This window comes from Saccoglossus kowalevskii, chromosome 12 (assembly GCF_978046115.1).
Source record: "Saccoglossus kowalevskii chromosome 12, keSacKowa6.1, whole genome shotgun sequence".
In the NCBI taxonomy this organism is placed as follows: Eukaryota; Metazoa; Hemichordata; class Enteropneusta; family Harrimaniidae; genus Saccoglossus; species Saccoglossus kowalevskii.
Window position 1 is genome coordinate 729192 of NC_140652.1, and position 144179 is coordinate 873370.

Here is a 144179-nt window from a genome sequence, read left to right on the forward strand (position 1 = left end):
TTCATTTAGTCTAAGTCAATACGTTTGTTGTGAGTTCATTTAGTCTAAGTCAATACGTTTGGCGTGAGTTCATTTAGTCTAAGTCAATACGTTTGTTGTGAGTTCATTTAGTCCAAGTCAATACGTTTGTTGTGAGTTCATTTAGTCTAAGTCAATACGTTTGTTGTGAGTTCATTTAGTCAAAGTCAATACGTTTGTTGTGAGTTAATTTAGTCTAAGTCAATACGTTTGTTGTGAGTTCATTTAGTCTAAGTCAATAAGTTTGTTGTGATTTCATTTAGTCTAAGTCAATACGTTTGATGTCAGTTCATTTAGTCTAAGTCAATACGTTTGTTGTGAGTTCATTTAGTCTAAGTCAATACGTTTGTTGTGAGTTCATTTAGTCTAAGTCAATACGTTTGTTGTGAGTTCATTTAGTCTAAGTCAATACGTTTGTTGTGAGTTCATTTAGTCTAAGTCAATACGTTTGTTGTGAGTTCATTTAGTCTAAGTCAATACGTTTGTTGTGAGTTCATTTAGTCTAAGTCAATACGTTTGTTGTGATTTCATTTAGTCTAAGTCAATACGTTTGTTGTGAGTTCATTTAGTCTAAGTCAATACGTTTGTTGTGATTTCATTTAGTCTAAGTCAATACGTTTGTTGTGATTTCATTTAGTCTAAGTCAATACGTTTGATGTCAGTTCATTTAGTCTAAGTCAATACGTTTGTTGTGAGTTCATTTAGTCTAAGTCAATACGTTTGTTGTGAGTTCATTTAGTCTAAGTCAATACGTTTGTTGTGATTTCATTTAGTCTAAGTCAATACGTTTGTTGTGAGTTCATTTAGTCTAAGTCAATACGTTTGTTGTGAGTTCATTTAGTCTAAGTCAATACGTTTGTTGTGAGTTCATTTAGTCTAAGTCAATACGTTTGGCTTGAGTTCATTTAGTCTAAGTCAATACGTTTGTTGTGAGTTCATTTAGTCTAAGTCAATACGTTTGTTGTGAGTTCATTTAGTCTAAGTCAATACGTTTGGTGTGAGTTCATTTAGTCTAAGTCAATACGTTTGGTGTGAGTTCATTTAGTCTAAGTCAATACGTTTGGTGTGGGTTTATTTAGTCTAAGTCAATACGTTTGGCGTGGGTTCATTTAGTCTAAGTCAATACGTTTGTTGTGAGTTCATTTAGTCTAAGTCAATACGTTTGGCGTGAGTTCATTTAGTCTAAGTCAATACGTTTGTTGTGAGTTCATTTAGTCTAAGTCAATACGTTTGTTGTGATTTCATTTAGTCTAAGTCAATACGTTTGTTGTGAGTTCATTTAGTCTAAGTCAATACGTCTGTTGTGAGTTCATTTAGTCTAAGTCAATACGTTTGTTGTGAGTTCATTTAGTCTAAGTCAATACGTTTGTTGTGAGTTCATTTAGTCTAAGTCAATACGTTTGTTGTGATTTCATTTAGTCTAAGTCAATACGTTTGATGTCAGTTCATTTAGTCTAAGTCAATACGTTTGTTGTGAGGTCATTTAGTCTAAGTCAATACGTTTGTTGTGAGTTCATTTAGTCTAAGTCAATACGTTTGTTGTGAGTTCATTTAGTCTAAGTCAATACGTTTGTTGTGATTTCATTTAGTCTAAGTCAATACGTTTGTTGTGAGTTCATTTAGTCTAAGTCAATACGTTTGTTGTGAGTTCATTTAGTCTAAGTCAATACGTTTGGCGTGAGTTCATTTAGTCTAAGTCAATACGTTTGTTGTGAGTTCATTTAGTCTAAGTCAATACGTTTGTTGCGAGTTCATTTAGTCTAAGTCAATACGTTTGTTGCGAGTTCATTTAGTTTAAGTCAATACGTTTGGTGTGAGTTCATTTAGTCTAAGTCAATACATTTGGTGTGAGTTCATTTAGTCTAAGTCAATACGTTTGGTGTGGGTCCATTTAGTCTAAGTCAATACGTTTGGCGTGGGTTCATTTAGTCTAAGTCAATACGTTTGTTGTGAGTTCATTTAGTCTAAGTCAATACGTTTGGCGTGAGTTCATTTAGTCTAAGTCAATACGTTTGTTGTGAGTTCATTTAGTCTAAGTCAATACGTTTGTTGTGAGTTCATTTAGTCTAAGTCAATACGTTTGTTGTGAGTTCATTTAGTCTAAGTCAATACGTTTGTTGTGAGTTCATTTAGTCTAAGTCAATACGTTTGTTGTGAGTTCATTTAGTCTAAGTCAATACGTTTGTTGTGAGTTCATTTAGTCTAAGTCAATACGTTTGTTGTGATTTCATTTAGTCTAAGTCAATACGTTTGTTGTGAGTTCATTTAGTCTAAGTCAATACGTTTGTTGTGAGTTCATTTAGTCTAAGTCAATACGTTTGTTGTGAGTTCATTTAGTCTAAGTCAATACGTTTGGTGTGGGTTCATTTAGTCTAAGTCAATACGTTTGGCGTGGGTTCATTTAGTCTAAGTCAATACGTTTGTTGTGAGTTCATTTAGTCTAAGTCAATACGTTTGGCGTGATTTCATTTAGTCTAAGTCAATACGTTTGATGTCAGTTCATTTAGTCTAAGTCAATACGTTTGTTGTCAGTTCATTTAGTCTAAGTCAATACGTTTGTTGTGAGTTCATTTAGTCTAAGTCAATACGTTTGTTGTGAGTTCATTTAGTCTAAGTCAATACGTTTGTTGTGAGTTCATTTAGTCAAAGTCAATACGTTTGTTGTGAGTTAATTTAGTCTAAGTCAATACGTTTGTTGTGAGTTAATTTAGTCTAAGTCAATAAGTTTGTTGTGATTTCATTTAGTCTAAGTCAATACGTTTGATGTCAGTTCATTTAGTCTAAGTCAATACGTTTGTTGTGAGTTCATTTAGTCTAGGTCAATACGTTTGTTGTGATTTCATTTAGTCTAAGTCAATACGTTTGTTGTGATTTCATTTAGTCTAAGTCAATACGTTTGATGTCAGTTCATTTAGTCTAAGTCAATACGTTTGTTGTGAGTTCATTTAGTCTAAGTCAATACGTTTGTTGTGAGTTCATTTAGTCTAAGTCAATACGTTTGTTGTGAGTTCATTTAGTCAAAGTCAATACGTTTGTTGTGAGTTAATTTAGTCTAAGTCAATACGTTTGTTGTGAGTTCATTTAGTCTAAGTCAATAAGTTTGTTGTGATTTCATTTAGTTTAAGTCAATACGTTTGATGTCAGTTCATTTAGTCTAAGTCAATACGTTTGTTGTGAGTTCATTTAGTCTAAGTCAATACGTTTGTTGTGAGTTCATTTAGTCTAAGTCAATACGTTTGTTGTGAGTTCATTTAGTCTAAGTCAATACGTTTGTTGTGAGTTCATTTAGTCTAAGTCAATACGTTTGTTGTGAGTTCATTTAGTCTAAGTCAATACGTTTGTTGTGAGTTCATTTAGTCTAAGTCAATACGTTTGTTGTGATTTCATTTAGTCTAAGTCAATACGTTTGTTGTGAGTTCATTTAGTCTAAGTCAATACGTTTGTTGTGATTTCATTTAGTCTAAGTCAATACGTTTGTTGTGATTTCATTTAGTCTAAGTCAATACGTTTGATGTCAGTTCATTTAGTCTAAGTCAATACGTTTGTTGTGAGTTCATTTAGTCTAAGTCAATACGTTTGTTGTGAGTTCATTTAGTCTAAGTCAATACGTTTGTTGTGATTTCATTTAGTCTAAGTCAATACGTTTGTTGTGAGTTCATTTAGTCTAAGTCAATACGTTTGTTGTGAGTTCATTTAGTCTAAGTCAATACGTTTGTTGTGAGTTCATTTAGTCTAAGTCAATACGTTTGGCTTGAGTTCATTTAGTCTAAGTCAATACGTTTGTTGTGAGTTCATTTAGTCTAAGTTAATACGTTTGTTGTGAGTTCATTTAGTCTAAGTCAATACGTTTGGTGTGAGTTCATTTAGTCTAAGTCAATACGTTTGGTGTGAGTTCATTTAGTCTAAGTCAATACGTTTGGTGTGGGTTCATTTAGTCTAAGTCAATACGTTTGGCGTGGGTTCATTTAGTCTAAGTCATAACGTTTGTTGTGAGTTCATTTAGTCTAAGTCAATACGTTTGGCGTGAGTTCATTTAGTCTAAGTCAATACGTTTGTTGTGAGTTCATTTAGTCTAAGTCAATACGTTTGTTGTGAGTTCATTTAGTCTAAGTCAATACGTTTGTTGTGAGTTCATTTAGTCTAAGTCAATACGTCTGTTGTGAGTTCATTTAGTCTAAGTCAATACGTTTGTTGTGAGTTCATTTAGTCTAAGTCAATACGTTTGTTGTGAGTTCATTTAGTCTAAGTCAATACGTTTGTTGTGATTTCATTTAGTCTAAGTCAATACGTTTGTTGTGAGTTCATTTAGTCTAAGTCAATACGTTTGTTGTGAGTTCATTTAGTCTAAGTCAATACGTTTGTTGTGAGTTCATTTAGTCTAAGTCAATACGTTTGGTGTGGGTTCATTTAGTCTAAGTCAATACGTTTGGCGTGGGTTCATTTAGTCTAAGTCAATACGTTTGTTGTGAGTTCATTTAGTCTAAGTCAATACGTTTGGCGTGATTTCATTTAGTCTAAGTCAATACGTTTGATGTCAGTTCATTTAGTCTAAGTCAATACGTTTGTTGTCAGTTCATTTAGTCTAAGTCAATACGTTTGTTGTGAGTTCATTTAGTCTAAGTCAATACGTTTGTTGTGAGTTCATTTAGTCTAAGTCAATACGTTTGTTGTGAGTTAATTTAGTCTAAGTCAATAAGTTTGTTGTGATTTCATTTAGTCTAAGTCAATACGTTTGATGTCAGTTCATTTAGTCTAAGTCAATACGTTTGTTGTGAGTTCATTTAGTCTAAGTCAATACGTTTGTTGTGATTTCATTTAGTCTAAGTCAATACGTTTGTTGTGATTTCATTTAGTCTAAGTCAATACGTTTGATGTCAGTTCATTTAGTCTAAGTCAATACGTTTGTTGTGAGTTCATTTAGTCTAAGTCAATACGTTTGTTGTGAGTTCATTTAGTCTAAGTCAATACGTTTGTTGTGAGTTCATTTAGTCAAAGTCAATACGTTTGTTGTGAGTTAATTAAGTCTAAGTCAATACGTTTGTTGTGAGTTCATTTAGTCTAAGTCAATAAGTTTGATGTGAGTTCATTTAGTCTAAGTCAATACGTTTGTTGTGAGTTCATTTAGTCTAAGTCAATACGTTTGTTGTGAGTTCATTTAGTCTAAGTCAATACGTTTGGTGTGGGTTCATTTAGTCTAAGTCAATACGTTTGGCGTGGGTTCATTTAGTCTAAGTCAATACGTTTGTTGTGAGTTCATTTAGTCTAAGTCAATACGTTTGGCGTGATTTCATTTAGTCTAAGTCAATACATTTGATGTCAGTTCATTTAGTCTAAGTCAATACGTTTGTTGTCAGTTCATTTAGTCTAAGTCAATACGTTTGTTGTGAGTTCATTTAGTCTAAGTCAATACGTTTGTTGTGAGTTCATTTAGTCTAAGTCAATACGTTTGTTGTGAGTTAATTTAGTCTAAGTCAATAAGTTTGTTGTGATTTCATTTAGTCTAAGTCAATACGTTTGATGTCAGTTCATTTAGTCTAAGTCAATACGTTTGTTGTGAGTTCATTTAGTCTAAGTCAATACGTTTGTTGTGAGTTCATTTAGTCTAAGTCAATACGTTTGTTGTGAGTTCATTTAGTCTAAGTCAATACGTTTGTTGTGAGTTCATTTAGTCTAAGTCAATACGTTTGTTGTGAGTTCATTTAGTCTAAGTCAATACGTTTGGCGTGAGTTCATTTAGTCTAAGTCAATACGTTTGTTGTGAGTTCATTTAGTCTAAGTCAATACGTTTGTTGTGAGTTCATTTAGTCTAAGTCAATACGTTTGTTGTGAGTTCATTTAGTCTAAGTCAATACGTCTGTTGTGAGTTCATTTAGTCTAAGTCAATACGTTTGTTGTGAGTTCATTTAGTCTAAGTCAATACGTTTGTTGTGAGTTCATTTAGTCTAAGTCAATACGTTTGTTGTGATTTCATTTAGTCTAAGTCAATACGTTTGTTGTGAGTTCATTTAGTCTAAGTCAATACGTTTGTTGTGAGTTCATTTAGTCTAAGTCAATACGTTTGTTGTGAGTTCATTTAGTCTAAGTCAATACGTTTGGTGTGGGTTCATTTAGTCTAAGTCAATACGTTTGGCGTGGGTTCATTTAGTCTAAGTCAATACGTTTGTTGTGAGTTCATTTAGTCTAAGTCAATACGTTTGGCGTGATTTCATTTAGTCTAAGTCAATACGTTTGATGTCAGTTCATTTAGTCTAAGTCAATACGTTTGTTGTCAGTTCATTTAGTCTAAGTCAATACGTTTGTTGTCAGTTCATTTAGTCTAAGTCAATACGTTTGTTGTGAGTTCATTTAGTCTAAGTCAATACGTTTGTTGTGAGTTAATTTAGTCTAAGTCAATAAGTTTGTTGTGATTTCATTTAGTCTAAGTCAATACGTTTGATGTCAGTTCATTTAGTCTAAGTCAATACGTTTGTTGTGAGTTCATTTAGTCTAAGTCAATACGTTTGTTGTGATTTCATTTAGTCTAAGTCAATACGTTTGTTGTGATTTCATTTAGTCTAAGTCAATACGTTTGATGTCAGTTCATTTAGTCTAAGTCAATACGTTTGTTGTGAGTTCATTTAGTCTAAGTCAATACGTTTGTTGTGAGTTCATTTAGTCTAAGTCAATACGTTTGTTGTGAGTTCATTTAGTCAAAGTCAATACGTTTGTTGTGAGTTAATTTAGTCTAAGTCAATACGTTTGTTGTGAGTTCATTTAGTCTAAGTCAATAAGTTTGATGTGAGTTCATTTAGTCTAAGTCAATACGTTTGTTGTGAGTTCATTTAGTCTAAGTCAATACGTTTGTTGTGAGTTCATTTAGTCTAAGTCAATACGTTTTGTGTGGGTTCATTTAGTCTAAGTCAATGCGTTTGGCGTGGGTTCATTTAGTCTAAGTCAATACGTTTGTTGTGAGTTCATTTAGTCTAAGTCAATACGTTTGGCGTGATTTCATTTAGTCTAAGTCAATACGTTTGATGTCAGTTCATTTAGTCTAAGTCAATACGTTTGTTGTCAGTTCATTTAGTCTAAGTCAATACGTTTGTTGTGAGTTCATTTAGTCTAAGTCAATACGTTTGTTGTGAGTTCATTTAGTCTAAGTCAATACGTTTGTTGTGAGTTAATTTAGTCTAAGTCAATAAGTTTGTTGTGATTTCATTTAGTCTAAGTCAATACGTTTGATGTCAGTTCATTTAGTCTAAGTCAATACGTTTGTTGTGAGTTCATTTAGTCTAAGTCAATACGTTTGTTGTGATTTCATTTAGTCTAAGTCAATACGTTTGTTGTGATTTCATTTAGTCTAAGTCAATACGTTTGATGTCAGTTCATTTAGTCTAAGTCAATACGTTTGTTGTGAGTTCATTTAGTCTAAGTCAATACGTTTGTTGTGAGTTCATTTAGTCTAAGTCAATACGTTTGTTGTGAGTTCATTTAGTCAAAGTCAATACGTTTGTTGTGAGTTAATTTAGTCTAAGTCAATACGTTTGTTGTGAGTTCATTTAGTCTAAGTCAATAAGTTTGTTGTGATTTCATTTAGTCTAAGTCAATACGTTTGATGTCAGTTCATTTAGTCTAAGTCAATACGTTTGTTCTGAGTTCATTTAGTCTAAGTCAATACGTTTGTTGTGAGTTCATTTAGTCTAAGTCAATACGTTTGTTGTGAGTTCATTTAATCTAAGTCAATACGTTTGTTGTGAGTTCATTTAGTCTAAGTCAATACGTTTGTTGTGAGTTCATTTAGTCTAAGTCAATACGTTTGTTGTGAGTTCATTTAGTCTAAGTCAATACGTTTGTTGTGATTTCATTTAGTCTAAGTCAATACGTTTGTTGTGAGTTCATTTAGTCTAAGTCAATACGTTTGTTGTGATTTCATTTAGTCTAAGTCAATACGTTTGTTGTGATTTCATTTAGTCTAAGTCAATACGTTTGATGTCAGTTCATTTAGTCTAAGTCAATACGTTTGTTGTGAGTTCATTTAGTCTAAGTCAATACGTTTGTTGTGAGTTCATTTAGTCTAAGTCAATACGTTTGTTGTGATTTCATTTAGTCTAAGTCAATACGTTTGTTGTGAGTTCATTTAGTCTAAGTCAATACGTTTGTTGTGAGTTCATTTAGTCTAAGTCAATACGTTTGTTGTGAGTTCATTTAGTCTAAGTCAATACGTTTGGCTTGAGTTCATTTAGTCTAAGTCAATACGTTTGTTGTGAGTTCATTTAGTCTAAGTCAATACGTTTGTTGTGAGTTCATTTAGTCTAAGTCAATACGTTTGTTGCAAGTTCATTTAGTCTAAGTCAATACGTTTGTTGTGAGTTCATTTAGTCTAAGTCAATACGTTTGGTGTGAGTTCATTTAGTCTAAGTCAATACGTTTGGCGTGAGTTCATTTAGTCTAAGTCATTACGTTTGTTGTGAGTTCATTTAGTCTAAGTCAATACGTTTGTTGTGAGTTCATTTAGTCTAAGTCAATACGTTTGTTGTGAGTTCATTTAGTCTAAGTCAATACGTTTGTTGTGAGTTCATTTAGTCTAAGTCAATACGTTTGTTGTGAGTTCATTTAGTCTAAGTCAATACGTTTGTTGTGAGTTCATTTAGTCTAAGTCAATACGTTTGTTGTGATTTCATTTAGTCTAAGTCAATACGTTTGTTGTGAGTTCATTTAGTCTAAGTCAATACGTTTGTTGTGAGTTCATTTAGTCTAAGTCAATACGTTTGTTGTGAGATCATTTAGTCTAAGTCAATACGTTTGTTGTGAGTTCATTTAGTCTAAGTCAATACGTTTGTTGTGAGTTCATTTAGTCAAAGTCAATACGTTTGTTGTGAGTTAATTTAGTCTAAGTCAATACGTTTGTTGTGAGTTCATTTAGTCTAAGTCAATAAGTTTGTTGTGATTTCATTTAGTCTAAGTCAATACGTTTGATGTCAGTTCATTTAGTCTAAGTCAATACGTTTGTTGTGAGTTCATTTAGTCTAAGTCAGTACGTTTGTTGTGAGTTAATTTAGTCTAAGTCAATAAGTTTGTTGTGATTTCATTTAGTCTAAGTCAATACGTTTGATGTCAGTTCATTTAGTCTAAGTCAATACGTTTGTTGTGAGTTCATTTAGTCTAAGTCAATACGTTTGTTGTGATTTCATTTAGTCTAAGTCAATACGTTTGTTGTGATTTCATTTAGTCTAAGTCAATACGTTTGATGTCAGTTCATTTAGTCTAAGTCAATACGTTTGTTGTGAGTTCATTTAGTCTAAGTCAATACGTTTGTTGTGAGTTCATTTAGTCTAAGTCAATACGTTTGTTGTGAGTTCATTTAGTCAAAGTCAATACGTTTGTTGTGAGTTAATTTAGTCTAAGTCAATACGTTTGTTGTGAGTTCATTTAGTCTAAGTCAATAAGTTTGATGTGAGTTCATTTAGTCTAAGTCAATACGTTTGTTGTGAGTTCATTTAGTCTAAGTCAATACGTTTGTTGTGAGTTCATTTAGTCTAAGTCAATACGTTTGGTGTGGGTTCATTTAGTCTAAGTCAATACGTTTGGCGTGGGTTCATTTAGTCTAAGTCAATACGTTTGTTGTGAGTTCATTTAGTCTAAGTCAATACGTTTGGCGTGATTTCATTTAGTCTAAGTCAATACGTTTGATGTCAGTTCATTTAGTCTAAGTCAATACGTTTGTTGTCAGTTCATTTAGTCTAAGTCAATACGTTTGTTGTGAGTTCATTTAGTCTAAGTCAATACGTTTGTTGTGAGTTCATTTAGTCTAAGTCAATACGTTTGTTGTGAGTTAATTTAGTCTAAGTCAATAAGTTTGTTGTGATTTCATTTAGTCTAAGTCAATACGTTTGATGTCAGTTCATTTAGTCTAAGTCAATACGTTTGTTGTGAGTTCATTTAGTCTAAGTCAATACGTTTGTTGTGATTTCATTTAGTCTAAGTCAATACGTTTGTTGTGATTTCATTTAGTCTAAGTCAATACGTTTGTTGTGAGTTCATTTAGTCTAAGTCAATACGTTTGTTGTGATTTCATTTAGTCTAAGTCAATACGTTTGTTGTGATTTCATTTAGTCTAAGTCAATACGTTTGATGTCAGTTCATTTAGTCTAAGTCAATACGTTTGTTGTGAGTTCATTTAGTCTAAGTCAATACGTTTGTTGTGAGTTCATTTAGTCTAAGTCAATACGTTTGTTGTGATTTCATTTAGTCTAAGTCAATACGTTTGTTGTGAGTTCATTTAGTCTAAGTCAATACGTTTGTTGTGAGTTCATTTAGTCTAAGTCAATACGTTTGTTGTGAGTTCATTTAGTCTAAGTCAATACGTTTGGCTTGAGTTCATTTAGTCTAAGTCAATACGTTTGTTGTGAGTTCATTTAGTCTAAGTCAATACGTTTGTTGTGAGTTCATTTAGTCTAAGTCAATACGTTTGTTGCAAGTTCATTTAGTCTAAGTCAATACGTTTGTTGTGAGTTCATTTAGTCTAAGTCAATACGTTTGGTGTGAGTTCATTTAGTCTAAGTCAATACGTTTGGCGTGAGTTCATTTAGTCTAAGTCATTACGTTTGTTGTGAGTTCATTTAGTCTAAGTCAATACGTTTGTTGTGAGTTCATTTAGTCTAAGTCAATACGTTTGTTGTGAGTTCATTTAGTCTAAGTCAATACGTTTGTTGTGAGTTCATTTAGTCTAAGTCAATTCGTTTGTTGTGAGTTCATTTAGTCTAAGTCAATACGTTTGTTGTGAGTTCATTTAGTCTAAGTCAATACGTTTGTTGTGATTTCATTTAGTCTAAGTCAATACGTTTGTTGTGAGTTCATTTAGTCTAAGTCAATACGTTTGTTGTGAGTTCATTTAGTCTAAGTCAATACGTTTGTTGTGAGATCATTTAGTCTAAGTCAATACGTTTGTTGTGAGTTCATTTAGTCTAAGTCAATACGTTTGTTGTGAGTTCATTTAGTCAAAGTCAATACGTTTGTTGTGAGTTAATTTAGTCTAAGTCAATACGTTTGTTGTGAGTTCATTTAGTCTAAGTCAATAAGTTTGTTGTGATTTCATTTAGTCTAAGTCAATACGTTTGATGTCAGTTCATTTAGTCTAAGTCAATACGTTTGTTGTGAGTTCATTTAGTCTAAGTCAATACGTTTGTTGTGAGTTAATTTAGTCTAAGTCAATAAGTTTGTTGTGATTTCATTTAGTCTAAGTCAATACGTTTGATGTCAGTTCATTTAGTCTAAGTCAATACGTTTGTTGTGAGTTCATTTAGTCTAAGTCAATACGTTTGTTGTGATTTCATTTAGTCTAAGTCAATACGTTTGTTGTGATTTCATTTAGTCTAAGTCAATACGTTTGATGTCAGTTCATTTAGTCTAAGTCAATACGTTTGTTGTGAGTTCATTTAGTCTAAGTCAATACGTTTGTTGTGAGTTCATTTAGTCTAAGTCAATACGTTTGTTGTGAGTTCATTTAGTCAAAGTCAATACGTTTGTTGTGAGTTAATTTAGTCTAAGTCAATACGTTTGTTGTGAGTTCATTTAGTCTAAGTCAATAAGTTTGATGTGAGTTCATTTAGTCTAAGTCAATACGTTTGTTGTGAGTTCATTTAGTCTAAGTCAATACGTTTGTTGTGAGTTCATTTAGTCTAAGTCAATACGTTTGGTGTGGGTTCATTTAGTCTAAGTCAATACGTTTGGCGTGGGTTCATTTAGTCTAAGTCAATACGTTTGTTGTGAGTTCATTTAGTCTAAGTCAATACGTTTGGCGTGATTTCATTTAGTCTAAGTCAATACGTTTGATGTCAGTTCATTTAGTCTAAGTCAATACGTTTGTTGTCAGTTCATTTAGTCTAAGTCAATACGTTTGTTGTGAGTTCATTTAGTCTAAGTCAATACGTTTGTTGTGAGTTCATTTAGTCTAAGTCAATACGTTTGTTGTGAGTTAATTTAGTCTAAGTCAATAAGTTTGTTGTGATTTCATTTAGTCTAAGTCAATACGTTTGATGTCAGTTCATTTAGTCTAAGTCAATACGTTTGTTGTGAGTTCATTTAGTCTAAGTCAATACGTTTGTTGTGATTTCATTTAGTCTAAGTCAATACGTTTGTTGTGATTTCATTTAGTCTAAGTCAATACGTTTGATGTCAGTTCATTTAGTCTAAGTCAATACGTTTGTTGTGAGTTCATTTAGTCTAAGTCAATACGTTTGTTGTGAGTTCATTTAGTCTAAGTCAATACGTTTGTTGTGAGTTCATTTAGTCAAAGTCAATACGTTTGTTGTGAGTTAATTTAGTCTAAGTCAATACGTTTGTTGTGAGTTCATTTAGTCTAAGTCAATAAGTTTGTTGTGATTTCATTTAGTCTAAGTCAATACGTTTGATGTCAGTTCATTTAGTCTAAGTCAATACGTTTGTTGTGAGTTCATTTAGTCTAAGTCAATACGTTTGTTGTGAGTTCATTTAGTCTAAGTCAATACGTTTGTTGTGAGTTCATTTAGTCTAAGTCAATACGTTTGTTGTGAGTTCATTTAGTCTAAGTCAATACGTTTGTTGTGAGTTCATTTAGTCTAAGTCAATACGTTTGTTGTGAGTTCATTTAGTCTAAGTCAATACGTTTGTTGTGATTTCATTTAGTCTAAGTCAATACGTTTGTTGTGAGTTCATTTAGTCTAAGTCAATACGTTTGTTGTGATTTCATTTAGTCTAAGTCAATACGTTTGTTGTGATTTCATTTAGTCTAAGTCAATACGTTTGATGTCAGTTCATTTAGTCTAAGTCAATACGTTTGTTGTGAGTTCATTTAGTCTAAGTCAATACGTTTGTTGTGAGTTCATTTAGTCTAAGTCAATACGTTTGTTGTGAGTTCATTTAGTCTAAGTCAATACGTTTGTTGTGAGTTCATTTAGTCTAAGTCAATACGTTTGTTGTGAGTTCATTTAGTCTAAGTCAATACGTTTGGCTTGAGTTCATTTAGTCTAAGTCAATACGTTTGTTGTGAGTTCATTTAGTCTAAGTCAATACGTTTGTTGTGAGTTCATTTAGTCTAAGTCAATACGTTTGTTGCAAGTTCATTTAGTCTAAGTCAATACGTTTGTTGTGAGTTCATTTAGTCTAAGTCAATACGTTTGGTGTGAGTTCATTTAGTCTAAGTCAATACGTTTGGCGTGAGTTCATTTAGTCTAAGTCATTACGTTTGTTGTGAGTTCATTTAGTCTAAGTCAATACGTTTGTTGTGAGTTCATTTAGTCTAAGTCAATACGTTTGTTGTGAGTTCATTTAGTCTAAGTCAATACGTTTGTTGTGAGTTCATTTAGTCTAAGTCAATACGTTTGTTGTGAGTTCATTTAGTCTAAGTCAATACGTTTGTTGTGAGTTCATTTAGTCTAAGTCAATACGTTTGTTGTGATTTCATTTAGTCTAAGTCAATACGTTTGTTGTGAGTTCATTTAGTCTAAGTCAATACGTTTGTTGTGAGTTCATTTAGTCTAAGTCAATACGTTTGTTGTGAGTTCATTTAGTCTAAGTCAATACGTTTGTTGTGAGTTCATTTAGTCTAAGTCAATACGTTTGTTGTGAGTTCATTTAGTCTAAGTCAATACGTTTGTTGTGATTTCATTTAGTCTAAGTCAATACGTTTGTTGTGAGTTCATTTAGTCTAAGTCAATACGTTTGTTGTGAGATCATTTAGTCTAAGTCAATACGTTTGTTGTGAGTTCATTTAGTCTAAGTCAATACGTTTGTTGTGAGTTCATTTAGTCTAAGTCAATACGTTTGGTGTGAGTTCATTTAGTCTAAGTCAATACGTTTGTTGTGAGTTCATTTAGTCTAAGTCAATACGTTTGGTGTGAGTTCATTTAGTCTAAGTCAATACGTTTGGTGTGGGTTCATTTAGTCTAAGTCAATACGTTTGTTGTGAGTTCATTTAGTCTAAGTCAATACGTTTGTTGTGAGTTCATTTAGTCTAAGTCAATACGTTTGTTGTGAGTTCATTTAGTCTAAGTCAATACGTTTGTTGTGAGTTCATTTAGTCAAAGTCAATACGTTTGTTGTGAGTTAATTTAGTCTAAGTCAATACGTTTGTTGTGAGTTCATTTAGTCTAAGTCAATAAGTTTGTTGTGATTTCATTTAGTCTAAGTCAATACGTTTGATGTCAGTTCATTTAGTCTAAGTCAATACGTTTGTTGTGAGTTCATTTAGTCTAAGTCAATACGTTTGGTGTGAGTTCATTTAGTCTAAGTCAATACGTTTGGTGTGGGTTCATTTAGTCTAAGTCAATACGTTTGTTGTGAGTTCATTTAGTCTAAGTCAATACGTTTGTTGTGAGTTCATTTAGTCTAAGTCAATACGTTTGGTGTGGGTTCATTTAGTCTAAGTCAATACGTTTGGCGTGGGTTCATTTAGTCTAAGTCAATACGTTTGTTGTGAGTTCATTTAGTCTAAGTCAATACGTTTGGCGTGAGTTCATTTAGTCTAAGTCAATACGTTTGGTGTGAGTTCATTTAGTCTAAGTCAATACGTTTGTTGTGAGTTCATTTAGTCTAAGTCAATACGTTTGTTGTGAGTTCATTTAGTCTAAGTCAATACGTTTGTTGTGATTTCATTTAGTCTAAGTCAATACGTTTGTTGTGAGTTCATTTAGTCTAAGTCAATACGTTTGTTGTGAGTTCATTTAGTCTAAGTCAATACGTTTGTTGTGAGTTCATTTAGTCTAAGTCAATACGTTTGGCGTGAGTTCATTTAGTCTAAGTCAATACGTTTGTTGTGAGTTCATTTAGTCTAAGTCAATACGTTTGTTGCGAGTTCATTTAGTCTAAGTCAATACGTTTGTTGCGAGTTCATTTAGTTTAAGTCAATACGTTTGGTGTGAGTTCATTTAGTCTAAGTCAATACATTTGGTGTGAGTTCATTTAGTCTAAGTCAATACGTTTGGTGTGGGTCCATTTAGTCTAAGTCAATACGTTTGGCGTGGGTTCATTTAGTCTAAGTCAATACGTTTGTTGTGAGTTCATTTAGTCTAAGTCAATACGTTTGGCGTGAGTTCATTTAGTCTAAGTCAATACGTTTGTTGTGAGTTCATTTAGTCTAAGTCAATACGTTTGTTGTGAGTTCATTTAGTCTAAGTCAATACGTTTGTTGTGAGTTCATTTAGTCTAAGTCAATACGTTTGTTGTGAGTTCATTTAGTCTAAGTCAATACGTTTGTTGTGAGTTCATTTAGTCTAAGTCAATACGTTTGTTGTGAGTTCATTTAGTCTAAGTCAATACGTTTGTCGTGATTTCATTTAGTCTAAGTCAATACGTTTGTTGTGAGTTCATTTAGTCTAAGTCAATACGTTTGTTGTGAGTTCATTTAGTCTAAGTCAATACGTTTGTTGTGAGTTCATTTAGTCTAAGTCAATACGTTTGGTGTGGGTTCATTTAGTCTAAGTCAATACGTTTGGCGTGGGTTCATTTAGTCTAAGTCAATACGTTTGTTGTGAGTTCATTTAGTCTAAGTCAATACGTTTGGCGTGATTTCATTTAGTCTAAGTCAATACGTTTGATGTCAGTTCATTTAGTCTAAGTCAATACGTTTGTTGTCAGTTCATTTAGTCCATGTCAATACGTTTGTTGTGAGTTCATTTAGTCTAAGTCAATACGTTTGTTGTGAGTTCATTTAGTCTAAGTCAATACGTTTGTTGTGAGTTCATTTAGTCAAAGTCAATACGTTTGTTGTGAGTTAATTTAGTCTAAGTCAATACGTTTGTTGTGAGTTAATTTAGTCTAAGTCAATAAGTTTGTTGTGATTTCATTTAGTCTAAGTCAATACGTTTGTTGTGAGTTCATTTAGTCTAAGTCAATACGTTTGTTGTGAGTTCATTTAGTCTAGGTCAATACGTTTGTTGTGATTTCATTTAGTCTAAGTCAATACGTTTGTTGTGATTTCATTTAGTCTAAGTCAATACGTTTGATGTCAGTTCATTTAGTCTAAGTCAATACGTTTGTTGTGAGTTCATTTAGTCTAAGTCAATAAGTTTGCTGTGATTTCATTTAGTCTAAGTCAATACGTTTGATGTCAGTTCATTTAGTCTAAGTCAATACGTTTGTTGTGAGTTCATTTAGTCTAAGTCAATACGTTTGTTGTGAGTTCATTTAGTCTAAGTCAATACGTTTGTTGTGAGTTCATTTAGTCTAAGTCAATACGTTTGTTGTGAGTTCATTTAGTCTAAGTCAATACGTTTGTTGTGAGTTCATTTAGTCTAAGTCAATACGTTTGTTGTGAGTTCATTTAGTCTAAGTCAATACGTTTGTTGTGATTTCATTTAGTCTAAGTCAATACGTTTGTTGTGAGTTCATTTAGTCTAAGTCAATACGTTTGTTGTGATTTCATTTAGTCTAAGTCAATACGTTTGTTGTGATTTCATTTAGTCTAAGTCAATACGTTTGATGTCAGTTCATTTAGTCTAAGTCAATACGTTTGTTGTGAGTTCATTTAGTCTAAGTCAATACGTTTGTTGTGAGTTCATTTAGTCTAAGTCAATAAGTTTGTTGTGATTTCATTTAGTCTAAGTCAATACGTTTGATGTCAGTTCATTTAGTCTAAGTCAATACGTTTGTTGTGAGTTCATTTAGTCTAAGTCAATACGTTTGTTGTGAGTTCATTTAGTCTAAGTCAATACGTTTGTTGTGAGTTCATTTAGTCTAAGTCAATACGTTTGTTGTGAGTTCATTTAGTCTAAGTCAATACGTTTGTTGTGAGTTCATTTAGTCTAAGTCAATACGTTTGTTGTGAGTTCATTTAGTCTAAGTCAATACGTTTGTTGTGATTTCATTTAGTCTAAGTCAATACGTTTGTTGTGAGTTCATTTAGTCTAAGTCAATACGTTTGTTGTGATTTCATTTAGTCTAAGTCAATACGTTTGTTGTGATTTCATTTAGTCTAAGTCAATACGTTTGATGTCAGTTCATTTAGTCTAAGTCAATACGTTTGTTGTGAGTTCATTTAGTCTAAGTCAATACGTTTGTTGTGAGTTCATTTAGTCTAAGTCAATACGTTTGTTGTGATTTCATTTAGTCTAAGTCAATACGTTTGTTGTGAGTTCATTTAGTCTAAGTCAATACGTTTGTTGTGAGTTCATTTAGTCTAAGTCAATACGTTTGTTGTGAGTTCATTTAGTCTAAGTCAATACGTTTGGCTTGAGTTCATTTAGTCTAAGTCAATACGTTTGTTGTGAGTTCATTTAGTCTAAGTCAATACGTTTGTTGTGAGTTCATTTAGTCTAAGTCAATACGTTTGTTGCAAGTTCATTTAGTCTAAGTCAATACGTTTGTTGTGAGTTCATTTAGTCTAAGTCAATACGTTTGGTGTGAGTTCATTTAGTCTAAGTCAATACGTTTGGCGTGAGTTCATTTAGTCTAAGTCATTACGTTTGTTGTGAGTTCATTTAGTCTAAGTCAATACGTTTGGCGTGAGTTCATTTAGTCTAAGTCAATACGTTTGTTGTGAGTTCATTTAGTCTAAGTCAATACGTTTGTTGCGAGTTCATTTAGTCTAAGTCAATACGTTTGTTGCGAGTTCATTTAGTTTAAGTCAATACGTTTGGTGTGAGTTCATTTAGTCTAAGTCAATACATTTGGTGTGAGTTCATTTAGTCTAAGTCAATACGTTTGGTGTGGGTCCATTTAGTCTAAGTCAATACGTTTGGCGTGGGTTCATTTAGTCTAAGTCAATACGTTTGTTGTGAGTTCATTTAGTCTAAGTCAATACGTTTGGCGTGAGTTCATTTAGTCTAAGTCAATACGTTTGTTGTGAGTTCATTTAGTCTAAGTCAATACGTTTGTTGTGAGTTCATTTAGTCTAAGTCAATACGTTTGTTGTGAGTTCATTTAGTCTAAGTCAATACGTTTGTTGTGAGTTCATTTAGTCTAAGTCAATACGTTTGTTGTGAGTTCATTTAGTCTAAGTCAATACGTTTGTTGTGATTTCATTTAGTCTAAGTCAATACGTTTGTTGTGAGTTCATTTAGTCTAAGTCAATACGTTTGTTGTGATTTCATTTAGTCTAAGTCAATACGTTTGTTGTGATTTCATTTAGTCTAAGTCAATACGTTTGATGTCAGTTCATTTAGTCTAAGTCAATACGTTTGTTGTGAGTTCATTTAGTCTAAGTCAATACGTTTGTTGTGAGTTCATTTAGTCTAAGTCAATACGTTTGTTGTGAGTTCATTTAGTCTAAGTCAATACGTTTGTTGTGAGTTCATTTAGTCTAAGTCAATACGTTTGTTGTGAGTTCATTTAGTCTAAGTCAATACGTTTGGCTTGAGTTCATTTAGTCTAAGTCAATACGTTTGTTGTGAGTTCATTTAGTCTAAGTCAATACGTTTGTTGTGAGTTCATTTAGTCTAAGTCAATACGTTTGTTGCAAGTTCATTTAGTCTAAGTCAATACGTTTGTTGTGAGTTCATTTAGTCTAAGTCAATACGTTTGGTGTGAGTTCATTTAGTCTAAGTCAATACGTTTGGCGTGAGTTCATTTAGTCTAAGTCATTACGTTTGTTGTGAGTTCATTTAGTCTAAGTCAATACGTTTGTTGTGAGTTCATTTAGTCTAAGTCAATACGTTTGTTGTGAGTTCATTTAGTCTAAGTCAATACGTTTGTTGTGAGTTCATTTAGTCTAAGTCAATACGTTTGTTGTGAGTTCATTTAGTCTAAGTCAATACGTTTGTTGTGAGTTCATTTAGTCTAAGTCAATACGTTTGTTGTGATTTCATTTAGTCTAAGTCAATACGTTTGTTGTGAGTTCATTTAGTCTAAGTCAATACGTTTGTTGTGAGTTCATTTAGTCTAAGTCAATACGTTTGTTGTGAGTTCATTTAGTCTAAGTCAATACGTTTGTTGTGAGTTCATTTAGTCTAAGTCAATACGTTTGTTGTGAGTTCATTTAGTCTAAGTCAATACGTTTGTTGTGATTTCATTTAGTCTAAGTCAATACGTTTGTTGTGAGTTCATTTAGTCTAAGTCAATACGTTTGTTGTGAGATCATTTAGTCTAAGTCAATACGTTTGTTGTGAGTTCATTTAGTCTAAGTCAATACGTTTGTTGTGAGTTCATTTAGTCTAAGTCAATACGTTTGGTGTGAGTTCATTTAGTCTAAGTCAATACGTTTGTTGTGAGTTCATTTAGTCTAAGTCAATACGTTTGGTGTGAGTTCATTTAGTCTAAGTCAATACGTTTGGTGTGGGTTCATTTAGTCTAAGTCAATACGTTTGTTGTGAGTTCATTTAGTCTAAGTCAATACGTTTGTTGTGAGTTCATTTAGTCTAAGTCAATACGTTTGTTGTGAGTTCATTTAGTCTAAGTCAATACGTTTGTTGTGAGTTCATTTAGTCAAAGTCAATACGTTTGTTGTGAGTTAATTTAGTCTAAGTCAATACGTTTGTTGTGAGTTCATTTAGTCTAAGTCAATAAGTTTGTTGTGATTTCATTTAGTCTAAGTCAATACGTTTGATGTCAGTTCATTTAGTCTAAGTCAATACGTTTGTTGTGAGTTCATTTAGTCTAAGTCAATACGTTTGGTGTGAGTTCATTTAGTCTAAGTCAATACGTTTGGTGTGGGTTCATTTAGTCTAAGTCAATACGTTTGTTGTGAGTTCATTTAGTCTAAGTCAATACGTTTGTTGTGAGTTCATTTAGTCTAAGTCAATACGTTTGGTGTGGGTTCATTTAGTCTAAGTCAATACGTTTGGCGTGGGTTCATTTAGTCTAAGTCAATACGTTTGTTGTGAGTTCATTTAGTCTAAGTCAATACGTTTGGCGTGAGTTCATTTAGTCTAAGTCAATACGTTTGGTGTGAGTTCATTTAGTCTAAGTCAATACGTTTGTTGTGAGTTCATTTAGTCTAAGTCAATACGTTTGTTGTGAGTTCATTTAGTCTAAGTCAATACGTTTGTTGTGATTTCATTTAGTCTAAGTCAATACGTTTGTTGTGAGTTCATTTAGTCTAAGTCAATACGTTTGTTGTGAGTTCATTTAGTCTAAGTCAATACGTTTGTTGTGAGTTCATTTAGTCTAAGTCAATACGTTTGGCGTGAGTTCATTTAGTCTAAGTCAATACGTTTGTTGTGAGTTCATTTAGTCTAAGTCAATACGTTTGTTGCGAGTTCATTTAGTCTAAGTCAATACGTTTGTTGCGAGTTCATTTAGTTTAAGTCAATACGTTTGGTGTGAGTTCATTTAGTCTAAGTCAATACATTTGGTGTGAGTTCATTTAGTCTAAGTCAATACGTTTGGTGTGGGTCCATTTAGTCTAAGTCAATACGTTTGGCGTGGGTTCATTTAGTCTAAGTCAATACGTTTGTTGTGAGTTCATTTAGTCTAAGTCAATACGTTTGGCGTGAGTTCATTTAGTCTAAGTCAATACGTTTGTTGTGAGTTCATTTAGTCTAAGTCAATACGTTTGTTGTGAGTTCATTTAGTCTAAGTCAATACGTTTGTTGTGAGTTCATTTAGTCTAAGTCAATACGTTTGTTGTGAGTTCATTTAGTCTAAGTCAATACGTTTGTTGTGAGTTCATTTAGTCTAAGTCAATACGTTTGTTGTGAGTTCATTTAGTCTAAGTCAATACGTTTGTCGTGATTTCATTTAGTCTAAGTCAATACGTTTGTTGTGAGTTCATTTAGTCTAAGTCAATACGTTTGTTGTGAGTTCATTTAGTCTAAGTCAATACGTTTGTTGTGAGTTCATTTAGTCTAAGTCAATACGTTTGGTGTGGGTTCATTTAGTCTAAGTCAATACGTTTGGCGTGGGTTCATTTAGTCTAAGTCAATACGTTTGTTGTGAGTTCATTTAGTCTAAGTCAATACGTTTGGCGTGATTTCATTTAGTCTAAGTCAATACGTTTGATGTCAGTTCATTTAGTCTAAGTCAATACGTTTGTTGTCAGTTCATTTAGTCCATGTCAATACGTTTGTTGTGAGTTCATTTAGTCTAAGTCAATACGTTTGTTGTGAGTTCATTTAGTCTAAGTCAATACGTTTGTTGTGAGTTCATTTAGTCAAAGTCAATACGTTTGTTGTGAGTTAATTTAGTCTAAGTCAATACGTTTGTTGTGAGTTAATTTAGTCTAAGTCAATAAGTTTGTTGTGATTTCATTTAGTCTAAGTCAATACGTTTGTTGTGAGTTCATTTAGTCTAAGTCAATACGTTTGTTGTGAGTTCATTTAGTCTAGGTCAATACGTTTGTTGTGATTTCATTTAGTCTAAGTCAATACGTTTGTTGTGATTTCATTTAGTCTAAGTCAATACGTTTGATGTCAGTTCATTTAGTCTAAGTCAATACGTTTGTTGTGAGTTCATTTAGTCTAAGTCAATAAGTTTGCTGTGATTTCATTTAGTCTAAGTCAATACGTTTGATGTCAGTTCATTTAGTCTAAGTCAATACGTTTGTTGTGAGTTCATTTAGTCTAAGTCAATACGTTTGTTGTGAGTTCATTTAGTCTAAGTCAATACGTTTGTTGTGAGTTCATTTAGTCTAAGTCAATACGTTTGTTGTGAGTTCATTTAGTCTAAGTCAATACGTTTGTTGTGAGTTCATTTAGTCTAAGTCAATACGTTTGTTGTGAGTTCATTTAGTCTAAGTCAATACGTTTGTTGTGATTTCATTTAGTCTAAGTCAATACGTTTGTTGTGAGTTCATTTAGTCTAAGTCAATACGTTTGTTGTGATTTCATTTAGTCTAAGTCAATACGTTTGTTGTGATTTCATTTAGTCTAAGTCAATACGTTTGATGTCAGTTCATTTAGTCTAAGTCAATACGTTTGTTGTGAGTTCATTTAGTCTAAGTCAATACGTTTGTTGTGAGTTCATTTAGTCTAAGTCAATAAGTTTGTTGTGATTTCATTTAGTCTAAGTCAATACGTTTGATGTCAGTTCATTTAGTCTAAGTCAATACGTTTGTTGTGAGTTCATTTAGTCTAAGTCAATACGTTTGTTGTGAGTTCATTTAGTCTAAGTCAATACGTTTGTTGTGAGTTCATTTAGTCTAAGTCAATACGTTTGTTGTGAGTTCATTTAGTCTAAGTCAATACGTTTGTTGTGAGTTCATTTAGTCTAAGTCAATACGTTTGTTGTGAGTTCATTTAGTCTAAGTCAATACGTTTGTTGTGATTTCATTTAGTCTAAGTCAATACGTTTGTTGTGAGTTCATTTAGTCTAAGTCAATACGTTTGTTGTGATTTCATTTAGTCTAAGTCAATACGTTTGTTGTGATTTCATTTAGTCTAAGTCAATACGTTTGATGTCAGTTCATTTAGTCTAAGTCAATACGTTTGTTGTGAGTTCATTTAGTCTAAGTCAATACGTTTGTTGTGAGTTCATTTAGTCTAAGTCAATACGTTTGTTGTGATTTCATTTAGTCTAAGTCAATACGTTTGTTGTGAGTTCATTTAGTCTAAGTCAATACGTTTGTTGTGAGTTCATTTAGTCTAAGTCAATACGTTTGTTGTGAGTTCATTTAGTCTAAGTCAATACGTTTGGCTTGAGTTCATTTAGTCTAAGTCAATACGTTTGTTGTGAGTTCATTTAGTCTAAGTCAATACGTTTGTTGTGAGTTCATTTAGTCTAAGTCAATACGTTTGTTGCAAGTTCATTTAGTCTAAGTCAATACGTTTGTTGTGAGTTCATTTAGTCTAAGTCAATACGTTTGGTGTGAGTTCATTTAGTCTAAGTCAATACGTTTGGCGTGAGTTCATTTAGTCTAAGTCATTACGTTTGTTGTGAGTTCATTTAGTCTAAGTCAATACGTTTGGCGTGAGTTCATTTAGTCTAAGTCAATACGTTTGTTGTGAGTTCATTTAGTCTAAGTCAATACGTTTGTTGCGAGTTCATTTAGTCTAAGTCAATACGTTTGTTGCGAGTTCATTTAGTTTAAGTCAATACGTTTGGTGTGAGTTCATTTAGTCTAAGTCAATACATTTGGTGTGAGTTCATTTAGTCTAAGTCAATACGTTTGGTGTGGGTCCATTTAGTCTAAGTCAATACGTTTGGCGTGGGTTCATTTAGTCTAAGTCAATACGTTTGTTGTGAGTTCATTTAGTCTAAGTCAATACGTTTGGCGTGAGTTCATTTAGTCTAAGTCAATACGTTTGTTGTGAGTTCATTTAGTCTAAGTCAATACGTTTGTTGTGAGTTCATTTAGTCTAAGTCAATACGTTTGTTGTGAGTTCATTTAGTCTAAGTCAATACGTTTGTTGTGAGTTCATTTAGTCTAAGTCAATACGTTTGTTGTGAGTTCATTTAGTCTAAGTCAATACGTTTGTTGTGAGTTCATTTAGTCTAAGTCAATACGTTTGTCGTGATTTCATTTAGTCTAAGTCAATACGTTTGTTGTGAGTTCATTTAGTCTAAGTCAATACGTTTGTTGTGAGTTCATTTAGTCTAAGTCAATACGTTTGTTGTGAGTTCATTTAGTCTAAGTCAATACGTTTGTTGTGAGTTCATTTAGTCTAAGTCAATACGTTTGTTGTGAGTTCATTTAGTCAAAGTCAATACGTTTGTTGTGAGTTAATTTAGTCTAAGTCAATACGTTTGTTGTGAGTTAATTTAGTCTAAGTCAATAAGTTTGTTGTGATTTCATTTAGTCTAAGTCAATACGTTTGTTGTGAGTTCATTTAGTCTAAGTCAATACGTTTGTTGTGAGTTCATTTAGTCTAGGTCAATACGTTTGTTGTGATTTCATTTAGTCTAAGTCAATACGTTTGTTGTGATTTCATTTAGTCTAAGTCAATACGTTTGATGTCAGTTCATTTAGTCTAAGTCAATACGTTTGTTGTGAGTTCATTTAGTCTAAGTCAATAAGTTTGCTGTGATTTCATTTAGTCTAAGTCAATACGTTTGATGTCAGTTCATTTAGTCTAAGTCAATACGTTTGTTGTGAGTTCATTTAGTCTAAGTCAATACGTTTGTTGTGAGTTCATTTAGTCTAAGTCAATACGTTTGTTGTGATTTCATTTAGTCTAAGTCAATACGTTTGTTGTGATTTCATTTAGTCTAAGTCAATACGTTTGATGTCAGTTCATTTAGTCTAAGTCAATACGTTTGTTGTGAGTTCATTTAGTCTAAGTCAATACGTTTGTTGTGAGTTCATTTAGTCTAAGTCAATAAGTTTGTTGTGATTTCATTTAGTCTAAGTCAATACGTTTGATGTCAGTTCATTTAGTCTAAGTCAATACGTTTGTTGTGAGTTCATTTAGTCTAAGTCAATACGTTTGTTGTGAGTTCATTTAGTCTAAGTCAATACGTTTGTTGTGAGTTCATTTAGTCTAAGTCAATACGTTTGGTGTGGGTTCATTTAGTCTAAGTCAATACGTTTGGCGTGGGTTCATTTAGTCTAAGTCAATACGTTTGTTGTGAGTTCATTTAGTCTAAGTCAATACGTTTGGCGCGATTTCATTTAGTCTAAGTCAATACGTTTGATGTCAGTTCATTTAGTCTAAGTCAATACGTTTGTTGTCAGTTCATTTAGTCCATGTCAATACGTTTGTTGTGAGTTCATTTAGTCTAAGTCAATACGTTTGTTGTGAGTTCATTTAGTCTAAGTCAATACGTTTGTTGTGAGTTCATTTAGTCAAAGTCAATACGTTTGTTGTGAGTTAATTTAGTCTAAGTCAATACGTTTGTTGTGAGTTAATTTAGTCTAAGTCAATAAGTTTGTTGTGATTTCATTTAGTCTAAGTCAATACGTTTGTTGTGAGTTCATTTAGTCTAAGTCAATACGTTTGTTGTGAGTTCATTTAGTCTAGGTCAATACGTTTGTTGTGATTTCATTTAGTCTAAGTCAATACGTTTGTTGTGATTTCATTTAGTCTAAGTCAATACGTTTGATGTCAGTTCATTTAGTCTAAGTCAATACGTTTGTTGTGAGTTCATTTAGTCTAAGTCAATAAGTTTGCTGTGATTTCATTTAGTCTAAGTCAATACGTTTGATGTCAGTTCATTTAGTCTAAGTCAATACGTTTGTTGTGAGTTCATTTAGTCTAAGTCAATACGTTTGTTGTGAGTTCATTTAGTCTAAGTCAATACGTTTGTTGTGAGTTCATTTAGTCTAAGTCAATACGTTTGTTGTGAGTTCATTTAGTCTAAGTCAATACGTTTGTTGTGAGTTCATTTAGTCTAAGTCAATACGTTTGTTGTGAGTTCATTTAGTCTAAGTCAATACGTTTGTTGTGATTTCATTTAGTCTAAGTCAATACGTTTGTTGTGAGTTCATTTAGTCTAAGTCAATACGTTTGTTGTGATTTCATTTAGTCTAAGTCAATACGTTTGTTGTGATTTCATTTAGTCTAAGTCAATACGTTTGATGTCAGTTCATTTAGTCTAAGTCAATACGTTTGTTGTGAGTTCATTTAGTCTAAGTCAATACGTTTGTTGTGAGTTCATTTAGTCTAAGTCAATAAGTTTGTTGTGATTTCATTTAGTCTAAGTCAATACGTTTGATGTCAGTTCATTTAGTCTAAGTCAATACGTTTGTTGTGAGTTCATTTAGTCTAAGTCAATACGTTTGTTGTGAGTTCATTTAGTCTAAGTCAATACGTTTGTTGTGAGTTCATTTAGTCTAAGTCAATACGTTTGTTGTGAGTTCATTTAGTCTAAGTCAATACGTTTGTTGTGAGTTCATTTAGTCTAAGTCAATACGTTTGTTGTGAGTTCATTTAGTCTAAGTCAATACGTTTGTTGTGATTTCATTTAGTCTAAGTCAATACGTTTGTTGTGAGTTCATTTAGTCTAAGTCAATACGTTTGTTGTGATTTCATTTAGTCTAAGTCAATACGTTTGTTGTGATTTCATTTAGTCTAAGTCAATACGTTTGATGTCAGTTCATTTAGTCTAAGTCAATACGTTTGTTGTGAGTTCATTTAGTCTAAGTCAATACGTTTGTTGTGAGTTCATTTAGTCTAAGTCAATACGTTTGTTGTGATTTCATTTAGTCTAAGTCAATACGTTTGTTGTGAGTTCATTTAGTCTAAGTCAATACGTTTGTTGTGAGTTCATTTAGTCTAAGTCAATACGTTTGTTGTGAGTTCATTTAGTCTAAGTCAATACGTTTGGCTTGAGTTCATTTAGTCTAAGTCAATACGTTTGTTGTGAGTTCATTTAGTCTAAGTCAATACGTTTGTTGTGAGTTCATTTAGTCTAAGTCAATACGTTTGTTGCAAGTTCATTTAGTCTAAGTCAATACGTTTGTTGTGAGTTCATTTAGTCTAAGTCAATACGTTTGGTGTGAGTTCATTTAGTCTAAGTCAATACGTTTGGCGTGAGTTCATTTAGTCTAAGTCATTACGTTTGTTGTGAGTTCATTTAGTCTAAGTCAATACGTTTGTTGTGAGTTCATTTAGTCTAAGTCAATACGTTTGTTGTGAGTTCATTTAGTCTAAGTCAATACGTTTGTTGTGAGTTCATTTAGTCTAAGTCAATACGTTTGTTGTGAGTTCATTTAGTCTAAGTCAATACGTTTGTTGTGAGTTCATTTAGTCTAAGTCAATACGTTTGTTGTGATTTCATTTAGTCTAAGTCAATACGTTTGTTGTGAGTTCATTTAGTCTAAGTCAATACGTTTGTTGTGAGTTCATTTAGTCTAAGTCAATACGTTTGTTGTGAGATCATTTAGTCTAAGTCAATACGTTTGTTGTGAGTTCATTTAGTCTAAGTCAATACGTTTGTTGTGAGTTCATTTAGTCTAAGTCAATACGTTTGGTGTGAGTTCATTTAGTCTAAGTCAATACGTTTGTTGTGAGTTCATTTAGTCTAAGTCAATACGTTTGGTGTGAGTTCATTTAGTCTAAGTCAATACGTTTGGTGTGGGTTCATTTAGTCTAAGTCAATACGTTTGTTGTGAGTTCATTTAGTCTAAGTCAATACGTTTGTTGTGAGTTCATTTAGTCTAAGTCAATACGTTTGGTGTGGGTTCATTTAGTCTAAGTCAATACGTTTGGCGTGGGTTCATTTAGTCTAAGTCAATACGTTTGTTGTGAGTTCATTTAGTCTAAGTCAATACGTTTGGCGTGAGTTCATTTAGTCTAAGTCAATACGTTTGGTGTGAGTTCATTTAGTCTAAGTCAATACGTTTGTTGTGAGTTCATTTAGTCTAAGTCAATACGTTTGTTGTGAGTTCATTTAGTCTAAGTCAATACGTTTGTTGTGATTTCATTTAGTCTAAGTCAATACGTTTGTTGTGAGTTCATTTAGTCTAAGTCAATACGTTTGTTGTGAGTTCATTTAGTCTAAGTCAATACGTTTGTTGTGAGTTCATTTAGTCTAAGTCAATACGTTTGGCGTGAGTTCATTTAGTCTAAGTCAATACGTTTGTTGTGAGTTCATTTAGTCTAAGTCAATACGTTTGTTGCGAGTTCATTTAGTCTAAGTCAATACGTTTGTAGCGAGTTCATTTAGTTTAAGTCAATACGTTTGGTGTGAGTTCATTTAGTCTAAGTCAATACATTTGGTGTGAGTTCATTTAGTCTAAGTCAATACGTTTGGTGTGGGTCCATTTAGTCTAAGTCAATACGTTTGGCGTGGGTTCATTTAGTCTAAGTCAATACGTTTGTTGTGAGTTCATTTAGTCTAAGTCAATACGTTTGGCGTGAGTTCATTTAGTCTAAGTCAATACGTTTGTTGTGAGTTCATTTAGTCTAAGTCAATACGTTTGTTGTGAGTTCATTTAGTCAAAGTCAATACGTTTGTTGTGAGTTCATTTAGTCTAAGTCAATACGTTTGTTGTGAGTTCATTTAGTCTAAGTCAATACGTTTGTTGTGAGTTCATTTAGTCTAAGTCAATACGTTTGTTGTGAGTTCATTTAGTCTAAGTCAATACGTTTGTCGTGATTTCATTTAGTCTAAGTCAATACGTTTGTTGTGAGTTCATTTAGTCTAAGTCAATACGTTTGTTGTGAGTTCATTTAGTCTAAGTCAATACGTTTGTTGTGAGTTCATTTAGTCTAAGTCAATACGTTTGGTGTGGGTTCATTTAGTCTAAGTCAATACGTTTGGCGTGGGTTCATTTAGTCTAAGTCAATACGTTTGTTGTGAGTTCATTTAGTCTAAGTCAATACGTTTGGCGTGATTTCATTTAGTCTAAGTCAATACGTTTGATGTCAGTTCATTTAGTCTAAGTCAATACGTTTGTTGTCAGTTCATTTAGTCTAAGTCAATACGTTTGTTGTGAGTTCATTTAGTCTAAGTCAATACGTTTGTTGTGAGTTCATTTAGTCTAAGTCAATACGTTTGTTGTGAGTTCATTTAGTCAAAGTCAATACGTTTGTTGTGAGTTAATTTAGTCTAAGTCAATAAGTTTGTTGTGATTTCATTTAGTCTAAGTCAATACGTTTGATGTCAGTTCATTTAGTCTAAGTCAATACGTTTGTTGTGAGTTCATTTAGTCTAGGTCAATACGTTTGTTGTGATTTCATTTAGTCTAAGTCAATACGTTTGTTGTGATTTCATTTAGTCTAAGTCAATACGTTTGATGTCAGTTCATTTAGTCTAAGTCAATACGTTTGTTGTGAGTTCATTTAGTCTAAGTCAATAAGTTTGTTGTGATTTCATTTAGTCTAAGTCAATACGTTTGATGTCAGTTCATTTAGTCTAAGTCAATACGTTTGTTGTGAGTTCATTTAGTCTAAGTCAATACGTTTGTTGTGAGTTCATTTAGTCTAAGTCAATACGTTTGTTGTGAGTTCATTTAGTCTAAGTCAATACGTTTGTTGTGAGTTCATTTAGTCTAAGTCAATACGTTTGTTGTGAGTTCATTTAGTCTAAGTCAATACGTTTGTTGTGAGTTCATTTAGTCTAAGTCAATACGTTTGTTGTGATTTCATTTAGTCTAAGTCAATACGTTTGTTGTGAGTTCATTTAGTCTAAGTCAATACGTTTGTTGTGATTTCATTTAGTCTAAGTCAATACGTTTGTTGTGATTTCATTTAGTCTAAGTCAATACGTTTGATGTCAGTTCATTTAGTCTAAGTCAATACGTTTGTTGTGAGTTCATTTAGTCTAAGTCAATACGTTTGTTGTGAGTTCATTTAGTCTAAGTCAATACGTTTGTTGTGATTTCATTTAGTCTAAGTCAATACGTTTGTTGTGAGTTCATTTAGTCTAAGTCAATACGTTTGTTGTGAGTTCATTTAGTCTAAGTCAATACGTTTGTTGTGAGTTCATTTAGTCTAAGTCAATACGTTTGGCTTGAGTTCATTTAGTCTAAGTCAATACGTTTGTTGTGAGTTCATTTAGTCTAAGTCAATACGTTTGTTGTGAGTTCATTTAGTCTAAGTCAATACGTTTGGTGTGGGTTCATTTAGTCTAAGTCAATACGTTTGGCGTGGGTTCATTTAGTCTAAGTCAATACGTTTGTTGTGAGTTCATTTAGTCTAAGTCAATACGTTTGGCGTGAGTTCATTTAGTCTAAGTCAATACGTTTGTTGTGAGTTCATTTAGTCTAAGTCAATACGTTTGTTGTGAGTTCATTTAGTCTAAGTCAATACGTTTGTTGTGAGTTCATTTAGTCTAAGTCAATACGTCTGTTGTGAGTTCATTTAGTCTAAGTCAATACGTTTGTTGTGAGTTCATTTAGTCTAAGTCAATACGTTTGTTGTGAGTTCATTTAGTCTAAGTCAATACGTTTGTTGTGATTTCATTTAGTCTAAGTCAATACGTTTGTTGTGAGTTCATTTAGTCTAAGTCAATACGTTTGTTGTGAGTTCATTTAGTCTAAGTCAATACGTTTGTTGTGAGTTCATTTAGTCTAAGTCAATACGTTTGGTGTGGGTTCATTTAGTCTAAGTCAATACGTTTGTTGTGAGTTCATTTAGTCTAAGTCAATACGTTTGTTGTGAGTTCATTTAGTCTAAGTCAATACGTTTGGCGTGATTTCATTTAGTCTAAGTCAATACGTTTGATGTCAGTTCATTTAGTCTAAGTCAATACGTTTGTTGTCAGTTCATTTAGTCTAAGTCAATACGTTTGTTGTGAGTTCATTTAGTCTAAGTCAATACGTTTGTTGTGAGTTCATTTAGTCTAAGTCAATACGTTTGTTGTGAGTTAATTTAGTCTAAGTCAATAAGTTTGTTGTGATTTCATTTAGTCTAAGTCAATACGTTTGATGTCAGTTCATTTAGTCTAAGTCAATACGTTTGTTGTGAGTTCATTTAGTCTAAGTCAATACGTTTGTTGTGATTTCATTTAGTCTAAGTCAATACGTTTGTTGTGATTTCATTTAGTCTAAGTCAATACGTTTGGCGTGAGTTCATTTAGTCTAAGTCATTACGTTTGTTGTGAGTTCATTTAGTCTAAGTCAATACGTTTGTTGTGAGTTCATTTAGTCTAAGTCAATACGTTTGGTGTGAGTTCATTTAGTCTAAGTCAATACGTTTGTTGTGAGTTCATTTAGTCTAAGTCAATACGTTTGTTGTGAGTTCATTTAGTCTAAGTCAATACGTTTGTTGTGAGTTCATTTAGTCTAAGTCAATACGTTTGTTGTGAGTTCATTTAGTCTAAGTCAATACGTTTGGTGTGGGTTCATTTAGTCTAAGTCAATACGTTTGGCGTGGGTTCATTTAGTCTAAGTCAATACGTTTGTTGTGAGTTCATTTAGTCTAAGTCAATACGTTTGGCGTGATTTCATTTAGTCTAAGTCAATACGTTTGATGTCAGTTCATTTAGTCTAAGTCAATACGTTTGTTGTCAGTTCATTTAGTCTAAGTCAATACGTTTGTTGTGAGTTCATTTAGTCTAAGTCAATACGTTTGTTGTGAGTTCATTTAGTCTAAGTCAATACGTTTGTTGTGAGTTAATTTAGTCTAAGTCAATAAGTTTGTTGTGATTTCATTTAGTCTAAGTCAATACGTTTGATGTCAGTTCATTTAGTCTAAGTCAATACGTTTGTTGTGAGTTCATTTAGTCTAAGTCAATACGTTTGTTGTGATTTCATTTAGTCTAAGTCAATACGTTTGTTGTGATTTCATTTAGTCTAAGTCAATACGTTTGATGTCAGTTCATTTAGTCTAAGTCAATACGTTTGTTGTGAGTTCATTTAGTCTAAGTCAATACGTTTGTTGTGAGTTCATTTAGTCTAAGTCAATACGTTTGTTGTGAGTTCATTTAGTCAAAGTCAATACGTTTGTTGTGAGTTAATTTAGTCTAAGTCAATACGTTTGTTGTGAGTTCATTTAGTCTAAGTCAATAAGTTTGTTGTGATTTCATTTAGTCTAAGTCAATACGTTTGATGTCAGTTCATTTAGTCTAAGTCAATACGTTTGTTGTGAGTTCATTTAGTCTAAGTCAATACGTTTGTTGTGAGTTCATTTAGTCTAAGTCAATACGTTTGTTGTGAGTTCATTTAGTCTAAGTCAATACGTTTGTTGTGAGTTCATTTAGTCAAAGTCAATACGTTTGTTGTGAGTTCATTTAGTCTAAGTCAATACGTTTGTTGTGAGTTCATTTAGTCTAAGTCAATACGTTTGTTGTGATTTCATTTAGTCTAAGTCAATACGTTTGTTGTGAGTTCATTTAGTCTAAGTCAATACGTTTGTTGTGAGTTCATTTAGTCTAAGTCAATACGTTTGTTGTGAGTTCATTTAGTCTAAGTCAATACGTTTGATGTCAGTTCATTTAGTCTAAGTCAATACGTTTGTTGTGAGTTCATTTAGTCTAAGTCAATACGTTTGTTGTGAGTTCATTTAGTCTAAGTCAATACGTTTGTTGTGAGTTCATTTAGTCTAAGTCAATACGTTTGGCTTGAGTTCATTTAGTCTAAGTCAATACGTTTGTTGTGATTTCATTTAGTCTAAGTCAATACGTTTGTTGTGAGTTCATTTAGTCTAAGTCAATACGTTTGTTGTGAGTTCATTTAGTCTAAGTCAATACGTTTGTTGTGAGTTCATTTAGTCTAAGTCAATACGTTTGTTGTGAGTTCATTTAGTCTAAGTCAATACGTTTGTTGTGAGTTCATTTAGTCTAAGTCAATACGTTTGGTGTGAGTTCATTTAGTCTAAGTCAATACGTTTGTTGTGAGTTCATTTAGTCTAAGTCAATACGTTTGGTGTGAGTTCATTTAGTCTAAGTCAATACGTTTGGTGTGGGTTCATTTAGTCTAAGTCAATACGTTTGTTGTGAGTTCATTTAGTCTAAGTCAATACGTTTGTTGTGAGTTCATTTAGTCTAAGTCAATACGTTTGGTGTGGGTTCATTTAGTCTAAGTCAATACGTTTGGCGTGGGTTCATTTAGTCTAAGTCAATACGTTTGTTGTGAGTTCATTTAGTCTAAGTCAATACGTTTGGCGTGAGTTCATTTAGTCTAAGTCAATACGTTTGGTGTGGGTTCATTTAGTCTAAGTCAATACGTTTGGCGTGGGTTCATTTAGTCTAAGTCAATACGTTTGTTGTGAGTTCATTTAGTCTAAGTCAATACGTTTGTTGTGAGTTCATTTAGTCTAAGTCAATACGTTTGTTGTGAGTTCATTTAGTCTAAGTCAATACGTTTGTTGTGAGTTCATTTAGTCTAAGTCAATACGTTTGTTGTGAGTTCATTTAGTCTAAGTCAATACGTTTGTTGTGAGTTCATTTAGTCTAAGTCAATACGTTTGTTGTGATTTCATTTAGTCTAAGTCAATACGTTTGTTGTGAGTTCATTTAGTCTAAGTCAATACGTTTGTTGTGAGTTCATTTAGTCTAAGTCAATACGTTTGTTGTGAGTTCATTTAGTCTAAGTCAATACGTTTGGCGTGAGTTCATTTAGTCTAAGTCAATACGTTTGTTGTGAGTTCATTTAGTCTAAGTCAATACGTTTGGTGTGAGTTCATTTAGTCTAAGTCAATACGTTTGTTGTGAGTTCATTTAGTCTAAGTCAATACGTTTGGTGTGGGTTCATTTAGTCTAAGTCAATACGTTTGGTGTGGGTTCATTTAGTCTAAGTCAATACGTTTGTTGTGAGTTCATTTAGTCTAAGTCAATACGTTTGTTGTGAGTTCATTTAGTCTATGTCAATACGTTTGTTGTGAGTTCATTTAGTCTAAGTCAATACGTTTGTTGTGAGTTCATTTAGTCTAAGTCAATACGTTTGGTGTGAGTTCATTTAGTCTAAGTCAATACGTTTGGTGTGAGTTCATTTAGTCTAAGTCAATACGTTTGGTGTGGGTTCATTTAGTCTAAGTCAATACGTTTGGCGTGGGTTCATTTAGTCTAAGTCAATACGTTTGTTGTGAGTTCATTTAGTCTAAGTCAATACGTTTGGCGTGAGTTCATTTAGTCTAAGTCAATACGTTTGTTGTGAGTTCATTTAGTCTAAGTCAATACGTTTGTTGTGAGTTCATTTAGTCTAAGTCAATACGTTTGTTGTGAGTTCATTAGTCTAAGTCAATACGTTTGTTGTGAGTTCATTTAGTCTAAGTCAATACGTTTGTTGTGAGTTCATTTAGTCTAAGTCAATACGTTTGTTGTGAGTTCATTTAGTCTAAGTCAATACGTTTGTTGTGATTTCATTTAGTCTAAGTCAATACGTTTGTTGTGAGTTCATTTAGTCTAAGTCAATACGTTTGTTGTGAGTTCATTTAGTCTAAGTCAATACGTTTGTTGTGAGTTCATTTAGTCTAAGTCAATACGTTTGGCGTGAGTTCATTTAGTCTAAGTCAATACGTTTGTTGTGAGTTCATTTAGTCTAAGTCAATACGTTTGGTGTGAGTTCATTTAGTCTAAGTCAATACGTTTGTTGTGAGTTCATTTAGTCTAAGTCAATACGTTTGGTGTGGGTTCATTTAGTCTAAGTCAATACGTTTGGTGTGGGTTCATTTAGTCTAAGTCAATACGTTTGTTGTGAGTTCATTTAGTCTAAGTCAATACGTTTGTTGTGAGTTCATTTAGTCTAAGTCAATACGTTTGTTGTGAGTTCATTTAGTCTAAGTCAATACGTTTGTTGTGAGTTCTTTTAATCTAAGTCAATACGTTTGTTGTGAGTTCATTTAGTCTAAGTCAATACGTTTGTTGTGATTTCATTTAGTCTAAGTCAATACGTTTGATGTCAGTTCATTTAGTCTAAGTCAATACGTTTGTTGTGAGTTCATTTAGTCTAAGTCAATACGTTTGTTGTGATTTCATTTAGTCTAAGTCAATACGTTTGTTGTGATTTCATTTAGTCTAAGTCAATACGTTTGATGTCAGTTCATTTAGTCTAAGACAATACGTTTGTTGTGAGTTCATTTAGTCTAAGTCAATACGTTTGTTGTGAGTTCATTTAGTCTAAGTCAATACGTTTGTTGTGATTTCATTTAGTCTAAGTCAATACGTTTGTTGTGAGTTCATTTAGTCTAAGTCAATACGTTTGTTGTGAGTTCATTTAGTCTAAGTCAATACGTTTGTTGTGATTTCATTTAGTCTAAGTCAATACGTTTGTTGTGAGTTCATTTAGTCTAAGTCAATACGTTTGTTGTGATTTCATTTAGTCTAAGTCAATACGTTTGTTGTGAGTTCATTTAGTCTAAGTCAATTCGTTTGTTGTGAGTTCATTTAGTCTATGTCAATACGTTTGTTGTGAGTTCATTTAGTCTAAGTCAATACGTTTGTTGTGATTTCATTTAGTCTAAGTCAATACGTTCGTTGTGAGTTCATTTAGTCTAAGTCAATACGTTTGATGTGAGTTCATTTAGTCTAAGTCAATACGTTTGTTGCGAGTTCATTTAGTCTAAGTCAATACGTTTGTTGTGAGTTCATTTAGTCTAAGTCAATACGTTTGATGTCAGTTCATTTAGTCTAAGTCAATACGTTTGTTGTGAGTTCATTTAGTCTAAGTCAATACGTTTGTTGTGAGTTCATTTAGTCTAAGTCAATACGTTTGTTGTGAGTTCATTTAGTCTAAGTCAATACGTTTGTTGTGATTTCATTTAGTCTAAGTCAATACGTTTGTTGTGAGTTCATTTAGTCTAAGTCAATACGTTTGTTGTGATTTCATTTAGTCTAAGTCAATACGTTTGTTGTGATTTCATTTAGTCTAAGTCAATACGTTTGATGTGAGTTCATTTAGTCTAAGTCAATACGTTTGTTGTGAGTTCATTTAGTCTAAGTCAATACGTTTGTTGTGAGTTCATTTAGTCTAAGTCAATACGTTTGTTGTGAGTTCATTTAGTCTAAGTCAATACGTTTGTTGTGATTTCATTTAGTCTAAGTCAATACGTTTGTTGTGAGTTCATTTATTCTAAGTCAATACGTTTGTTGTGAGTTCATTTAGTCTAAGTCAATACGTTTGTTGTGAGTTCATTTAGTCTAAGTCAATACGTTTGGCGTGAGTTCATTTAGTCTAAGTCAATACGTTTGTTGTGAGTTCATTTAGTCTAAGTCAATACGTTTGTTGTGAGTTCATTTAGTCTAAGTCAATACGTTTGTTGTGAGTTCATTTAGTCTAAGTCAATACGTTTGTTGTGAGTTCATTTAGTCTACGTCAATACGTTTGGTGTGAGTTCATTTAGTCTAAGTTAATACGTTTATTGTGAGTTCATTTAGTCTAAGTCAGTACGTTTGTTGTGAGTTCATTTAGTCTAAGTCAATACGTTTGTTGTGAGTTCATTTAGTCTAAGTCAATACGTTTGTTGTGATTTCATTTAGTCTAAGTCAATACGTTTGTTGTGAGTTCATTTAGTCTAAGTCAATACGTTTGTTGTGATTTCATTTAGTCTAAGTCAATACGTTTGTTGTGAGTTCATTTAGTCTAAGTCAATACGTTTGTTGTGAGTTCATTTAGTCTATGTCAATACGTTTGTTGTGAGTTCATTTAGTCTAAGTCAATACGTTTGTTGTGATTTCATTTAGTCTAAGTCAATACGTTCGTTGTGAGTTCATTTAGTCTAAGTCAATACGTTTGATGTGAGTTCATTTAGTCTAAGTCAATACGTTTGTTGCGAGTTCATTTAGTCTAAGTCAATACGTTTGTTGTGAGTTCATTTAGTCTAAGTCAATACGTTTGTTGTGAGTTCATTTAGTCTAAGTCAATACGTTTGTTGTGAGTTCATTTAGTCTAAGTCAATACGTTTGTTGTGAGTTCATTTAGTCTAAGTCAATACGTTTGTTGTGAGTTCATTTAGTCTAAGTCAATACGTTTGTTGTGATTTCATTTAGTCTAAGTCAATACGTTTGTTGTGAGTTCATTTAGTCTAAGTCAATACGTTTGTTGTGATTTCATTTAGTCTAAGTCAATACGTTTGTTGTGATTTCATTTAGTCTAAGTCAATACGTTTGATGTGAGTTCATTTAGTCTAAGTCAATACGTTTGTTGTGAGTTCATTTAGTCTAAGTCAATACGTTTGTTGTGAGTTCATTTAGTCTAAGTCAATACGTTTGTTGTGAGTTCATTTATTCTAAGTCAATACGTTTGTTGTGATTTCATTTAGTCTAAGTCAATACGTTTGTTGTGAGTTCATTTATTCTAAGTCAATACGTTTGTTGTGAGTTCATTTAGTCTAAGTCAATACGTTTGTTGTGAGTTCATTTAGTCTAAGTCAATACGTTTGGCGTGAGTTCATTTAGTCTAAGTCAATACGTTTGTTGTGAGTTCATTTAGTCTAAGTCAATACGTTTGTTGTGAGTTCATTTAGTCTAAGTCAATACGTTTGTTGTGAGTTCATTTAGTCTAAGTCAATACGTTTGTTGTGAGTTCATTTAGTCTAAGTCAATACGTTTGGTGTGAGTTCATTTAGTCTAAGTCAATACGTTTATTGTGAGTTCATTTAGTCTAAGTCAGTACGTTTGTTGTGAGTTCATTTAGTCTAAGTCAATACGTTTGTTGTGAGTTCATTTAGTCTAAGTCAATACGTTTGTTGTGAGTTCATTTAGTCTAAGTCAATACGTTTGTTGTGAGTTCATTTAGTCTAAGTCAATACGTTTGTTGTGAGTTCATTTAGTCTAAGTCAATACGTTTGTTGTGAGTTCATTTAGTCTAAGTCAATACGTTTGTTGTGAGTTCATTTAGTCTAAGTCAATACGTTTGGCGTGAGTTCATTATTAGCATAATAGCATAATAGCCTGTCTCATTGTTTTAGCTCTACTAAAAAGCTAAAATTTCACCCGTTTTTAGAAGCTTTTACAGTGAGAATTTTACCATACAGCTACATGAATATACAATGATAACAGTGAGTACAATTTCTTGTCTGAATTTTGTTGCTGAAGCCAACTACAGTGATTTTAGATTACTCTAACTCTGACTACATGCTGTCATGTACACTCCAAGGACAACAGTAAGGAGAACAAGCAGAGTAAACAATGGCTACACTAATAAATTAACTGGAGGACAATAGAAGACAACCAGTAAAGTTAACTGCTCAGAAGAAAACCATTTAGAGGACTCCCAAGTCTAATTGAGCCAAATCATCTGTAAAACTGTTACATGTTTGTGCATTGTATGACCTATAATTCTCAAAAAACAAAATGGACACTTGAACAAAGAACAACAATGAGAACAAAGGAGAGACAAATTACTCAAAACAAAACACAGTGAAAGCCTACTACGAAACTGGTCAAATCAGGTCAAATTTGAAATGGGCAGTAATACTGTAGATGTCATAGCAACAATACCAGTTGAAACATTTAAGGAAGAGAGCTTGAAAGATTTCTTCAGTTCCTTTGACCAGTTACAAGGAAACAATGTGGAGGTCAAGATAAACAAACAATCAGTTACATTGATATCAAATAGGAACTATACTGACATCTGGTTAAGCTGTTTGAAGAAAGCGTACCCAGAGAACCAACACCAATATGAAATTAAACTGAAGGAAAATACTGAACAACTGCATTTAACAAATCAAGATGGCCATACTGTAACTATTAAGGTTTATAGAAATGGAACACTGCTGATACAAGGAAACTCCTACCACAAATGGATAATGAATGAAGGATTAATACTGATGAGACACATACAGAAACAACTACAACTGAAAGTAAAAATCAGCAATAAAGAAACAGATACAACAAGACAACGGCTAAGAAGAACGACCACAAAACCTATAAGATACAGAGATAGTAGTTCAAGTGACTCAGAATCTGAAGAGGTAACCACTGATCCTGACAACAAACATCAACTGAATGATGACATCACAACTAATCAGACTAGGATCGCTAACTCAATTACGACAAATATTGGAACAAGAACACCAAGCACCAGGCCCAGATATCAACACACACCAACATCGATGATAAGAGAAGAAACACCAAGTAAAATTCCTGTAAGCATAAACAAATCGATAACAAGTCATGATTACAACAAAGATGACACTAATATGCTACAAACAATTATAGAAATGATGGAAGAAAAACATGACAAATATATGATGATGATAACTGAACTGGATGCAAAAGTCTCAACAAGTCATAACGACATTCTCAAGAAAATATCTAATGACACCAACAAAGGACAAATCGGAAGTGAAATATCAAAGAAAGATAAAGAAATACAGTCCCTAAAAGAACAGCAGCAAAATAAAGAAAAGATATTAGAAACTACAAAACAGTCATTAAATAAGGAATCAGAAGACAATGCCTGGAAATCTATCAAGATCACACGACTTAAAGATGATGTACAAAGGAAAACTGCAGAAATTGAAAGACTAAAAGAGGAACATACAAAACAACTACAACAATTCCAAAGTGACAAAATAAATGCACAAGAACAAACTAAGAAGGAAGTACAAGACATTAAATCATCCATAACAACTACAATTATGACAGAATTCCAACAACTTCATGAGAAGATAGATACATCTACTTGTACACCAGTAAATGAACAACTATGGACAGTGGTATCAAAGAGAAACAAATACCAGAAGGATGATTATACTCAAGAAAAAATGTTAACACCACATAAAAGTCCAGTGCGAAATCAAAACAAAAAATATAGTGACGTAGTACGACAACACTCTCACACACCAAAAGAAAACCAAGTCAGCAGGGAAAATTTAACACCAAATACAAAAGACATGAGTAATGTACGACCATCCAAAATAAGACGAATCCCAGAACAAGTAGAACACTTACTCATCAGTGATTCACAGTCAAAATACATACAAAACAGATATCTCGCCAAGAACCAAATGGTACTCACCTACAGCAGTGCTGTAATATCCAACATTAGAGAAGTCATAGCTGATAATAACTTTCCAACAAGTCTTAGAAGTATTACAATCAACGTTGGTGGAAATGATATCGACAATGACTCAGATGTTCAATCAATAAAGAATGAAATGAAAGAATTACTAGAAGAAACACACAGGAAGTATCCAAGAACAAAGGTGTTCTTATGTGAAATCTTCCCTCGCCAACACTGGAGCAAATCAACATCCAACACTATGAACGCAGTAAACAGATACATCAGAAACACAGAATCACATGATACAGCATTCATTGTAATGGATAACATAACACCCAACATGTTAGGAAGAGACGGAATACATCTTAACATTGATACAGGAACTCATTGCTTCATTTCTAACATAAATACAAAAATCAACAAGTCTTACCCACTGGAAAGAAGACCGAGAAGAAATCAACCAAGAGAACCAAGAGAATTTCCTGCATCCAGAGAATATAGTCACTCCGACCATACTCACCAACAAAAAAGTGATCCTCTAGACACCACAAATGAGTACAGTGATACAAGAAGACAAAGAAGATATGTACTGCCCTTAGAAAGAAATACTCCCAGAGGATATGGTCGATACAACAAAGGGCATAGCATTGAAACACAATTTGAAATAACCTGTTAATGACAGTACAACAAAAAAGAAATAAAAAGTACAATGATACTATGACACCAAATTACATTACAATTGGTCATTGGAACACTGCTGGTCTAAGATATAACTACAAACCAAGAGAAGGAACTATAGACATTAAAACAGAAGGTTCACTAGATATAGAACCACACATTAAAGATTATCACATATATGGAATGACAGAAACATGGCTGAATACTGAAAGTAAAGAACTAATACCACAACCTAAGGGATATTATACTTATCACAACATTAGGACAAAAAATAAAAAAGCATGGAGGTCATCAGGAGGAATCAGTATTTTCATCAGAAATAGTATCAAAAGTGGAGTCAAGATCATGTCAAAGTCTAGCAACTTCTCTATTTGGTGTCAAATGTCGAAAGACTTCTTCAACCTTGAAATGGACATCTACATAGGTACTATATATATTCCACCAAAAAATTCCACTTTCTACAATGACAATGACTGCAATCCATATGACGAAATCAACAAAGAAATCCAACAGTATAGCCTCAATGGACATGTCATTATACAAGGAGACTTTAATGCTAGAACAAAAGACCTTGAAGATACAATTCAAGATGAACAGGACAACCTTCACATAAACATGCCATTACCAGATACATATACATATGATAAAATAATCAAAAAAAGGAGAAACACGGATACATGGAAGAATGAATTTGGAGAGGAACTAACACAACTATGTAAAGAAAATCGTCTACGGATATTAAATGGGCGGACTTCAGGAGATTGGTCAGGTCAACTGACATGCTACGGTTATCATGGTGCCAGCACAGTGGACTATGCAATCACAAGTGAAACACTACTACAGAATATCCTTCATTTTAAAGTTGAACAACTACAACAGGCAAGTGACCACTGTCCTATCAAAACTATCTTGAAAATACCAAAATACAAGCAATTCACTGATATGAATGAAGTCCTTAAACCAGTACATCAATGCTATCAATGGAATGCAATGAATAAAGGCATGTACAAGCTATATATGAAGACAAAGGAGAGTGAAGATATTGTGTCCACATTCATAGTAAACAATAATAACAACACAAGTCATGATATGGCAATACAATTCCAAGAGATGATACACAAAATAGCAAACAAATGCTCCATAAAATTAAAAACAAAGAAGAAGACCATGCGTAGGAAAGTTAAGTACACAGACAGGCAATGTAACATGAAGAAAAAAGAACTACAAACTCTTGCAAATATATTACAAAAAAACCCTTCAGATGGGACTCTCAGAATGCTTTACTACACTAAGAAAAAAGACTTCAGGAAGTATGTAAAAAGCATGCAAAAAGACAAGAAACAACAAATATTATCTCGCATTGAATCAGCAAATGAAAATGAACATGCACAAGAATTCTGGAAGAAAATAAACTCAATCACGAAAACCAAAGTAAATTACAAACTGAAAGAAATCCCACACTCAGTGTGGACTGAACACTTTCAACGAATTGGAAACAATAACTCTGCCACATTAGATAGAATAAAACAAATGAAAACACAACTAGAACAGTTAGAGAATAAAACAGAAGACAACCATAAGCTGAATAAACCAATATAATTAACAGAAGTTGTGCAGGCAACAGGAGCATTAAAAATAACAAAGCAAGTGGACCAGACGGTATTCCAGGAGAGATGTTAAAATACAGCAACATACAAATTAAACAATCATTGAAACATATGTACAATCGTGTGCTAGAAACAGGAATTTACCCAGAAATATGGAGCACTAGTGTTATTACTCCAATACACAAGAAAGGAGACAAGATGGACACAAACAACTATCGCGGCATATCAGTTGGTAATGTCATAGCTAAAGTATTTAGTATAATTATAAACAACAGAATCACAAATCATACAGAAAATAATAAGATTATTCATCCGAACCAAGCAGGATTCCGACGAAAAAAACGAACAGTTGATCACATTCTGACTCTCCACACAATTATAAAGAAACAACAAGAAAAAAAGAAAAAAATGTACTGTTGTTTTGTGGACCTCAAAAAGTGTTTTGACACAATTTGGAGGAAAGCATTGTACTATAAACTACTACGTAACAACATCAACGGAAAAGTATACAACATAATTAAGAACATGTACACTAATATGGATTTAGTAGTCAAATTAGGTGATGTAATAACAGAACAATTTAAAACTAAAAATGGAGTTAAGCAAGGTTGCCCTCTGAGTCCAACCCTGTTCAACATCTTTATAAATGACTTTATCACAGGACTCACAGAAATTGAAACAAATGCACCAGAACTGGATAATAAAACTATCAATAGCCTATTGTATGCTGATGACATTGCACTACTATCAAAATCATATGAAGGATTACAAACTGCAATAGACTTTCTCCATAAATACACTTCAGACTGGGGGCTACAAGTAAACACAAACAAAACGCAAGTGATTATATTCAGGAATTCGGGATGCAAACCAGATACAAGGCGATTTACATGTGGCAATGAAGAAATAAAAACTACAGGATTATACACATATCTTGGAGTAACATTTAAGGCCAATGGATCAATAACCTCTACTGCAGACAGACTGGCAGACAAGACCTACAAAGCTGCAAGGATCCAGTCACACATATATCCAACAAACATGAACAGTATAAGGATAAAGGAAAAACTCCTAAATGTAACACAACTACCCATATTAACATATGCAGGTGAGATATGGGGCATTTTCCAAAATCAGACTAATTGGGACAAAACAGCAACAGAAAAATATCATCTACGCTTTTGTCGTCAAATTCTTAACATTATGGCAACAGAGCGAGCAAAATTGGGTGCAGAATGGAACTGGGAAGAGAGCCACTGATAAGCAGAATATACTGCTCAGCAATTAACTATTATAAACACCTCAAAGCGATAGACAGTGACAATTTAGCTTGTTATGCTATAAAAGACATGGAAAACAATACTTACACAGGAGCATGGTTGACTACCTTAGAACGAAACTTTACAACAAAAACAATGTCACAGATTTCACAAAACAAAAACTAAATAATTCAATTAGACAATATTACATTAACAAATGGAATATAGACAACAAAAGGGAAAGTGCCAAATTACGCACATACAGGACATTCAAAGACTCCTTGGAACAAGAAGAATACATAAAAGTGATGAACAACCCACAACATGTCAAAACAATAGCTCAATTTAGATTAAGTTGCCATAAACTTGCCATCGAAAAAGGTCGTTATACAAAACCAAAAACACCAGTGGAAGACAGGTTATGCTCCCATTGCAACGAAGTTGAAAATGAGGAACATCATTTAATACATTGTAAATTGTACACAAAACAAAGAGACGCAATGTTTCACACTATCAACAGTGTAAATGCAAATTTCCTGAATTTGGATAAAGAAAAACAATTTAAACATATCTTACAATCAAAAGATAAAAATACTATTATAGCCCTCTATGTGTACTTGAGTAACAGTAAATGAACAAACAAAAGAATACACTCAGTCACACTTATTTAACTTTTTATTTACTCAACTTTCGCCTACTTACTTTTTTAGTTATTCATTATTAACTTTATTACATTTTAAACACCAAATTAGAAATGTAAATTTTTCTACACGGTTGTAATAAAGCTGTTATCTTATCTTATCTTATCTTTAGTCTAAGTCAAAACGTTTGTTGTGAGTTCATTTAGTCTAAGTCAATACGTTTGATGTCAGTTCATTTAATCTAAGTCAATACGTTTGGTGTGAGTTCATTTAGTCTAAGTCAATACGTTTGATGTGAGTTCATTTAATCTAAGTCAATACGTTTGGTGTGAGTTCATTTAGTCTAAGTCAATACGTTTGATGTGAGTTCATTTAGTCTAAGTCAATACGTTTGGTGTGGGTTCGTTTAGTCTAAGTCAATACGTTTGATGTGAGTTCATTTAGTCTAAGTCAATACGTTTGGTGTGAGTTCATTTAGTCTAAGTCAATACGTTTGATGTCAGTTCATTTAATCTAAGTCAATACGTTTGGTGTGAGTTCATTTAGTCTAAGTCAATACGTTTGATGTGAGTTCATTTAGTCTAAGTCAATACATTTGGTGTGGGTTCATTTAGTCTAAGTCAATACGTTTGGCGTGGGTTCATTTAGTCTAAGTCAATACGTTTGGTGTGAGTTCGGTTAGTCTAAGACAATACGTTTGATGTGAGTTCATTTAGTCTAAGTCAATACGTTTGGTGTGGGTTCATTTAGTCTAAGTCAATACGTTTGATGTGAGTTCATTTAGTCTAAGTCAATACGTTTGGTGTGGGTTCATTTAGTCTAAGTCAATACGTTTCTTGTGATTTCATTTAGTCTAAGTCAATACGTTTGATGTCAGTTCATTTAATCTAAGTCAATACGTTTGATGTGAGTTCATTTAGTCTAAGTCAATACGTTTGGTGAGAGTTCATTTAGTCTAAGTCAATACGTTTGGTGTGGCTTCATTTAGTCTAAGTCAATACGTTTGGTGAAAGTTCATTTAGTCTAAGTCAATACGTTTGGTGTGAGTTTATTTAGTCTAAGTCAATACGTTTGGCGTGAGTTCATTTAGTCTAAGTCAATACGTTTGGTGTGAGTTTATTTAGTCTAAGTCAATACGTTTGGTGTGAGATCATTTAGTCTAAGTCAATACGTTTGGTGTGGGTTCATTTAGTCTAAGTCAATACGTTTGATGTGGGTTCATTTAGTCTAAGTCAATACGTTTGGTGTGAGTTCGGTTAGTCTAAGTCAATACGTTTGATGTGAGTTCATTTAGTCTAAGTCAATACGTTTGGTGTGGGTTCATTTAGTCTAAGTCAATACGTTTGATGTGAGTTCATTTAGTCTAAGTCAATACGTTTGGTGTGGGTTCATTTAGTCTAAGTCAATACGTTTCTTGTGATTTCATTTAGTCTAAGTCAATACGTTTGATGTCAGTTCATTTAATCTAAGTCAATACGTTTGATGTGAGTTCATTTAGTCTAAGTCAATACGTTTGATGTGAGTTCATTTAGTCTAAGTCAATACGTTTGATGTGAGTTCATTTAATCTAAGTCAATACCTTTGGTGTGAGTTCATTTATCTTATTCAATATGCTTGGTGTGAGTTCATTTATTCTAAGTCAATACGTTTGGCGTGAGTTCATTTAGTTTAAGTCAATACGTTTGGCGTGATTTCATTTATTCTAAGTCAATATGTTTGGTGTGAGTTTATTTAAGGTAAGTCAATACTTTTGGTGTGAGTTCATTTAGTCTAAGTCAATATGTTTGTTGTGAGTTCATTTAGTCTAAGTCAATACGTTTTGTGTGAGTTCATTTAGTCTAAGTCAATACGTTTGGTGTGAGTTAATTTAGTTTAATTCAATACGTTTGGTCTGAGTTCATTTAGTCTAGTCAATACGTTTGATGTCAGTTCATTTAGTCTAAGTCAATACGTTTAGTGTGAGTTCATTTTGTCTGAGTCAATACGTTTGGTGTGAGATCATTTAGTCTAAGTCAATACGTTTGGTGTGAGTTTATTTAGTCTAAGTCAATACGTTTGGTGTGAGTTCATTTAGTCTAAGTCAATACGTTTAGTGTGAGTTTATTTAGTCTAAGTCAATACGTTTGGTGTGAGTTCATTTAATCTAATTCAGTATGCTTGGTGTGAGTTTATTTAGTCTAAGTCAATACGTTTGGCGTGAGTTCATTTAGTCTAAGTCAATACATTTGGCGTGATTTCATTTATTCTAAGTCAATACGTTTGGTGTGAGTTTATTTAGTCTAAGTCAATACGTTTGGTGTGAGATCATTTAGTCTAAGTCAATACGTTTGGTGTGGGTTCATTTAGTCTAAGTCAATACGTTTGATGTGGGTTCATTTAGTCTAAGTCAATACGTTTGATGTGAGTTCATTTAATCTAAGTCAATACGTTTGGTGTGGGTTCATTTAGTCTAAGTCAATACGTTTGATGTGGGTTCATTTAATCTAAATTAATACGTTTGATGTGAGTTCATTTAGTCTATGTCAATACGTTTGATGTGAGTTCATTCAGTTTAAGTCAATACGTTTGATGTCAGTTCATTTAGTCTAAGTTAATACGTTTGATGTGAGTTCATTTAGTCTAAGTCAATACGTTTGGTGTGAGTTCATTTAGTCTAAGTCAATACGTTTGATGTGGGTTCATTTAGTCTAAGTCAATACGTTTGATGTGAGTTCATTTAGTCTAAGTCAATACGTTTGGTGTGGGTTATTTTAGTCTAAGTCAATACGTTTGGTGTGAGTTCATTTAGTCTAAGTCAATACGTTTGATGTGAGTTCATTTAGTCTAAGTCAATACGTTTGATGTGAGTTCATTTAGTCTAAGTCAATACGTTTGGTGTGGGTTCATTTAGTCTAAGTCAATACGTTTGATGTGAGTTCTTTTAGTCTAAGTCAATACATTTGATGTGAGTTCATTTAGTTTAAGCCAATACGTTTGGCGTGGGTTCATTTAGTCTAAGTCAATACGTTTGATGTGAGTTCATTTAGTCTAAGTCAATACGTTTGGTGTGAGTTCATTTAGTCTAAGTCAATACGTTTGATGTGAGTTCTTTTAGTCTAAGTCAATACGTTTGATGTGAGTTCTTTTAGTCTAAGTCAATACGTTTGGTGTGAGTTCATTTAGTCTAAGTCAATACGTTTGGTGTGAGTTCATTTAGTCTAAGTCAATACGTTTGATGTGAGTTCTTTTAGTCTAAGTCAATACGTTTGATGTGAGTTCTTTTAGTCTAAGTCAATACGTTTGATGTGAGTTCATTTAGTCTAAGTCAATACTTTTGATGTGGGTTCATTTAGTCTAAGCCAATACGTTTGGTGTGAGTTCATTTAGTCTAAGTCAATACGTTTGATGTGAGTTTATTTAGTCTAAGTCAATACGTTTGATGTCAGTTCTTTTAGTCTAAGTCAATACGTTTGGTGTGAGTTCATTTAGTCTAAGTCAATACGTTTGGTGTGGGTTTATTTAGTGCCTATATGTGGTTACTTCAAGTGTGTATTGCTTTGGAACGAGCCTGGTATATCTACAGTGTTATCAGAGTTATCTGCCAAGCGAGTTCCTGTACTCTGTACGCTCTGTAACTCTAACACTATTCCACGTCTTTGGTACCATGGGTAGTAGTTTTGTGCATACTTGATGTAAGTATGTTTTTTGAAGACAGTCACTCCACTGTATTTAATTATATATGAGTCGGAAAATAGAACATGTGCCGCCCCAAAAACTTTCTCTATATCGCCGAACATCTGACAGATCGTTTGCGTCTGCAAACACGCGTCGTAATTAAGTGGAAATGTTCTTGTGCCGGATAAAACATAGCTGAATAGTCATTTTTTTTCAACGAGATTTTTGAATTCCGTGGCATCTAATTGGCCCTGGGTGATAGTGACCTGCTACTAGTGTATATGGTTAGTATTTCACGGCATACCTCCATTCCAAATATATTGGAATCGTGTGGTATCTATTATATTAATGACAGAACAATACCTATAGTAAATATAGTTGCTTTCAAGTAGTATACAGAGATGGGTTGTAGCTCAGAAAATTAAATTAAATTAAATTAAATTGAATCTTCTAATTCTAGTTTTGCACCAGAATCTACACGCGAAATCGTAATACATCAGTTGTAAACAGTTAAAGGCGCTACTTGCTATGAGAGTCTATGTTTTCAACAAATGGGGATGGACGCTGACTTAGTTAAGGTACAAAGTCTGATTTAGCGGTTTACAAAATATGTTACAATTATATCATTAAAACGTTTACAAAATATGTCACATCCACTTGTTCTTCTCTATATTAATTCAGAATTAGAGAAATACCAAATGAACTGGCAAAGTCTGGTAGATAAGGTGACCAACCCGGAGTGTATATAAAATGTTTTGATGGATTATAGTTTCTGAAACGATACACTTGGTGAATCTGCATGATAACATGATGTCATTTTGTGGCACTTTTTAAATTTGAATATAAATCTAAAATGGCCGCCATACAATAGAATATCTTCACATGTAATTTGTTCCTGCTTTAAAATACAACGTTCTAGTTTAAATGTGCTGGAATATCTCTGGAACCAATCCTGTAATTATTTGAACATTTTATTTGCATAAATATCAAGATGGCTGCCATAGTAATATTCTATTGACTATATAGGCATCATATAATTTGTAACTTATTAACATGTTGAAAGCAAATAATTCTCTCGGAACGTCTCAGTCCTATTGCAGTATCTGCTCTTTTCTGACCAAAACAAAAATACCACTGCAGGCCAGTTTTGTATTCGTACCCAAGTGGGAGCTTTGTATTCTCAGTGTTCCATCGCTGTATTAGTTTGGTACACATATAAAGAAGGTTTTATATTTTGAGTATGTGTATACTACAATCACATTTATGCCGTCCCGAATTGTTACTCAAAATTTGTTAAGGCCACACTGTGACTGGTCAATCAAGATTTCATACGATCATATTGTGCCTGTGATTGGGTAACCAAGATTCTATGTGGTCGTATTTAAAGTTCAGGCGGGAATGTTTCAGATTACATAGCTATGATAGGTAGGTAAGTACTATGGATGATTGGATAAAAGAAACGATAGCGGCTGATTGGGCAAAATTAACTATAGCGGATTGGTTGACTGGTATGCAGTCAGAATTCAAAATCTGCACCAAGCTCAATGCTAAAATCGTCTCCGAAAATGCTCTTCATTATTTTATCCACCAATTTTGAGTACTTTGGCCAAATTTTGTTTATTTATTATTATTTTTTTTCTTTTTCTTTACATTTTATGTAGTTATTTTTCTTTTACTAATATCTGATTTGTAACCCTTTTCACCCCCTCCGGGGGATGTTGTGTGTTAATAAATAAATAAATGGAGTAACTCCATATTTTTGGTCTTACAACCACTAATTTCAGACCACAAAAATGCGAACAGGTTGCATATCTAAACTACCAGTAAAACAAAATACATCGATGTTCATAGCCGTAGTTTCGCGGAGTTTTGGGTCCGAAAAGGTATTTTTCTTCATTTGTCAATTATATACACTTTAGGGTCCAGCTGTATACCGACGATGTGTATATAATTGACAGACGAAGCAATATACCTCCCGACTCAAAACGCCGCGAAACCACGACCACGGATGTTCATTGTCCTCTTGCAATTTGCTCGACGCTAACCAAAACTTTCTGTCTACCCACACTTTCGCGTGCTGTCTCTAATAAATATAGATCACTTACATAAATTGCGAGTAATTTTATGCTGCATGAGGGTCACTCACAAATCGTGCCCATGTCAGAGTAAACGCAAATAAAAGGGTGAAATAGTTGTAATCAGCAATTTCTGATTATCTGTAATTAGCGAAACCATTTACTAATTAAAATCCAGTTATTTTCGGCAAATCTTTTATGTAGTTACATACACTGGTCACGTGTCAAGTTTCGACCGACAATTGTGAATACTGTACGTGTATGACTCTTGTTTCGCTGACCAGATTCCCGATTATCTGTAATTAGCAAAACGAGCCATTTACTGATTAAAATATTGTTATTTTCGGCAAATATTTTGTAAATATTGTGCGTATAAAACCCATTTTTTCTGATTACTGTTTAATTTTCATTATATGTGTCTTTTTCTTTTGTTTCGTTTCTTCGATTCCAATAAGCCCTGTGTCTTTCCCACCAGGCCGGAGAAAAGAGAAGGCATGCGATTTTAGGACTCAATTGCTGCATTTTGAATATTGTAGTTTTGTTTTACAATACATGGTATTGTTGTGTAATCAAGTCATTATTATTATTATTATTATTATTGCCGAATTTTACAAGAAGTGTCACTACAGTTGGGTACCCAATACTTAAATTATATATTTTCAGGAAGCAGGACAATTGTCACGATGGTCACACTGACTATTAAGGCATTGAAATTGGTTCAAGTTGAACATTTGAAATTTATACCAGTAAAAAGTTTATATAAATGTTTTATACCAAAACTGATCATGTATTAGAGAATTATTATCTACTTCCTTTGTTTATGATCCATGACTTTGGATAAATCTACATGCTTTGAATAGCTGGATTCCATGCCAGATCTCTCTGGATAAATTAGCATATTCGGCGAAGATAATTTACTGATAAACCGGATCGGATATGAAATGCACCAAAAAATAGAGGCTCCTGAGTTAGATAAAGTAGATATTATTACTGCCAGTTAGAATTAAAAATAAACTATTAACTACCAGGTGCACGACACATCTGGTGATTATGGCTACCGGTAATACCTGTAAAATCGTCAGTTTTGCTTTTTCTACACTGAATCACAGCAACTTTCCAAGGGTGCAGCGCCTGTGCCCATGGAGGCAGACAGTAAGTACAAGTGATTGGAGTGACTAATAAACAAGAGGCCTAGCTGGAGCAGCCCCTTTAGTTTTCAGTGTCACACCAATTACTACCACTTTAGATATTTATTAGACAAAGTGGGTTTGAGTCCAAATTTAAGAAGCAAAACTGCAGACATTGTCCCAAGCCCAATAAAGATAGTGTCAATCCAATGCCAGCATTTAATACACACTAAAAAGTACAAAACTGGGTAGACATGAGGTATGTTATTCTACAGAAAAATGTCTACATACTGAGTTAGCTCAAACCTTGAAATAACAATGCCTCATTGCGAATGAAAGAAGTAAACAGAACTTGTTGAAAAACCTCATCAGCAATGTTGTCCCAGCTGATGGATGTGTTCAGCAGTGAGACAAAGATATTGATGGACTGTTCCAGCCAAAAATTAAACAGTTCTGTGGCCATCTGACGAGAGACCAGCCACTCTGCCTAATGCGGCGTGAATCCTTGATGTGCTTGCACTCTAAGGTGATGTTGTGCATTGAACACCAGTCTGGACTTTCCACTGTCAAACTGTACACCTCACTAATAGCCATTAACTCAATCCAGTTGATGAATCTTGATAACTGAGCAGTTTTCCAGAGACTCCAGCCAGCCAGGCAGGCATACCACAAATGGATGCTGTAGGTTTGGGTTGTATGAAGGGCATTTCGATGACTTGCAGGTGGCCTGGTACGTACATACTGAGCTCTCTGAAATGTAGTGTTCTGGTGCATTGTTCCAATGTTATCATGTTGACCACTTTCATTTGTTTCCAAAGCATGTTATTTTAAATTAAGTTTCTTTTTGCTAAAATTGTATGCACCTTTTTTAATGTGTTTACAGTATTACTAGCCTTACTCCCCTTGTGCTTGCTTTGAAAACTGAATTTCATAGGCTGATCAGCGAACAACACACCATGAGCAAGAAAAAGGCAGACAAGTTGAATATCCTTGTTGGGTTCACTGGTGCAAAACTTGATTGCAATACCAAACTACAACTTGCTAGATATAAAGCAAGACATCTGGCAATGTCATCCTTCCATATGCATGTATATTCTATGGTAATGGGCGAGAAGATTCACAACATGGCCAATGTATAGATGATGGCATAATGCTGGCTGGATGACAATGATGTAACAATCTTCCCTGGTAGCCAAGTGAAATAAGTATGGCTTTTCTAAGTTCTAAGCTTTTCTTTTCTAACTCACTCCAATCTCACAATATCTCAGAGCATAAATGAAGGGCCAAATGTGAAGTGAAGTGATGTGTTGATCCAACATCAGTGAATCAAGTCTTCTGTGCCTGAAAAACTACTACTGGTAATGTGTCCTGTGGCACATACCTGGAGGCAGGCATTTCCATCAAGCAAAATCTAACTTAGGTACTTGGTCATCTTTGGACAGGACTGGTGGTGACAGACTCAAGTAATCAATCAGAATCATAACCAGACGATAAACAACACCGTGATGGTGATGAATCAGGAGATGCAAGTTCTTACCAACACCTAGCAACACGAGCATGATGGCAGATGAGCTCTGCTACGATGTTCGTCATCCAGCTTTTACATGTAGGAATCCCAATTGACAGAGATTCACAACAGGAGAAACACTAATGACCACAGGAATGACATAGGATGTAGGTCATTGACAGTCTGAACAATGATGAGTGTCTTCAGTGATTTCGCTGGAACTTCCAAACACTACAGTTTTCTCTTGCCATAACAGTTGTTTTAGCTATTTTGAAAGAAACTATTCTTTTGAGCTTTGGTATGTATAGTTTTGATGTATAATCATATTATGTTACAGGTGAATGCATTACAAATTGTTCTGGTCTGATCAAACTATGTCCAATTATCTGGGATTTTGTATCAAATACAATCTGTACCAATCAAAAAGTCTAATCCAATGTATCAGATTCCATTAAGCAGGAACATAAACAGAATAGCTTATCTTATTTATACTTCCATGTACCATTTCCACCTCAATAAGTCAACACACTAAGAGTCATTCATATTAGAGGGTAAGATGACAATTTATTTACATGTTGACATTATATTACATACAGGAAATAAATGTTATATTATGTTATGTTATTCAGTGAAATAAACCGACTGAGCACACATGACAAGTATTGCGACTACAGTGACAAATACAGCTATTTGAATGCATTTCATTGGAACTCACTCATAAACAAGAAAAGTCAAATAACCTGCATGTGTTCACCAATATGTCTCGTCTTTCACCAAATTCAAACAAAATTGATCAACGAATGTCAGGACACTTGAAACAAACAAAAAATTACGTGCATCTGAAACCCACCATCCATGTTTAAAGTTGCATTCCACTTTGTATGATCTGAAAACATCTCACTGTCCCCTGCAAGCATGATAAGGCTTTGAATTTTGTACAGTTCATGAGAAATCTGAAAGTTTTTTGAAAAACATGTCAATTGCCTTGAGTAAATACAACAATGACAATTATGTTTAAACTGGTGATAAAACATGTCCTTCAGCGCAGGCTTGCTTCAGTGCTACAATATTTCGGATTTTGTGACCATACCAACTGACTTCTCATGGTGATCACAATATCATAAAAGGTGTTCTACATATAATACAAAGTGGGAATGCAGTTCTAATAAAAGTTTGAATGAAATTTATCCATGCTTGTCTATGTTTTGTGTTTTTATTTTGGGGGAAAGACAATAAAGGTTACCAGTCATTCAAAAGCCATAAAATAAAAAAACATGATATATTTATTAACTTTGAACAAAAAAGTCCAAGCATGGCGGGTATTCGACTGAAGGATGAACATATTACCAGTTATAGAACTTACATCCAAACAAGGAAGAGAAAGGCAGCTACATGTATAATAAATAAATACAAATGGAAATTGACGTAAATATGAATGACATCATGTAGTGGCTTTGTATCAACATGGACTGGACACGTGAAAGAAAGAAAACAGTCTTCGACTTGGTACATGATTTTATTCAATAGCCGTTTCAAAATGATATGAAAACTGAAATTTGACTCATGAGGGGTCCCAGCAAGTATGTACACTTTTGTGTGAATAGGCACATCCATGTGGCAGATATATTGTACCCATAAAATTTGAACAAAATTCATCCATGGAAAGTCTAAAACATATCCAAGATGGCAGCAGACTGTATGTCCTCAGTCGAGTCATGGTATGCAAGACACTCAGTAGCAATCTTTATTACAAAGTTATGTAAATATTAAAATGGTCTGAATTGATGTGTCATCAAGGAGAATATAACTACTCTAGCTATCCCAACATGCAACTGGCAGCAATGCAGGACAAAGGCAAGATGAATAGACAATAAATTACATAGTGTCAATATTCAGTTTGATTTAAAATAGCTTACATTCACAAATACTACAATATCTGAGTAAATAATCAGGAAGATCCACAACATCCCCCACCACTTGGTTGTTCAGGTTCATCATCAACTATTGTCACTGTTTTAGTGCGATTTGATCGTGATGTTGTCGTGCTTTTATGTGTATCTTCTGACTGTCTTTCAATCATTCCTAAAGAAACACATTATAACAAATTACATATTGAAGATGTAGCAAAAATCAGTTAATACCCAGTACACTGTGATGTGTAGTCAAATTCAATCAGTCTTGTTTTTGATTTGTACCAAAGCCTTGGAATAAGCAAGGAACTGATTCAATTACCTTAACAAAAGACAAGTGGTATCAACTTACTTTTACTAAGATCAAGAAACATTTCTTCAATTCCTTTATTTAGTTTAGCTGTAGTATGAAAATGTTTAGCCCCTACTGATGCTGCATATCTAGAATTAAAAACATAGCAACTATTACAACCTTGCCCATTGAGAATCACGATTAAACAAATTTTGTTTAGTAAATAAAACTAAAATAGGTCCACTATTTTGAATCTGAACAATAAACAAATGCATTTTAGTAAGTGTAACATGATGTACAATTTAGATTTAGATTAGAATGACTCTAAAACAGCATTTATCATTTGGCCATCTTCAATCCGGTCCGGTCAAGAAAAACTGTTCATGTATGACCAAGATACAGGTTCAGAATGGCAAAAATGTATGATTTCGATGCATTGTTAATATTAAAATGCCCGTTAAGTAAAACAAAATTGCGGTACTTATGTAAGTAATGTACCAACTAATACTAAAAAAATAATGGCTGCCAGTTAGCCATTTAGAATCCAATGAGACATTTTATAATGAATCCAGATAAAAATTGTTTGAGTAATTATCACCAACAACAGCAACAACAAAGACAGGCATTTCTCCTCATATATCATCTACAATGATACAGACAATGTAATTATAGATAGATAAATAAGTTTCATTTCAATGTACAATGCTTATATAATGAGTCAATCTACACAATACAATGAGCAGTTGATGAGAGCACATTGAGGGAAAGACTGTAGAACGTATCATAGTAAAGTGAAAACAATCCAATCAAATATACATGTAGATACAAATACATACATTATTTACAAGATGTGAAAATATTATAGATGAAATTACTTTCTACTCACGATTCTGCATCAGCAACTGGAACATGCCTTTCTTTTTCTAAATCTATTTTATTGCCTGCAAAACAAACAAACATTTAATAGAAACAACAGCTAGTCCAAAGACAATAGGTGCAGCTAGTCCATAGACAATAGGTGCAGGTAGTCCATAGACAGTAGGTATAGGTAGTCCATAGACAGTAGGTATAGGTAGTCCATAGACAGTAGGTATAGGTAGTCCATAGACAGTAGGTATAGGTAGTCCATAGACAGTAGGTATAGGTAGTCCATAGACAGTAGGTATAGGTAGTCCATAGACAGTAGGTATAGGTAGTCCATAGACAGTAGGTATAGGTAGTCCATAGACAGTAGGTATAGGTAGTCCATAGACAGTAGGTATAGGTAGTCCATAGACAGTAGGTATAGGTAAGTCCATAGACAGTAGGTATAGGTAGTCCATAGACAGTAGGTATAGGTAGTCCATAGACAGTAGGTATAGGTAGTCCATAGACAGTAGGTATAGGTAGTCCATAGACAGTAGGTATAGGTAGTCCATAGACAGTAGGTATAGGTAGTCCATAAACAGTAGGTATAGGTAGTCCATAGACAGTAGGTATAGGTAGTCCATAGACAGTAGGTATAGGTAGTCCATAGACAGTAGGTATAGGTAGTCCATAGACAGTAGGTATAGGTAGTCCATAAACAGTAGGTATAGGTAGTCCATAGACAGTAGGTATAGGTAGTCCATAGACAGTAGGTATAGGTAGTCCATAGACAGTAGGTATAGGTAGTCCATAGACGGTAGGTATAGGTAGTCCATAGACGGTAGGTATAGGTAGTCCATAGACAGAAGGTATAGGGTGGGATATAGATAGTTCATTGTCAAAACACAGGTGAAATGAAAACGTACCTGCTATACACAATGCAATATCATTTCCTAACATTTTTCTCAATTCTTTGACCCAATTTTTAACCTGGAAAAAAAAAATTATGCAAGATCTATAGAATTTTTTTCAATTCTGATAACATTATTAGAATTACTGCAGACATAACAAGGGTAACTATGAATATAGGGCAAGGTAAGACAAGCAGTATGTCAGCTTCACTAAAATGTCACCAAATGAACAAATCAGAGCGGTCAACCCAAGGTACATATATAAGTATCAAAGTAAGTGGACTTGCTGTTTTCAAGAAGAAATCAAAAATGTAAAGCTGAAACAGATGGACGTCAGATGATAATATAAAAAGCTCTGCTTTGTCAACTAGGTCAACAGCAGAGCTTAAAAACTTCAAAGTTAAATTTTTAACAAACTGAGTGATGAAAACTAGTTTATACAGTGACAAAACAGAATTACCTTTTGAAATGAATCTTCGTCTGTGATATCATAAACTAAAATTGCTCCATTGCTGTCTCTATAATAGATAGGTCCCAATGCATGAAATCTTTCCTGACCAGCAGTGTCCTAGTAAATAATTTCATGTACAGGTCATCAATGCCTGAGTCTCTGTTAAATGCATTCATATTGCAGAAGCAGGGTCATTTACAATGGCTTTTGCTGAGGTGTCCTGTAATAATTAACCAATCCATGGCCCAAATTTGGACGTGCCCTTTCACACCACCTTCTGACACATTGTGAAGGTTATACCATACTTCCTCCTCCCTGGGTATAAGCCCACCCCTCTATTTTTAGACATTTAATGAGTTGATAGAATCTCCAGAGTTTTTTACGTGGATGTTGGGTAAATATTTATTAACATTATTTATCTAAAAAGTATGTTTCATTGGATGAAAATTCTGATTGGTACAGTCGTTCTCTCTTTGATATGACAAGGGCAGTTTGGTTCATGCTTTTACACGAAAACTCAAAGAAATTTACCTTTTAAAAATTGCATATGACCAGTTTTTAGAAAAAAAAATCAGATTGTATTTTAACAAATTCAGCATGACACAGCATTTTGTTTGGTTAATGACAAACTGAACCTATCAAGGTCAGAAGACGTTGTTTCAGGTCAAATCTTGCATAAATTGCTTTGCATTAAGAGTTATGTACATTCACATGATTTAATAATCACATGATTTGATAATCACATGATTTGATAATCACATGATTTGATAATCACATGATTTGATAATCACATGATTTGATAATCACATGATTTGATAATCACACTGTATTACGGGATTCTGCTGTAAAATGGCCCTGGGCTGGTAAACGGCAGTTTGGGTTTTTAAATTTAAGTTTTATCATTTTATGACGTTTATTGTGGACTAGCGTGAATAGGTAAGCTTTGTTTGACATTGAGCTGTAGTCACCGTAAAAAAGTGTTAAATTATTCTTTAAATGTTCAGTTTATCTTTTGAAAACAACTAATTTTTTTGAATTAAAAAAAAATCATGCCGTTTTCCCATCAAAATCCAGGCCAAAAGATCATACTACAACATCACCAAATCTCTTCTGCATTTCGTTCAATAACATTAACATATTTAAATGAGCTATGGTAATTTGATTTACCGTATTCACTTATATTTGAAATTAAGTTGATTTTTATTTGCATTTCATAACAATTCAACGAATTTATTTTTTGTACATTATTATACCGTTAAAATCTTAATATAAACCGCATTTGTAACACCCCCAATTCTTAACAAAAATTGAAAACATGAAAAGTATCTATTACTAACCGCACCCCTATTTCAACAAGACCATGACTGACTGGTCCAACCAGCTGGTCCAAAACGGCATTGTTTCTACTCCTATTCATTCATTTCGACAACATGTCTTAAATATTCACACTTATTTATTGTTCAGAGGTGATTAGATGTGAGACATGCAGTCCAACTGCTTTTGTTCTGGTGGCAAACTTTGTCAATACTCCTTATGAATACATCAATGTTTCGGAAGTTTTTGACAATGAGCTGTTAATATCACTGTAAAAGTGTTAAATCATTCTTCAATCACTAATGAGTAATAATCAACAATTTCAACACTTCAAAAACAAGTAAGTCATTCACTTTTGAACCTCAGCATGGCTGGATTGCGCTACCACACCGTGATCATTTGCTACTATGCAATGCATTCGTGATTGCTTTTATTTGAAACTTTTCTTAGAATATACTTTCTGTTAAATAAATGCATATTACATTGAATATACTGATTATTTTTTTTATCATGTGAACATTTTTTTGAATAACTGTAATTTTTCAACATTTCATGACTCCTATTTTAGTAAGGGGTTCACTCTTTCCCGACGGCTAAATTATAGTGACACCTATATTCAAGAGATTGTATGGTGTATTGTTTGTTTTGTGCATGTGTGAGAATTTACAGCAGAATCCGGTATATAAATTTGATTACCAGTATTCAGGAAAAACAATGATCAAAAGAACATGGCACAGAAAACAAAATGTGGGCAATTACCTGAGCATAGGCGCCAAGTTGGACAAGTACAAGTACATTCAAACTTTATATATACATCATACATGTAGTATGATGTATATCTAAAGTTTTAATGTGATTGGCCAAAGCATGTCAGAGATATGGCTCTGGAACAGTATTTGTTATCAAAGAAAGCTTAGAAAGAACTCCCATGTGCTGAGAGTATTGGAGACACATTAAATATAATTCGAAATTACTTAGCTGAAAACTAATTATGCAAATCAGAAAATTAATATGACCAGATTTGAGTGTAAAACTAATGAGGTCTGCGCAATGTAACAGAAAATCTATGTCTCCAAGTTTAATTGAAATGTGATTAGAACCAAAAAATTATGAATTATTATGCTTATTAGGGAATTAATATGAACAGATTTTTACCCCAAACTAATTAGGTTTGTACATTGTCCTAGAGCATCTTTGTACTAAGTTTCATTGAAATGGAATAATTAGTACCGTGAAAACTCCAAAATTTCGACCCCTCTAAAAATTCGAACGCCTATTTATTTGCCGGGTTTCGGTGTTTTATTTACCTCCAAATTTTCGACTCCACTCAAAATTGCCGACTCATTCTTATTCGAAAATTGCGACCAGTTTTAGTTTTCCCCCAAACGAAAAAAAAACCGATGTGAGCATTCAAACGGGACCTTCCTCAAAGGCATGAATCCGGGTTTCTGATTGACTGAGAGATTTTTATTTTATTGGTAACGAAAATATCAGGGAAAATATATTCTAAATAAACGAAGTTTCAAATAAAAACGAACACAAAAATCTCGGCATGCTGCGTTTCTGAATTGTTGATTATTACTGTACTCAGTAGTGATTATAATAATGTACACAAAATAAATTTGTTGAATGGTTATGAAATACAAATAAAAGTCAACTTAGTTTCATCATGGAGCTAATTTTTTTAGCTCCATGGTTTCATCGTAAGCGAATGATTCCGGTCTCGTATAAACGTTTGATGTTGTAGGATGTTTTGCTTGTCATAATACTCACTGATTGATGACTTTGTTTAGATTTTGAGTTACAACTCGGCCACGACCTTTGCTTTTACCGTGAAACATGAGGAAGGTTTACGTCAATTGACGGACATTGCATTTTTTAAAAACTAATGAAGCACACTGTCTATCATCCCCATTTTTTTTTGCTGATTTCTACTCTGAAAAATTCGACCGTCCGAAAATGCACCTTAATTTTGACTCTAAAAACACGTCACATTTCTAACACCAATTATTTAAAACCGGTCGAAATTTTGGAGTTTTTACGGTACTTTAGATATCAGTGTGAAAGCTTAAAATTGGTTAATTATGCAAATTAGGTAATTAATATGTACAGATTTTAACCCACAATTATTCAGGTCTGTCTATTGTCCTACAGCATCCATGTACATTCATTGATATGTGATGTATAGTACCTGAGATATCAGTGTGAAAGTTGGTTAATTATGCAAATTAGGTGATTAATATGCACAAATATTTACCGGAAACAAATTGGGTCTGCATAATTCTAGATTCATTGAAATGTGATGATTAGTACTTTAGATATCAGTAGAAAAGCTGAAAATTAATTATGCAAATTAGGTAATTAATATGCACAATTATTTACCCTAAAACTAATCAGGTCTCTGCATAGTCCTAAAGGATCTATGTACCAAGTTTCATTGAAATGCGATGATTAGTACTTGAGATACCCATGGAAAAGCTGAAAATTAACTAATTATGCAAATTAGGTGATTAATATGCACAAATATTTATCGAAAACAATCAATCTCTGCATAGTCCTTGAGTATGTAAGTACCAAGTTTCATTGAAATGTAATGCTAACTACTTATATCAAATGCTGAAAATTAATTAATTATGCAAATTAGGTAATTAATATGTACTGATATTACCATAAAAACTATCAGGTCTGTGCAGTGCCGTATGACATCTATGTACCAAGTTTCATTGAAATGTGATGATTAGTACTTGAGATATCAGTGGAAAAACCGAAAATTGACTAATCATTATGCAAATTAGGTAATTAGTATCCACGGATTATTACCAAAAACTAATCAAAACCTAGCATTAGTTCAGAGCATCTATGTACCAAGTTTCATCAAAATCAAATGAGTGGTTGTTTAGATATCAGTGGAACAGTCATGGAACCACTAAAAAATAGCTAATTATCATGCAAATTAGGTAATTAATATGCACGGATTTTTACCAAAAATTAATCAAATCTGCGCATATGTTCAGAGCATCTATGTACCAAGTTTCATCAAAATCCAATGAGTGGTTCTTTAGATATCAGTGGAACAGTCATAGAACAGCTAAAAATTATCTAATTATCATGCAAATTAGGTAATTAACGAGCATGGATTTTTACCAAAACCTAATCAAATCTGCGCATTGGCCCAGAGCATCTATGCACCAAGTTTCATCAAAAACCGATGTATGGTTCTTGAGATAGCAGTGGAACAGTCGGACACACATACACACACACATACACACATACACACAGACACACTAACTGCAAAGACTCCCATTTTGTGCTTCGCACATGGGAGTCAAAAACAAAATTGACCACCAGTCGGCCATTTTGAATCAAATTTGAAAATTCAGAAAGCAGGTTTCATTGAAATCTAGTGAACAGTGTTTCAGATATTCATAGCTAATTATTTTTTAAAAATATTTTTGTGCCAGGTTGTATGTCATTGTTATCTCCTCTGATTTTTTTAGGCACAAATTGTAAGTTTGATTGCTGCCATGTAGTGCACTTTGCCACAGAAACCATATTCCATGTTATGAGCCACATGATATAGCTGTATGACCATCTTCCTATCATGATGACATTATGGTACAGTAGAACGTCGATTATCCGGACTGTTAGGGGGACATGCTTTTTGTTCGGTTATGCAAACAGTTCGGATATGCGATCTTGTGTGGGCGTGCTCAAGTTTACAGGCTCACGTACACACAAATTCTAACGCACATGACTGTAATGAAATAAAACAATTATAGTACATGTAGAGTACGTCATTAAAAACATTTTCATTTAATCAGTAATACATTGTAATAAAAATGTTGCATGCTGGAATGTTAAAAAATGTTTCAAAATGTACGTAAAATGTAGCGATAATAAAGTTCCTTTGCTTCTTTCTTGGGAGAACCAAGTCCCGGAACCAAGTGAAGACAGATTTCTCTGAACGATCGTCATAGGCTGTTTTCGTTATCTTTCGTTTCAGTCCTGCACTTGAATCCATTTTACTGAAAAAATCCAGCAGCTTTTGTTTTGCCTTGATATCGGATATCGTCGATTTACCAACACCATACTCGGTAGATAGATTGCTTGCGGTTTCGCCGCGTTCTAGTCAATTTATAATTGACACCTTCGCGTCCAAATCAAGCACACCGCGTTTGCATTTCACTGGGGTAGCCATGCCAACGCTAGATAAAAGATGCTGATAAAGTAAACAGGTGAAAGGTTGCTTCGTATTCGCTGTGTATAGATCGGCTCGATGTTACCAGATTGCTCTTGGATTTTCGAATGGTAAACTACTACAAGATGTCCCGATTTTATTGGATTCAGCAAAGTTTTTAACACCTAGAACGATTGACATAATAAATTGTTGTAAAAATCCAGGTTGGCTACTGTGATCATTGGGCGTAAACACTTCAACGCTGTGAACCATCAAACGGCCCGCCGACTGTGGTCATTGGTTGCCGTTGTCTGCTGATAAACCATCAAAGAGGCACACCAAGGGGTTGTCGTTTCGTCTCTCTTTTTCACTGCACTATTAAACTGGCGTCGCTTCTGTGGCAAGACATCCCAGAAGTTATTTTCTTTCTTTTTTAATTCCGAAAAGGATGTGACTTCTGATACTGGACATTAAAATTAAAAATCGGAAAAAACATGGGATCGGCTCATGGCCGCGTTGACGGCAGTGGAACCCCGTACAATTTCCCCGGGAAACAACTTGGTAAAGTTAAGGATTTGACTGTAAACAGTGGGGAGGACATTTGATGAAGTTTGTGTTTTAAGACATTTTTTATTTACAGTGGAACACTGGTGTGGCGTAATAGGCTTGTCTGAATTTAGGAAATTATTGGATACTGTAATTCGTTTCATTGTTTGCGCAGACACTGTAAACAATGAACGTACACGTGAAAGACGTCGGATTACATGTTGATAACAGCTTTATTGAAAGTGTTGCACCAGGAAATCACACAAGACGACTGTAGTATTTATTGTTCACAGTTGACTTTTGTATTATACGGAACACAGCCAGACCTGCATACAAACTTTGGGGGACACACAGTACGTTCAGATAACCGAACATTTCGGATAATCGACATCCGGAAAATTGACGTTCTACTGTAATTTAATGGGTTACCCAGGCGTCATCCTTGAACAAACCTTCTTATTGAGTCTGTGATATTCGAAATGTGTTTCTTCAGATATCCATGCACATCCATACACAGAACAAAGACTTTGCATACTGGAATTATTTTTCAACTCACCCATATTGCTAAATTAACTCTTTTCCCACCAATGTTTAACTTCTTTGTGAGAAATGATGCCTGAAACGTAATCAAATAAATCAATTATTCAAATTTATCAATGAGTAAAAGACCAGGAAAAAAAAAGCAAATGTTTCTGGTCAATTTGTTTTTCTAAAATCCATGCATGCAGGTGGCTTTTTATTTTTATTCAAATTTGTGATATTTCATTTAAAAACTGAATTTTATTTAATTAAAATGACTTCCAGTTGTGTAAATATTATCAAAGAAACAGGTAGAAAAATAATTGGTCTTCAGTCTGCCATTTCGAATGAAAATGCAAAACAATACGACATGCATACATGTAATAATAATATTTATTAGACGCATAAAATCCTTAGGAAAGGATAAAAAGTGTCTTATAAAAAGAAATTTAAAAACTATAATCTAAAAAAAAAACTATTCTAAAAATATAAAACAAATCAAAAACAAATACGAATAAACAATGAAAACAATTTGCAACCAATGTTGCTGTTTTGTTCCATAGCTGTTTTTAAGAAGACAGCTAAGGCCGGTGCTAGAGTATGGTTTCCCATAATCAATATGAATTGATTATGAATTGAACATGTGAGATGTAAATACCAAGTTTCAATGAAATCAGCCAAGGCATGCCAGAAAAATGAGACAGGTTAAAATGTTGATTATGGTGTTTTTTGGGACAAAATGGTCACCAGTAGGTCACAGGTCAACAAAATGAAAAAACAAATTGACCTGCATTGTCATTGTCAACATCAACCAAATCAGTCCAGTCATATTGTAGAAATGATGGACTGGCACATAGAACCCAAAACAAGCAGTGGAGTCTGAGTGTAAGTTAACTCCAAAGCTGAGTTTGCCTTTCCATAAAACTTAAACATTTTCAACTTTTTTTGTAGTATATACCTACAATGTATGTTGCTAATATAAACATTTACAGTGTAGGCAGATTACATCATTTAAATATAAGATGATTGTATAGCTAAATGTTATACATTTCGACTGTGTTGTGGGTCCCATTTTCAGGGTTCTGCCCAGCCTGATTTGAGTGCTGGTTGCTAATTAATATTCATGAGGTCATTAATATTCATGAGCTAATTAATATTTATTTTCCATTCTACTAGCTACGATTTAAATATTTTAGTTATTTTAACTTTTATTTTAAATATTTCAATGTAAAATTAATCTGATATATACATTTTATTTTCGCAATCACGTCTAAAATACATATTTTGAGACATTGACCTCTGACATGGCAGCCATTTTTTTTTCAAAGCATGTCGTTTGTTTGTTATGGCCAAAGTGGAAACAAGAATTTAATTGTTTTCTTTTCCAGTGGAATGCTGGTAAATCACATTAATAGTGAAAAATAAGTATTATTGTATCTCTAACTGAATATAGCTTATAATTAATTTTACGATTGAGTCATGAAGCAAAAAACATCAATGAAGGTTACTACGCTCGAGTGCAAGTGCAGATTAAACGAACGACAACTTGATACATCGCTGCCGGTGAAGTGAGCAAGATATTGTTCAACTCGACAAATCCTAAACACAACTAAACTTGCAATGGTAAACCTTCCTTCTGTTTGTCATTGTCTTCTCTTCCATTATCTTGATGTACGACTTATTCCGATCTGGTTCGCTTGTTACAGCAATTCCAGGCACTGATTTGACGCTGAAGTAGTGCTAGATATAGATAACGTTCTACAATAGGTTACACACTTTGTTTTCACATTTACAAAAGTTGTAACTAGAAATATAAACATCGGCTGCAAATCAGAGGAATGATTGACAGATATTGCCCAGAATGTTTTCTATTCCCCAGACTTTGAGGCGTGTCCGTCTTTCAGTCACTTTTGGTCATTCATCGTGTTGATTACGTGTCTACAAATTGTCATTTGTCCAAATTGTTTAAAGACCACGATAGAGAAGCAAGGAGTCGAAACAGCAGTTGAAGTGAGAACAAGAATTTGTGGACTGTCATTTGCTGAGATTGGAGATCGAAATGGTGTTTCAAAGCAGACAGCCTATAATATAATATAATACCACCGAGAGTATCCTGCCAGGAAAGCGTAAGAGCGTCCAATCCACGACTAAAAAACTAACTGACAACGTTACAGACTTTGTCAAATATTATAAATCATTGAAACCACGCATTTACGGACAGGAAATTTGACAAATACTACTCGAAGACTGTTGCTAGTGATAATCTTTTTAAAGCGATTATTTAGTGGCACATCAACCTTTTGGTTCTCATCGTCGAGAACTAATATTCGAATAACACCCATTCTACTCATGTATTCAATTTCATTATTGATATACTGGACGAAGTCTTCACAGGACATTTGTTGCAGGCAACTTTCAGTTATATACATCGGCGTGATACGGATATTTCCATAGTAGGAATAATGCACTTTGATCAACAATTCTGCCAAGATCAGTCGGTCAGCTGGTTCTGTAAAATAGCTCTACCGGTAACTAACGTTCTTTACAGTGCCACCACTTTATGCGCCCCTTTTACTGAAATAACATGTGACGCAAATTGAAGTAGGAATCTAAGTTCAAAGCCTCGATAGTTTATTGGAGGAGAAATTCAAAACTAATGCACTGCCACTTTTATGGGCAGAGCTTTCTTCCGGTACGCTCCAAATTGCTATACATGCTGTCTACATTATTTGTTAAAACTTCTGTAAATGTGAAAACAAAGTGTGTAACCTAATGTAGTAAGTTATCAACATCTAGCACTACTTCGGCGTCAAATCAGTGCCTGGAATTGCTGTAAAACCAGGGAGCTGTAATGAGAGCCCCCTGTTAAAAGAATGTCAATCGGAGAAGGTTAAAACAAACAAGACATGACATGTCATAGCCCCCGCTCAGAAAAAAATTTAAAAACTTGTATTGAACTGGGTTTGTGTCAGAATGAATTAATTCATTATGAGCTGTATTAAAATTCCATTATTAATTGTTCAGAATTGATGTGTTACAATTTTAGGGGTGGGGTAAAAATTTATTCATTTGGCTTTTCTGACACAATTTATAACTTGTTAAACATATAATGCGATGTGCACTTGTAAACAATTATTACCTGTCTCTGTACCAACTTTGAACAAAACTGGATGACATATCTGAGAAAAAGCTTGTTTTTTTTAGATTTTTGAGGGAAAAAATGGCCGCCAAGTCGTACAAATTTATCCAATCAAACAGGTCATGAATGACACTGCCTTCACTTGTTGTCATTTGAAAGTTGCAACATATAATTTGTCCATTTTTTGGCATGGATGTAAATTGGCAAACATGATTTCTACATGGCATTTTCAAGTTTATAGCCCTCTCCATCCTGGTCTCAGCAAGAACACCAGAGAGCAACAAACAAATACAACAGGTAAAATGACATGCAAGTATGCAAATCAGATCTGCAAATATGTTGAAGAATCAGTGTTGTGTCTGCTTGGATAAACTTCCTTGTACAACTGTATTCCTAATACAAGAACACTGTCAATCACAGAACTGTTCCAGCGAAAAACTTCTGATATTTCAAACAGTAAAAGGGGGAAAGATACCGCTTGTCATACAAGTACTAGCACCAGATGAGGAACTGAGAAACTGCAATGATCCTTGGTGTACATTACCTGTGTCACCAACTTTACTTCCCATGTACTTCATGTATAGATCTACATGTAGTTTGTGGCCCTGAATTAGTTTCAATGTCTCTAAATAAGGACAAGAGTACTTCTCATATGACAATGATACAAATAAAGTGCAAGAATCCAGAAAAATATTATCAAGTTTTTATTATCATACATTAATATTAACAAATCGTGTGAAATTGAACTTTTATGCTTTGGTTGACAGCACTTCTCAAAGAAAAAAAAAAGACGACCTGCAAAACTTTATACAATTGTCAGACATGCAGCGAATAGTATGCCTTTGTAATATATGCAGTTTCAGTGGCTTTGCTTTCCGAGAAAAAAATTCTGGCTCTGCACCTGAAAAAAAACATTTAGTCAAAAGTAAGCAGAGGTTGTAGCATATTGATGGACAACAATTGATGCATGTCAAGCAATATACTGTTTGAAAGGCTGCAGGATGTAATGAATAGCAAACCAATCACTACTCGAGTCGAACTGGCTGAGAAACAGCACAATACATACAACAAGCAGCCTGTCGGCTGAGATGGCTCCGCTGTTAGCAATGCACATTGCAATTAAAGGACAGAATACATCATTAGAAAATGAACAATATGTATAGTATCAAAGCAACAGGACTTACTGTTTTCAACAAGAATTCAAAAATATCACTTTTCACCAAAAAATTAGATAGTTGAAGATATCACCACGAAATTAACAAATCTGAGAGAGGACCACATGTAGTACCTATATATGTAATATCAAAGCAATTGGACTTGCGGTTTTCAACTAGTCAAAAATATCACTTTTTACCAAAAATTAAAAAATTTTCACTAAAATTAGAGAATAAAAGATATCATCACAAAATGAACAAATCTGAGAGAGGACCACATGTAGTACCTATATATATAATATCAAAGCAATTGGACTTGCGGTTTTAACAAGAAGTTGAAAATATCACTTTTTACCAAAAATGACAAAAATATTCACAAAAATTAGAGAATTGAAGATATCATTACAAAATGAACAAATCTGAGAGAGGTCCACATGTAGTACCTATATATGTAATATCAAAGCAATTGGACTAGCGGTTTTTAACAAGAAGTCAAAAATATCACTTTTTACCAAAAATGACAAAAATATTCACAAAATTAGAGAATTGAAGATATCATCACAAAATGAACAAATCTGAGAGAGGTCCACAAGCAGTACCTATATATGTAATATCAAAGCAATTGGACTTGCAGGTTTTAACAAGAAGTCAAAAATATCACATTTTACCAAAAATGACAAAAATATTTACCAAAATTAGAGAACTGAAGATATCATTACAAAATGAACAAATCTGAGAGAGGTCAACATGTAGTACCTATATATGTAATATCAAAGCAAATGGACTTGTGGTTTTCAACAAGAAGTAAAAAATATAACTTTTTACCAAAAATGACAAAAATATTCACCAAAATTAGAGAATTGAAGATATCATCATAAAAATGAACAAATCTGAGAGAGGTCCACATGTAGTACCGGTACCTATATATGTAATATCAAAGCAATTGGACTTGCGGTTTTCAACAAGAAGTAAAAAATATAACTTTTTACCAAAAATGACAAAAATATTCACCAAAATTAGAGAATTGAAGATATCATCACAAAATGAACAAATCTGAGAGAGGTCAACATGTAGTACCTACACGTGTATATATGTAATATCAAAGCAATTGGACTTGCGGTTTTCAACAAGAAGTCAAAAATATCACTTTTTACCAAAAATTACAAAAATATTCACCAAATTTAGAGAATTAAAGATATCATTACAAAATGAACAAATCTGAGAGAGGTCCACATGTAGTACCTATATATGTAATATCAAAGCAATTGGACTTGCGGTTTTTAACAAGAAGTTGAAAATATCACCTTTTACCAAAAATATTCACCAAATTTAGAGAATTAAAGATATCATTACAAAATGAACAAATCTGAGAGAGGTCCACATGTAGTACCTATATATGTAATATCAAAGCAATTGGACTTGCGGTTTTCAACAAGAAGTCGAAAATATCACTTTTTACCAAAAATGACAAAAATATTCACCAAAATTAGAGAATTAAAGATATCATTACAAAATGAACAAATCTGAGAGAGGTCTACCCAAGGTACATATACACCAAGTATCAAAGCATTCAGGCTTGTAGTTTTCAAGAAGAAGTCGAAAAAGAAAAACATTGACACGGACGACGGACAATCACTCATATGATAAGCTCCGCTCGACAAAGTCGACAGCGGAGCTAAAAATGTATGCAAATGATATATGAGCAGCTCCACCAAATATAATCAAAGAAAGCTTAGAAAGAACTCCCATGTGCTGAGAGTATTGGAGACACATTAAATATAATTCGAAATTACTTAGCTGAAAACTAATTATGCAAATCAGAAAATTAATATGACCAGATTTGAGTGTAAACCTAATGAGGTCTGCACAATGTAACAGAAAATCTATGTCTCCAAGTTTAATTGAAATGTGATTAGAACCAAAAAATTATGAATTATTATGCTTATTAGGGAATTAATATGAACAGATTTTTACCCCAAACTAATTAGGTTTGTACATTGTCCTAGAGCATCTTTGTACTAAGTTTCATTGAAATGGAATAATTAGTACCGTGAAAACTCCAAAATTTCGACCCCTCTAAAAATTCGAACGCCTATTTATTTGCCGGGTTTCGGTGTTTTATTTACCTCCAAATTTTCGACTCCACTCAAAATTGCCGACTCATTCTTATTCGAAAATTGCGACCAGTTTTAGTTTTCCCCCAAACGAAAAAAAAAACGATGTGAGCGTTCAAACGGGACCTTCCTCGAAGGCATGAATCCGGGTTTCTGATTGACTGAGAGATTTTTATTTTATTGGTAACGAAAATATATTCTAAATAAAAGTTTCAAATAAAAACGAACACAAAAATCTCGGCATGCTGCGTTTCTGAATTGTTAATTATTACTGTACTCAGTAGTGATTATAATAATGTACACAAAATAAATTTGTTGAATGGTTATGAAATACAAATAAAAGTCAACTTAGTTTCATCGTAAGCGAATGATTCCGGTCTCGTATAAACGTTTGATGCTGTAGGATATCCGCCATGTTCTCTTAGGTCAAATAGGTCAAATCGCTAATTAACCAATCAAAAAGCTGGATGATGCCAACGTGTTCAAATTACCATAGCTTATTTAAATATGTTAATGATATTGAACGCAATGCGGAAGAGATTGATGTTGTAGTACGATATTTTGGCTTGGATTTTGATGCGAAAACGGCATGATTTTTTTTAAATAAAAAAATTAGTTGTTTTTAAAAAATAAACTGGTCATCTGAAGAATAATTTAACATTGTTCACAGTGATAACAGCTCATTCTCGAAAGGAAGCTTACCCGCTCACGCTAGTCACGATAAAAATCATACACGTGTACTCTTGAATAGACAGACGTCAATGACTACGGTAAAACTTACTCTATTTTAGCCGGCAGGATTGATTGAAATGTCCGAAAAATGACGCCAAAATACACCTTAAAAGTCCCATTTTATTTTATTAAATCCCATTTTATTTTTTAATCCAAGGGCGAATTTACGGCAGAATTTGGTCCCTCAAATAAGGGACACGTGAGCTTTGATTCTAACCGGATACATTGCACTGGGTCGGGGAGATAGTTTGCTAAACTTCCATGTATCTTTTGTCCAATGGGTACCTGTACTTCGAACATTCGCAAGTTTTCCTAGGTAGTGCGAGACAGCTTTGTCTTTTGACCTATTAGTTTTGTGCTGACCTCTTCTGCGCGTCTTGATGTTTTGTTTTGCTTGTCATAATACTCACTGATTGATGACTTTGTTTAGATTTTGAGTTACAACTCGGCCACGACCTTTGCTTTTACCGTGAAACATGAGGAAGTTTACGTCAATTGACGGACATTGCATTTTTTTAAAACTAATGAAGCACACTGTCTATCATCCCCATTTTTTCATTTGCTGATTTCTATTCTGAAAAATTCGACCGTCCGAAAATGCACCTTAATTTTGACTCTAAAAACACGTCACATTTCTAACACAAATTATTTAAAACCGGTCGAAATTTTGGAGTTTTTACGGTACTTTAGATATCAGTGTGAAAGCTTAAAATTGGTTAATTATGCAAATTAGGTAATTAATATGTACAGATTGTAACCCACAATTATTCAGGTCTGTCTATTGTCCTACAGCATCCATGTACATTCATTGATATGTGATGTATAGTACCTGAGATATCAGTGTGAAAGTTGGTTAATTATGCAAATTAGGTGATTAATATGCACAAATATTTACCGGAAACTAATTGGGTCTGCATAATTCTAGATTCATTGAAATGTGATGATTAGTACTTTAGATATCAGTAGAAAAGCTGAAAATTAATTATGCAAATTAGGTAATTAATATGCACAATTATTTACCCTAAAACTAATCAGGTCTCTGCATAGTCCTAAAGGATCTATGTACCAAGTTTCATTGAAATGCGATGATTAGTACTTGAGATACCTATGGAAAAGCTGAAAATTAACTAATTATGCAAATTAGGTGATTAATATGCACAAATATCTATCAAAAACAATCAATCTCTGCATAGTCCTTGAGTATGTAAGTACCAAGTTTCATTGAAATGTAATGCTAACTACTTATATCAAATGCTGAAAATTAATTAATTATGCAAATTAGGTAATTAATATGTACTGATATTACCATAAAAACTATCAGGTCTGTGCAGTGTCGTATGACATCTATGTACTAAGTTTCATTGAAATGTGATGATTAGTACTTGAGATATCAGTGGAAAAACCGAAAATTGACTAATCATTATGCAAATTAGGTAATTAGTATCCACGGATTATTACCAAAAACTAATCAAAACCTAGCATTAGTTCAGAGCATCTATGTACCAAGTTTCATCAAAATCCAATGAGTGGTTCTTGAGATAGCAGTGGAACAGTCGGACACACATACACACATACACACATACACACACACACATACAGACACACTAACTGCAAAGACTCCCATTTTGTGCTTCGCACATGGGAGTCAAAAATTATTCACATGACAACAAAAAATATTCACAGTATTTATTACGCATTATTTTTTTGTTGGTAGCAAATCATCACGGTTCGGTAGCTTACTTGTTTTCGAAATTTTGTAATTGTTGATTAGTACTCAGTAGTGATTATATTAACGTACAAAAAATAAATTCGTTGAATTGTTATGAAATGCAAGTAAAATTCAACTTAGTTTTATCGTAAGCAAATGTTTTCGGTTACATGTTAACACTCAATGCAAGACGATATCCGCCATGTTATTCATGCGCACGAGGCGTGTTTATTGACCAGATAGGTCAAGTCGCTAATCAACCAATCAAAATGCTGGATGGTGTCCATGTGCTCAAATTACCATAAAGCATTTAAATATGACAGTTCAGCGACCTCATGGTGAAAGCAACACGGAAGACCAGATTTACCGATGTTTTAGTGCAATCTTTTGGCTTCATTTCTCATGGGGAAAAAGTCATGATTTTTTTTTTAATCGGCCCGATTTAGAAAAATAAATAAACGTACCGTCCCAAATAAGAATGTACCGGGTGGAATTTTTCTGGGGAAAAAATAAACGTACCGGTACGTTTATATTTGGGACATTTAGAATTGTGGGCAAGCTCTCCTGTGCAGCAACATATTTTTAACTTCGCTATTGCGTGATCAGTGGATTACGTAAATAAACCAACACTTTCGATGAGTACATGCCAACCCAACTAAACTTGTTTATGGCTGTTTATGAACAGTGAGGACGCATCTCATAGAACAATAGCTGTGGAAATCATAAACAAATGTAAATGTTGCGGAAATCAAGCATGGCGATAATGATTTTGAGCGAGGCAGAGTCTGGCAAGCGTCTCAGAGCAGCATTGCGCCGACACCACCACGACGTTTGAATCCCGGTGAGAGCACTGCAAACCTCTTAAATCACGAGGTAAACTTTCAATTTACACAATACATAATCAGTTCCCTACAACAATAATAGAAAGGCAATTTTTCTGGCGAAGCTTTTGCCAGGTTAGCAAGAGTTTCTCACGATCACCAAACCCGAGACACAAACGATAATACAAAGTTTATAAATACCATAACAAGCACAGTTTCTTACCTTTGAAATTGACGAGACACAATTTTGTCCATATAAGCGTTGCGCAAATAAAGATACAATTCCAGGATACAATATCCTCACACAAAAATTACTGTGATTTCCACCGAGACGAGAACTGCGTATGCGTCATCAAAACTCGGATTAAACTCGGGTAATTTCGGGAAAAGTCGAATTTTCCAACAATTTTGAAGGAAAAATGTTAAAAATCAAGGAAAAACACAGTGAAACTGAAAGAATCGAAAAAATAACTTGATGTGCATCATAGCACCATCAATTCCTGTCTCTGTACCAACTCTGAACTGAATTGAATCACACATGTGTGAGAAAAAGCTGGTAACGTGAAAATGTGCACACACAAATTAATCTCCCCCGCCCGGATCACAGATCCGGCGGGGGCTAAAAGACATTAGGCCAGCGGTGTCTTCTTTCAAGTTTTGTTGTGTGTTAATTTTTTGCATTGTGTTGTGTGTTAAAACCAATAAGGACAATAGAATGATGGTCCAGTGGCCGCGACATCCTGTGTGTTCATGTATCATAAACAAATAGAATAGTGTCGTTCACCAACTTTTTGTCCTGGTCGGAAATTCTGAGTGTCGGCCGCTAGCGACAGGCGCCCACCAGCATGGGCAGATCCCTGCAATTTGGATTTTGAACTGAAAATGGTCATGATTGATTGATCATGGGGTTTGGCCACCATCTTAGATTGAAAATCTAGTAATTAACAGGTAACAAAGAAGTAAGTGCCAGACAGTGGCACAGATGTTTGACAGGGCCACTTTTACAATAAATCTGGACATCTGGAAAAAACAAGACATGAATGTCACAGTCCCCGTCATTTAATTATAAAATACTCATGTTAAAATAATACATGGAACATCTGCAACAGTTGAATTAATATGTACTCTATGTGGGTACAACTCATCATAAAGTGGTTTCCCTTAATCTAGTATTGTACTGATAACAGAAAACTTCCATTGACCCATGTCCAAAATCTCAGAGTACACAAGTGCAACCAATCAATGTCTCATACATGTAGTTCAAGAAACTGCATTCATAAATCTGAGTAAACCTTGATGTACCTTTAATAACAACTTGACTTCTTTGTTAATTCAGATCTTTGTATATTACCAGGACCTGGGTTTGTTTCAGTACCACCACTATAATTCCCATCAAAATGTAGCCCTGACACCCTCTACAGTTTCCACTGAGATTCTTAATGGTACGACCCATTTATCCACTAGCCCCGACAACTGAAGCTACATTTAAGACCACGTGAGTCAATGTGAATGTCACAGTCCCCATGGCCAAGATTTATAAACAGTAACTGCAAAGTGTTTTCACAGATCTTCAACTTTTTGACCCGGTATTTCAGTGATGGCTCTTTATAATGGAATGCCATTGTTACATTGTTAAAGATATAATGTACAACAACATTTCAGTGTTAATTTTTCATAAAACCAAACAAAAACCAGGATGTGGTCTATTTCTGACATCCATTCAGATCAAAGTCATGACATCATTGAAAACCCTAGCATTACAATCTAAGATAATTATTTATTCTGCGCATGCTAAGTTGTTCTCACAGTGTTGTTGGGAGAGGTAATTTTGGATGAAAAAGACTCACTTAGGATTTTCAGATCTGAAAAAAAAAAATTATGTGCATATTCAATAGAGACTTGTTCATCAACCTGCCTAGTTTCATTGATATCTGCTGCAGAATTTCTGAGAAAATGTTAGAGATATAAAGGAAACGTCACAGACGGAAACCTGAAATAAGAAACTATACTCCCCTTCTCAGCCTGAAACAGGGACTAATTAACTCAATGAATGCTGATTAACATTTTTTTTTCAGTCAAATTTTTGGCACTACAGGTGCGGTTTATGATAGAGACATTTTCAATTGTTGTCATAAACACATAAAATATAAACATAAACTCTTAAAAATAGGCCAATGGCCTGTTGCTCAACGGCTATTGTACAAAAGATTAGTGCTGTATATGCCACAACTTTTCGTTTAAATTTGTACTTTTAAATGAGATATCGCCAAACAACCACACAAAGTTGTCAATGGAATAATAAACACATGTATGCCTAACAACAAAGCATTAAAAATAGTGGTTAGTTGAAATTCCATTTTTAACCAAAAATGACAAATTAAAATATTTGCCAAAATTAGAGAACTAAAAACATGGCCATGGGATGAACAAATCTAGTAGATGTCAACACAAGGTACATACACACCATGTATCAAAGCATTCAGGCTACCAGTTTTGAAGAAGTCGTCGAAAAAAATGACCATTTTAAAATAGTCTGAACTGAAATCAGGTCGGGTCGTAACAGCCGTTTTTTTCATCATTTTCGCCTTAAGTTTCTACCTTTCTACTGTCGATGGGTCCCGAAAATATTCCATCAATTATTTTGAGGGCGATGGTTCGAAATTGGTCGATTTCACGACGTCGAAAATATCACTTTTTACCAAAAATGACAAAAATATTCACCAAAATTAGAGAATTGAAGATATCATCATGAAATGAACAAATCTGAGAGAGTTCCACATGTAGTACCAATATATATAATATCAAAGCAATTGGGCATGCGGTTTTTAACAAGAAGTCGAAAATATCACTTTTTACCAAAAATGACAAAAATATTCACCAAAATTAGAGAATTGAAGATATCATCTTTTTGAGAAGTCGTGCACAGACAGACAGACAGACAGACAGACAGACAGATAGATAGACAGATAGATAGATAGACGGACAGACGCAGGACAGAAACCCATCCCATAGGCTCAGCGGACCTATGGTCCGTTGAGCCAACTAGATGTCAGTTTGTAACCAGAAGTTGTTAGTAATTACTTAGATTTTAAATAGTAATTACTTAGATTTTAAATAGTAATCAGAAATATAGAAAGCATGGCCAACATAATATCAGGCTGTAACTGATTTGCAATGCAGCATAAGGACCGATTTATTTGCAGTCAATAAATAGGTCCAATTGTTTTCTTTGAAAATAATTTTATAATTGATAATATTCAAAATTTGATAATTTTCAAGTAATTTAATATAAAATATTTTTTTTTTTTTTATTTCTTTACTTTTTTTAAGCTATATGTATCACTTTATTTTGATGCATATGGGTACATGTATATACAACTTTATAAGAAATGATTTAATTTATTCATGAAATAATTCAAAAGGATTAAAATGCATTTTAGGTTGGTATCAGTCCATAGTCTTGCAAATTCATTAGGAATACATGTATGTTTTACACTAAAAAAAAAAAACGCTTTGATTTTAACGCTTTGATTTTAATTTTACACGATGTTTTGAGTGTGTCATCACCAGATTTTCATTTTTTTTCTCACAAATCTTTTGCTTCGTGGTTTTGCAAAGCAAGCTAAAACGTTTAGGGATGGAGCTTTTTATGAAGGTGGTTCAATACCATTAAAAATTGGTCATTTTGGAGTGTTTTTGATTTGTAAACACATTTAACACCAGATAGATTTGCCCACGTTGGTTGGCGACTCAGAATTTTCGACCAGAACAAAACGTTTCCGACTGGCACTATTCTATTTGTTTATGATACACACAGGATGTCATCAGTATACCATCATTCTATTGTTCCTGTTGGTTTTAACCATGGTTACTAGAAGAACAGTTAGGAAATTCTATTGTTGGATATGCTAATTATCTATTGACTTTACTTTGATGCGTGTCCAACCACTATTACGTCATTGCTTATATTGCTATCTCCGTTCGTTTTCCATGTGTGTCCATAAATTGAAGAAAGAGAGCTCATTAAGCCGAAAGATCGATGTAGAAGCATCACCTACTTCTGTGCAAATGTTGTGTGATACTCAAGGTTTTGTTCTCGAAAAAATACCGATAAGTTTGTTTTCTTGACAGATTTGCAGTCTCTGAATTGAAATTGACCATGCCATTTTGTACCCCAAAACCCTGTCTGTGAATGTTCTAAAATGTTAGTATTCATTACTACATTATACAAGTAACCTGTAGAATGCTGTGTGGGTAATATTTTTATATTGATTTTTGTTGCATTTGCAGCAAATAGCTACCAAACAATGAGAAATCTATAGGATTGGATATACCTCTCAGGTAGCTTCACATGCATAGTTCAAGCCTGCCTAACCGGTGCTCATACAATGATGTAGTTACAGTACCTAGACGGTCTGTGGTTACAGCTTCATGTTCCCAGTAATCGCAAGAAATTGACATTACAATCTCATGAAAGACTGGCACTCCCATGCAATTAATAGCAAGTGAAATTCCTTGGATTGAAACATATATTTTGAAGTCACTGATGTAGGCAATGAATAACTTCAAGTTGGCATAAAGATGAGGTAGTTTATTTAATCAGTGCTGAACTAGAGGCTGAAATTATAATTAAGTTTGTTGTCATAATTTGTTTATTTCAATTTCTCCCACATTGTCCTTAACAGTGAAGGTTAATGCAGACATATTGTAAATTACACAGAGGCGACAATACATTTTCTTTTACATTTCAGCGTATTACATAACAGTCTTTGTGCTGAGGCAGTTATGGTTCACAACCATCACCAGTTCTCTTGTATAATTTGTTTATTTCAATTTCTCCTGAAGTCAAATAGAATACACTGGTGAAACACTGTAGTAACCGTGGGTGAAAGGATGTTTTGGGGGTGTAGTTTACATTGTGTATGGAGTGGTATGCTCGGGTGTAATTTGTTTATTTCCAACTCTTATGAAGTCACATAGAATTTCGCTGAAACGTTTACAAGCATTACATGTGAATCCACTTTTCACTGTGCTGTGTCTCAAAAGGGAAATGCCATTTACACTGGAATTTATTTTAGGGAAAATATGTTTTCAGAGAAAATGAAGTATTCCACATTATTACATATGTACTGCAGTTTATTTTGATTTGTCTCTGAAATCAAAATCGGTATTTCCACACCCCATATGCAAATGAGGTCTGAGAGCAAACAAAGTAGTCCTTTCAGGACTGGCATTTTCGAAACATAGCAGAAATAAACAATATTTAGAAATGTGATATTTTATCCTTGGGGTACATGACTATACTTGCAGAGTGAAATGAAATTTCAACAACAGTAATGGTACTTCTAGGCAGTCACTTATTTTGACTAAAACTAATTTGCATATCACCCATGCTATAATGTTTTCGGTATTTTCACGGTCAATATGCAAATGAACATGGTATTGGCGATCCGCTCCACTAGGATTGCCCTTAAAATCATTTGTGTGTGTGATTTGCAGTGTTTTCACGTATTAATTCTTCTTAATTTTGTTGGTTGGCCGATTTCGCTCATACATGGCAGGTAGGTCACACCTTCACCCTAGTTATAAAGAAAAATCTGTGAAAAAATATTGGCCACCATTGCCATAGCAACAGTCAAAACATAGCTTCGCGCTAAACGTATCTTCTACAAATTTAGGATACAACACCTCAGACATACAGTACAATGTGCACACAAGGACCCATGTGTTCTCGCCATTGGCGAGGGAATGGCGAGGCCATGTCCTGCCAATGTTGAGTCAATGGCGTGCCAGTGGCGAGGTCATTAAAGGGCTCGCCCTCAAAAAAGCGAGCCCAAGATCGAGCTCGTCAAGGTCAGTTAAATACGGCGTGCCTTATTTAACTCGGCGCAATCACCGGCGCGACCGGTATTTCTTGGAACACCAAAACATAAAATATCACTTCAGCGTGGTTACACGAGTGTTGTTTGAAAAGTTAACAAATGTTTGTTTTGTTGATTTCATCATTAAGATTTGTTAGATTGAATTATTTCCCCGAGTGGACCTTAATCATTACAGACCCGATCGTTTTGTGAGATTTGCGTGGGTATGTGTACGTGTATCTGATTGTCGATTTCATATCATTGGTAGTTGTAAAAATAAAACAAAACAAAAACATTCTGTGCCGAAACCTCAGTGACAACACGATTTCCAAATACATGTTATGTTGTTTTGATGATATGCGAGTAATTTTGCCATGCATGTACAGTGTTTCATCTAGGGCGCGCGATTGCGCGATTCGCGCAAATACTTGAACTCAGCGCCGCCACTCAAAGGAGGACAGGGCGATCATCGCGCAAAATCGATCTTATTACCACTCCCAGCCACTCCCTCAAATGAGACGGAACACGCATCTGACACACACTTTTTGGACTGAACCACTTACATAGCACGTATTGGGCACGAGTAATATTGCAAATGCAACATTGTATATCCTACGCATGGGAAGTTAATTGCTTCCAGGGCAGTAGTGTGCGTGAATGCCACGTGCCTGGAATTGTTTTTGTTACATTTTATGATGTATATTCCATCAACGCTCTTCCAAAAAATGTTGCCTTCCTGGTTGATACTAGTACGTGATGAATAAACTCTTACGTGTGATTGTGTGTGTGTTTTTTGATGTTACATTTTATCAAGTAGATTCCATCAACGCTCCTTAAAAAACGGTGCTTCCCCTGTTAAATTTGTGATGAATAAACTATTTTGAAGTACGATTCCTTAATTATCCGAGGGAGTGCAATCACTGTTTTAATTTTTAATTAAACTTGTGACGTGATTCTGGTTTTCATTGAGCGCCAGTTTCAAATTTACGTTCTGTGTCCTGGTTTTCTGTGCGGCATCCTAGTTATTTACTACGTAAATATCATGAAAAGGGGTCGACTAATAACAACGTTTTTCAAGAAAAACGTCGATGAAAATGAAGACTAAGTCGACGAAAGCAATGATGCAAATAATGCAACGCAAAACGAAGAAACTGACAACGCTGTAGGACCTCTCGATCTGGAGTCATGTGTAGACCCGTCGTCGCCACCTGCTAAAAGGGGGAAGCAAAGTAATTTTCAGTCGTCATGGCTCAGTAAACCGGGATGGTCTGAATGGCTGGAACAACCGAAAGATGGCACGGGCATGAAGTGCAGAATACATGTATGTCTCAAATCTGGAAAGCGAAACCCATTCACTGACGCCGACGGTTGTAAAAACTACCGCACATCGACTGTTGCACGACACGCCAGCAGCGCTTTGCATTTGGAAGCTGTAAAAGCTACGATAATGCGAGCGGACATGGAAGCAGCCGTCTCTACCGTCCTTACCAAAAAGCAAGACGCCGTTATCACAGCAATGAAATCCGTATATTGGTTAGCTAAAGAGGCTATTGCTACCGATAAATATTCTTCATTATTAGAGTTATTGCGCGAGTCTGGTTGCGAACATGTTGGCAACTTGCAGGTTGGCGGTAATGCTACCTATCAGTCATCAGCGACAGCCGAAGACTTACAGCAAACAATTAGCGACGTTATAACAACTAAAGTCTCGAAACGTATTCAGAGCTGTGATATGTTCAGCATCCTTACAGACGAAAGCACTGATATATCGGTGACTGGGAGGCTGGTTATGTATATACGTATGGTAAATGAAGAATTCGATGTAGAATCTCATTTCCTCGGTAATTATCACCTCCTTGAAAAAGATGCGGCATCAATTACCGACAAACTGGTCGTCGCAGTGCAGCAAAGAGAACTCGATGCTAGAAAAATGATGATGGGCCTGGGAAGTGACGGAGTAATGGTAGGAAAAAATAATGGAGTTAGTGCCAAGCTAAAAGGAACAAACCCATTTTTAATAAATATTCATTGCGTCGCTCACCGACTTGCGCTATGTACCAGCCAAGCAGCCGGCGGTGTTGAATATTTAAAGCAGTACAGAGAAATTCTCACCAGTTTGTTTTATTATTTTAAGCAGTCTTCGCTCCGTTCATCACGATTTAAGGGGATAGAGAAAATTCTTGATAGCCCTGAGCTGAAGATAAAGGAGATTCATGCAATGCGCTGGTTTGCATTTTACGATTCTTTGCAAACAGTCTACCGATCATGGAACGCACTTGTTACGTACTTCGATCAGAGTGTTCTACATAAAGATCCAAAAGGGGTTGGTTTACATAAGCAACTGACGCAATACAAGTTCGTCGCCATAACATGGTTTTTGATGGATGTCATTCCAATTGTAACTAAACTGAACTTAATATTTCAAAAGGACAGTTTAGACGTCGCGGCAATTAAACCTACCGTAGACACGACAGTCCAGCAACTGAAAGATGTACGTAGTGGATCTCTGCATGGGTATTATGAAGCCCAATTAAAAGAGCAAATCAATGAAGACGGCGAGCTTATGGGACACAAACTACAAAATCGTCAACACGTCGATTATGTTGAGAAGACCAAACGCGAATTCCTCGATAACCTTATCAAGAACATCGAAAGTCGTTTTCCAAATGATAGTACCAGTGTAGTATCGGCGTTTGATGTTCTCGCAATGCGTGACTTGTCATTCGTACCAGCTGACGAACTCTCCCACCACGGCAATGATAGAATCGAAGTACTGATTTGTCATTATGGCGAGACGAAGTACGACAGTCAAGGCAAGCCCTGCGACCCGATCATTGTCCCTGATGAGACCCGACACGAATGGTCCGTTGGGAAAAAGCTCGTCCTACAACAAGCTTATCCACGTGATAACCTATCATTGTTGTGGAAACTCAAACAACAACCACCGTCAAACAGTGCCAAATTTGATCATCTTAGCGAAGATTGCCGTTACGCTGCCAGTTAACACGGCTATTTGCGAGAGGGGCTTCTCAGCCCAGAATAAAATCAAAACGTGTCTACGCAATAGAATTGAGGAGCGCGCATTGAATCGCCTGATGACCATTCTGATTGAAGGTCCCCCACTCAAGGATTTTGATTATGAAGAATCGCTTCGCCAGTGGAGAATTCAAAAATCGCGGCGCATATTCCTGAAAGAATAAATTTGTTTTGACCGGTTGCGTTGCCAATTCAACGTGCCCAAATTTCTAGTCGGCACGATCAAAAGATAAAATGTTGCAAACTTTTGCGTGTTTACGTTCACCTGTCAATCATTCCAACTATGTTACAGCTCTGTTTTTGTTTGAACCGTTCAGCTTGTTTCGTTCAGTTTGGCTGACTGTTTTTCTCCGCTTCAGAGCATTGATCAAATAAATCAGCACAGCAGTGGTACACAATTGATTGAGTTTCAGTATTTTCACCATGATGAAAAAATTTGCAAATAGAATGATAATCATTTTTGATACAAGATAAATTAGCATATTTCTACCTAGATATTGCAGGCAAATAAAAAATCAGTGGTTCAAAAATCTCATAATATTGTGTCATCACAATTTATATTGTGTTTGCCATACTAATTTAATGAAATTATTTTTATTTGATACAATGAATATAAAATTTTTGACTAATGGTTTATTATTATCCAATTTTTTGTCAGTTAAATAATTTTATAACTTAAGTTGGTCCATGAAAATTGTTCTTAATATGATGACAGCATTATAATTATTATTTGAATAGAAACATTAATATACTTACCCACGATATTCATAATTCCAACATATCCTTTTATGTTTATTGTATATTGTGTAGCAAATATATTTACATTAAGTCACTCTGACTGATAAGGGTGAAAATATTTTATTGACCATGCACAAATTCAATTACTGTTTAGCCATGATGCAGCAAAGGAACTGTAGTTATTAGTAACTAATAACTAATAATAATCTTCAGTGCATTTCAGATAGGTTTACTGTATTTGCATATTATAACGTCATTTGGTACAATATAGTATTGTCTTGAATCAACTCTCAGTTTTAGATAGACATGTACAATTATGCTAATAATACTTTGACCGTTATACTCCCAACTTTAATAAAAAATACAATACCCGTAACCTGTGTTAATAGCAAAATCTGTTTTGTCATCAATTTCCATTCCCCCCTTGACAAAGTGAAGTCCCCCTCAATTTTTACACCAAAGGGGGACAATCCCCCCTCATGGCTTCATCCTAGATGAAACACTGCATGTAAACCAGTCGGTCCCTGGTCCACCATTATATTACCGATGTCTTGATTCATCCCTGCACCGATCTGGAAAACGGGTCTCATTATGTGACAAAATGTTTGTGTTCACTTAAATTCTAATGTATAAACCATCATCACGACGTTCATAGAATTAAAATGCTAGACAAAGTAAAATTGTTGTACGTGGAGTCATTGCATGATGTATGTTTCCTTTTCACAGTTCAGTCAGAGGTCAATGACAATGTCGTAACTAAAACCTCCATGCTAAAACTATGTGGTCAGCAACAGAAATTATACAAGTATGTTTTCGAATTAGATAATATAATAACCGCGCTTTAACTAAGACATAACCATCAAGTTCTCTCTGTCCTGTGTTCACGCGAACTTCGGTAAGATTTTTTTAATTAAAATGCCAATGCGGTAAGTGTCGCCGAGACCTAGACGGAACAAAAGAAAAATGAAAAGCTGTCTAGCTGGTTGCCATGACGTCGACTTTTGAGGGCACCGCTAGCCAATAGTACGTATGGATTTACGTAACTCTGTTGTTACTTTGTACTAAACATCTGTTTTGTTGCATAGTGCAATGCATTTTACTGAAGCGATTCCTGTTAATTATTGTGACGCCGACCGGTCACGGTGCTTCCCTTCGATTAACAACGGATATTTTGCCGTGTAACTCTATTATTGGAGACTGATCGCGACGTTTTCCCGTGATTTTTTATGTTATTATTATTGGCTAGACAGGCTTTTAATTTTCCTTCTTAAATTTGTAAATGTGAGTGGAACGGATGTATAGGGGAGATGAGAAGGGAATAATCTGAGTTACACACGAATTATTATTTGACATGTCATATTTAGTATTACATACTACCACGTTGCTGAATATGTTTTTGGTAAAATAAAGGCAGTGTACACTCGAAAATTGACTCACTATGTCGGAAAATGTATACTATCATTACCATTTTACCAATAAATGAAATGGAGGGAAGTAGGACTGACTTCCGTGATAGGAAGAACAGATATCTTGTAATGTGTAGTTTACTCTAGTGTAGCGACAGTTACGTAACATCATGCAAGCCTTCAATTTCTACTTATAGTACAGTATAGTACAAATATTGACTAACAGTATTGGTTACTAAGTTTTCATTGTAGTGTTCAGACTAGGTGCATATCGTCCCAGTTTTCTATCTACATTTGTACTCCACGACCTGTACAATTTCCAAAAATACATATACTAATTAAGCCAAGCAAAAATATAGGCAAGATGTTTACGAAAGATACCTGAAATCAAGAATGCACCGCATCTGCATACAATACTACATTGCATATATTTTACATTAATTGTATACGTAATATACTGCTTACCATTTAATATAAATTTTATAAAATTTCATTGCTTCAGTCAAAATGTACTAACAAGTAAAACGTGTACATTGTGATAGTATTATATTTTGCGTTGATGTGGATTGCATTCTTTATAATGTCATGTAGGTGTTATTTAGTATGTTTGGACAGAACCACAAATCTCAACGCTGCAATGTTCGTGAGTTATTCTGATCGTAACCTGGCCTATATTTATGAAGGCTTGTTTTGCAATATAATAAGTAGCTAATTTTAAATGACGCAATATAATGTGTACATAGATGATATTGGTGACGGTACCTGATATGTATCGTAAAATCCTGTGACACTGCGGTGGCCGATCAATACATAACTATGACTATTTTGTGTGTATACTTGAGTGTCTGGAAAATTGGTATGATGACAACCGTTTTCATGGGATTAAGCCTCCGCAAATGAAAACAAAGACAAAAATGGAAAGAAGGTGATGATGTATACGATAGGACTATCAGAAAATAAGCCGAGTTGTCATTGGTCTTTTCTCACGGCGAAAATCATCGATAAAATGAGCTAGTCTAGTTTAACAATAACAATGTGTTCTGTATTTTATTTTGTAATTAATTTATAGCCAGTTTCATACACTGACATGAGTGAAACAAACATCTGACAAGTGAGGCAATCTTATGCACGTTGTATGTCAATGTTATAAAATGTCATGCCTTTTTACGTACACGGGCTCGATGATGTTACTGGGCGCGTCTATCGGCGCGCCACCAGGGCGCACCTCACATTTACACATCACCCTTTGAACCTTAGTGACTCTGATGTCCACTGAATATGTACTTTTGCACATACATTTGTATGTTGGTTATCAGTGTTGTGTATTACACAGGGACATGTTTAATGTATGTCAGCGTGTATCTTGTTTTTATTCTTTTCAAACCCATTTGCGTGTTTTCATATGCTGTGTACTAACCATTGGTGTAACATGCAATTCACTTGTAGATTCGGCACATCGCGAAATGCGGGCTTCTGCTTGGACGAGGGACTGATCAGTGTCACTTAGAATTTAAACGCCAGTTGTGTCAGAGTTTCCGACGTGAATAATATGTGTGCCTGTGTGAGACCATGGTGTAACTTTATTTCAAAAAAAAAAAATGATTGAATGAAGTACAGAAATATCATCATGACCAGCGTGGAGCATAACAAATGTTTCATGTGTACTGAATTATTGCAAAAAACTGTTTTACTATAGTTGTTATTCTGGATGATGTGTTGGTTCTGATAGGGACCATTTGGTTAGTATACAAGTTATTTTATTAAAATACCGTATTGGTATCCAATATTATCGAGAGGACGTTCCAGTGTTTTAACAGCAGTGGCGAAAAGCTTTCAGAAAAATACTCTTGTTTTCTTGGCTACCGAGAATAAATCAGTGTAGCCATTAATTCAGCAGCAGAGGACCTTTTTTTCTTCACTCTGGTTGTGGTCAACGTCTCATCCAGTTCGTATGGCTGGTCGCCCACTATCTACATGCCGTCGACGTAGTGGCGAGACCAAACAGCAAGAACCCGTATATGCTTTAACTGTAACTGCAGCAGAGGGAACAACTACAAATGTTTAAATTTACTTTCTTTTATGACCATGTCGACCTTGGTACTGAGACCTCTCAGGCAGTGAATAAGTTATTACAAGAGACCATTTGTACCGGTCTTTTTGGCAGTCTCACTGCGACGTTTACGTTTATAGCAGGCGGCTGTATGTTAAGAAATGTCGCGCTGTGTAAACTTGCCCCAATTTTTATTATTGACAGGAAAACAGTTCTTCCCAGTTTTTTTTTTTAAAATAAAACATCTGCTGTTCATAGTATTATCAAGACTGTTCAAAAAAAAAAAACGTTTTCCCGAAATTTTCAAACTGTCTGGAAATCACCCCAGACCAGGAATGGTTAACCAGGCACACATACAAACATATTTTTCACCCGTTTAAAACAACTGTCATCAAAAATAATAATATTTTCTATTTGAATCCGAAACTGTCTGGAAATCATTCCTAGGTCAATTTGATGAACATAAGTGTGTCGTTGGGGCCAAACAGGTGACCTATGTTAATCATCTCACCGTTGCGTGAATTATTTATTTTTGATTGGCCAAGAGACTTTAGACAACAACAAAAAACGAATCTGACGACGTTCGTGCTTGACAAAATTATTGTAAAGTAAGAACAATTCACCCGTGCATACTAATGGGGGTTACCATTTTTTGACGGCCTGCTATGACAAACATGGTTTTACACACGACGTTTTAAATAAATTAGAGGTGAGGATACATTGTTTGAAATCGTTGGTCCTTTTTTTGTTTATCTTATCCGCTCCTGTTTGTTTCACAAATTAGTCGTTTGCATATCAATATGTCCGATGCAAGGTCACGCTATCACTTTGGAAACAGGTCATTTTGGGGTTTTCATCTGCCGATTTTACTAAACTAGAGCTCGTCTTTTTTTCAAATTTGTTTGCAATTTCTTCTTATTTTTCGATTACCCTAAAAGTGTTACAAGTGTTTTTCAAACTATTAGCGTCTTTTAACAAAAATAGTGTATGTTTAGTGTCATCGGATAAACCACAGTCCCTTCCTTGTTGACGGACTGTGACTAACCACAGCTCTAACATAAATACCTCCATGGCAAACTATTATTATTTTCCAACATGTGACCTTTAGTTTGGATTCAGTACGTCACTTTTTAAAACGCGGCACATGGATACAACTGCCGAGACGCATCCACTGAACTAATAGGAAGCGTGAATCTTTTTTAGTTACCGTGCGTGAATAAACAGCGTCCTAGCACAGTAATAACTGTGTAATTTATTTATTTTTTCAGACGACTCTAAAATATATATACATGTACTAGTACGTTACTGGGGCATTCTGTGTCCATTTAGATTGGAAGCTGAAAATAAGTATGCCAATTGTAGTAATACTACCATATAAATGCAAGAGCAACACGCGCGCCATTATTTTTCATCTCCCGTGCGAACAACATAAACAATTGCGACCTTCTGATGTTCAAAGCACAACTTACAATTAGTGCTAAGCAGGCGTCAAATAAAAAATCCCTTTTCGAGACACCATTTAATAATTCGACAGGGATTTTTAATTTGAAAACGTCTTGCATAATTTCTGTGACGTTAGGTGCCGACCAAGTGGTTTCATTGACCTCTGACTGAACTTTGAAGAAAACGTACATCGTGCCTACGTGATGCCACCACGTAATTTAAATGAACAATTTTACTTTACCTCTTTAAACGTCTCAAATGCCTTGAGTATAATTATAGTGAGTTACAGTTGGAATTTAGGTGAGTAAAAAGGTTTGTGACGATCATTATGTTGTGTAATAAGACCCGTTTTACAAGATCGGGGTTGGGTGATTCGGAGTGACGTTTGTTATCTTACGGTGAACCATGGTCAGTTCACGCATCAAATTCAGACTCAGACTCGGGATGCTATTGAGTTTTAATTTAGCAACTACAACACTACTTATACGCAAGACAAGACAAGCAGAACATGACAGGGTACACAACAATTCAATCCCCGGTTAACTTTTTCAGTAACCGTTTCCAACTCACAAATCAACAAACACGCACAAATTTCAATGTTTAATTTACCACTGGCCACGCTATTTGCAACACATTACGCAATTTATCCGTTATTTAATCTACATTCACAAACAACAATGTAAGAGAACTGAAACTATGTTTTCTGTTGTGGTGAAAAAAAAACATCGGTCGCGCCTGTGATCGCGCCGAGTATAGTAAGGTGCGCCGTATCTGACTAATCGCGCCGAGCTCGACCTTGGGCTCGCTTCTTTGAGAGCGAGCCTTTCAACAGCCTCGCCACTGGTACGCCACTGGCACACCATTGGCGAGACATGGCCTCACCATGGCGAGAAAATTGGGATCTTGTGTGCTCATTGTACTCTGCTTGAGTGTGGGCACAAAGTTACTATTTGAATTTTTGATATCTTTTTTCATTAATGAGAAAGTTGACCTCAAAGTTAGAGTACCTGTTCAACAGGAATGGCTTTTTAAATCTTCTGTGACTTTTTTTTTGGCTTGGCTGATTTTGTTCGTACTTGACAGGGAGGTCTGACCATCACTAATTGGAAAAACAATCCTGACCCACCGCTATCATGGCAACAGCCAGAATCTGTTTTTTGAATAGTTTCGCCCCAAATTTATTACCTCCTACCAGTCTTGTAATAGCAGTGTTCAACGTAATCCCAACGCAACTTTGAATAAAATGTGAATGCTGCCTCTAATCTAGAAAATACTATCGCAAAAACGGTTGGAAATAATACATTTAACGGCAGAATACGTCCTAGCAATAAAATAAAGTGACTACCGGTAAATAAAGACTGAATGTTATTTTGCGAACTTCGTATAAGCTGCCCGGTTTTAGTTATATACGGACGTTAGCTTCACGTTCATGTCCTACCATAGTAACAGCCGAAAACATATTGCTTGTTTTTACCGGCTTGTTTTCATTGGCAACCGAAGTACTTTTATTTTGTAAACAAATTTTTGTCTGCTATTTTTATCCAGTTCAAATCGTTCAGCAACATTTTTGGCATATTAGGTGTACATCACATGGAATACTACGATTGAGAGAACTTGCAATTGATGTATGTTGACTGAGTTTTATCATAGACCATCAACATCAATGTACCAGGAGGTTTCTGATGGCGACGTTGCGGCTTTACCCAGTTCCAAATAAAGATTACCAACGCCAAATTAGCGACATTTTAACCGGTAATCAAGATTCATTCAATCCACGGCTAACAAGCAACATCACAAGCGAAGTTGTAGCGTGCAGCTCAGCTGTCGGCGCAAGTCATCCCATCAGTGGAGTACCGCAGTAGCATGGCATGTTTGCCTTCACCATTGTATTCAAATGAATCACGTGGTGTGCTGTTACATTCTCCTTCGAACCCGGGATTCAATCAATACAGTGGTTTCAGTAAAAAAACACATCGCAAATCATGCAAATTCAACATATTCAAACCAGTATACTAAAACAGAAATGCTCAGCGATGCAAAAGGACACCGTTGAAGTTTACCGAACACTGGATATTCTGCACACTTCGCGCTTCATCGGAAAATGCGTATTCCTTCGTAAATCGGATCCGGACGATAAGAACTGATAACCTAAACAAACGTGGCATACATTACTTCAAAAGAAAACGCCGCGTTGCGAGTCTGTTGTATTACTAATCTGAATTTACAGTAATTAATTTATTCTGAGCATGCGCAGACGTTCTGTCAATGTTGCCAGGAGAGTCAATTTTTGATGAAAATCGTGAAAAAGACAGACAGATTTTCAGATCTAGAAAAAAAATTGTGTGCCTACTAAACATATTATTGTTAATCAATCTGCCAAGTTTCACTGATATCTGCTGCAGAATTTCTGAGAAAATGTTGGAGACGGAAAATGGACAAAACCTGAATTATAAAGTCTGCGCCTGGACTAAAAATGACGTGCATCAGGAACCTGTAATGTCTAATGTATGTTATACATTTGAACAAAATCCATCCATAAATGCAAGAAATGCTTGATATTTGAGGATTTTTTTAGCACAAAAATAGCCACCATTTGGCCACTTTGAAAAGGATCGTCAAACCAATATATCATATATCTATGACATGATGTATAATGAATATTAAAAATTTGAACATAATCAGTTAAAACAAGTCAGACATATGGGTCTGGAAACCCATTCATTAAAACAAAATGGCCACCAGACAGCCATTTTGAATCTGATCTGAAAAATAAAATGACGTGTGTGACCTTCTCACTTCCCAGTACTGGCTAAAAGGAACTATAAATTGGAGGAGAACAAATAATAATCCTGGGGCTGACAGGTCTACCGTCGCAGATGACTTCGGTACCATGCAAGGCATACAACCCAGTGAAGACAAGTGGCATGTATCAATCAGGTGACCGTCACATACAAAGCATTTGTTGGGATATGTCCCCAATGAAGGTATTTACTAAAGTCTAGGGTTGTACCAAAACAACCCCGCCAGAGGTAGTAAGCCAATCAATGCAAATCAACCTTTAAATATGCGTTCTGTCACCATGGCAACACAGTCGGACACAAATCAAATCAAAGTAACCTTCAACCCCACTCTAACAAATATACTGGAGGTATACTCCCCTTTGATATTTCCCTTAACTAGTAAGTATAAGTATATCTATGACATGACATAATCAGTCAAAGAAAGTCAGAGATATGGCACTAGAACTACATTCATTAAAACAAAATTGCCGCCAGTCGGCCATTTTGAATCTTATCAGAAAAACAAAATGATGTGCATCAAGGTCCTATAATGTGTATTGTACATGTATATACCAATTTAGAACAAAATCCATCTGTAAACAGCCCAAAAATGCTTGATTTTGATGATTTTTAGCACAGAAATGGCCGCCATTCGGCCATCTTGAATCAGATGCACGCACACACGCACAGAGTGTTCTCCCCAGGCTAATTATTATGCAAATTAGCCGCGACTCTATGGAAAATTTCTGGGGAGAACACTGATAAGTTTCCAGTTTCGGACTGCATCCGAACAATGACTAATAAAAGGAAAGAGTTCCTTTTGTACCCTCCATCCCAAACCCTACCCTCCAGCACTCCCTATTTAATTGTACATGCCCTTCCTAAGGACATCTATAGTTATCTAGAAGGGGCATATACAAATGAATTAGGTAACTGGGAGTGAGTGTTAGAGTTAGGGTTAGGGATGGGGGGGGGTACAAAAGGAACTCTTGCCCACACCTCTGTGCAGCAAATAATTTCATTACAAAATTTCCAAAACACCACCATTCATATATCACAACAATGTCAATGGTTCACTCGGTATATTGCGTCGATTGCACCATTATTGCACATTAACACTTCGAAACACTGCATATGCATATGCCGAACAAGCATCACATCATTTGAACTAAACAATACTTTGGCAGATTATTTGTATGTCTAATCGACCTTTCCTAAACTAAAAAGCTGTGCCATTACCTGTAACGTTGATATATGTTTTTCGTTGAATTTATTCTCGACGTAGCGCAGAACTACGGAAGTCTTGCCAACTGCGCCTTCGCCGAGCAAAACCACTTTAAAGTTAAAGCTCTTGGCGCTTCCAGTTCCTCCGGCAGCCATGTGAATAATCCTCAGATATAAATGTTATGAAAAGTAAATTTTGACAAAAATACATCCAATTCAATTTCGATATTTTGAGTTCATACACCTACAAAATGGCGAAGTTATTCTTTACAATGACGTCACATCATGTGACGATGGAGTCTCGCAGAATCCCGAAGAGTTCAGGTCATGGATTTTCCTGACTAACTATAAAAAGGCGGTAGTTATAGTTAACATACTAAGTCGTTTAGATATATTGTACCAAATATATCGACAGTAACTTAAAATGTGCATTTTTTGTCAGAAGAAGTGGCAAAACCACCGATGCGCAAACGTCATTTCGAGATTTGGATCGTAACCTTTGACCTCAAATAGAGGAAAGGATATCCGTGAGCCTTGGAGTATTGGTAATAAGTTTAAGTACATTGTAATTATACCAACACACAGTTTACCCTCAACACTAGAGAATATTGTTTGCAATAACGTTGTCGTTAATCGTCAAGGAACGTGCTATATACACAAGTTCTCATCGATTCTTCTCGAACATGGACGTCACCACCGTCACTGCGCTGTGAGTCATTTGTCGTAATCGTAACTAACTGTATAAGCTTTGCAAGTCTAAGCTTCCCAAAGAAACTATCATATTTACTTAAAGCTTAAAGCTTTAGCAACCGAAGATTTCATCTATATTTGGAAACCAGTGATTAGCAATGGCTTCTCATGAGGCGTATTTGCGTCAGAATTTGACACAGGTAATTTCAATACAGAATGCTATAGACACAACAAACCCTTCATTTTGATAAATATTTATAAATTTCACAATTCAAACTAAAATGAGGGATTTCTATTGACGAATGGAATATTTTCAAATGATGTCATTGTGCACTGTGCTTATTGATTGGGTGCTTTGATTCAACTGCCATTGAAATTTATAAATATTTCTTAAAATGAAGAAAACTATCTCAGGCATCACTACCCACCTTTATAATCCTGAGTACAGTCCTAGAGGTTGGTCTCTCGCTTATTATTCTGCCCGCAGTCCTGATAAGTCGCATAGAACAGGAATTCAACACTATGTGGAATGTTGTATCGGCAATTTAAGAGGCATTCAGCTTTGCAGCTAAAAAATAATCTGGTCAATACATCTAACTATCCCAAATACCTTAACTGGAAGCGAAATTACAGAAGAATTCCCACTAGGGTCTTTAAAATCAACATTTTCCAATGTCAACAGAAAATATACACCACCATCTTGTTCTTGACGTATTTGTGAACAAAATTTCATTTCGTTGCATAAAACTTTTGCTTTTCCCAACATTCCAGTTCTGTAGGTTAATTTTTCGGCCACAAGAAATGTGTCTATGATTGATTGCTAGATTGGTCGATAGACGCTTTGGTTAATTACAATCATGAAAATTGCAGAAAGGTCTCTACAACTTCTCAGGATTGTGGGGGTTAAAAGGTCAGTAGTAGGAGGCCAACCTACAGGACTGTTCTCAGGGCTACCCACCATATTGACATGATTTCACACACTGATATAGAAAAATGCAAATGCAGACACATTACATCGAAATGTGCACTGAATACAGCTATCCCTTACAGCTATCAAATAATGAAGACTGTGAGTGGTGGAATTGGTGTTCCCACTGTATCTATTCTTGCTATACTTGAAACCCTCATGTGAATGTTGTAGAGTTTGTTCATTCTGACATACAGTGAAAATTGCTACAATCAAAGATGAGGAAGTATGCTCTGGGTGGCGTACCATTGTCAAAGGACTCTTTATATGGGAGCGGTTCAAATAAACAATTATTAAAACATTGACATGTAAACATGACATTTCCCGCATTCACATTAGATGCAATGGTTTCATTATTATTTTATTAACTCATAACAACCTACTGGAGGAGGTTAAAGGCTACAAACGATAAAAATGAATCAAATTACAATGGCTAAAGAGTTTAAAGAACAACCAAAAGCAGACTAAATGGAATACGGAAAAAAATAAAATAAAATGAAATACCCACAACATACTATAAGCAGAATATAAAAAAACCAACCAACAAATTCAAAACGAATGAAACCACCTGTGTCCTTGAGAATTGAATTTTATCACCTTTGCATTTCTGAATGCAAAAAACATCAATGCCAAAAAAATTTGTTTTTGTCCAAACTACTATGAATTTTTGATAAGATCATAAATTAACACATGAAACAAACATTTAGAATGGAAATCACTCTAATAATGAAATATCTATGATAATAGCCAAAAATATATAGAGTACCGGTAGAAATTATAATTTGATGCAGGTTTGACCAATTTATCTACTTGTGTTGTCCATTTTCCAGTCAGAAACATGACTTTATTAATAATTCTTTGGAACTACATTGTAAGTTTGAAGCTTCCTAACCAACTAAAGAAACATGGATAAAGCTATTTTAACCACACTGTTACAGTCATTGACAGTATTGTATGTTCATGATGTGAAAACCAAATATGGGATGCTGTTGTTATATACCTACGTCAGATTTATACTTCAGAAAATATTTTAGCATGTTTACATGCCACTTTCCAAAGTCCTCAAATTATATGATTCAAAAGTATTCTTTCTGTTAAGCATGTCCTTGATTGTAACAATTGCATCACTGTACATACGTAAATATGAAGCATACAGTCTCGGCTTAGAACTAGACAACTCTGGCACCTACAACTGGGTTTCCAGGATATAACTTATACTTAAAGATCTAGATATGGACCTTTTGTGGCAGGAAGAAAAAAAGCAAAATGCGAACAATGTAAATATAGATAAAATAATATCAGAAAAACTAAAAACAAAGTTTGAAAAAAATTGTAAACAGATTTTAGACAATGATAACAAAGGGAACAATCACAAAAATAAATTGCGCACTTACACAGAACTGAAAACAGACTTTGGCTTTGAAAACTACTTATATATTAGATGTCGCATCCCTGATAGAAGTCGCAGCCATTCTTTTTGAATAATTGAGACCAAAAATTCATCATTTCTCATATGTGTAGATGCTCTAATAGAAGCCGCATTCCCCCTGTTGCATTGTACCATTTTAATAGAAGCTGAGGCTTCTAATACAGATTTTATAGTACTCATCACAGGTCATCAATGACAAAATTGAGGATTAGTGCTCACAGACTACAAATAGATACTGGGAGATATAACAATACAGATATATCTGACAAAAAATGTCTATGTTGTGAAAATAACGCCATAGAGGACGAAGAACATTTTCTTTTATTAATTAACATGTGATCGCTACGTGGGAGAAAGAAAAAAACTATCAGCTGTTATCACCCCAACATTTAGCAAATAATAAAGAAAAGTTAAAATATATTTTAAATAATAAAGAGGAGAAAACAATAATACAAATAGCAATATACATCGAGAACGGTTTCAAAACAAGAGAGGAAAAATTGAAAACATTATAGTCAGCTATCTCAAGATAAGGTCGTGTACATGCAATAGTAATCTAAACATTCACCAACACAAAATATATGTGGAAAACAATGTACTTTACCATTATTTTTTTCATTAATTTTTTTTTTTTTTTTTTTCTACTTTTATTTGCTAGTTGTTTTTTAGTCCCCGTTCGGACGCAGTCCGAAAACTGGGACTTATGTTTTGCCCTGTGTGCGTCCGTCCGTCCGTGTGTCCGTGCGTCCGTGATCACCTGTATCTCGAACATGCATGGACCAATTAAGTTCAAACTTCACTCATACATCACACATTATATGGGACATATGCACATGCATTTTTTTCATGATCCGATTAACGATAGTCGAAAAGCGGCCATTTTAAGGCCGAAAATGCATCAAAATCGCACATTTTCACCATTCCGGACCCGGATCTCAGTTATGCATGGACGGATTTTGTTCAAATTTGGTACATACATTAAACATAATAGGACCTTGCTGCACGTCATTTTTTTGGGGGGATCGGGTTCGAAATGGCCGACTGGCGGCCATTTTGTTTAAAAAAATTCAGTTCTGGATCCGTATCTGAGACATGCTTGGATTGATCAAGTTCAAACTTCACACACACAAGGTACATCATGTCACAAATATGTATGTGCATTTGTTTCATGATCTCATTAACGATAGCCAAATGGCGGCCGCTTTAAGGCCGAAAATGCATTGAAATCGCACATTTTCACCATTCCGGACCCGGATCTCAGTTATGCATGGACGGATTTCATTCAAATTTGGTACATACTTTAAACATAATAGGACCTTGATGCACGTCATTTTTTTTTTCGGATCAAGTTCGAAATGGCCGACTGGCGGCCATTTTGTTTTAAAGAATTCAGTTCTGGATCCGTATCCGAGACATGTCTGGATTGATCAAGTTCAAACTTCACACACACAAGGTACATCATGTCACAAATATGTATGTGCATTTGTTTCATGATCTCATTAACGATAGCCAAATGGGGGCTGCTTTAAGGCCGAAAATGCATTGAAATCGCACATTTTCACCATTCCGGACCCGTATCTCAGTTATGCATGGATGGATTTTGTTCAAATTTGGTACATACATTAAACATAATAGGACCTTGATGCACGTCTTTTTTTTTTCGGATCAAGTTCGAAATGGCCGACTGGCGGACATTTTGTTAAAGAATTCAGTTCTGGATCCGTATCCAAGACATGTCTGGATTGATCAAGTTCAAACTTCACACACACATGGTACATCATGTCACAAATAGATATGTGCATTTGTTTCATGATCTGCTTAACAATAGCGGAATGATGGCCATTTTAAGGCCGAAAATGCATCAAAATCACGTATTTTCACAATTCCAGAACCGGATCTCAGTCATGCATGAATGGATTTTGTTCAGATTTAGCACAATGTACATATGCAGGTGCATTTCGGTCATGATCTGCTTTGAATGTATATGTCACTCAAATATGAACGGAACGGGGACGTGTCATTGACAATGACTTGTTATTTTTATTTTTTATTTTTTTTCATTTTCCTGTGTGTATTTTTATTCTCACTTTAATTGTTTGTTTGGATGAAGCACTGTGTTAAGAGGATTAAAAAAGCAGTTTACTTTTGGTGTTGTAACCTTTACATGTATGTTGGTCCAATAAACATTCAGATAAAACATGATAAAACAAGATCAAAGTAATTGGATGAGTGTTGCCATCATTATAAGGGGTGTGTACATAGCGTGAAAAATTTTATATTTCATACCATTTACCAATTTCAATGCATATTCAAAAACAGCGACCGAAAAGCATGTGCAGTTCCCCCCTTGTGACAGGTGACCTTTCAAACACCGGAAAAAGATCAGATAATATTAAATCACCTGGCTACGCAATTACGATCTTAATTAGAAGTAACATCAGTGTTTATTAATTACTTCAAAACAATCAGCGACAAAACAGATATATCAAAGGAAATTAGTTAGTGGTTCATCCTGTGTTAGTACATCCATGCTCTCACAAACTCATTTCAGCTTTAGACACGAATAAGTGGGGCTTTACCTTAGTGTAAATCACTCAATTAATCTGGGTCCAAGTCTGTTTGAACACTATTGTTTTTGTTCAATTTTTCTTCTCCTACTGCCATTTCTTTTTCAAATAATGACCTTGAACAGTCTTTTTTGTATCCATCCTGAATTCTTATTTGTTTTTTAATAGTTGATTCTGAAAAGGTTATACAGTACCGGTAATAGTTTTTTTTTTTTATTCCATGTTTCAGTATAAATATAAAGATATGACCCATAGAGATTGTAGTAACTTACTTGGTAACTATCGAGATTTGAGACCAAAGACTGATACATATGGTGAGATGATAAGAATATTATATATTCTCTAATATTAAAATGTATATACTGCTGAGTGCTGTGATATCACTGTGTGTTCCCTTACAGTCAATATGATGTGTCACACACAGTAATTTTATGAGACACAACTAGTTATGCTGATTCTCTGTTGGACCAGTGGCACACAGAAAACTGTACATTGATGTAGTTATCTTGAAAAATATTTTACTCTTAGACTAGCTATGGAATTTCTAATTTTGGTGAAAATGGAATTCATTGCTCTGATATGTTATTGATATGATATCACTGTATGTTAGTTATTGCTATGATATCACTGTATGTTGGTTATTGCTATGATTTCACTGTATGTTGGTTATTGCTATGATATCACTGTATGTTGGTTATTGCTATTATATCACTGTATGTTGGTTATTGCTATGATATCACTGTATGTTGGTTATTGCTATGATTTCACTGTATGTTGGTTATTACTATGATATCACTGTATGTTGGTTATTGCTATGATATCACTGTATGTTGGTTATTGCTATGATATCACTGTATGTTAGTTATTGCTATGATATCACTGTATGTTAGTTATTGCTATGATATCACTGTATGTTAGTTATTGCTATGATATCACTGTATGTTAGTTATTGCTATGATTTCACTGTATGTTGGTTATTGCTATGATATCACTGTATGTTAGTTATTGCTATGATTTCACTGTATGTTGGTTATTGCTATGATATCACTGTATGTTGGTTATTGCTATGATTTCACTGTATGTTGGTTATTGCTATGATTTCACTGTATGATGGTTATTGCTATGATATCACTGTATGTTGGTTATTGCTATGATATCACTGTATGTTGGTTATTGCTATGATTTCACTGTATGTTGGTTATTGCTATGATTTCACTGTATGTTGGTTATTGCTATGATATCACTGTATGTTGGTTATTGCTATGATATCACTGTATGTTGGTTATTGCTATGATATCACTGTATGTTGGTTATTGCTATGATTTCACTGTATGTTGGTTATTACTATGATATCACTGTATGTTGGTTATTGCTATGATATCACTGTATGTTAGTTATTGCTATGATTTCACTATGTTGGTTATTGCTATGATATCACTGTATGTTGGTCATTGCTATGATATCACTGTATGTTGGTTATTGCTATGATATCACTGTATGTTGGTTATTGCTATGATATCACTGTATGTTGGTTATTGCTATGATATCACTGTATGTTGGTTATTGCTATGATTTCACTGTATGTTAGTTATTGCTATGATATCACTGTATGTTAGTTATTGATATGATATCACTGTATGTTGGTTATTGCTATGATATCACTGTATGTTGGTTATTGCTATGATTTCACTGTATGTTGGTTATTGCTATGATTTCACTGTATGTTAGTTATTGCTATGATTTCACTGTATGTTGGTTATTGCTATGATATCACTGTATGTTGGTTATTGCTATGATATCACTGTATGTTGGTTATTGCTATGATTTCACTGTATGTTGGTTATTGCTATGATTTCACTGTATGTTGGTTATTGCTATGATATCACTGTATGTTGGTTATTGCTATGATTTCACTGTATGTTGGTTATTACTATGATATCACTGTATGTTGGTTATTGCTATGATATCACTGTATGTTGGTTATTGCTATGATATCACTGTATGTTAGTTATTGCTATGATATCACTGTATGTTAGTTATTGCTATGATATCACTGTATGTTGGTTATTGCTATGATTTCACTGTATGTTGGTTATTGCTATGATATCACTATATGTTGGTTATTGCTATGATTTCACTGTATGTTGGTTATTGCTATGATATCACTGTATGTTGGTTATTGCTATGATATCACTGTATGTTGGTTATTGCTATGATATCCCTGTATGTTGGTTATTGCTATGATATCACTGTATGTTGGTTATTGCTATGATTTCACTGTATGTTGGTTATTGCTATGATTTCACTGTATGTTGGTTATTGCTATGATTTCACTGTATGTTAGTTATTGCTATGATATCACTGTATGTTAGTTATTGCTATGATATCACTGTATGTTAGTTATTGCTATGATATCACTATGTTAGTTATTGCTATGATATCACTGTATGTTAGTTATTGCTATGATATCACTGTATGTTAGTTATTGCTATGATATCACTGTATGTTAGTTATTGCTATGATATCACTGTATGTTGGTTATTGCTATGATATCACTGTATGTTGGTTATTGCTATGATATCACTGTATGTTGGTCATTGCTATGATATCACTGTATGTTAGTTATTGCTGTGATATCACTGTATGTTGGTCATTGCTATGATATCACTATATGTTGGTTATTGCTATGATATCACTGTATGTTAGTTATTGCTATGATATTACTGTGGATGATAAAGAGTGTAAGAGACCACTTATTTGGGAAAATAGTGTCCTTGTTAGTGGGAACATTAAGCTGTTAAGTAATTTGTGCTGTTTCATTTCTTTGGTAGTTTTCAATGATGGAGCCAAGAAGCCACTGTTGAGTCTTGAAGGTACAATACCAGTACAATATAAAGGTAACACAACATGTCTTCTCAAGTGCAACAATGTGAAACACTCATTTTGTTTTACATGGTATCATTTGTTGTCAATGTGTAATTTATTTAGACAAACTGTCTACCCACATTTGCTTCAGCATATCTTTGGAATTTAACAATTGGAGTGTTCATGGAGATTTAACCTATTAAAATAAGAACAAAAAAATTATGTTTTTTTTAATTGTTATGTAATTATTGATCTCAACATGAGTCATCAACTTTGGGATTTTTATTATGGACATTTGTTCTAGTAAAAAACTCACAAAATTGGTGTTTTTGAAATCCATGCTAAAACGCAAAAAAATACTCTAGAGTTGTGTATTAGAACTTCATGCTCAAACTTGTAATGTTTATTTACAATCAGAAAACCATGCAAACCATGAATAAAAGTCAGTGCCTAATGAAGTCATTCTAACTCAACAGTATTCTTAGTTATTTTATAATTCAAGGTGACAGTTTTTTTATCAGATTTATCACATATTTAGATTCTTGTATTCCACATTGTTTCTGCTCGGTACATACCCCATAAACCATGCATGCAATGCCTAAACATTTCCCTGTTTGTACCAATATTCATTGGATTTCTTATTTCTTAAACCTGATCTACAAAAATATTAATAATGCATACATTGATTGAGTAGTGATCTGACAAAGTTATTGATTTATTTATTTATTTATCAGGTGCAACATACAATATTCCAATATGTATTTGGCTAATGGACACTCATCCATATAATGCTCCAATGTGTTTTGTGAAACCAACACATGATATGCTGGTGAAACCTTCTCGAAATGTGGATGCCAATGGCCGGATCTATTTACCCTACCTCCATGAATGGAGACATGTAAGTTGTAACATCACATACAACTCCTTGAACACATCAAAACACATAGAACACATCAAAATTTATTTAACTCATCAAACTTTGAAATATAAAAACTCACCAGTATTGTGTTGCCATAGGATGCATTGTCTTAGCACAGATCTGTTTAATACAAATAATAATAAATAATAATAATAAACAGTTTTTCACAACTCATAAAATACAATGCAATTGTTGATACATAACAAAGTCATCATGAAAGTCATCGTCAGTTAACAATGAAAATGGGAGAAAAATCAGTTTGTGAATATCCAATATTGCAGGTTATCGTTATTGATGACAGTTATTATTCAGAAATGAGATTGGATTTATATTTGGATTTAAACATGTTAATATTATTAATACTTTTCAAGTCACAGCTCAGTTGATTCCATAGTTTTATTCCTTCTTGCTTTGTCAATTTCTGAATTAATGAAGTTCTTGCACTATCAACATGGAAATTGTTTTTGTATCGTGTATCATAATTATGGATTTCTTTATTTTTAATGAAAATTTGACTTTCAACTCTGAACATAAACACCTGTTTTACACCTGGTGTTTATTCACACAACTTGATACTTCTTTTTACAACTTTTTAATCACATATTTCAGTGAAATACTGTTGAGTGATTAATATTAATGTTACACACAATTAAATCTGTGCTACCACGCATGGAATTTGTAGTGTTAACTGAATGCGAATAATGCAGTTTTCGAATCAGTTTATTAATTTAGGTCTGTGCATCTGGATCTATTTCTCAGACATGCTTTGACCGATACCCCAAATGTGAAAGTGTGTAATAAAACAATAGGTCAATGATATGATATAATCTCTTCATTTTATTTGATTTCATTAAATTGTTTATTTCATTGCAGCCAGCATCTGATTTGATTAGCTTAGTACAAGTTTTGTGTGTTGTTTTTGGTGAGAACTCTCCTGTTTATTCAAAGTCTGCGGCTCCAGCCAGACCTGCTTATCCTCCAGGACAGTCTCCAAGTAGTGGTGGTGCTTTGCCATACCCACCAACTAGTAAGTGTTACGCTATGATCATTACATGATATAGGAGTGGAAATGGTGCTTGCTGTGTATAACTGTCTTCATTAGGGACGACGTCAAAAGATCGATGTCGGATAAAATACTTATTTCCTTTAGTTTTGGGGTGGGGGGTTTTGACCTCAAAAAGTTTCCATCCTACAAAACGATTTTATTTTTTAATGAAGTCAAACAAATCTTGGAGTATTTGTAGTTTGTTTTTTTCTATCTAATCATGGACAGAAATAACCGAAAAGGGAAAAAAAAAAGAAAAATGGTTTGGTTCGAGTGTGAATCTGTGCGTCAAATGAGGTGCATTTGTAAAATCTTTTTACACCCACCCGACAACCAACTGCTATGCAATACTACTGTCCGATTATCAATTTGTATTTAATGGTGAATGTAGTCTGACGCCATGACCAATATTTATCAATTAAGTTTCAGTAGGGGGGGTTTGGAAAAAAACTAAAGGAATTAAGTTTTTTATCCGACATCGATCTTTTGACGTCGTCCCTTATAAAGTTAACAAATAGTGATTATTTATAAAAACTACTTCACAGCAATAAGTGACCAAGCAAATATAGTTTGCATCGTCATGTATTAAAATTTTATATACAGAATATAGTTTTCTATGCACAAAGAAATATAGATGAGGTAAAATCAAATACAGTCACAGTGTGGTTAATAATAAGGTCAAGTACAGACAGTGTGGTTAATAATAAGGTCAAGTACAGACAATGTGGTTAATAATGAGGTCAGGTACAGACAATGTGGTTAATAATGAGGTCAAGTACACTGAAAGTGTGGTTAATAATGAGGTCAGGTACAGACAATGTGGTTAATAATAAGGTCAAGTACAGACAATGTGGTTAATAATAAGGTCAAGTACAGACAGTGTGGTTAATAATAAGGTCAAGTACAGACAATGTGGTTAATAATGAGGTCAGGTACAGACAATGTGGTTAATAATGAGGTCAAGTACACTGAAAGTGTGGTTAATAATGAGGTCAAGTACAGACAATGTGGTTAATAATAAGGTCAAGTACAGACAATGTGGTTAATAATGAGGTCAAGTACAGACAATGTGGTTAATAATACGGTCAAGTACAGACAGTGTGGTTAATAATGAGGTCAAGTACAGACACTGGTTAATAATACAGTCAAGTACAGACAATGTGGTTAATAATAAGGTCAGGTACAGACAATGTGGTTAATAATAAGGTCAAGTACAGACAATGTGGTTAATAATACGGTCAGGTACAGACAATGTGGTTAATAATAAGGTCAAGTACAGACAATGTGGTTAATAATGAGGTCAGGTACAGACAATGTGGTTAATAATGAGGTCAGGTACAGACAATGTGGTTAATAATAAGGTCAAGTACAGACAATGTGGTTAATAATGAGGTCAGGTACAGACAATGTGGTTAATAATAAGGTCAAGTACAGACAATGTGGTTAATAATAAGGTCAACTACAGACAATGTGGTTAATAATAAGGTCAGGTACAGACAATGTGGTTAATAATAAGGTCAAGTACAGACAATGTGGTTAATAATGAGGTCAAGTACAGACAATGTGGTTAATAATGAGGTCAAGTACAGACAATGTAGTTAATAATGAGGTCAGGTACAGACAATGTGGTTAATAATACAGTCAAGTACAGACACTGTGGTTAATAATACAGTCAAGTACAGACAATGTGGTTAATAATAAGGTCAGGTACAGACAATGTGGTTAATAATAAGGTCAAGTACAGACAATGTGGTTAATAATGAGGTCAGGTACAGACAATGTGGTTAATAATGAGGTCAGGTACAGACAATGTGGTTAATAATAAGGTCAGGTACAGACAATGTGGTTAATAATAAGGTCAAGTACAGACAATGTGGTTAATAATGAGGTCAGGTACAGACAATGTGGTTAATAATAAGGTCAAGTACAGACAATGTGGTTAATAATGAGGTCAAGTACAGACAATGTGGTTAATAATGAGGTCAAATACATACAATGTGGTTAATAATAAGGTCAAGTACAGACAATGTAGTTAATAATGAGGTCAGGTACAGACAATGTGGTTAATAATAAGGTCAGGTACAGACAATGTGGTTAATAATAAGGTCAAGTACAGACAATGTGGTTAATAATAAGGTCAAGTACAGACAATGTGGTTAATAATGAGGTCAGGTACAGACAATGTGGTTAATAATAAGGTCAAGTACAGACAATGTGGTTAATAATGAGGTCAAGTACAGACAATGTGGTTAATAATAAGGTCAAGTACAGACAATGTAGTTAATAATGAGGTCAAGTACAGACAATGTGGTTGATAATAAGGTCAGGTACAGACAATGTGGTTAATAATAAGGTCAGGTACAGACAATGTGGTTAATAATAAGGTCAAGTACAGACAATGTGGTTAATAATGAGGTCAGGTACAGACAATGTGGTTAATAATGAGGTCAAGTACACTGAAAGTGTGGTTAATAATGAGGTCAGGTACAGACAATGTGATTAATAATAAGGTCAAGTACAGACAATGTGGTTAATAATGAGGTCAAGTACAGACAATGTGGTTAATAATACGGTCAAGTACAGACAGTGTGGTTAATAATGAGGTCAAGTACAGACACTGTGGTTAATAATACAGTCAAGTACAGACAATGTGGTTAATAATAAGGTCAGGTACAGACAATGTGGTTAATAATAAGGTCAAGTACAGACAATGTGGGTAATAATGAGGTCAGGTACAGACAATGTGGTTAATAATGAGGTCAAGTACACTGAAAGTGTGGTTAATAATGAGGTCAGGTACAGACAATGTGGTTAATAATAAGGTCAAGTACAGACAATGTGGTTAATAATGAGGTCAGGTACAGACATTGTTGTTAATAATAAGGTCAAGTACAGACAGTGTTGTTAATAATAAGGTCAAGTACAGACAATGTGGTTAATAATGAGGTCAGGTACAGACAATGTGGTTAATAATGAGGTCAAGTACACAGAAAGTGTGGTTAATAATGAGGTCAGGTACAGACAACGTGGTTAATAATAAGGTCAAGTACAGACAATGTGGTTAATAATGAGGTCAAGTACAGACAATGTGGTTAATAATACGGTCAAGTACAGACAGTGTGGTTAATAATGAGGTCAAGTACAGACAGTGTTGTTAATAATAAGGTCAAGTACAGACAATGTGGATAATCATGAGGTCAAGTACAGACAATGTGGTTAATAATGAGGTCAAGTACAGACAATGTGGTTAATAATGAGGTCAAGTACAGACAATGTGGTTAATAATGAGGTCAGGTACAGACAATGTGGTTAATAATAAGGTCAAGTACAGAAATTGTTGTTAATAATGAGGTCAGGTACAGACAATGTGGTTAATAATAAGGTCAAGTACAGACAATGTAGTTAATAATGAGGTCAAGTACAGACAATGTGGTTGATAATAAGGTCAGGTAAAGACAATGTGGTTAATAATAAGGTCAGGTACAGACAATGTGGTTAATAATAAGGTCAAGTACAGACAATGTGGTTAATAATGAGGTCAGGTACAGACAATGTGGTTAATAATGAGGTCAAGTACACTGAAAGTGTGGTTAATAATGAGGTCAGGTACAGACAATGTGGTTAATAATAAGGTCAAGTACAGACAATGTGGTTAATAATGAGGTCAAGTACAGACAATGTGGTTAATAATACGGTCAAGTACAGACAGTGTGGTTAATAATGAGGTCAAGTACAGACACTGTGGTTAATAATACAGTCAAGTACAGACAATGTGGTTAATAATAAGGTCAGGTACAGACAATGTGGTTAATAATAAGGTCAAGTACAGACAATGTGGTTAATAATGAGGTCAGGTACAGACAATGTGGTTAATAATGAGGTCAAGTACACTGAAAGTGTGGTTAATAATGAGGTCAGGTACAGACAACGTGGTTAATAATAAGGTCAAGTACAGACAATGTGGTTAATAATGAGGTCAGGTACAGACAATGTTGTTAATAATAAGGTCAAGTACAGACAGTGTTGTTAATAATAAGGTCAAGTACAGACAATGTGGTTAATAATGAGGTCAGGTACAGACAATGTGGTTAATAATGAGGTCAAGTACACTGAAAGTGTGGTTAATAATGAGGTCAGGTACAGACAACGTGGTTAATAATAAGGTCAAGTACAGACAATGTGGTTAATAATGAGGTCAAGTACAGACAATGTGGTTAATAATACGGTCAAGTACAGACAGTGTGGTTAATAATGAGGTCAAGTACAGACAGTGTTGTTAATAATAAGGTCAAGTACAGACAATGTGGTTAATCATGAGGTCAAGTACAGACAATGTGGTTAATAATGAGGTCAAGTACAGACAATGTGGTTAATAATGAGGTCAAGTACAGACAATGTGGTTAATAATGAGGTCAGGTACAGACAATGTGGTTAATAATAAGGTCAAGTACAGAAATTGTTGTTAATAATGAAGTCAGGTACAGACAATGTGGTTAATAATAAGGTCAAGTACAGACAATGTGGTTGATAATGAGGTCAGGTACAGACAATGTGGTTAATAATAAGGTCAGGTACAGACACTGGTTAATAATACAGTCAAGTACAGACAATGTGGTTAATAATAAGGTCAGGTACAGACAATGTGGTTAATAATAAGGTCAAGTACAGACAATGTGGTTAATAATGAGGTCAGGTACAGACAATGTGGTTAATAATGAGGTCAGGTACAGACAATGTGGTTAATAATAAGGTCAGGTACAGAAATTGTTGTTAATAATAAGGTCAAGTACAGACAATGTGGTTAATAATAAGGTCAAGTACAGACAGTGTTGTTAATAATAAGGTCAAGTACAGACAATGTGGTTAATAATACGGTCAAGTAGACAATGTGGTTAATAATAAGGTCAAGTACAGACAGTGTTGTTAATAATAAGGTCAAGTACAGACAATGTGGTTGATAATAAGGTCAAGTACAGACAATGTGGTTAATAATAAGGTCAGGTACAGACAATGTGGTTAATAATGAGGTCAAGTACAGACAATGTAGTTAATAATGAGGTCAGGTAGACAATGTGGTTAATAATGAGGTCAGGTACAGACAATGTGGTTAATAATGAGGTCAAGTACAGACAATGTGGTTAATAATGAGGTCAAGTACAGACAATGTGTTTGATAATAAGGTCAAGTACACTGAAAGTGCGGTTAATAATGAGGTCAAGTACAATGTGTTTGATAATGAGGTCAAGTACACTGAAAGTGCGGTTAATAATGAGGTCAAGTACAGACAATGCAGATAATAATGAGGTCAAGTGCAGACAATGCGGATAATAATGAGGTCAAGTACAGACAATGTGTTTGATAATAAGGTCAAGTACACTGAAAGTGTGGTTAATAATGAGGTCAAGTACAGACAGTGTGTTTGATAATAAGGTCAAGTACACTGAAAGTGCGGTTAATAATGAGGTCAAGTACAGACAATGCGGATAATAATGAGGTCAAGTACAGACAATGTGTTTGATAATAAGGTCAAGTACACTGAAAGTGTGGTTAATAATGAGGTCAAGTACAGACAATGTATTTGATAATAAGGTCAAGTACACTGAAAGTGTGGTTAATAATGAATTCAAGTACAGTGTATTTGATAATAAGGTCAAGTACACTGAAAGTGTGGTTAATAATGAGGTCAAGTACAGACAGTGTGTTTGATAATAAGGTCAAGTATACTGAAAGTGTGGTTAATAATGAGGTCAAGTACAGACAGTGTGTTTGATAATAAGGTCAAGTACTGATAATAAGATCAAGTACACTGAAAGTGTGGTTAATAATGAGGTCAAGTACAGACAGTGTGTTTGATAATAAGGTCAAGTACTGATAATAAGATCAAGTACACTGAAAGTGTGGTTAATAATGAGGTCAAGTACAGTGTATTTGATAATAAGGTCAAGTACACTGAAAGTGTGGTTAATAATGAGGTCAAGTACAGACAGTGTGTTTGATAATAAGGTCAAGTATACTGAAAGTGTGGTTAATAATGAGGTCAAGTACAGACAGTAAGTTTGAAAATAAGGTCAAGTACTGATAATAAGGTCAAGTACACTGAAAGTGTGGTTAATAATGAGGTCAAGTACAGTGTGTTTGATAATACGGTCAAGTACTGATAATAAGATCAAGTACACTGAAAGTGTGGTTAATAATGAGGTCAAGTACAGACAGTGTGTTTGATAATAAGGTCAAGTACACTGAAAGTGTGGTTCATAATGAGGTCAAGTACAGAGCGTGTGTTTGATAATAAGGTCAAGTACACTGAAAGTGCGGTTAATAATGAGGTCAAGTACAGACAGTGTGTTTGATAATAAGGTCAAGTACACTGAAAGTGTGGTTAATAATGAGGTCAAGTACAGACTGTGTTTGATAATAAGGTCAAGTACACTGAAAGTGTGGTTAATAATGAGGTCAAGTACAGACAGTGTGTTTGATAATAAGGTCAAGTACACTGAAAGTGTGGTTAATAATGAGGTTAAGTACAGACAGTGTGTTTGATAATAAGGTCAAGTACACTGAAAGTGTGGTTAATAATGAGGTCAAGTACAGACAGTGTGTTTGATAATAAGGTCAAGTATACTGAAAGTGTGGTTAATAATGAGGTCAAGTACAGACAGTGTGTTTGATAATAAGGTCAAGTACACTGAAAGTGTGGTTAATAATGAGGTCAAGTACAGACAGTGTGTTTGATAATAAGGTCAAGTACACTGAAAGTGTGGTTAATAATGAGGTCAAGTACAGAGCGTGTGTTTGATAATAAGGTCAAGTACACTGAAAGTGCGGTTAATAATGAGGTCAAGTACAGACAGTGTGTTTGATAATAAGGTCAAGTACACTGAAAGTGTGGTTAATAATGAGGTCAAGTACATACAGTGTGTTTGATAATAAGGTCAAGTACACTGAAAGTGTGGTTAATAATGAGGTCAAGTACAGACAGTGTGTTTGATAATAAGGTCAAGTACACTGAAAGTGTGGTTAATATTGAGGTCAAGTATACTAAAAGTGTGATTAATAATTCATTTACTATAATTCTCTTTGCAGGTAATGTGACACCAGGCTACCCAGCATCCACTGCTGCTTATCCAACTCCTGGTTATCCTGCTCCTGGTAACACTGGATATACACCATACCCTACAACTGGGTATCCTACTTCTCAATATCCAGCCTACAACCAGACAAGCAATCCTCCATATCCGTCATCAGGTTATCCCACAGGTGAGTGTTATATGTATCTCTGCTTGTGCCACAGATTATCATGTGTGAATGTTTCCATCGTGCCATACATTGCAGTCTGAGTACTATATGGGGAGCATTTCACATGATATGAATAACTGTCTGACTAAACTAGTTTGACAGAAAGTGCATGTGCAAGTTGTAGATGTTTGGTGACACAGTTCAGACATTGCAACAAAATTGTGATTACATCAGCTTCACCTTCCATGGATGATATTTGTTGTGGATTGGCACAGGCCACCATGACCCATCCTGATGTGATCCAACCCACCATGATCTAATTTGACGTAGTCCTACCCAATATGACTAAAATCATCAGGACCCAACCCACCATGATCCAATTTGATGTAGTCCTACCCAATATGACTAAAATCATCAGGACCCAACCCACCATGACCCAACCTGATGTGATCTAACCCACCGTGATCTAATTTGACATAGTCCTACCCACTATGACTAAAATCATCAGAACCCAACCCACCATGACCCAACCTGATGTGATCTAACCCACCATGATCCAATTTGACGTAGTCCTACCCACTATGACCAAAATCATCAGGACCCAACCCACCATGATCCAATTTGATGTAGTCCTACCCACTATGACCAAAATCATCAGGACCCAACCCACAATGACCCAACCTGATGTGATCTAACCCACCTTGATCCAATTTGACGTAGTCCTACCCACTATAACCAAAATCATCAGGACCCAACCCACCATGATCCAATTTGACGTAGTTCTACCCACTATGACCAAAATCATCAGGACCCAACCTGATGTGATCTAACCCACCATGATCCAATTTGATGTAGTCCTACCTTCTATGACCCAAATCATCAGGACCCAACCCACAATGACCCAACCTGATGTGATCCAACCCATCATAACCCAACCTGATGTGATTCACCCCACGATGATCCAATCCACCATGATCTAATTTGATGTAGTCCTACCTACTATGATCAAAATCATCAGTACCCAACCCACAATGACCCCGCCTGATGTGTTCCAACCCATCATAACCCAACCTGATGTGATTCACCCCACGATGATCCAATCCACCATGATCTAATTTGATGTAGTCCTACCTACTATGATCAAAATCATCAGTACCCAACCCACAATGACCCCGCCTGATGTGTTCCAACCCATCATGACCCAACTTGATGTGACCCAAGCCACCAGAAACATGACCGATTCGACCATGCAGCCCGCCATGATCCAAGCTCATATGCGTGTTTCTTTGTATAGGTTCCACACCTCATGCTGCTGTGACACACCAATCTAGTATCTCGGAAGATCAAATCAAAGCATCATTGATATCTGCTGTAGAAGATAAACTCAAACGTAGAATGAAAGAAACATTTGAACAAGCACAGGTACTACATGACAGATATATTTCTCTCCAAAAATATAAAAAGTCAAATGAATGTATTTGTAAATATTATTATTATTATTATTACATTGATCTGTTTTTTTGTTTTCAGGCTGAAATGGATGTATTGAATTCAACACAAGAAAAACTCAAAAGGGGACAAAGAACATTAGAAGAAATGATACAGAACCTAGAAAAAGAACAGGTATTCAATGAATGAACTTGTTAGGACTTTTGCGGCCTGACATATGTGGCCTGATGTTTGTGGGTATCAGTTATATTCACTTGTGCTATAGTGTATCTATATGATGTATCCATAGTATACATCGCATCAGAAAGCAAAATAATTGCCATACTCTACAAACATCAGAGGCTGTGATGTTTTGTCATAGTACATTATTGCATATATACACACATACAATAATAATGTCATCTGATCAGATATGGCCGACTGCTGACAATTAAATCAGGTATTGTGGCATGTCTGGAACCTGGGCATGTGTTGTTCAATTTTCTGCAAACCTGGTGGAAAGAGAAAGTACTGAAGGTTGATGCCTGTCACTTGACGACTCATGTGCTTTATATCCCAGTACATGTATATGCGTAAATCTTAGATAGCAATACAATAGATATGTCAAAAATTCACTATGCCCAGGATAAGCTGAATTATCTTCAAATGTGTATAGTTTAAGGATTGAACACAAATAAAGTATGTGCTTTGGTCATTTTATAGAAAGGAACCTTTCTACTAATAATGTGTGCTATGCTGTTGACATTGGTTTTCTTGCTATAAACATGATATTATTTATTGTCACACAGTAGATGCCAAAACTTGAATTTGGTGTGAGCTTCCTTTCCTACTTTCAATTATGTATATAGTTAAAACACTGATAATTGTTTTTTTAATTTTTACTCACTTCATAACAAACAACAAAATTCAATATATCTATCTTATTATAGTGATTTTATTGATGCAAGCATTGATGCAATCAAGTATTTTCCCGTTGTGCACTGGCTGCTATATTCTGGAAATGACAGTTTGTTTTTGATTTCTAGATTGATGTTGAAAAAAATATTAAATTATTGACAGAAAAGGATGATGAAATAAAGAAAGTTTTAGCAAAGATGGAAAATGAAGAGGAGATAAACATTGATGAAGCTGTTGTACCCACGGCAACATTATATAAGCAGTACGTATATCCAGACTTTATTTTTAATACATGTATATATTATTCATTTCAATTAAGCTAATTATGATTTGACTTTTCTATTTAGATTATTAAATCTTTTTGCCGAGGAGAATGCCATTGAAGACACCATTTACTACTTGGGAGAAGCTCTAAGAAAAAGTGTCATTGGAATTGATGAATTCCTCAAAGTAAGTATTCACACATACATTCTAACATGATATAAATTCCTTAACAAAATAACTGTACAGTCAAACTTTGTTCATAGCATGACTCTAGTTATTTGTTCATAGCGAGTAAAAAGGCGGACAAAGAAAAAAAGATGGGAGTATCAAGTCCTGTGCAATTTTCAGGTCATTTACATGGCTGTTAAAATTCAATAGTTGAAGTATTCAAAATAGTTCAATACTGAAATTGACAATCAGATAATTCTTTGGACAAACATTGGTATGGCATTTGTACTTTTGAATTCACCTATATCTAAGCTTTCAGATGATGTATAGGTTGTTATAGTAACATCCTCAGTTAAAGAATGTCTTAATCACAGATCAAAACATGTTTTCCCCTCATTGCTACTGGTACCTTAAAGTAATGAATTTTGTCTCATTTTAGCATGTGAGAGATCTATCGAGAAGACAGTTCATTTGTAGAGCTCTGATGCAGAAAGCCAGACAGAAGGCAGGACTCAGTGAAGTTGCTGTACATTGAGTTGGTGTGATTATTAGCATTCAGTGTTTGTGCAATGTATATTTGTCTAGTACTTTTATATGTTGTAACATTTAAGGCTATGGAGAAAGTATTGTAACCAGTGATAAGTAGCTGACATCTGTTATATTATGTAATACTCATGTATATGAAAAGAATATACTTTATCAAACATTTATGCACATTGATACCATATATTGAATTATTACAGTAGCAACATTGATAACAACTTTGATTACTACGGTGAAAACGTTGATTACTACCGTAATGACATTGATTACTATAGGATACAAGTTATGTATGTACTACTACAGTAACACATTTGATTACTACAGTAATGACTTTAATTACATCCATAAAGACTACAGTAATGGCTTTGGTTACTGTCGTAATGACTTTTATTACAACCATAATGACTTGGATTACTACAGTAATGACTTTGATTACCACAGTAATGACCATGGTTACCACAGTAATGACTTTGGTTACAACAGTAATGACTTTGATTACCACAGGAATGACCTTGGTTACCACAGTAATGGCTTTGATTACCACAGGAATGACCTTGGTTACCACAGTAATGACTTTGGTTACCACAGTAATGACTTTGGTTACAACAGTAATGGCTTTGGTTACTGCCGTAATGACTTTTATTACAACCGCAATGACTTGGATTACTACAGTAATGACTGATTACATCAGTAATGGCTTTGATTACAACAGTAATGGCTTTGGTTACTGTCGTAATGACTTTGATTACAACCATAATGACTTGGATTACTACAGTAATGACTTTGATTACCACAGTAATGACCATGGTTACTACAGTAATGACTTTGGTTACAACAGTAATGACTTTGATTACCACAGGAATGACCTTGGTTACCACAGTAATGGCTTTGATTACCACAGGAATGACCTTGGTTACCACAGTAATGACTTTGGTTACCACAGTAATGACTTTGGTTACAACAGTAATGGCTTTGGTTACTGCCGTAATGACTTTTATTACAACCGCAATGACTTGGATTACTACAGTAATGACTGATTACATCCATAAAGACTACAGTAATGGCTTTGGTTACTGTCGTAATGACTTTTATTACAACCATAATGACTTGGATTACTACAGTAATGACTTTGATTACCACAGTAATGACCATGGTTACCACAGTAATGACTTTGGTTACAACAGTAATGACTTTGATTACCACAGGAATGACCTTGGTTACCACAGTAATGGCTTTGATTACCACAGGAATGACCTTGGTTACCACAGTAATGACTTTGGTTACCACAGTAATGACTTTGGTTACAACAGTAATGGCTTTGGTTACTGCCGTAATGACTTTTATTACAACCGCAATGACTTGGATTACTACAGTAATGACTGATTACATCAGTAATGGCTTTGATTACAACAGTAATGGCTTTGGTTACTGTCGTAATGACTTTGATTACAACCGTAATGACTTTGATTACCACAGTAATGACCTTGGTTACCACAGTAATGACTTTGGTCACCACAGGAATGACCTTGGTTACCACAGTAATGGCTTTGATTACAACAGTAATGACTTTGGTTACAACAGTAATGACTTTGGTTATCACAGTAATGACTTTGATTACCACAGTAATGACCTTGGTTACCACAGTAATGACTTTGGTTACCACAGTGATGACTTTGGTTACCACAGTGATGAATTTGGTTACCACAGTAATGGCTTTGATTACCACAGGAATGACCTTGGTTGCCACAGTAATGACTTTGGTTACCACAGTAATGACTTTGGTTACAACAGTAATGACTTTGGTTACAACAGTAATGGCTTTGGTTACAACAGTAATGGCTTTGGTTACTGTCGTAATGACTTTTATTACAACCGTAATGACTTGGATTACTACAGTAATGACTTTGATTACCACAGTAATGACCATGGTTACCACAGTAATGACTTTGGTTACAACAGTAATGACTTTGATTACCACAGGAATGACCTTGGTTACCACAGTAATGGCTTTGATTACCACAGGAATGACCTTGGTTACCACAGTAATGACTTTGGTTACCACAGTAATGACTTTGGTTACTACCGTAATGACTTTTATTACAACCGTAATGACTTGGATTACTACTCACAGTAATGACTGATTACAACAGTAATGGCTTTGATTACAACCGTAATGACTTTGGTTACCACAGTAATGACTTGGTCACCACAGGAATTACCTTGGTTTCCACAGTAATGGCTTTGATTACAACAGTAATGACCTTGGTTACCACAGTAATGGCTTTGATTACCACAGGAATGACCTTGGTTGCCACAGTAATGACTTTGGTTACCACAGTAATGACTTTGGTTACAACAGTAATGGCTTTGATTACAACAGTAATGACTTTGGTTACAACAGTAATGACTTTGGTTACCACAGTAATGACTTTGATTACCACAGTAATGACCTTGGTTACCACAGTAATGACTTTGGTTACCACAGTGATGACTTTGGTTACCACAGTGATGACTTTGGTTACCACAGTGATGACTTTGATTGCCACAGTGATGACTTTGATTGCCACAGGGATGACCTTGGTTACCACAGTAATGGCTTTGATTACCACAGGAATGACCTTGGTTGCCACAGTAATGACTTTGGTTACCACAGGAATGACCTTGGTTACCACAGTAATGACTTTGGTTACCACAGTAATGACTTTGGTTACAACACTAATGGCTTTGGTTACTGCCGTAATGACTTTTATTACAACCGTAATGACTTGGATTACTACAGTAATGACTTTGATTCCAACCGTAATGACTTTGATTACCACAGGAATGACCTTGGTTACCACAGTAATGGCTTTGATAACCACAGTAATGACCTTGGTTACCACAGTAATGACTTTGGTTACCACAGTAATGGCTTTGGTTACTGCCATAATGACTTTTATTACAATCGTAATGACCTTGGTTACCATCGTAATGACTTTGATTACCATCATAATGACTTTGATTACAACAGTAATGGCTTTGGTTACTGTCATAATGACTTTTATTACAACCGTAATGACTTTGATTACCACAGGAATGACCATGGTTACCACAGGAATGACTTTGGTTACCACAGTAATGACTTTGGTTACCACAGTAATGGCTTTGGTTACTGCCGTAATGACTTTCATTACAACTGTAATCAAAGTCATTACGGTTGTAACAACTATGATTACAACCATAATGACTTTGATAACTATAGAATACAAGTTATGTATGTTCATTCATTTTATTTTTTATTTATTGACTACACTCATTTACTACACATAGTAGTTGTATGCACAAAAAAAAAACCATATTCATTTTGTCATCAGCTTTATTTTGGAATGTATGATAATTTGACAGTTTTTTAGATTTTGGCATAGGGAGATTGATGCAAGTATTTACAGACTGAGAGGTTCAACTGCATTGTAATTAACCAGATACCTCAGAACTGTTGCTACACTATATTCCAGCTTGTCTCGTATATGATGGCCCATCCACCCACATATGACCTTTGTAGTACCAACAGAAGCCAATCACAACCTGAGCAGACACGCATAGTTGAATTACTGAATATAATCTGTAACTTGCATTGAATATGGCTTAATACATCACATGGTTATGTTGGTCAGGTTTGTTTGGTTTTTGGTACAACTTTTACCAATTTGAAATTGTTTGTGCCTTTCAATCTACAAGACTATCATATCGGCATGGCAACATTTAGCTCTGTGGCAAATCTTCAAAAGACATTTAATATTTAAACACTCAGTATTCACTTTTCCCTACTGGCAGCAATAGCATGGCAGCAGCTATAAGCTACACAATACAATATTTAGACAATGAGCTTAAATGTATTTCTTAGGTTAAAAAAAGATGGTAATCTGTAGATATACATATTATCGGTTGTTTGTCATTCTCCTTCGATGTCAACTTTACATTTTTGACTTCTTTATAAAAACTGTCAGCTGTATGTGTTTCAAACTCACTAGAAATGTACTTTTAACATCATTTTAGTATTTCAGATGTAAATTGCTATCTAGAAAATGGTTTGACTGATTGATTGATTTTACATTTCTTTGGCATACTGCATCACTAACAGTGGAGCTATCAGCTGCTTGTTTTTCAGTCCCTGTTCGGACGCAGTCGGAAAACAGGGACTTATGGATTGACTTTGTGTGTCTGTGTATCCGTGCGAGCATGTGTCCAGACCTGTATCTTAGACATGCCTGGACCAATCACAATCAAACTTCACACATACATCATACATAATATTATATATATGCACATCAATTTGTTTCACAATCTGATTCAAGATGGCCGAATGGTGGCCATTTTTGTGCTAAAAAATTTATGGCTGGATTTTGTTCAAACTTGGTACATACAATGGACATTATGGGACCTTGATGCAAGTCATTTTATTTTTCAGATTGGATTTAAAATGGTCGACTGGTGGCCATTTTGTTTTAATTAATGCTTTTCCAGAGCAATATTTCTCAATATGGACAAGTACCCGTTTGACGATTAGATACAAGATGTCAATCATTTTAATGTTAAAAAAATCATCATATTCAAGCATCATCTTCTGGATCCATACTTCTGACATGTTTATGTTCCAACTACATTACTATAAACAAAACTAAATATCTTAAATTTGATAACTGACTGGGACTGTGCCATGCATGGCTTGTTTTTTTAATTTGAAAAATTTTGAACAGAAAAACAGTGGATAGACATAAACATGTCAGATGATATTCTGAATGAAAAGACTGTGGATTGGTGAAATATTCAACTGTTTTCCCTCATTAATAATTCAAGAAATTTTATGAATGGAGTGACAAACTGGACTGTATAGTTGTGTATTACATGATATTGTTTTAAAACAAATTATTAATGTTTTGAAAATGTCTTGTAAGAACTAATATTTTTTTGTTCACTAGTGATTTCATTAATTTTATTCAATATCTTCTGGCTTGATTAATTTCATGTCATTTTAATTACCAATTAATTTTATACATTCCCAACATCTGTCATGCCTTCAATCATATCCTCACACAGTTACTGTACACTACAATTATATCCAAACATACAGAACATATTAGTTATGCTTCCAGTCAAAATTCAGTCCATGAATGTATATTATTAATTTGATAAATAAATGTGGCATTTTTCAAGTAATACTGTTTTGTTTCTTCTGTGTGAAGTTTTGTAGAAAGAGGATCTGCATTCTTGAGTTTATCACGTCATAAGAGCATGTCTGGCATAAATTCTCGGGTGACACTGTTCATATTGTTTAGAACAATATCAGTGAACATTTAAGCTACCGTGATAAACTTTACTATGAAAATGAGAACATTGTTAGATTTGCAGAAATTACGTCATTGATGAGACATACAGCCAGACCATTGGGTAATTAGATGCGTAAATCATAAGGGCAATTCCACAGCAGGAGGGACATGAGGGAAAAATTAGAAATCACTATTTTATTCTTTATGTGGTAGGAATTTATTCACAACTCCCAGCCTCCCAGAAAGAAGTTGTTCTGAATTAGACCCATAATTTTTCTTCATGAATGTGCCTTCAAATATGTTTTCAAGCTTTTAGACCCCTAAGATAAGAGTAATTTTAGCCTTGAAATGCTTCTTAATTAAGTTGTTTTACGTTTATTTTGACTTGATAATACCATCATTTGTTGCCAAGTATTGGACTTCACAATATGTAAGAAAACTTACTATTGAATTTTCAAGAATTGTGCCAATGAACTAAGTAACTAACATCCGGCAGGTAACATCTATCACACATTGTTATGTAATATGTTTTTGGGGGTTTTGGAGTCAACAGTAAATTGTACTTTTCTGTTACTATATTGAGTTAAGTGGAGAAATACAAATGTAAAAAGTTTTTAGACAATCTGAAAATAAAATTACTTAAGTTTTTACCTTTTTACATCTCAAACAATATATTTATTGAGAATTACTACATAAACATTATTAAAAATAGATGAAAAAATAGTATCTACAATATTCTAAACTTAAGTTTGATAGCAAACTTAGTATTTGCCACATACAAAAAACAACACAGATTCAAATTAAGTGTGTGTTTGAATTCAAAACAAAATAGCGTGCATCAAGAAGATAATTAATATTGCAGTAGTAAACTATATTGTAACATTGTTTTGGCAGCTTTTTAACTAATGTTGATTTTTTTGCTCAAGATATAAGTTACGTTTTACAGAAATATTGTTCACTTAATATGTGGGTGATATTATACAAAATCCATCTAAATGAGGTTAAGCTGCTTTCATAATTTTCCTTCTATTCATATACATTCAAACAGTCAGTACTTTAAATACAGCATGTCTGTTCAATTTAGCAGTGATGACATGATTTTTTTCACTATTTGGTGCTCAACAGTAAATTTATACAAACTGCACTTTGTTTTGGGCAAAAGAACAAACACAAATGCAGGGAACCGTCAGCAAGCCATGAATGAATAAATAAGAGAATACATTGAATTTTGAAAAAAATGGATATCTTATTTCAACCACAAGATTGTTTACAAAAGTGATAATGACAATGTTTTCACCAGTAGTAGGGTATAACAATATGCAGTGATATAGAAGACACTATGGATGCTCTGTTTATCAGGAATACAAGTTGAGTGTTGAGATACACTAGTTATCTCCTTGCTATCTCCTTGCTATCAATCCAATTCGTGTAAATGTTGATCAACATGCTTCTTTCTCTATGCACATTTCTCAAATATGAACATCCATGAATCACAAATTTCTGTGTCCCGCGGTAGTTCACAAATATTGCTGTTATCAATACAATACCACATATTATTGTACTTAACATAGACAACTGAGCTTGTCATGTCAGATGTGGGGAAAGCTACACTCAGTTCATAGTCAATAGGTTGAGTACCCTGTGGTATGAGGATTCTCTGTGACTGTAAAAGCTGCTCTACGATAGTCTGACCCGAGCCATACAACATAACCGCTAAACTTATTGGGGCATGCGTAACAAAATCTTTTCTTTCAGCCCTGGATTTTGAACATTGTTTACACTTGACATGTTTAGTAGAGAAATATTTGTTGAGCACGTGTTGTAAATTGTCTTCAGCTTGACAGATTAATACTAGTTGTAATAAAGTGCAATCGTCTACTTGTACATGCCATTCAGATTCACATACCATGCGATGTTTCATCTTTAGAGTACACATTTCTTTACTAAAGCTATAATCACTGATAACAGTCTTGATAATGGCTCTGTATACATCCCCAGCAGTATCTATCTCCTTATTCAGATTTAATAATGGATACAAAGATAGTATGGCATCAGCTGCTGTAGATAACACTTTCTCATTGTTTCCAGTAACAATTCTATAAAGTTGACAACCTAAACAGCTAGATTTTTTGCAATTTATATGTTTATCCTTACACAGTACAACAAGTTGACTGAGAGTCTTGCAATGTCTAAACATATGTAAAATTGTATTCAATGGTCCACAGTTGCCATGGTTAGTGATTCTAATAAGACTTGTGTCAGCAGTTTGCACACATTGAGTTTCAATTTTATTGATGTCCCTTGAATCTTGTGTTATCTTATCCTGAATACAGTCAGCATTCCGGCAATGGTCATCTGTAGTACCAGATGGAGATGAATCAGATGAATTGAATTCTAGGTTAAGAGAGGTAGATTCATATTCAGAACAGGGCATAGAAGGAATATTGGATTCATTATCTGATTGCGTTTCATCCAAAGGTTCAATTTTGATAATCACATCATTAATGTCATGTGTATTTGAACAACTGATTGGATATGAATCAGATGATACTTCTTCTTGTTTGATTCTTGTACAAACTATATCTGTCTGTCCTGGGCTATTCACACATTGAGGGTTGATACTACTAGAAGAATACCCATCCTTCACATAATCAGTTTCTTGTTTGATGTGAATATTCTTTTCTTCCAGCAAGTTATCAGAAGCATAAATATTGGGAATGCATCGTCTGTATTCCTCAGGAATTTCAAGGAATTGGTTTGACAAATCTTGTGGTAGTTGTTCATGAGGTAGTGATACTGAACTTGTATTGTCTTCTGACTGGACACATAAAGATGCTTTTATCATTTCTAAACTAGCTGGAAACATCCTAGTTGCATCATTGTTTGGACTTGGTGTATTATTCTCAGTATGAAAGGGTGATGTTCTTAACATCTCTAAACTTGATTTTTGTGTTTGATGATTACTTTTTGTACAGTCTGGAATGGCAGGGCTTGGATTATCCATGGTTGGTGAATTTGTCTTTGGTTCTTGATCTGCAGTCATGGGTGAAGACTCACATATGAAGTGCATATTATTCTCTGTTTTATTTGTTACATGTATCTCTGAAGTTGCTGAATTATGGAGCTTCCCACATGCCACTGTAATCTTGTCAATTGTTTTTTCATTATGCTTTAGAGTTGTAGCATGATTCATATCATGCTCTGAAAGGTTTTCAGCTGGTGCCATTGTAACTCTTAATAATACATTTCTAAGCATTTCACTTGCTGTGGTATCACCAGAACTTGGGAATAAACAAAGCTGTGATGGTCTATTAGTGTCAGTAATCATCACATCAGATGTCTCTGACCTATTCACAAGTTTTGTTTTTTTGTTGGCACATTGTGTTGTGTTTGTGGCCAGCTCTTCATCAGGTAATGCCACTTCTACCATAGAGCACAAGCTTCTGAGAGGGCTTGCAGTGGGATTGCTGGTAATATCACCATTACTTTCAGAGAAGTAACTAGATTGTCGTTTTGCAGCTTGTCTGGTTGAGATCTGAGTATTTGATACACTACTGACTTTCCTTTTATTAGGATTCAGTCTGCCTGAGACTTGGCTTGGTGTAACATCTCTTGCATGCAATGTGGAATCCATAATGTATTCCAGGTTAAGATGATCAAGAGGTTCTGTACTGTGCCAGTTGTTCTGATGTTCTGAAAACTCTCTTTGCACTGATCTGCTGCCTGCCATTGTGTCCATTACTGTACATGGTAGCTCTCCACCTGAATACATGTAACTCTGATTTCCAGGTGTACTACATTGAGATATCCTGCCATCATTCTCACTTAATATTCTATCACAGTTTTCAACAATTTCTTTTTCCTTTACCAATGCTGCTAAGCTCACTAGTGCTTGGTTGGCAGTGCCTAAGGTTTCACTATCCATATTTTGCAAGGAATGCAGTCCACAACTAGTCACTTCCAACTGCATATTCTTGTATGGGTTATTTTGTGAGTTGTTAGTCACTTCATTTGTAGAGCCTTGTCTAAGTCGCACCAATGCAGCTAAACTTTCTAGTTTTTCTGTTGCCAATCCTTTCGCTGGCCCTTCTGCAATGTCAATAACCTCAAGCAGTTCTGGACAGATGGAGACATCTTTCAGTTCACTTTCTTGTGAAATTACATGAGAATCTAACTGGTAAAACATCATGTATGCAGATTCACTTAACACCTGTGTAAGTGATACATTCCTTGTAGTTTGACAAACAAAATGCCAAAGGTCATCATGACTGTGGAGATATGTTGCATAATATCCTTCACCTTGTTTATAGTTTTTTTTGATTGGTTGACTCCCAAAATTACTCCCATAGCTTCCACTATCAAGTTGACTCACATAGCTTCCATTATCAAGTTGACTCCCATAGCTTCCATTATCAAGTTGACTCACATAGCTTCCATTATCAAGTTGACTCCCATAGCTTCCATTATCCAGTTGACTCACATAGCTTCCATTATCAAGTTGACTCCCATAGTACCTTCTATCTGGTGGGTGGCTATAGTATGATATCAGTGCACACAATTTGTAGGAATAAAAATGAAATATACCATCTTGTAAAATTTGATATTGAAGATTTGGTGGAAATGGAACATATTTATCATACATCTTTTTCCTGCCATTGAATCGACATAGGCATACAGCTAAGAGTGTTGGAAGATGTGATGCATGTGTCCTGCTGTAAGGATTTGGTATTCTCCGACCAACCAGCTGTGAATGTATTATTTGCTCAAGAGGTTTGGAAAGAGGTACTTGTACAAGCACTGCATGTTGAAGATTTACTCCAGAAGATGGCTGTTTTTTTGTATAAAAATGACACATGCATAAGTCAGTATTAAAGAGAAGTCTGAATGCCTCTATCAGATGTATATAAATGTCATAGGGATTGGACAGTATACCACCATGTTCTAGAATAGTTCTTATTTGAGTCAGTATTTCTGCATTCTTATCTTCTGTAGTTACAAATTTGATAACACAACATATAAGGCAATTATCATTGGTACATAATGCAGAGTGATTCAAGAGTTGACTGGACTTCAACAATTTTTGGAAATGATGACTGTGACGTAGCACTAATAAAACTGGGGCAATATGGTTACATCCAAACAGCATGGCTGAATTTGCAATTGGTGGTAATCCACTCAAAAGCTGGTGACTAGTCTCCATTATCAACTGAAGGCAATCAGCAGTTTCCAAATAAGTCTATCCAATTGGCCATGATGTTAAGTAACCAGAGTTTTAGGCAGAATCTGAAAGCAAAAAAAACAGTAACCTTTCAATGTGTGAATGACACAAAAATAGTTACAATACACACTGAATGAACACATGGCAATATCCAATACACACTGAATGAACACAAGGCAATATCCAATACACACTGAATGAACACATGGCAATATCCAATACACACTGAATGAACACATGGCAATATCCAATACACACTGAATGAACACATGGCAATATCCAATACACACTGAATGAACACATGGCAATATCCAATACACACTGAATGAACACATGGCAATATCCAATACACACTGAATGAACACATGGCAATATCCAATACACACTGAATGAACACACGGCTATATCCAATACACACTGAATGAACACATGGCAATATCCAATACACACTGAATGAACACACGGCTATATCCAATACACACTGAATGAACACATGGCAATATCCAATACACAATGAATGAACACATGGCAATATCCAATACACACTGAATGAACACAAGGCTATATCCAATACACACTGAATGAACACATGGCAATATCCAATACTCACTGAATGAACACATGGCTATATCCAATACACACTGAATGAACACATGGCTACATGTATATCCAATACTCACTGAATGAACACATGGTTATATCCAATACTCACTAAATGAACACATGGCTATATCCAATACTCACTGAATGCACACATGACAATATCCAATACACAATGAATGAACACATGGCTATATCCAATACACACTGAATGAACACACAGCTATATCCAATACACACTGAATGAACACATGGTAATATCCAATACACACTGAATGAACACATGGCAATATCCAATACACACTGAATGAACACATGGCTACATGTATATCCAATACTCACTGAATGAACACATGGCTATATCCAATACTCACTAAATGAACACATGGCTGTATCCAATACACAATGAATGAACACATGGCTGTATCCAATACACAATGAATGAACACACGGCTATATCCAATACACACTGAATGAACACATGGCAATATCCAATACACAATGAATGAACACATGGCAATATCCAATACACACTGAATGAACACAAGGCTATATCCAATACACACTGAATGAACACATGGCAATATCCAATACTCACTGAATGAACACATGGCTATATCCAATACACACTGAATGAACACATGGCTACATGTATATCCAATACTCACTGAATGAACACATGGTTATATCCAATACTCACTAAATGAACACATGGCTATATCCAATACTCACTGAATGCACACATGACAATATCCAATACACAATGAATGAACACATGGCTATATCCAATACACACTGAATGAACACACAGCTATATCCAATACACACTGAATGAACACATGGTAATATCCAATACACACTGAATGAACACATGGCAATATCCAATACACACTGAATGAACACATGGCTACATGTATATCCAATACTCACTGAATGAACACATGGCTATATCCAATACTCACTAAATGAACACATGGCTGTATCCAATACACAATGAATGAACACATGGCTATATCCAATACTCACTAAATGAACACATGGCTATATCCAATACTCACTGAATGCACACATGGCAATATCCAACACACACTGAATGAACACATGGCAATATCCAATACACACTGAATGAACACATGGCTACATGTATATCCAATACTCACTGAATGAACACATGGCTATATCCAATACTCACTAAATGAACACATGGCTGTATCCAATACACAATGAATGAACACATGGCTATATCCAATACTCACTAAATTAACACATGGCTATATCCAATACTCACTGAATGCACACATGGCAATATCCAACACACACTGAATGAACACATGGCTATATCCAATACACACTGAATGAACACATGGCAATATCCAATACTCACTGAATGAACACATGATAATATCCAACACACACTGAATGAACACATGGCAATATCCAATACTCACTGAATGAACACACGGCTATATCCAATACACACTGAATGAACACATGGCAATACCCAATACTCACTAAATGAACACATGGCAATATCCAATACTCACTGAATGAACACATGGCAATAATTGTACCTGTGCAAGTTTGATTCTAACGTAAATTTCTTAGGAAACAATAGAGACAATGGTATTCATAATGACAAAATCAGGTACATCAGTATTTTGTAGGTTCCGTTGTATTGTGTACTCACCGTGAAAGATGTCTTATGTCTGTATTGTGCAGGTTCAGTGATACTGGCAACGTACATTTCGGCATAGAATCAGGAGCTGTAGTTCAAAGCCAATAAATATTTAATTAGCCAGGTCAAAGCTTATTTCATCAAGCGACATCAAAACACTCATTTAGATGTGAATTGTTCAAAGCGTATAAAAGATAATGTTTGAAACAAAATTTGTTAAAACCAAAAGTTCCATCTTGAGTTGAATCAAAGTGACTTACAGAGTGAAAACCAGAATGATAGATTGATAGGATGAAAATCTTTCTTTCAGTTAATATTGGTATAATACAGCAAGAATTTGATTTATGTATCCAGTGGACTATTGTATGAACACCAACTTTAGTTTCATTTCAGTGTCATGTTTGTCTGACCATGCAGCAAGCAGACTATTACATTCATTTTGAGAATCAGAAATTTGTTTCTGAAGTTCAATATTCTATCTGCTGTCTGTTTTCATGTAAAATATAAAGGTAAGACTTCCTTATGGTTCCTTGACCCATAACTCTAATCCTAACCCTGCCCCTCTATCATTTCATTTGCACATGCACATGTTTCATTAGGACATGTATCGTTATCTACATGTAGAAGGGCGTATACAATTACATTGGAGTGGAGTGGAGTAATAGGGTTAGAGTTTAGGAAGGTATGAGGCTCGAAATCAGTACTCTTTGCCACCGGAATGAGCTGGCACATTCCCCAAAATGAACATTGTACGACCCCTAGTTGCGCCATCATTCTGCACCTCTTATTCTTTGCCATCGAGAAAATTTATACTGTGCCCCATTCTGGGTTCAAAATGAAGTCATATGAGGCAATGATTTTCAAACATGTTTATCAACGCAATCGGGATTATTTTATTCGGAAAACAACAACTAATGTATATACAAGAATTATTCTCTATGATGACTGAAATTATACTATTTTCAATGTTAGTGTGTGTTAGTTGGGCAAATCAGTGTTCATAATGTACATGTAAGTTGTTGTGTTATCGTACGTTAATTCTCTCGCAATGAGTGTTTACAAAGACTTAGTGGTTAGTCTCCTTCCCTGCTTGTTTGACAGATTATTCATTTGTGTATCATCAATTCGTCCAACTCAATGTTATGCTACTCTTTTGGAAACGATAGGTGTCTTTAAGAGGGTATACACAATTAGAGCATTAAGGGGTAGGGGTAGAGTTGGGTTAGGGGTGGGGGTACAAAATAAACTTATTCCCTGAGGTGAGGTATGTATGGGGGGTCTAATAACTAACTCTGCGACGTGATTGTGCGACTCGCTGAATGTCGATTATTGCATTCTGCACGATTCCCATTGGTTGGTTGGTCGGAAAGCGTGAATCCCAATAGTCAATTGATGTAAGGGTACACTGCATGCCTTATAGAAATGTTCAGTTTTAAATGGTTATTTCGCCGACTGCTCGCGAACTACGGTAAACAAGTATTTACCGATGCCATGCCGCACTGTTCGATAATCAGCAAGTATTTAACATTGATTTATTAACATATATAACATCCCCCGGAGGGGATGAAAGGGGTTACAAAACACATGCACATTGGTGTTGGCTGCCTTATTACGGTGTAACATCAGGGAGCTAGTAACATTAATGCCATCTTGAAGTTATAAGGCTTCGTTCGCAACTATGCTCATTAGCATAGGTGGCAGCTTTGAAGCGAGTAGAGCGTGAAGTACATTTCACACGATGTTACGTTCTTTTTTGTCATTAGCAAGTATAATATTTGTTATGACTATATTCATCACTTTTAACTCCCAAATAAAGTGTGTAGCGGGTCAAACAGTTTCTAGGCAATCAATATTGTTTTATTAAGAATATTAAGAGCGAAAAAAAGCTGTGTGAATGGATTGAAACTACTGCTGAAAACGACAGTGTCAACGGAAAATTAGATGGGTGCACGCTCTCTGCATAAACGAAAATGATGGCTTTGTTTATTTGGCCGATGTCGACGAGCAACAGATTTCCTGTACTCACTTCCTCATCTGATCACCGGCCCTCAATGGTCTCACGTATCGGTGTCGTCATCGGTTAAGTAGTTGAAACTCTTTCCCATTGATGCGAATATTTCAGCCTAATCGTCCCTTTCGAACTACTCGCGAGGTTGGTCACAATATGACCTAGACGTGCTTGCAGTCTGTTGCGATTCCAATGAAAAATTCTTGAAAAATAAATATAAATTGCGTAAACGAGGGGCGAACGCGAAAGTCTTGTAATTTTTCATCGGAATCACAACAGGCTGCAGGCAAGTCTAAATTAGTAAATATGACCCCGAGTTGCAGATTTGTCTTTGCCTCGTCTGTCATTGGCGTATTTGCTTTTTCTCTTTTCATCGTCATTGCGTTAGTAAGATGGTGTTATTAAAATAGAATATAGACTTAGAAAATAAAACGATTTCTCAGACGAAGTCTTGACTGACCATACTGCTGACAATGGACGTTAGATTAATATGCATTGTTTGCGACAGGAAGCTTGTCACTTGTTCTATCAGAATCATCAACAACAGAGTATAACCGGTAGTATACATATACATGTTATAAATATTATGCATATATTAACGAAACGGTAGTAGTGTTAGCGTTTGAGCACTGGTCTCTCTGAAATTTTGAAAAGCTGGGATGATGAATCAAGGTACAAAGTAACCGTTTTATCAATTATTGAAAAATCAAGAGAAAAAAAGAAAATTTCCCTTACCGCTACATTAAGATCAATATGGACCACCGAAATTTGGCTTTCATTTAAAAAAAATAAACCAAAATTTTCAGTAATACTGACTTCTTAAATTATGATACAAAAATAATTACATTTATACCACAAACCAACGCCGTTTTTGTTTACGTTTCACAACTGTTACAAAGTATTTCCTTTCTGGTGGTCAAAATACCAGCTGATCGATCATAGACCACAAGTTTGGAGTCCATTTATGATCTAAACGAAGACATACGATTGCAAACAAATGTCATGGCAAAACGTTGCACATCATGAATGATTTTTTTTTTCATTGCATGCAAATTATTTTCCTTGATGCACTCAACAAAGTCAAAGTTGACATACAACATTCGTTGCAGAACGCGTGAAAACTATTTCGCGTTCCACTCGCTTTGAAGCTGCCACCTGTGCTAATGAGCATAGTCATGGGCCTTACAAACTCCAAGATGGCGATAACGTTACACCGTAAATAGGCAGTCAAAACCAACGTGCACGTTACACTATTTAACTTTTCTAGCCAGCGGTGTGATGTGTGTAATCACCGTAAACCATGTGTTATTTGTTTGGTCCCACAATTTGTCTTCCATGTGCTTGTCGATCACCCAACAGTGCGGCATGTCGCCGGTACATAGTGTTTACACACTTTTCTTACCATACCATTTTTACCATTTAAAACTTAATTTTTTTAAGACATGCGGTGAACCCTGTAAATGAACACTGTAAATGAGAAGTAATATTACGGGCATCGACCATTGGGATTCATGCATTTCGACCAACCAACCAATGGGAATCGTGATCTTCACAGAGTGACACTTTGATCCTTTCTCAGAGTGCAATAATCGACATTCGGCGAGTCACACAATTGCATCGCAGACTTAGTTTTTAGACCCTCTCATACATACATGCTGAGGTTTGTTATTACACACCTTTCCTACAATATGCACTATTATACACTTTTCTTTTAACGTGGGTCTGTATGATACATGTAATGCTAAAATGCCTATAATGCAGCCAGACTGGAACCAAATTCTTCAATTGCTATATTGCAAACTGATTCCTATAATGCATTTAGTACAGCTTTAGTTCCTAGTATTAGTGGGCTATCGTGCAGATGCTGTTTATATAAGTCCAGAATTGGGACATAATGTAATCCTGTTTCCTATCATGTGTGCATCATAGTTTTTTTTTATTATAATACTATAATACAACGCATCCACACACAGTGTAATGCTAAAATGCCTATCATGGGCTATAATGCAAAATTAACCACAGTTGGATTTTCATGCGCAACTTCAACTTCTCGCTCAAATTACTCATAAGATATCAGTGTATCACCGAAATTTACGTATGACAGAGCTAATATTAAAGTGTTTTCCAAAGTAAAAGACACGTTATACCACGGTGACGACGAGTTCTAATGTGATTAGTAACATATAGCCATGAAATTAAAAAAACCTACCGACAACAGCCTGCCAAACAAATCAACAAGCTTTGGGCGACGCCATGTTTGATGATATACATGTATTTGCCGCAGCGTGAAATTGGCATCAGATTCGGATTGGCGTCAGTTTTGTATCGTATTGGCGTCGGATTAGAACCATGCCGGAAAGAACCAAAATCTCAAAAGGGGGAAGAGTTTTGTGGCGGATACTAGATGTCAACACTGATTTGTGAAATCTTGCATTACCGTTATTCAGTTAATCGCACAGGAATTAACTAACAGCAGGATACAGTTTAAACATTTATTTCTGGACGATACGAATTTACAGGAAGTAGTCAACATGTACACACTTACTTGGGTGATACCTAAATCTATAGGTCAAGCAATTTTATTTATAACGCAATCTTAAGATGCAGGTTCGGTATTTATCATCCAAACAGTCTTGTTAAAATTTCGCAGCATTGTGAATAGTGGAACATACTAAAGAGACGATTTTAAAATATAGAAAACAGGTACACCATTCCCTCTTCTGAATGCTTAGCAAGATATAGCAAGTAAGTAATTGTAAGAGTAATCATATTATACGGGTACGTCATACAGTAAATGTTACGTAATAATTTATTAAATATAGACAGGACAAACAATTCCGATTAATTATGACAAGCTTTGCAGGAATAGAAACTACACAATTCATACATACAAGTATGAACTTAAGAGATGGAACATACCAACTCCATCAAATTAGTCTGCGGGTGGTTTTAATGCAATGGCATATTTAGTAGTTCAGTAGTTCTATTTTTTCTTCCATTCTTAGTTACATTGAATGTTGGAGTGGAGTGAACTGTATTTCAGTTTTGCTTTGTCCTAAACAATAACATTAGCTATGTTTTTTCCCTAGTTCTATAATTATATGTATTTAATGTGCTATTTGTGATATTAGTTGCGTGAAGTATTATTTCTGTTTTTGTTTTACAACCATAACATTACTTACTGTAGTAGATTTTCGTGTTGAATAAAATTATTATTTATTATTATTATACTAGTAGCTTCGAGGTGAGTAGCTTTCGCGGTAATTGGGTTTCGTATCTGTAGGGTTTTGCAGAGAGTAGGGCTTTGTCCCAGTAACTGGTCCTTTCATCCGTGTTGAGAATTACATTTTTATGTTTCCTTAACAACTGGCACTATTCTGGGAATACCATCCTAGCAGGAGTTCCAAAATAAGACCCATGCTCTGATAATGCCTCTAGTTTCAAAGACCAATACACATTACCATGATCTTAGTGGTATTGCAAAGGATAGTTGAATATTGTTTATTGAAATTAATAATCCCCATAACCGTTTTCCAATATAGATAAACTGTAGTACGTAACAAATTGTATAACTCAACAATGAAATAAAGGAACGTATACATTTACATTATTGGCGATCCGCTCCGCTAGGATTGCCATTATATTCACTTTTGTCGTTTTGTGTGTGCGTGTGTGTCTGTGGGTGTGTGTGATTTCCAGTGTTTTCACGTACGGTTTCTGTTATTTTTTTTTGGCTTGGCCGATTTCTTTCAAACTTGGCAGGTAGGTCACACCTTCACCCTAGTTATTGGGAAAAATCTTTTAAAAAATTTGACCCCAAAGTTGGGTTACAGTTCACCAAGAATTGCTTTTTAACTCTTCTGTGAGTTTTTTGGCTTGGCTGATTTTGTTCATACTTGACAGGCAAGTCGTACCGCCACTAATTGGAATACTTTCGCCCCAAATTTATTACCTATTACCAGTCTTGTAATAGCAGTGTTTAAATGGTCATGCTTTTTCTTTTTGGCTATGTTGCCTGCACACTGGTAAGAGATCACCGGCGCCAACATTGTTACACTGTATAAACGTAATCCCAACGCAACTTTGAACTTTGAATGAACTGTTAATGCTGCCTTTAATCTAGAAAATACTATTGCAAAACGGTTGCAAATGACAAATTTAACAGCAGAATACGCCCTAGCAATACAATAAAGTGACTTCTAAAGACTGAGTGTTTTTTGGCGAACTTCGTATACGGTGCCCAGTGCCTACCGTGGCAACAGCCGAAAACATGTTGCTTGTTTTTTTTAGCTCCATGATACAGCCCAGAACACGTCAGAATAGTAAAAAAAAGTCAGCTAATATCAGTTGCCCGTGCCATGAGAGCCGGCCACAGAACCAAAACAATCTGTCACCCTTCGCCGCCCACAGCATCGATATGATTTTATATTGCATAGAAATGAACACTAAATGCTATCGAACCTGAAACAAAAGTAACCGTCCGATCTAAACGACCTGAGTCTATGAAAATCGAGTCTTATCTCCTTTGCGTTTCCGATCGACAAAAAGTCGGGGCCAATCTGCCATAATTGTTTGCTTATCATCAATTCACAAATGTCAAAAACGTTTTAAACGTGAATTTAACGACGAACGTTTTTGAAACGAATCAATGTTCTGGTTATCTCTGGTGCGACTGTAGTCTTTGGAACAAACTTGAGGGACTGTAAAACGCAATTTATGGTACGCGACTTAAACACGCAATTTACACGTGAATGTGTACGTGGTGTGGCACGAGTGTGGAAAGTGTGGCAACAACCTTCGAACGCAAACAGGAATGAATCTAGTAATACAATATTACTAGTCTGAGGTCTTATAGAGTGCTCGATTGACCGACTAAGACGAGAGTTGAAACGTATTTCGTTGTGTGTGTCTTATTTGACTGTAAAGCTTAAGTGACTTCCCCGATCCCGCACCTCAAGGGGACAAGACATAGAGACGAGACGAGATTCCCCCCTGACAAGTGTGGAGAACCCCAGAGGAGAAGAATTTCCCCCTGATAGTACTGTAAAATGACTAATTTTCACTGGGTTTAAATTTCACTGATTTACCATTTCAGGCATATTCAGTGGGTTTAAAATTCACGGTTTCGTCATTTAGATAATGTGTTCTATGCTAAACTTTACATATTCACTGTGTTTTAATTTAGCGCATTTTTCCAGTCAGCGAAATAAGCTAAATTAAAACCCAGTGAATAATTACCCCCTTTACAGTAAATCGAGACAGGTTTCGTTCAACTACAAACGAGACAGGTCGATACAATTTAAACGAACCCTGACATCTGGAAATACCTCATTCATAAAAAGGACCTGATTTATTGTGCTACACCCTTTTGATAAAAAGTTAAGAAAAATATATTTTGTGAAAAGAAAAGAAATTTGCAAAATGATATCATTTCTGATATGTCAGCTATGGAAAACAGGAATGAATCTAATAATCTTATTAACAATAAAATAACAGAAAAAGAGATAAAAAATGCTATTGAAACACTTAAAAATAAAAAGGCACCTGGTTATGATAGCTTCTGCTCTGAGTTTTTAAAATGCAGCTCAGATTTCTTAATAAAACCATTAAAAAAACTTTTTTAATTAATTTTAGATTCTGGAATTTATCCAAAGTCGTGGAATATTAGTATTATTTCACACGTCTATAAAAAGGGTGATTCGCACGACCCAGGAAACTACCGGGGGAATAGATGTATCAAGTCGTGTGGGAAAAACATTCTGTACTATAATAAATAATAGAATTACCCAATACCTTGAAATAAATAACATAATTAACAATAATCTAGCAGGGTTCCGTAAAGGTCACCGCACAACAGACCACATTTTTGTACTGAATACAATTGTTAAAAATATCTCCAGCTAAATGGAAAATTATATGCATGCTTTATAGACTTCCATAAAGCATTCGATAGTGTCTGGCGTGACGGCTTGTTTTACAAATTAATCAAAAATGAAATAAATGGCAATATCTATAATATTATTAAAAATATGTAGCGTAATACGAAAGCATGCATTCGTTTAGAAAACACAGTCACAAATATATTTGAGACAACAAAAGGTGTGAGACAACAGTGGCGGATCCAGATGGATTACGCATGCTGGATCCGCCACTGTGAGACAAGACTGTGTTATAAGCCCCACATTATTTAATTTATATGTGAATGATATGAGTGAATACTTGGAAGACAGATCCCTTGATCAGGTCACACTACATGACACTAATTAGCTCGCTACTTTACGACGATGATCTGGTGCTAATTTCAATAACAGAAAAAGGCCTACAAAATGCATTAAATAAACTGCAAGATTATTGCCAAAAATGGAAAATCAAAGTAAATCTTGCGAAAACTAAAACTCTTATATTCAGAAGGGGAACACTACATAGACATGAAAAATTCTATTATCAAAATGAGAAACTTTGCTGTGTCAACTCATACAATTATCTTAGGATAATTTTTCAGTCAAATGGTAAATTTACAGAAGCTAGAGACAATCTAGCAGATAAAACAATCAAAGCCATTATGCACTAAAGCAGTCTTTACCAAAAGAAACAGACTGTAAAACATACATCCATCTGTTTAATATAAGTATCAAACCAATCTTACTGTATGGATCTGAAATTTGGGGAATGGAAAATATGAGTAACAATAACTGGGACAAAACTAAAACAGAAAAGTGCATCTAAAATTCATTAAACAACTACCTGGGCTTAATAAATACACAGCGAATAGTGCATGTCGAGGTGAAATTGGAGCATTTCCATTGATAACTGAAGTGAAAATTAATATAATTAAGTTCTGGTCCCATGTCACAGACAAGTCACAAAATAATTATACAAATATGTCGTTAAGCGATCAGACTTTGTCAAAAGCACATTGCGAAACATCAGTCAAAAATATCTTGAAAGATCTACATCTACACCGCTACACCTCTTTAAAACATCACAGGTATCACATCAAAATATTAAGGCAATGAGCAGCACTATTAAACAACAATACATAACATACTGGAGAGAGAATATGACAAATAAAAAAAACTGAGAACATACATTAAATTTAAAATGAATTACAATCTGGAAAATTACCTTAATGTTTTGGATAGTAATCAAAGAATATCATTGGCTAGATTCAGGACAAGTAGTCCCAATCTAGCCATTGAAAAAGGCAGACATACCAATCCAAAAACCTCATTAGGAAATAGAATTTGTAAAAAATGCCCATTACAGGAAATTGAAGAAAGACGAACTACACTTCCTTTTAGTTTGTCCACGATATCAAACAGATACAAATTATTTTATTTCCAAATTTTATTCTTCAAAGAAATCATTACCAACCTGCAAAAATTCACATATTTAATGAAAAGTAATTACAGGATTGTTTACATAAATCATTCATTTTAAGAAATGAGATCTCTTTGACTCTTTTTTTTTTATTTTTTACGTTTTCTGTAATTTCCAGCGTATTAAGTTTTTAATTAACCGAGAATTTTATGTTTGTGTAAATTGACACTCAAAGTTAGTTATCGATGAGAACACATGAATGGTGTTTATCCATTGCATCGCCATGCTATCAGCAGTGTCATCGTTACAGCCAAACGAAAAATGTTCACTGCAGTGTTAAAATGCCTTTGGAGAACAAAAAAAAGCGTGAAAATAAATTATTTAACAGTATACAAGTACCACTGGAATCTGCAAGGCTAGAAGTCGGCATGTTGCGAGATAAGGGAGGAAAAGTTTACCTATAATTTACAATTTGTATTTTGTTTTATTCCGCTTGCATGCCTGAAGCGTCTACGTCTTTGCGAGGCTAGTTGATAGCGAGGCTAGTTGATAGCGCTTGAGGTAAATAAACTGGGTCCAGTCACACATCGCCACACCATAACTGAGGCGCCACCAACTCATTTGCATATAACAAACTTTCGGGACTTTTAATCACATACACATGCCTCGGTTCCCTATAATTTAATTTACAATGCTCCAAAATGTTAACATTATCTAGCCAAGACTGTCTGGGTAAGATAAAGCAAAAAAAAAAAATCACTCCGAGTGCCCACCTACCTGCATCTATACCTTAAAAGCCCAATTCACTTGTCCTTTACAGCAATTCTTAGTTTATTTTAATCCTACGCCATGGCAGTTATTGGGAGAAATACTATCTATCAAACTGACCAATAATGTAATGGCTTGTAATTTCTGAAAGTGTGCTTCTTAGCCACAGGGATCAGTGTTAAAGTGAGGTGAATACAATAGTGAAACATGTTATAATGTGTATAACTTTTGACTAACATAACAATACATAATCAAGTAAACGGAATATAATAGACAGTAATTTCTGTGTAGAATTGTATAGAAGAGATTCGGGTGGATAGAGATAACGGAGGCGAGATAACAGTGGCTTGAGCAAGTAACGAGGTTTATTACACTAACATAAAACAGCATCTGAGAAGTACAAGGACAAATTCTCAATTTATAGGGGAATGGTCCATTCTTGAATTTAGGCGGGGAGAGGATATATTACATGTCTGTAATAGGTCAATAAGGAAGGGATCTGATTGGCTAAATTATATGCGTTGTGATAGGCTGAATCTTTTGTATGCAGAATCCAAAAGTTGCATTAAGCTCGAGTGCTTATAATGATTCCCGATAATTTCCTAGCATCTATAAAGTAATAACGAATCAAAACAAGTTAAAGCATTTAAACGATACAAACTAACACAAACTAAAACTGTGATATACTAGTATGAACCACAAATATTCGATATCACGTGTCCCCTGATCCCTTTGACCCCTAAACCATGTTGATGTTCGCATCGCATATTAGTACACTACGCGAGATGATATTCATTCTGTCAGAGATGGGTAGATTTTGCAAATAAAATAACACACATTTCATAAAAAAAGAAACCCAGCTCAAACTTAAAGAACAAAGTAATTTACAAACTTTCTGCTGGTAAAACCGATATTTTCTTTATAAGGATACCTTCTTTCACGGTGACTCGTAAAGCCAAATGGGCGAGTCCAGACGTTGTGTCCAAAACTATTTTGTTGCCGACGATCATTTCAACATTATTTGGTATTTATTTCTCGCAACGTCATATCAACCATTTGTTACTTTGACCAATTTATATTTACTACAAGATCTGTCTTTCAATTCAAATGTTCAGTTATTTCGATTGACTTCCATGTCTTATTGAGCTAGACGTCATAGGTATGTGTGATAAGGAGGGGTAAAAATGTAATATATTTCCGACAGTCAACTTCACCTGTAGCATACTGTATATAATGACAAATCTGTCAAAAGTGACTATTACAACATTATTGTAATCACATACAACTAGCTATCTTTATCACAGTTCCTGTGAGTCCGTGGATTTCAAGTTACGTACGTATGCAAACAAAAACTCTTCTTATATTTGTTAGAACTTTTCTTTTGCAGAGATTCAAAGCTAGATGTAACCATGGAGGTAACTATCTATCTTGTCTATTGCAGATTTGACTTTGACTGTTTTGATTCAAATGGTCAAAATTAGTTGTTGAATTTCAACAATTACAGGACCCCAAAGTTTTTTGTTATTATTTAAATCTTCTTTACTTCTCCCAACATATTCTGGATTAGACCATGCAATATAAAACATGACATAGAAACATGCACGTAAGTACTGGACAAGTAAGCTCCGCTGTCATCAGATTTAATTACTTTATTGTTTATTTTTAAATAACGTTTTTTTTTAATCATTTGAGTTTGTCTTTCTTGCAATATGTTTCGCATGCACACGACATCGTACATTTCTTGCAATAAATTGAGTTCCACTCGTACCTTGTTTCAACTGTTGACCTTAGGACAAGCTAAGTGTTCGCTGTGGAGGAACGAAAGTGCAGACACACACTCTCAAGATGGCGTCGAATCCAAATCTGAAAGCCAATGGTTCGAGTTGTCGGCCCCAGACTACAGGAAAAAGTGGCAATGTGCGCCAGAAAGGTATATTTGTAGTAGAAGTGAAATGCACTCGCTATAACAATACCCTGTGTACTAGTGCCACTACAAGCCTTCCCAGTACAGTATTTGTAAGCTCGTACCAGTGATGCTACCGTAGTACGATGTTTTCCACTCTCGACTTCAGCAAACTGAACCAAAACACAGATTGCTTCCTGAGAATTCTCTTCTGATTAAATGAACAGTCGATTATGTGTTCGAAAACGGATTTTGGCGCCTGGTGACCCAGAATTCTTCATTTTATACTTATAGCGTGCCTCGTGTTCCGAATGTAAATAAACATAATCGACCACATCCCTGATTGACACAAATTACTGAAAGTAAAACATAATTCTTGTAGTGGAGATTCTGGACGATAACAATCATTTTTTTCACAGACATGTATCCACTTGCCGAATTGAATTAAAATGGACACCAACAAACACTGGCAGGATGTCTGGAGATATAGTTCCGCCATTCATTTTGAAAAAAACCAAATGAATATACAGTAGACAAAAAAACATGTTGCAAGTGTATTATAAGAACCCCAAACTTAGCCACTTGTAATTTAATCTTTTGCAGTTCCTGGGACCCCTCAACAAATCTTAACTGACTATCAGCAGCAGCAGCAACAACAACAGCAGCAGCAACAGCCTCAACAACAACAACAGCAACAACAACAACAACAACAGTCTTCTAGTCAAGTTATGCAACTAATGATGGTACTTCAGCAGCAGTTCAATTCACAGTTACATGACTTAATAGAAAAGCAAAAACAAGAAGCTATCACTGCAAACTCTCAACCTTCTGCGACTGTTGCTGCACACTCACAATCTGCTGTTGTTGCTGCATATTCACAACCAACAAACCCTTTTAGCTCACCTCCAACAAATCCCGTTATATCAATGCAGACACATTCTGATAATATTAGACATATGTTGAGGGTAGTTGAAGGTTCTCTGCAGTCTGCAAGTGGTGATTCTACAAAATATTCTCATTTGAAAGACATTCAGGCAAAATTATCACAAGACATTCTACTGTGTAAGCGAGATGAACTGCTGAGTGTTTCTCCCCCACCACCACCACCTCCACCAGGTCGTCCATCTAATCCATTACCTGATATGGTTTACTACAATCATTTAATAACTAAATATCCGGCATATCAAGCTGCATCTCTACAATCTATTGTAAACCAATCACAGAAGAGTCCACAACAATCAGAGTTTGTAGAGGGCATTGTGGATTATACTGGTACTCAATCAGATCCTATGAAACTGACATCTGATAATAATAGTAAAAGAATCCACCAAGAGGTAAGAATTTGAGTGTTGATTTATTTTGTTTACTTATTTTGCTGCACTATAGAGGTGCGCTTAAACTCCAAAAGAATTTTTGTAGTTGTCCAGGTAAGCACCCAAGTTTCTGAACATGGAAAAATGCAAGAAAATAGGGGTGGGCGTATGCCCGGACATCCTCGGCAAAAAACAAAAATATGCAAAAATGGACAACATGCAGATCAAACTGCGGTAGGGAATAGAATGACAAATGAAAACATGCAACGGAAATAAATGAACAATAAGCAACATTAGAAGTGTAACAAGAAATAATTTATTGCTTATAATGTGACAAATAAACCAGAAATAATAAAAATCGACAGTAAGGAATTATTTGAATTAGGATTTCCCCGTCACAAACACGCCCAATATGCGTGAACTCAAAATGAACTAAAATGTCAGGGGTGAAACTGTGTAAAATTGTTTCCGTTTTTCTGGATCAACAGTCATACATGAACAATAATCATTTACGAATTTACATAGTAAAAATTACAAAAGTTATTATAGTTGATTGAAAAAACTTTTCAGATCTCCATTTGCATGTTCATTGTTGCGGTACTTCGTCAAAGTCAAAACCCTCAAAGTCCAAGTCGGCGTCCAACAAAATCCCTGCGGCGGAACCAGAAACCAGAAGTCCAAGATGTCGTCCCACACAGTTTGGACTTAAGATATAAAGGTATAAATTTATTTTCACCAGAAGATAATAATAATTTACAAGTTTTTTACCTAGTGTGGAACCCAGATATAGTTTGCTTAAAACTAGTTGAGTCTGCGCCCCAATTCTAATAAGATGAATCCATTAAAAGCATTTATTAGAGAGTTATGAGCTTAATAATTACAATTGTTTGAAAAATATAAAAGTAATAAACAGCATATTAGTTGTAATAATGATATTTTTAACAACAATAATTTTTGCAATAAATTGTAAATAATTTTAAGATGAATATCATTAACATTACTAAAATACTTGTATAACTCGGACTGCTAATTGGTTGAAATGTATTGTTTTAATTCTGTTTTGAAATTACATCTATTTTCATTGTTTTGATATTATTTGGTAATGAATTCCAATGAGTAGCTGCTGCATATTTTAAATTATGTTTATTGAAAGAAAGATTGGCTTGGGGCAAGTAGAAGTATTTATTAGATGCGTGCCGTGTTGAATAGTTGTGTGATAATGGAGTAAAATAATGGTTGATGTTCTGAGCGAAACGGTTTTGATTTAAGTAAAAAATAAATAGACAATTCTGATATTTGTGAAGCTTGAATATATCAATGTCTAGGAGTATATTTTTCTTGTCAAATTAATTGATTAATTGTTTATTAATTATAATTTCAAAGATTTTGCTGAAAATTGGAAGAACTGAAATATGACTTGGCACTTTTAATCCATGAATTTCGCTGTCTGTCAGCTTTGCATATCACAATAAAGAGACAAGAAAAATGGGGTAGCATGCAAAGGACTCTCTATCATCTTTGACCTTCAAGCATCTGCTTTACTGATTGGCTATGAATAACATTACTAGTGTTTCATCATAGAGGTCAAGTCATCGGCATGATATTGCAAATTTGCTGGCCCCAGTTATGAATTCGCAAGCTGCTACCAAATATTTTATAAAGCCAAAACAACATGCTTTCAACCACTTCCTGGTATGGGTTGTTAAATATTGCAACATTGGTTTTATTGTCAATGACGCTGAAGCCCAGACATGACCTAAATTTCTTTAATGTTTCAAAATTTGGGGGGTGGGCGTTTGGGCGCTTACCCGGACAATTACGGTAATAGGATGTTATGAGAATACTGCAAAGAATGAAGAAAAGCAATCAGAAGTTGATGTGCCTTGTGGCAATATTATGCATCATTTTTTGTTTCTCTTGGTAGTCTTGATTTACTGTGATATAAAAATCTGAAATGCCAGCCAAAATCATATCATGCAATTTGTGTTAGTGACAGGATTTTCTTTCTAATAATAATAAAATTTTTTATTGCATCCTTGAAATTAATTTTTTATCAGTTAAAAGCAATACATAAAAAAAATGAAAAATGCACAAAAGAAAAAAAAAAGAAATGATAAAAGTAAGAATTATCTTTTAATTGGATGTTTTGTTCTAATGTCAAATATGGCATATACATATTCACCCACTTGCTTTATAATTTCAACATCATTGCAACTCATCAGGTATATCAATTTCTGATTAATGTTGTGGGCTGTGTTTGGAATTATTACATCTCTCGATAGTTTTTGCCTGTTATTGTAATATTTTGGACATTCCATGAAAAAATGTACCTCATTTTTTATTTTGTTCTCTGATCAATGTATACATAATCTATTTCCTAGGGGTGTCTTTGGTTGAGTATGTCTACCTTTCTCTATTGCTAATGGATGGTTGCTAATTCTAAATCTGGATATGCAATGTCTTTGTTTTAAATTAAGAGTGTCTAAATATTTTTCATAGCTGTATGTTTGTTTTAGTTTTGCGTATGTTCTGAGTTTGCCATTATGGTTGCTTATGGTTACTTTCCACCAATCCATAAATTTTTCTTTGATGTTGTTGATAATAAGTTTAATATCCCTGGGTGATAAGTCTGACAGATTATTCATCGATATAATATCTTTTATTTATCAATTTTTAAACAGACTTCATCCATGGCAAGTTTAACTTCTTCTGTTCATGAAAGGCATGTTTTGTGAGAATGTGTTCTGGAAGCTCTTCGATACAAGACCATTATTTTATATGATTTCCCTTAATATCAATCAACAGTGGGAATTCACCAAGTTCAGTTCTACTTGCTCCATTTGAAGAGAGCTTACTTACCTCCAATAACTGTTTGCAAAATTTTATATGTACTTGTTCAATACTTGTTTTGTCCCATTTTGAGTTTTCCAAAATGTCACCACCCAAACGTTACAACCATATAACAGTATTGGCCCTACACATGCTTGAAATAAGTGTAGATATGTTCTACAGTTAGCCTCTTTTGGTAATGATTTCACATACATAGCTCTAGTAGCTTTATCTGGTATTTTCTGGTTTCATTAAATTCACCATTAGATTGAATAAAGATACCAAGATAGATGTAAGTATTAACACAACTTATGTTGTGACTTTGGTAATAAAATGCATCTCTGCTCTTCATTGATCCTTTTCTGAAAATCATTACTTTTGTTTTTGTGAGATTAACATGGAGATTCCATTTATAGCAGTAGTCATTTAACATTCTGAAACAGTCATTCTGCAATCCTGTATTTGTTTTTGAAATTAATACCAAATCATCTGCATAGAATAATGAGCTAATCTTATTAGTCCCTGTTGAACGCAGTCCGAAAACAGGGACTTATGTTTTTACCTCTGTGTGTCTGTGTCTGTGCGTGCGTGCGTGTGCTTCCGTGCGTGCATCCGAACCTGTATCTTAGAAATGCCTGGACCAATCACAATCAAACTTCACACATACATCATACATGATATTATACATATGCACATCAATTTGTTTCACGATCTGATTCAAGATGACCATGGCGGCCATTTTTGTGCTAAAAATCATCAAAATAAAGCATTTTTCGGCTGTTTACAGATGGATTTTGTTCAAAATTGGTATATACATTAGACATTATAGGACCTTGATGCACATCATTTTGTTTTTCAGATAAGATTCAAAATGCCAACTGGCGGCTATTTTGTTTTAATAAATGTGGTTCTAGTGCCATATCTCTGACTTGCTTTGACTGATTATGTTCAGATTTTAAATATTCATTATGGATCATGTCATTGATATACAGATATATTAGTTTGACGATTCTATTAAAAATGGCCCAATGGTGGGCATTTTTGTGCTAAAAAACCATCAAAATCAAGCATTTCCCGGCTGTTTACAGATGGATTTTGTTCAAACATTGTATATACGTTAGACATTATAGGACCTTGATGCACATCATTTTGTTTTACGATCTGATTCAAGATGGCCGAATGGCGGCCATTTTTGTTCTAAAAAATAATAAAAATCAAGCATTTCTCAGCTGTTTACAGATGGATTTTGTTCAAACTTGGTATATAAATTGGACATTAGGGGACCTTGTTTTTCAGATTAGATTCAAAATGGCCGACTGGCGGCCATTTTGTTTTAATTAATGTGGTTCAAATTTTAATTATGTTCAAATTTTAAATATTCATTATACATCATGTCATAGATAGACAGATGTATTGGTTTGACGATCCTATTCAAAGTGACCAAATGGTGGCCATTTTTGTGCTAAAAAATCATCAAATATCAAGCGTTTCTGGCATTTATGGATGGATTTTGTTCAAACTTGATAAGACATTACAGACATTACAGGTTTTTGATGCACATTTATTTTTCAGATTGGATTCAAAATGGCTGACTGGTGGCCATTTTGTTTTAATGATTGGGCTTCTAGAGCCATATCTCTTAAATGCTTTGACTGATTATATTCAAATTTTATATATTCATTATACATCATGTTATTTGTATATATACATGTACTCAAAATGGCTGATTTTAAATGCTGTTCCAGAGCAATATCTCTCAATATGGACAAGTACTTGTTTGACGATCAGATACAAATGTCAATCATTTTAATGTTAAAAAATCATATTCCTGACATGGTTATATTCCAGCTATATTACTGTAAACAAAACTATATATCTTAAATTTGATAACTAACAGGACTGTGCTATGCATGGCTTGTTATTATTTAATGTAACCTGGTCTACTGAAGTATCATCTTCTAATGTACTATTTAAATCATTTACATACAGATTAAAAAGTATTGGACTCAGTGTTTTCCACGGGTTAAAAATTAGCCTGGCGAGCAAGGGAGAGTCTGGGGGACCTCCCCCGAAAAAAGTTTTGAAATTTAGATGCCTTTAGATGCAATCTGGGAAGTTTCCCCGGCGTAAATCTTGGCAACCTCAAGGCAATTTTTCATCGTAAAATGCACCGGCAATGCAAAAAATCGATAAGATTTTTTTTTATTGAAACTACAAAAACAAATTAATCGCCCCAACTGCTCTAGTCTATTGCTTACCTAATGCCTTGACTTATGTTAAAAAATTACGTTGCTTTTCAGTTAACTCTTTGCGTTCATGGTATTTGTGAGTTAAAATGTATTTGCGTTATTAGAAAAGCAGCACATTAAGTAAACGATGTTGAAATATTCAAAGCCAAAACAGAGTTGCATACAAGTTGAGTGAAAGAAAAGGGTTGCTAAGGTAACGCGCCAGTTCAGTGCGTGACTTGGGATCAAACTTTGGTCAACACTCACTTGATGTCAGCATCGCCGCGTATCAAGTTACGCAAAGTACTTGAAGTTCAATTGCGCCCCAAAATGATGTTGACGATTACTCAATTGTTGCAGAGCATGTTGTACCAAGTCCATGATACACCCTGTTTCGACTCCGGCTTGCTTTTCCTTCTTAGTGCATTTTCTTGTTCATGTAAAATGCGACCTCTCACTAATGTATTAAAACACTTTGAATTTATACTTATGCAGGATTATATTTGGTCATTTTAGCATGACGCTGAAGAATTTTACCCTAGCGGTGCGATATTTATCCTGGCGGCATATGATTTTACCATGGCAGCCCGCCCTACCAAATCAACACGTAGAGAGCACTGGGACTGATCTCACACCCCTGCCTTACACCTTTACTTGTCTCAAATAAAGGTGTAATTTTATTTCCGAAACGAATGCATGTTTTTGTATTGTCATACAAGTTCTTAATTAAATTGTATATTTTCCCATTGGTTAGTTATTTATAACATAATCTGTTCCTCCAAACACTATCAAATGCTTTTTGGAAGTCGACAAAGCAAGTATATATTTCCCCCAAAAATGCCATTCATCTTTTTAAAAGTAGTGTTACCAATTATCATGTATGGGTCAGAAGTATGGGGTGCTTTCACTTTTAAATTGTACAAAACAAAGTGGTATTATGACTAATTAAGCATTCATTGAAAAATTGTTTAGTGACAAAACCCAATTTGAACAGCTTCACATCAAATTCTGTAAGCAGGTCTTGGGTGTACATAAGAAAGCAAGCAATAATGCTGTCAGAGCAGAGTTGGGATGCTACCCTATTATTATTGAACTCTGCACACATATGCTGAAATTCTGGAAAAGACTTAAGAATTATAAATG

At 34.6% G+C, this 144179-nt stretch overlaps 3 protein-coding genes across 3 annotated transcripts; 1 reads left to right on the forward strand and 2 right to left on the reverse strand.

The window, feature by feature from the left end:
• Positions 1 to 53154: 53154 nt before the first annotated feature.
• On the reverse strand, positions 53155 to 91101 carry LOC100367318 (ras-related protein Rab-21-like). The gene is made up of 7 exons (XM_002736989.4): positions 90845 to 91101; positions 62661 to 62720; positions 56077 to 56184; positions 55632 to 55695; positions 54746 to 54800; positions 53920 to 54008; positions 53155 to 53739 (listed from the first exon to the last, which is right to left on the reverse strand). Exons 1-7 carry the CDS (start codon positions 90983 to 90985, stop codon positions 53606 to 53608), a joined length of 651 nt encoding a protein of 216 aa, XP_002737035.1. The 5' UTR covers positions 90986 to 91101; the 3' UTR covers positions 53155 to 53605.
• A 234-nt stretch (positions 91102 to 91335) lies between these two features.
• On the forward strand, positions 91336 to 112045 carry LOC100367624 (tumor susceptibility gene 101 protein-like). The gene is made up of 11 exons (XM_006819235.3): positions 91336 to 91719; positions 96712 to 96796; positions 99314 to 99379; positions 100082 to 100245; positions 101140 to 101293; positions 108395 to 108568; positions 109842 to 109969; positions 110078 to 110170; positions 111022 to 111155; positions 111241 to 111343; positions 111765 to 112045. The coding sequence occupies exons 1-11, from the start codon at positions 91678 to 91680 to the stop codon at positions 111858 to 111860; spliced, it is 1239 nt and encodes a 412-aa protein (XP_006819298.1). The 5' UTR covers positions 91336 to 91677; the 3' UTR covers positions 111861 to 112045.
• Positions 112046 to 117818: 5773 nt separating this feature from the next.
• On the reverse strand, positions 117819 to 128936 carry LOC144356248 (uncharacterized). The gene is made up of 3 exons (XM_078011114.2): positions 128885 to 128936; positions 124680 to 124755; positions 117819 to 122457 (listed from the first exon to the last, which is right to left on the reverse strand). Exon 3 carries the CDS (start codon positions 122372 to 122374, stop codon positions 118631 to 118633), a length of 3744 nt encoding a protein of 1247 aa, XP_077867240.2. The 5' UTR covers positions 122375 to 122457; positions 124680 to 124755; positions 128885 to 128936; the 3' UTR covers positions 117819 to 118630.
• Positions 128937 to 144179: the final 15243 nt, after the last annotated feature.

What these genes read in the sequence shown, in the direction of transcription:
- LOC100367318 (XM_002736989.4), bottom strand. Translation starts at nt 90,985, where the DNA reads ATGGCTGCCGGAGGAACTGGAAGCGCCAAGAGCTTTAACTTTAAAGTG. An exon ending in AACATATATCAACGTTACAG is followed by an intron (nt 62,721 to 90,844) that starts GTAATGGCACAG and finishes ATTACGTTTCAG; the next exon opens with GCATCATTTCTCACAAAGAA. An exon ending in GAGTTAATTTAGCAATATGG is followed by an intron (nt 56,185 to 62,660) that starts GTGAGTTGAAAA and finishes ATTATTTACTAG; the next exon opens with GACACTGCTGGTCAGGAAAG.
- LOC100367624 (XM_006819235.3), top strand. Translation starts at nt 91,678, where the DNA reads ATGGCTTCTCATGAGGCGTATTTGCGTCAGAATTTGACACAG. An exon ending in TGCGTCAGAATTTGACACAG is followed by an intron (nt 91,720 to 96,711) that starts GTAATTTCAATA and finishes TCCATGTTTCAG; the next exon opens with TATAAATATAAAGATATGAC. An exon ending in ACGGCAACATTATATAAGCA is followed by an intron (nt 111,156 to 111,240) that starts GTACGTATATCC and finishes TTTTCTATTTAG; the next exon opens with ATTATTAAATCTTTTTGCCG.
- LOC144356248 (XM_078011114.2), bottom strand. Translation starts at nt 122,374, where the DNA reads ATGGAGACTAGTCACCAGCTTTTGAGTGGATTACCACCAATTGCAAAT.